At 52.9% G+C, this 133971-nt stretch overlaps 11 protein-coding genes across 20 annotated transcripts in view; 5 read left to right on the top strand and 6 right to left on the bottom strand.

The window, feature by feature from the left end:
- Nucleotides 1-2192, bottom strand: part of PCDH19 (protocadherin 19) — a 47865-nt gene extending 45673 nt beyond the window's left edge. For both annotated transcript variants that reach the window (XM_065729484.1, XM_065729485.1), the window contains exon 1: nt 52-2192. In XM_065729484.1, the coding sequence (XP_065585556.1) occupies nt 52-2192 (2141 nt within the window). The remainder of the gene's footprint in view (nt 1-51) is intronic.
- A 14923-nt stretch (nt 2193-17115) lies between these two features.
- TNMD (tenomodulin) lies at nt 17116-24764 on the top strand. The gene is made up of 7 exons (XM_065729771.1): nt 17116-17191; nt 17284-17418; nt 19985-20125; nt 21037-21138; nt 22958-23111; nt 24176-24345; nt 24420-24764. Exons 1-7 carry the CDS (start codon nt 17144-17146, stop codon nt 24627-24629), a joined length of 960 nt encoding a protein of 319 aa, XP_065585843.1. The 5' UTR covers nt 17116-17143; the 3' UTR covers nt 24630-24764.
- Nucleotides 24765-27063: 2299 nt separating this feature from the next.
- Nucleotides 27064-32733, bottom strand: TSPAN6 (tetraspanin 6). Its single transcript, XM_065729483.1, has 8 exons — nt 32621-32733; nt 32326-32514; nt 32168-32242; nt 31475-31573; nt 30835-30990; nt 30064-30147; nt 28128-28227; nt 27064-27845 (listed from the first exon to the last, which is right to left on the bottom strand). The coding sequence occupies exons 1-7, from the start codon at nt 32705-32707 to the stop codon at nt 28159-28161; spliced, it is 759 nt and encodes a 252-aa protein (XP_065585555.1). The 5' UTR covers nt 32708-32733; the 3' UTR covers nt 27064-27845; nt 28128-28158.
- Nucleotides 32734-33779: 1046 nt separating this feature from the next.
- SRPX2 (sushi repeat containing protein X-linked 2) lies at nt 33780-38708 on the top strand. The gene is made up of 10 exons (XM_065729486.1): nt 33780-33881; nt 35567-35653; nt 35745-35936; nt 36068-36244; nt 36621-36747; nt 36858-36979; nt 37086-37265; nt 37405-37538; nt 37613-37734; nt 38113-38708. Exons 1-10 carry the CDS (start codon nt 33812-33814, stop codon nt 38291-38293), a joined length of 1392 nt encoding a protein of 463 aa, XP_065585558.1. The 5' UTR covers nt 33780-33811; the 3' UTR covers nt 38294-38708.
- Nucleotides 38709-39315: 607 nt separating this feature from the next.
- Nucleotides 39316-46980, bottom strand: SYTL4 (synaptotagmin like 4). Of its 2 annotated transcripts, XM_065729481.1 has the most exons (17): nt 46673-46980; nt 45532-45674; nt 45222-45437; nt 44666-44775; nt 44397-44511; nt 44149-44256; nt 43733-43862; nt 43549-43639; nt 43354-43457; nt 43185-43271; nt 42807-42985; nt 42555-42657; nt 41641-41802; nt 40859-40964; nt 40636-40735; nt 39763-39971; nt 39316-39586 (listed from the first exon to the last, which is right to left on the bottom strand). In XM_065729481.1, exons 2-17 carry the CDS (start codon nt 45639-45641, stop codon nt 39444-39446), a joined length of 2073 nt encoding a protein of 690 aa, XP_065585553.1. In that variant the 5' UTR covers nt 45642-45674; nt 46673-46980; the 3' UTR covers nt 39316-39443. The 2 variants fall into 2 exon arrangements, with proteins under 2 accessions (XP_065585553.1, XP_065585552.1); XM_065729480.1 differs by lacking the exon at nt 46673-46980 and having other exon boundaries at nt 45532-45765.
- Nucleotides 46981-47166: 186 nt separating this feature from the next.
- TRMT12 (tRNA methyltransferase 12 homolog) lies at nt 47167-50318 on the bottom strand. Of its 2 annotated transcripts, none has more exons than XM_065729478.1 (7): nt 50181-50318; nt 49906-50065; nt 49633-49831; nt 49399-49549; nt 49208-49317; nt 48169-48326; nt 47167-48097 (listed from the first exon to the last, which is right to left on the bottom strand). In XM_065729478.1, exons 1-7 carry the CDS (start codon nt 50243-50245, stop codon nt 47651-47653), a joined length of 1290 nt encoding a protein of 429 aa, XP_065585550.1. In that variant the 5' UTR covers nt 50246-50318; the 3' UTR covers nt 47167-47650. The 2 variants fall into 2 exon arrangements, with proteins under 2 accessions (XP_065585550.1, XP_065585551.1); XM_065729479.1 differs by having other exon boundaries at nt 48169-48287.
- Nucleotides 50319-50671: 353 nt separating this feature from the next.
- On the top strand, nt 50672-57167 carry CSTF2 (cleavage stimulation factor subunit 2). Of its 3 annotated transcripts, XM_065729475.1 has the most exons (14): nt 50672-50746; nt 50868-50946; nt 51255-51424; nt 51722-51858; nt 51967-52086; nt 52184-52333; nt 52444-52561; nt 52874-52936; nt 54267-54326; nt 54924-55065; nt 55418-55569; nt 55864-56141; nt 56346-56471; nt 56742-57167. In XM_065729475.1, the coding sequence occupies exons 1-14, from the start codon at nt 50689-50691 to the stop codon at nt 56862-56864; spliced, it is 1776 nt and encodes a 591-aa protein (XP_065585547.1). In that variant the 5' UTR covers nt 50672-50688; the 3' UTR covers nt 56865-57167. The 3 variants fall into 3 exon arrangements, with proteins under 3 accessions (XP_065585547.1, XP_065585548.1, XP_065585549.1); XM_065729476.1 differs by lacking the exon at nt 54267-54326; XM_065729477.1 differs by lacking the exons at nt 54267-54326; nt 54924-55065; nt 55418-55569.
- Nucleotides 57168-57927: 760 nt separating this feature from the next.
- NOX1 (NADPH oxidase 1) lies at nt 57928-63106 on the bottom strand. Of its 2 annotated transcripts, XM_065729474.1 has the most exons (13): nt 62384-63106; nt 61280-61375; nt 60845-60955; nt 60682-60766; nt 60451-60596; nt 60194-60375; nt 59903-60041; nt 59705-59797; nt 59358-59593; nt 59116-59278; nt 58825-58971; nt 58624-58748; nt 57929-58542 (listed from the first exon to the last, which is right to left on the bottom strand). In XM_065729474.1, the coding sequence occupies exons 1-13, from the start codon at nt 62426-62428 to the stop codon at nt 58416-58418; spliced, it is 1695 nt and encodes a 564-aa protein (XP_065585546.1). In that variant the 5' UTR covers nt 62429-63106; the 3' UTR covers nt 57929-58415. The 2 variants fall into 2 exon arrangements, with proteins under 2 accessions (XP_065585545.1, XP_065585546.1); XM_065729473.1 differs by having other exon boundaries at nt 57928-58542; nt 60194-60596.
- A 520-nt stretch (nt 63107-63626) lies between these two features.
- On the bottom strand, nt 63627-70932 carry XKRX (XK related X-linked). Of its 2 annotated transcripts, XM_065729471.1 has the most exons (4): nt 70713-70932; nt 66594-66930; nt 64920-65179; nt 63627-64433 (listed from the first exon to the last, which is right to left on the bottom strand). In XM_065729471.1, exons 2-4 carry the CDS (start codon nt 66884-66886, stop codon nt 63691-63693), a joined length of 1296 nt encoding a protein of 431 aa, XP_065585543.1. In that variant the 5' UTR covers nt 66887-66930; nt 70713-70932; the 3' UTR covers nt 63627-63690. The 2 variants fall into 2 exon arrangements, with proteins under 2 accessions (XP_065585543.1, XP_065585544.1); XM_065729472.1 differs by lacking the exon at nt 70713-70932 and having other exon boundaries at nt 66594-67070.
- Nucleotides 70933-72694: 1762 nt separating this feature from the next.
- ARL13A (ADP ribosylation factor like GTPase 13A) lies at nt 72695-76494 on the top strand. The gene is made up of 7 exons (XM_065729813.1): nt 72695-72753; nt 73457-73527; nt 73837-74086; nt 74625-74718; nt 74797-75004; nt 75324-75425; nt 75682-76494. Exons 1-7 carry the CDS (start codon nt 72695-72697, stop codon nt 75756-75758), a joined length of 861 nt encoding a protein of 286 aa, XP_065585885.1. The 3' UTR covers nt 75759-76494.
- A 4322-nt stretch (nt 76495-80816) lies between these two features.
- Nucleotides 80817-129284, top strand: ATP11C (ATPase phospholipid transporting 11C). Of its 3 annotated transcripts, XM_065729467.1 has the most exons (30): nt 90146-90222; nt 95792-95911; nt 97478-97567; nt 101259-101339; nt 102306-102413; nt 103103-103231; nt 105438-105541; nt 105954-106004; nt 106635-106699; nt 107295-107376; nt 107730-107880; nt 108782-108979; nt 110304-110465; nt 110669-110826; nt 111129-111200; nt 111739-111812; nt 112180-112283; nt 112927-113108; nt 114177-114440; nt 114696-114870; nt 116024-116126; nt 117319-117464; nt 117850-117909; nt 118822-118949; nt 121018-121153; nt 122472-122537; nt 123288-123391; nt 124147-124300; nt 125951-126041; nt 128007-128095. In XM_065729467.1, the coding sequence occupies exons 1-29, from the start codon at nt 90181-90183 to the stop codon at nt 126038-126040; spliced, it is 3399 nt and encodes a 1132-aa protein (XP_065585539.1). In that variant the 5' UTR covers nt 90146-90180; the 3' UTR covers nt 126041; nt 128007-128095. The 3 variants fall into 3 exon arrangements, with proteins under 3 accessions (XP_065585538.1, XP_065585539.1, XP_065585537.1); XM_065729466.1 differs by lacking the exons at nt 90146-90222; nt 125951-126041 and adding an exon at nt 80817-81044 and having other exon boundaries at nt 128007-129284; XM_065729465.1 differs by lacking the exon at nt 125951-126041 and having other exon boundaries at nt 90148-90222; nt 128007-129284.
- The last annotated feature ends 4687 nt before the right edge of the window (nt 129285-133971 follow it).

The following is a 133971-nucleotide window of genomic DNA, read 5'->3' as shown; positions in this document are numbered from 1 at the left end:
AGAAATCAAAGCAGCCCCTGGCCGGTACACAGAAATAAAGATGTTCTTTACCTGCAGTTATAGGTCCTGATTTCCTTGTTATCCCTTTTGCACTTTACTGCCACGAAGATCATGGTGACAAAAAGAATGGCTGCAATAGACCCCAGGGCAATAATGAAAATCAGGGAGAGGTTAACAGATCCTATGGACTCCTGGGCATCCAGGGCAGGGGACAGGTATATCAAAATCAAGGCAGAGGCCGACAGCGATGTTTTTCCATGGTCGTGAGCCACCACAATCAGCTCGTAGGCTGTCTTGGCGTTCTCCCCAAAGGCTCTGGTGGTCCTTATCTCTCCATTGACCTGGTCTATCTCAAAAAATCCTCTGTCTCCTTCCACCATTTCATAGGAAAGCCTGCCATTTTCACCCTCGTCATAGTCATCTGCCTTGACCACTGTCACCAAGTAGCCAACCCCTGCGTTCCGGGGGATGTACACCTCCGCGGTGCCGTTGATGAGCGGTGGGGCCGTGATCACCGGTGTGTTGTCGTTGACGTCCAGGACGATCACCCTGACAGTGGCATTGCTCTGCAGAGAGGGATTGCCCCCGTCTTTCGCCAAGACTTTGAACTCAAAGGCCTTGGTCTGCTCATGATTGAAGGACCTCAAAGCATAGATATCTCCAGAGTTGGGGTTGATGGAAACGTAGGTGAAGACAGGCATGTCCCTGACTTGGGAGGGCACGATCTGATAGGAGATGCTGCCATTGAGGCCCAGGTCAGGGTCTCTTGCTGAGACTGAGAGGAGGTAGGCTCCCGGGGTGTTGTTCTCCTGCACAATGACCTGGTAGTAGGGCTTGGAAAAGTGAGGGTGGTTGTCATTCTCATCGGTGATCTTGACAGTGAAGGACTTGGTGGCCTGCAAGGAGGGAACACCATTGTCCTTGGCCTGGATGGTGAGGTTGTACTGGTCCCTTTGCTCCCGGTCCAACCGCCCATCCACCAGGATGGTGGAAAAGCTTTCATACTCCTGCAGCCGGAAGGGCACGTTGCCCAGCAGCTTGCACTGCACACGTCCGTTGGCTCCCGAGTCACGGTCCGAGACCCGCACCAGGGCAATGACGTACCCTGGGGGGGCATTCTCGCTCACCTCCACCAGCTCACTGTTGACAGAGAGAAGGTTGATGAGGGGAGGGTTGTCGTTGGCGTCCTGCACGCTGATGGTCACTTTGCAGTGGGCAGGAATGGAGTTAGGTCCCAAGTCCTTGGCCTGCACATCCAACTCATATACATGTCCCTCCTCATAGTCAATGGCACCACTGACTGTGATGAGGCCGCTCTGGGGGTCGATCTGGAAGAGCTCTCGAGCCCGGTCGGAAACGTAACTGTGGAAGGAGTAGAGCACCTGCCCATTGGTGCCCTCGTCTGGGTCAGAGGCATTGAGGCGGATGACTGGTGTGCCCGGTGGGGCATTTTCAGGCACGCTGACAGTGTAGGCCGGCTCCTCGAAGAGTGGGTTGTTGTCATTGGAGTCGATGACGCGGATGCTAAGCTCCACTGTGCCAAAGTTGGGCGGGTCACCGCCATCCAGTGCTGTGATCACGTAACTGTAGTGGGACTGGGTCTCACGGTCCAGGCTCTTCTCCACCACCAGCTCAGCAAAGCGAGACCCGTCTCCCCGTGTCTTGGTCTCCAGCCCAAAGAGATCGTTGGGGGTGATCTGATAACTCTGCACTCCAAAGCTGCCTGAGTCCGGGTCGTAGGCACTCTCCAGTGGGACGCGGGTGCCAGGGCTGGCGGTCTCTGAGATCTCCAGCTCGATCTGGTCGGTGGGGAAGCTGGGTGCGTTGTCGTTGAGGTCCTTGATCTCCAGCTTGATCACGCAGATCTCCATGGAGCTGGACATCACCTCCAGCGAGATGACGCACTTGGGGCTCTGCCGGCACAGCAGGTCCCGGTCGATCTTTTGCTTAGTGACCAGCAGCCCAGACCCGGGGTTGATGTCCACCAGGTGGGGGGCCGAGTTGGACACCACTCGGAAGGCGGTGGGCTGCCGGGGATCTATCACGAAGCCGGCGTCCCGCGCGTCCTTGGCGACGTTGGCGATCACGGTGCCGGCCCGCTGCTCCTCCTCCACCGAGTACTTGAGGTTGACGAGGGCGCCGGCGCCGGCCCAAAGCAAGGCGGCCCCCAGCAGCGCCGGGAGAGCCCCCATCGCCGCACCCGCCCCCTCCGGCCGCCGCGTCGCGCCCCGACGGCCGCTCGCCTCAGGGGCCGCCCGTCCGCATGCGGGCAGCGCCCGGCGGAGCGCACCGGCGGCGGCGGGCGGGAGCGGGCACCGGAGCCGCGGTCCCCCCGCGTCCGCGCCAACGCAGCCCGCTCAGCAGCTCGGAGCCGGCGGCGCAGAGGATGGCTCAGGCATGGCGAGCGGGAGCGGGAGCGAGAAGCGGAGCCGGTGCCGAGCCGGTGCCGAGCCGTGCCGAGCCGTGCCGAGCCTGAACCCGCTCCCGCCGGCGCTCGCTGCGGCGGCCGCACGCCACTGCCCGCAGTCCGGAGCGCCGGCGGGCGGTGCGGGGGCGGGCGGCGCGGGGGCGGGAAACGGAGCGTCGCGTCCAATGGGAGAGAGGGGGCGGGCCGGGCGCGGCGCTCCTCCACCAATGGGAGCGCGCCGAACTGCGCTGCCGACCGGGGGGCGGGGCCGAGGCGGGGCCTGCGGAGCGGCGCGGGGCGCGCGGTGCCGGCAGCAGCGGAGTGCTGTCCCGGTCCGCCCGGTGCCCCTCTCAACCGCGGGCGCTTTGGGGAGCGACGGCACCGTGGGAAGCGGCGCTGGTGGGGTTTTCCCCGCGGCTCCCGCGCGGGCAGCGCGCCCAGCTCGCTGCTAATTATCTTTGATTCCCTGGGAAAGGCGGATTGCTGCTGCCGGGCGCTGCCTTTTTTCGCTTAGAAAAACGAACTGTTAAACGCGATTCAGTGCTCCGTACCTCGGGTCGCCGAGCGGGCACGCAGGTGCACGGCACTGTGGTTGCAGAGCGCGGGGAAGCCGCCGTGCCCCGGGCGGTTTGTTACCCCCCACCCCCACCCCCCCGCCTCTCTTTTGCCCCGGCGGGCGCTGCTCCGGAGCTTTTAGCAGCTAACTTTCAGCCAAGCGGAATCCCGGAGGGTTTAAAATACCAACGATAATAAAAATTCAAAAAGGGCCGGGTGTTGGCGCTTCCCTGCGGCGAACCGCCCCGGGAACCCGCGGGTCGATGGCGGCCAAGCGGCGCCGGGGCGGGCACGGGCACGGGCACGGGCACGGGCACGGGCACGGGCACGGGGACGGAGCGCGGGGGCCGTCGGAGCGGCGGAGGGAGCGGCCTCGGCCCCCGGGGCAGCGCGGGGCGGACGCGCCGTCGGGGCCCGCGCGGCTTCGCAGGCACAATGGCGCCACCTTGCGGGCGGCGCGGGTACAGCAGCAGCCCGGGACGGTAAAGCGTCGTCCCCCGGCGGTGCTCCTTTGGGGACACCCGCCCTGGGGACGCCATCCTTGGGGACGTCTCACCTCGGGTGGCCGCGGGTGTGAGTGGGACTCGTGCTCCCGCCGCGTGTCCTGTGGGATTCCTGCACCTGGAGCCGCTCCTCGCTCTGCCCCGGGGAGGGGACGCAGCAGGTGGGGACGGGGCGAGTGGGGACACCTCTGCTGCCGCGCTCCTGTCGTCTTCCTCTGAAAAATTGATTCTGATGGCTTGAACTGTGCACCACGCGGATTGAAAAGCCTGCTGAAGGCTCATAAACAAAGGGTAATTAGAAACAGGGGGAGGTGTTGATGGGGTACTGCAGGGATCTAGGTTAGGTCTGCTCTCATTTAATACCCTCATTAATGACCTGGAAAGAGGGAGTAAACTGCGCATTAATGAATTTGGCAGGTGATGCTATGCTGGGAGGTGCTGCGAGCTCCAGCAAGCGTGGAAAATTAACACAAAAGGGCCCAGCGAGATTGGAAACATGGACAGGAAACAACAAAACGAGGTGGGCACTGAGCACTAGGCAGTGCCCGGGGGGGGAGGGGTACAGCTGGAGGGGATGAGGATGCTGAGACCCCCCAGGTGAGGTGGGTGTGGAGCTGCCTCTGGCAACAGGTTGTAGGGATCAAAGGCACAGACTGACCAAATTCGGAAGGAAGATTAAAAGGTTCAATTACACATATTGCTTGGGTAAGAGCTGTCGGTCAGGAGGCAAACGGATGTGGTTGGTGTAAACAGAGAGGGAGGGAAGGAATTATTTAACGTGGGACAAGGGGCATCACCAGGAGGGATAATGGGAAATGAAGAAATTGAACATTTAGGTGGAATGTGACAGGGAAAAAAATCCCCCCTACAGACAGTGGGAATTATGAGTCTGCGACGTAGATTCCTGGAGGGAGAAAGTTGTACAGAGGAGATATGTAAAGCAAAGAGAATCAGGTGAGTGAGCACAAAGGGGACGTGAGGAGGAGCAGGGGCTGAGCAGGGACCCACCTCCTTTTCCAGCTCTTTTTCTGCTGGAATATTTCCTTCTCAAGTCTGAGAGTGTTATTTATTGCATACATGTCTTTCAGCTGCTGCGATAAAGGAAATTGCTGTTGTGAAGGAGGCACCAGGCAGGCGAGCAAAGGCTCTGAGATCTGAAAAAATTCTCCTCGGTTTGGTCATGAAGAGGGGCAGGGGGTGGGCACAGCAGCAATGGGCTCACGTCTGGGTGACTGCTGACCCCACTCCACATCCCTGCCCCGCGAGAGGGCCGAGTGCTGCCGCCGACGTGGATTAATGGCCGTGGTATCGGCGCAGATGGATGGCCGGGGTGAGGAGAAAACATCGCGTCCCAGGGAACTCAAGCAGGCACATTAATAAAGATGCCACGCGTTGGCTTGGAAATCTGAACGCTTCACTCCGCTCCTTGAAACACAATGAGCACACAGCGAGCGCACCCGAAGCCCAGCACTCCCACCACGCCTTTATCCCGGAGGGGATGGCTGGCACAGTGCTGCCTGCCCCATCCACTCCCGTTGCCCTTCTTTGGCTGGACCCCATGCAAAGTGCCCCCCGTGTGCAGGTCGAGGCTGAGCCCCCAGCAGCTGGCAGGGCTCTGGGGCCATCCCTGCTGGCACCTGGCACCAAAGGTGGTGCTGCTGCTCCTGCCCACACTGTACGACGAGGAAAGGTGTAATTAAAGCACACAGCACAGCTCGCAGCCCTTTGTTTGAGTGCTAATGTGAATGACACCTTCCCAGCCCAGCGCTCAGCGCTGTCTCTCTTATACCCACGGGAAGTAAATCTCAGGGTTTGAGCCATGGGTATTGCAAGCTGTGGTGTCAGCTGCCAGCTGGGGCTTTGTTAACACTACCACGGGTGGAAGGAGGAGGCCATGCGTGGGGAGAGGCTGTGGGGAGACCCCCACATGAAACACTTGACGATGTCAACATTCATTTGAAACATCAAAGAGAAAACTTCATCTGTTTAATTTTTTTTCAGAGCCGCCCTTTTAATTCCACAGGTAACGTTTGTGAAGTGTTGTTTTTCTCCTTTCAGCTGCTCAGAGAAGGAAAATAAATGATGTAGGTTTATTTTTTTTTTCCCCTTTCTTTGCTTACCCAGTTCTGCAAAACTTGAAAGCTTTTCAGTGCATCCGAGTGTCAGCGTTACGGTGTAGGTCTGTGCTTTTTTTCCCCTAGCAATGTTTCTAATATCACAGCCAACAAGAAAAACTGCAGCAGAGAGAGATGAAATGGAGAAATGGGAAAACTCAGAGCAAAGCACCTCGGCCATTGAACCACCAGAGCTGCAGGGAGAGGTGACAGTGCCAAAGGGCGATGGCACCGCTCTGGGGGATTCGATCCGCTCCTATCACTCGATAGTTTAATTCGCTTCCACCGATGCAGCATCTTTTATCAAAGATTACATAATGCTGAATAATCACGAAGCGCATCATGCAGAGCCAGACAGGCAGCTCTAATCTGATTTAGAGCCTATATTAAAAAAGTGGCAGGTGCAGGGCTGAGCTCTGCATTGGGGTCGGCCCAGGGAAAGCGCACCGGGTCCCTCCCAGGTGCACAGCTCACGGTGCAGCATAGTGCTGGGGGTGCAGAGAGGCTCTGGGGGGTGGGGGGGGAAACAGCACAGCTGGGAGCAGTGCAGTGCTCTGGCAAAAAGCCACCGTGGCCTGGAGCTTCTTCCATTTGGGAAGATGAGGGCAGTTCTAGCACACAGAGCTGGCCCCGGAGTGGGGCTGAGCAGTGCCACCAGGCTGTTTGGTCACCCATTACCCCCATGTCCCTCGTGCCCCCCCCCCAGCATTGTGGCACGGTGGCACACCTGTGGGAAGCGTGTGCTCTGGCTGGATATTTCCCCTGCAATCAATTGCAGCGTATAAACCCATCAGCCAGGATAACCTTGTGATCAAATGGCCAACAGAGAAAAGTGCTTAATATTATCCACTCCAGATAATGAGCTGCATTTCCAGCGCAGGCCCCAAACACACATCACCGCGCACTAAATGCCATGCAATTGCCTGAACAACAAGTTAAGCAAAGATTAAAAGCAAGGAGAGGAGAGGGAGGGGAGCAAAGCGAGCACAATGACATTGCAATCGGTGCCATCAGTGCACAGTGGAGTGCTGCTGTGCAGAACAGCCATGAGCTGGACCTGAAAGGCCGGGGAACAGGACCCCCCAGAGAAGGGCAGTGATGTGCAGAATGTGCTCAGAGCGGTGCTTCATGCACTGCTCTGTGGCTGCTGCTCAAAGTGTAGCACGCTGCACAGCAGCTCCAGCAGCAGCAGCAGCCATTCTGCCTCTCAAAATTGTTGCAAATACGGTGAAATCCCTTATTCTGCATTTTTTCTCAACTCCCCTTTGTCCCAGCACAGTCCATAGTCTGCTGCTGACCCTGTGGGATGGGAAATAGACTGTGCTGCTCCTTTCCTTCAGCCAGAATTAGATACCTGGCACTGGTGGAGTGCTGACAGCTCCCAAATGTTCTCTTGCTTTTACCTGGAGGCGGTCCCAGTGACGGGCAGGAGGCAGTGCTGCTGGGACAGTGCCACTACAGCACCCAGAGCCAAGGGGAGGCTTCAGGGACACAGTGTCCCCAGCTTTGGCACAGCAGTGCCGCCAGCACTGTCCCCATCCTTCCCAGCAGGACACGGCCGGGTGCTGGCGGTGGCACCTGAGCCCATCCGACCCTTGGAAAACAAGGGGAAGAAGTTGGCTGCCTGCACTGTCAGCCTCAAACATCACCTTCTGCTGATGCCAGCATACCCTCCAACGTGAGGCTGAGGATGGAAGGGAGTCCAGCTGGGCCACGAGATATATCATTTGGATCGGGCTGGGAATTTCTTACGCAGTGTTTTATTAACCATAATGGATAGCTGTGCCTGGTAAAATGAGTAATCATCTTGTTTGAGGGTCTGCTCCTATATCACAGTGTTACTGCCAGTGCGGGAAACTTTCCTCACTGTTCTGCTGGCCAGAACGTTTTCTGGAGGAAGAGATGCCCAGGACAAAAGAGCACAAATCAGATAGGAAGAGGCTTCTTTTCCTCTTTGAAAAGGAACAGGAGGTATTGCAGCAGGCAGAGTCCTGCATCCCACAGCCCCTAACAGCACTCTCAGCACCCGAACTCCACATCCAGCCCAGCCTCTGCCCAGGGACAGTGTTCTGCTGAGGTAAATGGGCCCTGGCTAATGGAAGAAAATAGGGGAAAAAGTAATTTACATCACGGCTATATTTATTCTGTACTCTGCTATTTTGTGATCATCTATAATTTTAATCTATTAACAGTAGGGGAGGCATCTGTTCTCTGGGTTTGTCTTGTTTATAGGCAATGCGGTCGCCTATAGAGGACCATTCAGGGGCATTTGTGGAAAGAGTGTTTCCCCTAAAAACGAGGGGCGAGGCACACTGGGTGATGTGGCATCACACAGAGGAGCTGCACCTAAACACTCGGGAGCAGCAGCGTGCCACACAGGTGCCACTTGCACAAGGACAGAGCACCACAACAATCGCTGCTGCCCCACAGAGAGCAGAGATGCAAGGGATGGAGCAGAAATCCTCCTTCACCCCAGTGCACCGTGAGAGAAGCACATGGAAAGGAAAAAGCAGCATATAGCCTTGCTGCCCCTGCCCTGCACCACCGAAGCCAGCAGGACGCCGCTGTCCCCCAGGGGGACAGTTCCTGCCTATGTGTGTGGAGTCGCAATGCTCTGGCTCAGATCTGGCAGCGCCTATCTGCAGAAATCACAGCCACCAGCAGTTCTGCCTGCAGGGTTGGCTGCTGCCAGCACGAATGTGTGGAGATTGTCATGGCTTAGGGCGCAAACCTGAGCTCCAGCAGCCGCCAGAGCTATTTTAGGTATTCCGCATACTTGCAGCAAATGGTCTGTGGGATACATTTAGCCCTCTTTCTGTTCGTTAATAAAGTTCAAACATACTTTGATTTTTTTTTTCCTTCCTGTTTGCACTGTATTTGAGATCGCAGAGGGGTGCTTTAATGGGGCTGTTGTGGTACAGGGACTCGCAGCAGCCACGGACATCGCTCGGCCCCACTGCGGCCCCAGCGCTCGGCGGGATGGAACCTGGCAGGGTGTCAGGCTCCGAGCCCTCCTCTTTCTGCAGGCTTTTCTGCAAGCAGGCTTTTCTCCAGATGCAGAAGCGCTTGCTGAGAGCAATTTAAAAGGGTTTGCAAACACCAGCATGGTTCTTATTGAAACAAATATCCACCAATCTGCACTGTGCTCAGAGAGCATGAGCTCCAAGAAAAAAAAATAATCCCATCTCCGCAGCTGCTCGGGACACGGTGCCATGGCACTGGGCTGCACTGCCACATCCCCCACTGTGGGGTCAGGAGGACTGTGGGTGCTCCCCACCTTCACCAGGACTGCTGCAGACAGCACAGCCCGGACCCACCGCAACATTTGGGTATTTCACATACGTCGCACAGGCGTGGTTATTTCAGGAGCCGCATGGTGATGGATAGCTCGATGCAAGGAAAGGCCATTACACACTATAAAAAGCTGCAGTCTTCCTGCTTGCTCTGTGCTCTGTGACAAACCATCTGCTTTGCCCGCACCTCCCTTTGTTTATCCTGCTCAGCTCAGCCGAAATTAAAATTGACAAAAGCAATTTCTCCTGATCAGGTCGGAGCAATAAGGAGAACTGCTGCTATGCACCGCACTGCCATAGAAACCTGCACTGCATCCTCCTCCTGAGGAGTGAGGTGCCCAACTGCAGGGCACCCTGTAGTGCCCAATGGGGTCAGAGGGATGCTTGTGCTGTGAGCAGCCCTGTTTCCACAGCCCCTATTCCTGCAGAGCCGGGGCATGGGGAGCAGCACCTTCATCCCCCCTGCTTCCAATCCCAGCACACATTAACAGCACGAGGCCTCTTTTCTCCGAGGTGCAGGAGTAGCTGCTTGAGTCTCCACTGAATTAAGCTAAGGACAGGTTTTACATTTTGAAGAGAGAGCTATGGGGTCTGTTTTTTTCTTTATATATATATATATATATACATATTAAAATAAAGACATCAGAAAAACATCAAGCTGTGAGACATGCCATTTTCCCTGTGCTGGTATAACTCAAGAATAGCTGAATAAAACTGCAGCACTTGCGCCTGCCAAATTCCCCAGTGGGCTGAGTAAAGGCTGGAGAAATTCCACCCAGAAGGTAATTGCTTTTTGTTCCTGAAGTTATTAGAGTTGCAAGAGGGCCCTGAAGCAGAAGCCCCTTGACTGGCACACGTAGGTACTGCTGCTTGCTCCCTTGGATGAGCTCAAGCCCACTGCCACAGGCTGCAGAGCTGGTGTTTGTGGGCAATGTGGCAAAGTGAGGGGGCATGCAGTGCTCTCTGATGGCAGCCGTGTAAGGTAAGGAAACCACAGAATGCTCCAGGAGGGCACAGGAGCCCATCTACACAGACTGCATCTCCTCCAGACATCCCCATTTCCAACACAGACTCCGAGAACAATGCAAAGCTTCTGAAGCAGAGGTCTGACATAACCAAAAGCGAATCTTAAAGGTTGGAAAAAACCTCTAAGATCATCTAGTCCAACCCCAACCAACCCCCACTGTGCCCATAGCCACATCCCTCAGTGCCATATCTCCACAGTTCTGGAACATCTCCAGGGATTGTGACCCCAGCTCTGGATGCACTCAATGTCTTTCTTGTAGTGAGTGTCCCACCACTGAGCACAGCACTGAGCTGAGTACAGAGGGACGATCACCTCCTGCTCCTTCTGACTACACTATTGCTGACACAAGCCAGGATGCCATTGGTCTTCTTGGCTACCTGGGCACACAGCTGGCTCACGTTCAGCCGGTTGTCAGCTAACACCTCCAGTTCCTTCCCCTGCTGTCCGAGCCATGGGCTGCCAGCTTCTCCAGGAGTATACTGTGGGAAATAGTGAAAGTTCTTGCTAAAGTTTAGGTAGGCAACATCCCCAGCCAGACTTCAGTCTATCAGACCTCCTGGGACCCCCGCCGCCCTGCAGGTAGAGAGGAGCACTGCAGCCGTGGGAAGGGGACATCAGTCACTAATGAGCAGTGATCAATCACCGCGCCCAGCTCGATCGCGTTACACATCACAGAGCAGATAACGCAGATAAGCCCCTTCACGGCGAGTAGGAGCCAGCGTGATGACACGGAGACATTGATCGAGCTCCTCTGGATTTGCACAGGATATGTTGCATCAAAATCTGGATCTGCTCCTGGGTTTGCCCAGGATCAGTGAGATTAGATCTGGATCAATTCCGGGCTTAGCAGGGCTGAGCAAGATTACAGCACAGCTCAGCCTGCTCATCGATCACACAACTTGTCGCTCCCACGCCCCAGAGGGAAATCCCCAGTGATGGGGGGGTGATCTCAGCCCCACTCCTCACACTGCTGTCATTGGACACGTCACTCACATGGTGCGATGCTGCCATCTGAATGCGGCAGCACAGCCTTCCCCATGTGTAAATGAAAACACGTGTACGCCCAGATGTATATTCTGCATGGTATTTGAGCAGTTGGAGGGGAAGACTCAGCTGGCTCCCCGTCTGCAGCCAATGCGGTGACACAAACCATGGCCACGTGGAGAAGGACTGTCCCAGCCGCTGGGTGGGAGAGCTGGAGGGATCTCAGTGCCACTGCCAGCCTCCAGGTGGGACCAGCAGCACAAGAGCTGTTCGTAAAGTGGGGGAAAAGAGCATGCAGGAACCTGTACAGGACTGGGAGTGATGCTTAATGCCCCTCACTCAATGTCTGCTGGCACTGGCCACCAGAACGTGACATTTTTGTGTCTGTACAGGGACGTGACTTCATCTAGACCTCACTGAATTTCCCTGAGACTTTGGAGGGTTTGATGATAATACCTGGTTGCTTTGGTGTGAGCTGTGTTATCATTATTGCTGCCTGGAGGCATGCAGGGAACACGAGGCATCACGAACCCTCCAGCACTGCACAGGGCAGAGCTTTGTGCTCTCTGAATCCCGCTCCTCCTCAAGGAGCCGAGCAGGAACCTCTGCAATATTGCAGCTGTATCAGCACAGGTAGAGACAACCAAATTAATGAAATATCACTGCTCATAGGTGGAGCAGGGCAGGATATTGCCCTGACAATATCCTAGGCAGCTGTGTATCCCAGCCCTCCATCTCTATCTTCTTGCTTCCAGCAAATACATCACTGAGGCACAGTGCAAGAAACCACTGGACACTGCTGGGGGGACACCCCCAGAGCCCCTCACCACAGCTTCTGAGCAAGGCCAGGGGCTGGGTGCCTCCTGCCCAGCACCCCAGCAGGCCCCGAGGAGCTCAGCACAGGTTTCTGCAAACAGCCTCAGAGCACGATTCCCTCCCCCTCAACTCGTCCCCATAAATATGTTTCTGTTAATGCAATTTGCTCTCACATTGAGCGGCGTCAAACGCAGCAGCTGCCAAGCAAATATGAAAGATATAAAACAAGTGGCTCAAGCCCCTTGGTGGCTGTTGGGAGAGGAGGCTCCATGCCTGCGAGCACCTGCACATTGCAGAGGGCAAGCAATTCCCCCAGCCCACAGGACACAGATGAGGCACGCTCACGACTGGGAGCAAATAACACAGGGACAAAGGGCTAAATCACATTTGTACAACCTCCTCCTCCATATTTCTCTGCATTATTTAAGGGAAACTCTGTTCTTTTCCAGACTTCATTTTTTTCCTTTTTCTACAAGGTTCTTGCTGGTGGAGAAGCTAAGCCAAACCCTGCCAACCCAATACTGAGCAGCACGAAGCCATGCTCCAGGTCTGATCCCAATTGGCAGTCACCCCAAACCCTGCAGTGGCATAAACCAGACCAGGAGCAGTGCAGACCTGGGCTTAACAGAGCTGACAGCTGTAACAGACTGAGAGCTCAGAGCCAAGCACTCGTGGCTTTGAAATGCAGATCCAGATCCAAACTGGGAGACTTTGGGAAACAGCAGAGCTTGGTGCTGGCCAGAGATCAGACGTGCTTGTGATCATATTTAATAGCATCACCACTTGGGGCTTTCTAAGCACTCCCAAGCAGCCCGTGAATGTCCTACACCACCACACTTCAGGAGCAGCAGTCCTTTCCTCAGCAAAGTGACTCCTTGCCCGCATAGGCAGGGGGTTGGGGTGGCCATGGGGCAGCCCCACACATGGCCAAGCACAGGCTGGGAGCATCAGAGAGGGGATGCTGCTCTCTACAACAGGGCAGGAGATGGGAGCAGACACCAGAGCGCTGTTGTGCATCTCTATTGGAAAATCTGCCCCTGCAGAGCTCAATTGATTTTTTAACTTAATCTATTTACAGCAGTTTGAGTTGAGCTAGCTTTAGGTGCTGTTTAAGCTGCTTTCCCAGTGCTTCGCGTTCAGCATTTGCATGGTGGGATTAAGGCAGATGGGGAACAGAAAAAGTGAGAGGAGCGCCTCTGGGTGCAGCTGGCTCATGGCTACATGTCCAGCATAGGGCTGAGCCCTGGCAGGACCGTTCCTCCCCATCCTGATGCCTAAAGTGTCACTGCACAGCCATGGGGGAGCAGCAAGGAGCCCCACAGCATTGGGGTGCAGCACAAGGGGATCCTGCAGGACCCCAACAGCCTCCCCCAGAGGTCCTTCATGCTCTGGAAAAAGCTTAGTGGGGAGCATTTCTCCTCTCTGTCATTAACCTGACATAATGTCTCTCCTGCTGGCAGCTTTCAAGCTCAGCAGGTTTGTTATAAAATTCATTACCAGATATTGCAATCACAGTCACCTTTATTGGGCTCTGCATTTACAATAATTAGGCCAATAAACACTGATTTATAAAAATGACAAACAGGAACTCCCAGTAAGCAAGAAAAATGTGCTTCCTCTAGGGAGGACAAAAGCACACATGTGCAGAACCTGATCCCTGCAGCTGACTTCTCCTGGGAATCCCCACACACTGCCAAGGGGCACAAACCCCAAACCCCAGCACTCAGCTTCACGCAGTGCTACCAGCCCACCTCATCCACAGACATCAGAGCCTCCTCCATTTCCTACCTTTCCTCTGCACTCCCCTCTGTCACCTCTCATGAACCCAAACCTCCCCACCCACAGTATCAACCCCACTGAGGCAAGAAGTGCCCCCACAGCCCCAGTCCCATTCCATATACTCCCCAGCAGGAGCAATTGAGCTGTGTCGGCTCCAGTGACCTCCAGCTCTGCTGATGGGGCAGCTGGTGCTGGGAGCAGCCAGAGCTGCATGGGCATGCTATAGGAAAGGAGTAAGCTGTTTTTTCCCTCCAGCTCAGGCTGCCCAGGGCTCCATCCCATGATGAGCATTTCCAGGGCTGGGGCACCCACACTCACTGGGCAGCCTGTGCTAGTGCCCCACTGCCCTCTCAGTAAAGAATTTCTTCCAGACTAAGAGATGCCCACATTACCATGAGCAGCCAGCAGTTTCTGAAGAAGTGATGAACATGTAGTAGAACAGAGACATGAAATTACTGTTGAATCATAGAATGGCTTGGGTTGGAAAGGACCTTAAAGATCACTGATCTCCAAGCTCCCTGCCATGGGCAGGGTTGCCAAACACTAGATCGGGCTTCCCAGAGCCCCATCCACACGGTTATTTATTGAGATGAAACCAGCATTTGGACAAAGTTCTTCCATTCTGTTAATAACTTCTGTTGATGAGGCAGTGCAGTGCTGAGACATGGGGTTTCCATGGGGTGAGTGAGGAGAAGCACGTGCTGATGGCAATCACTGAGCAGCTCCTCTGGAATGACCACTGTGAGCTCATCTGTTCCATCCCTCGGTGAGGGCTGTCAGCCCCCAGCATCTGCTGCAGCCCAGGGCTGCAAGAGCAACATGCTTGAAGCCCAAGTCCCTGGGTGGTTTTGTCATGATGATTAAGTTCCTTAACTTGAATCAAGTGTGTCTCCAGAGTTTTCTACCATGCTGTGAACTTAAGATAAACAATGAATGATGAATAGGCCAATTACTGAAACCTCTCTTCAACAGGGCCCTGCATGGCAGGTTGATAAGAGGAGATATGCGGCATCTCATCTGACTAAAGTTGCAGAGAATGGGGTCATCTGAAGCAGAAAGGGCTCGGAGCAATCAGCCCCGTAGCTAACGAGCTGTGTTAGCAGCAGAGGACAGCCAACACTACCCAGTGCAAGAGGCACAGACCCATGGGGACACCTCTGGCAGCCCCTGGGTGGTGGTGGCTGTGGAGCACGGGGGTTCTCGAGGCTGCTGTCCCATGGTGAGAGCCACGAGCATCCCTGTCCCATGGGGAATGCTGTGATTTACGTACTGGCTGTGGAATTGCCCAATTAATTCACTATCCACATTAATATTATGGCTCATTTTTAACTTTACTGTCTCCATCGTTCCAGTTTAGTGCTGCTCCGAGATGCTGCCACTGACCTTAATAGGTTTTTCATTAGAACAAAGAGCACCCCATTAATCACGGTTCGTTTTTGGATGGAGGCTGCTGGCCGAGCTGCTCTGCTCTGGGGAGCTGCTCTGAGCGGTTCGGGGCCGCTTTTATTCCTGCTTCTCACACTGCTGTGCTGGCTGGGAGGAACTTCTTGGTCTGGCATTTCCAGACACAGGGATTTCACGCAGCACTCAAAGCTGCACAGTGGTGTGAGAGATCGTTTGCTGGGCAAACCGAAGCAAGGAGTGCAGGAAGGAGAGGAGGCAATGAGCCTCTCATTGTCCTGTACAGAAATCAAATGCCTTTTAATCATTCCAAACGTTCTTCTGGGCATTAATTAGCCACACATTAATATCAGCATTGCTTCTCTTCCTCAGTTCACATCAGATTAAATTCTCCCCCGTCATACAGACTGGTGCTCATTAGCTTTGGAGAAAATTAGTGGTTGTTCCCTCATCGTTGGCGCCGATGGGAGATTTACATCGGGGCTGCTCTCTTATAGAAAACCTAATTGTCATCTTACGGTGATTAAATCTTTTTTTCCCAAAAAGTTCTTTGGCAGTCACCAAACCCAGAACGTGGGACATCATTCACGAGCCAGCTCCACGGCTCCCTGTGGAGAGCGGAGGTGCATGGGAGCCTCATCCCACCACCTGCACCTCATGTGTGATATTTATTGAGTTTTATTAACTTCCAGCCCTGGGAGGTTCTCACCTCTTCAAGCTAATTCAGCCGCCTGACTCCTGCCGGAGTTGCGGTGATTGTCATTAAAAAACTTGACATTTACCTTACAACAGTAATAAAATAATAATGCCTAATTTGGTTTATGAGTGGTATTTTCAGTGTTTCCTGTGCCTGGAGTGGGGGATATTGTGAAGATGGCTGCGATGTGGATCAATTATGTCTGGTTGACGGCGCTGCTGTAATTCTTTCCTGTAATCATCACCGCCTTTCAGTAGAGCAGCTCCAAAGTTTCTCTCTGAAGCAGTAATTCTGACAGGGAAGGGAAAAAAAAATAAAATGCTTTCAGTACAAAACATTTTCTTCAGTTTTCAGAACAAAAGCTTCAGAGGCGAAACTTCCCAGTGTAAGGCAGCGTGTGGAAGAGGAGCTGCGGTGGCGGCACATATTTGCTGCACTCAAGTTTCCAAAATATTTCAGATGTTTTCAAAGGCCGGCTGCAATTGCTGCCCATTAAAAAATGATTTTTCTTCCCCAAACAGCCTGCTGTCTCCCACTTGTCAGTATCGGCCTCTCGTATTAGACACCTGCATGCAGGGCTGGCAGTAGCTGCAGGGCCACCACACCAGTCCCAGTATCGCCAGCTCTGCCATTTCTTCCTCTGCTTCTTACCAGAAAAAAAGCAGACGTGGGTTTTTTGACGTGGGTTTTCTTCCTTTTGGTGCAGTTTTAATTAGTGCATCCTGCACTTGGGGTTTTTATTAGTGCACACAGCTTGGGAAAAGCAAGCATGCCAGCTCCTCCGCACCAGGGAGCCTCTGTCCTGCTCAGAGCAGAGACTTCACATCGTGGTCCTGAACGCCCTCCTCCAAATGGGTTCATTTCCATTCTGAGATGGGATGATTTCCACAAGTGGAAATTGTTTTTACGTACAAAAAAAAAAACCATTTTCTCAGGAAATTCCAGGCTGGGCTGACTGCGGGGAGATGCAGGAGCTGCACAAAGCGAGCGCGGGGTGCCAGGGCTCTCCGTGGGGAGAGCTCAGATTCCTGTGGTGCTGGCAGGATGTGCACACATCTGCATGCAAACACACGTTTGTGCACACACACATGCAAATGCACACACATGGACGTGTGCCCATGGGCACACCTGCACCGCTGCTGTGCCCACACACCATATGTGTGTCCCCACAGCCCCAGGAGCTCGGGGAGCCCTGGCACAACCTGGACACATCCTGGGTTGGTGCAGAGCGGAAAGCAGAGGGCAGGGATAGTGCTTGAAGGATAAGCCCCACAGCCTCAGCTGGGACCCCATATGCGACTCAGTGGGCACTACGCAGTGGAGCTGAGAGTGGGCTCATCTCCAAACACATAGGAATCACCTACAGCATGCGAGCTGCCCACGGCCCCTCTCGCCCACCCGTGTTCCTGTCCCAGCCCCGGGGCAGGCGGGCTGCGGGGGAACGTTGGCTGCAGCCGTCATCGGAGCCGCAGGAAGCCAGCTTTCCTGCATGTGCAGCCCAGAGGCTGTGTGACTCCACCTCGAGTGTGCTCGTCCTCGCGCGCAGGGAGCAGCCAGTGCCGGGATCATGGGAGGGACGTCGCGGCACGGCCCCGAGGAGTGCCACTTTCTGGACGTGAGTTCACATAGCGCTCTGCGGTGCGTGTGTCCTCGTCCCCCTGGGAGTGATGACAGAGCTCTGGATATTGTCTTTTTGCGCTTATCTAGGCAGAAGCATCCAAGACCCGAAAGAAGACCTGCACCAGGTACAAGGTCTGCGGGCTGCTCTTCGGCGTGCTGCTCGTTGCTCTCATCCTCGTACTTTTTGGTGTCAAACACCTGTGGAGCTCAGCACCCAGACAAGTAAGTGCAGCCCTCGGGGCAGCGTTTCGGAGCACTGCGCTCCCCCACCTCCTTGCTTAAACTGAACTGTGCCTGAAATCCAGGCAAGTTTGCAAAATGTATTTGCTTACGCCACAGGGATTTGCAGGGAGTTTTACAAACCCTTGTATTATTCATAACTAGCTTTTACTTTATACGGGCTGGCTTTTTTCTCTGTCACCACATTCCTCTCCTAACTGACAATTAAAGGGCACGGAGCTGCACCTCCAAGAGTTAAAGTTACTCTCTTTCACGGGCAGCAAATTTTATGACAAGTAAGAAAATATTTTCCATTTCATTTCAATTATCTTGCCAGAAACCGGTGGAAAAGTCATTATGCCACCGCATAAAGAGGAGAGAAAGCCAGGACGCAGTGGTGATTGATTGTCATGGATTGTATTTCTTACTTTAATGTGTCTGCAATGTGAGGGGATGGTGAGACGGATTAGCTTTTGGAGAGGGAGCTCCTGCTAACTGGATTGAGCTCCTCCGTTCCGCGCTCCCTCTACGCTCAGTGCTCAGCTGGGAGGCCCTGGGTGCACCGTACTGGGGTTTGATTCCCTACTCCTGAGCCCCAGAATTCCCATGCACATCCCCTTTCCTACAGTGAGCTCCCCTCGCTCCTCACCAACCCGCGGACCCTCAGGCGCCAGAAGCTTTGTCTTCTTATCAGCACATAGAAATAAATACTGCAAATAGAAGCAATAAAAGCCATATGTGCAACCAGGGCTCTTGCCAAGACGTTTATAAAGTCTCCACTGTTCCTCGAGAAGCACAGTGTGAGCCAGCACGGTGGTGCTGACCCTGGGATGGGCTCTGTCCCAGTTCAGACATCAAGGGAATGCCAAGAGGTCATGCGTAGGAAAATCCCAGCACTGGCCAAAGGCAGTGTGGCTAAAACCTATGGAGATGGGGCTGTTGGTAGCAAATGACCAAGGGGAGAGACCACCCAGAGCTCACACGAGGGCATTCACTCTTTTTAAGTCATTTCAAGTCATTTATATCAATGCAAATGGCTTGAAAATAACCAAGAAAAGTGACACTGGTGCTATGCCTGTGCTATCTTGGCAAGGAAGGAGACACTGGTAGAAGTCCCACTCCCAGCACCAGAATGCCAGCTCTCGCAGCCCCACCAGCAGTGTGGGAGGAGCTGGAGGATGTCAGCACTGAAAACCCTTCAGCACCAGCTCTGGTGCCCACAGCATGGCAGCATCACCCCAGCACCACCGGCATAGGCATTAGCCTGAGCAAGGGGCTCACCACAAATACACACGGGGATGTATTCCAAGGGCTGGCGAGCAAGAATCATTTTTAGCTCTATAAAACTTTTCTCTGAGCAGCACGGGGCAAGCCAAGTCCAAATGGGTTATTTGGCCACAGTGCTGGCATGGGTAAGTCTTTGTAAATGGAGAGGAACTTGAGAGTAAGGTACCACTGAGGATCGTACCCTCCTATAGCTGATTTATGGCCCCATGCACATGCTGTCAGTCAGAGCAGGCAGCCTTCCAGCCACCTTAGGCTCTGCACTACTTTTTCCATATCATAAAGTCTATTGACATATATATATATCTTTATAAAAGCCTCCTGCTGACTAACAGGAGATGCTGGTGACTGCCAAGAAGCACATCATTCTTCACATTTTCACCAGGAGCAAAGGTACCTGGTAGTTATTGCGCTGCTCAGCTAGCCCCTGCACCACAGCATCCCCCTGAAACTGCAGAATGGGGGATGCTAACCTGGAAAACCCTGAGAAGGGTTTTGCACAAGCCCTTTGCTTCCGCACGTCGCTATTTGATTGGGGAAAAGAGACTCAGCTCAGCTCTTGCTGTGCCAGCAGGATCACTTCTGTGCTTCAAACAGCATCTGCCACTACTCATCCTTTAAGGGCCTGGAGTCCGCAGAGCCGGGAGGGCTGCCAGGCTCGCTGCACAGGGAGGAGAGGGCTGCTCCCCCGGCTCCCTGCAGGGATGAGCACACTGGGGAGCAGGCTGTGACACCCTGCAGCTCCTCAGCAGCTCTTCAGCAGCCCTCAAGGAGGGCTTTGATCTGCAGGCGATCCCCAACCTCCTCGTGGCAGGAGGAAGCACTTCTCAGGGAAAGCAGAAGGCACAGAGACGGAGCCAGCGAGCTGAGGACAAGGGATGGCAAAGTCCCTTGGTCAGGGCTCCAGTTCAGCCTGGAACATAAATATATTAGGAAAAAGCTCTTCTCAGAGTGGTGAGGTGGTGGAGTCACCAACCCTGGAGGTGTTCGAAAAAAGGGCAGATGTGGCACTGAGGTTTAGTGGGCATGGTGGTGACAGATTGATGGTTGGATTGGATGACCTTAGTGGTCTTTTCCAATCTTAATGATTCTATGACCCTACCATAAATGGGTGTGGGATGAGCATCTTCTAGTCCCATGTTAACCTGGTCCTATCCAGGTTTCCCATTATCCCATAGCCAAGCACCTCCTGGCTCCATCCCGCCCCTCCTCCCTGGGAGCTTCCTCTTCAAGAAAGACTAGAAAGGCAGCAGGAGCTCAGCCAGTGTGGTTTTGTCCCTTTTAGGTCTATGACATGGAGCACACCTTCTTCAGCCATGGTGAGAAGAAGAAAATTGTGATGGAGATCGACCCACTGACCAGGACAGAGACCTTCAGGAGTGGGAATGGCAGTGAGGAGATCCTGGAGATCCATGACTTCAAGAATGTGAGTGAGCAGGGTTTGTGGTGGAAGCTCTGCCCAGACCCCATCCCCTTGCTGGGAGATGTGGGGATGCTCTGTGGGGATGCCCTGGCATCCCAATGGGATGGGACCCAGTGGGTGCTATGCTGGTGCTTAAAATGCAACACGTGCTTCCCAGTTCAGCTGTGATAGGAACAACAGGATCCCTCAGGATGCTGCGGTGTTGCTGGAGCAAGATCCAGGATGGTTTTGTTCTGCATCGCAGAGAGCAATCCCCATGTGCAGACCACCTGGGCATACTCTCAAAGGAGAGGAGATGTGTGCCTATGTAAGCTTTAATAGTGGCAAGGTTCAGTTCCAACGAAATACATTTTAAAAGCGAGACCTAGTTATTGGATTTACCCTTGCAAAGGAATGCAATCATCATAAATCTACCCAAACCCAGTACATTTGTCTGTCTGGAGAGCATTAAAACCTTGTGACAATGTTGTAGGCTCTCTCTGAAACCTAATTAAAATTTGTAGGGAAATACCTTGTGCAGTGACATATGGCAAAATTTTCAGCTAATAGCCTAGCAGGAACTGAGGGCTGAATGTTCATATAACCATAACGGTCAAATACTCTTCTGCATATTTTTATTTATGGTAACCAGAGCTCGTGATAGTTATAAGGAGAAGGGGAGCAAAGTGGAATTTTATGACTACCAGCCTTAAAATATTTGTAAAAAGCCCAATTCTCCCAAACCATAAAATGCAACATCCCTTAGGAGAACCTGTTAGTACATCTTAGCACTGCTGCCGAGCAGAGTTTGCACAAAAACATCAACAGGAAAAATATGACTAAGCTCTGATCCAGCTGTACTCCCCGTAGGATGCTGTTATTTATTCTTCTGCTATGCCGTGACTGCTTTCTTGCTCTTTGTTTTGATGCTGTAGGGAATAACCGGCATCTTCTTTGTGGGACTTCAAAAGTGCTTCATCAAAACTCAGACCAAAGTCATACCTGAGACTACAGAGGCCAAGATCCCCGAGCTCGAGGTACGTGGGCAAAGCAGCACCCGAATCTGCGGGGCACCCAGCACTCCCACTGCAGCCCCACTGTGCCAGGCTGCGATAGAGAAATAACGAGTTGTGATCACTTCATGAAATTATCTTATTGCGGAGGATTGCTTCTGAAAACAACAAGTCAAAAACGACAGGATTAGGCAGCCGACAGACAAAAACCTCTCAGCACAATACCGAAGATCAAGAACAATAATCCTGTTGTAGTCAAAAGGTCGCAAGGCAGCTCAGGATTAGCAAACACCAAAAAGTCAATCAAATTGCTTTCTCCGAGAACTGAGCCTCCCGTTCTCGAGCAGAATGAGGCAGAAGTAATGAATTTAAAAGAGCAGATGCATTTACAAAATGCGATTTGGGAAAGCACTCTGCCACTTGCATGCAGCCTGGCCAGGCACTGCCACCAAGGCCTCCTGCAGAAAGAAATGGTGTGCCACGGTGGTCCTGGCCTCCACAGGCCTCCCTCTTGTCAATGTGCCTTTAAATATGGCCCACCACATCCTTCAGGAACAAGGTGCACGCATGGAAATAGTGCTAACTCTGTTCTAGCAGGGGATGTGCTGGCTCTGTGCTGCTGGTGGGGTGAGGGCAGCAGCCGTGCCCCATCCCCAAGCCTGTCCACTTGCAGGATGAGCGTCAATTCAATCCCCCCTCCCTGGAAGCCATCACAAATTAAGTGCCAGCAGAACATGTATTTGGAATAAAGCGCGGCCAGAAACATTTCCCTGAATCATGACCCAAATTCTGAGACACAGATTCTTTGATTATGCCATAAGAAGCTAATAGATCTTTTCTGCTACCACTATAAAATGGATATGACTTTTCAGTCTTTAGCAGAACATTGCCCCAGGTAGAGAGCTGAAATGTAAAACCCAGGGAGATGGTAGATTTAAGATGTACCATTTCTTCTGGGGAGCCTGGCTGCCTCTGGAGAAATTGGGAAACACACAGTCAGTACCTTCAGCAGCAACCTCTGCTCTCCTCCCTCCCCTGGCAGTCTGTAATTTGGAGGGGGAAGCACAAAAGGAGGCAAAAAACACATGAACTGGGGAAAATCCCTCCTGGAGCCCCGGCACTGCCAGCTCCTTCAGGCCGCCTTCCCAACGGGGCAGCTTTTAGCAAAATGCTGAAAACAACTCAGAATCGGTCAGGTGTTGCTGGCTCTTGAGTAAGACTTCCTGAAGCCATATGGAAAAATTCTATAAAAGAAACATGCAGCTCCAGACACCTTCTGGAGAGAAAAAGCCATTTGCCAGCTTGCTCTATGGGCCACCACCAGCACCATCCACCGCGCCGCCTTGGCAGACAGCTCAGCACAGACCCATCCAATAATCTTTATATATCTCCTCCCTAAGTGCCTGCCAAAACACACCATGGAATAATGCAATGGCAGAGACATGTGGTATAAATTACAGAACATGGCCGTGCAAAGAATTTCTGTGAGGAATAAATTAAAAGTGTTCGATCACAAAATCAGGAGCAGAAGGAGAGAGAAATTAAGTAGTAAGAGCAAAGCAGAGAGGAGACGTTTTAATCTTTGGTTTTAAACGAGCTGGGGAGCTCCAGAAGGCTGTTCCAGATGGTGGGGACTGCAAAGGAGAAGGCTTCTGCAGCATGGTAGTGGGAGGGAGGGAGGGGAGTGGTGCTGTTCAGGCGTACACCTGCTGAGACCCCAATCCAGGGTCTGAGAAAGACAAATCAAACTGATTGGAGTGGGGATGTGCATTGGGGTAAGGTGCTGAGCTGGGGAGAGGCTGGGTACCTCACCACGTTGCTCCCAAATCTGACTCTTCTTCAGGGTGAAGAAATCACCACCACCTACTTTGAGCAGTCCATGGTCTGGGTGCCTGGGGAAAAACCCATTCAGAACAAGGAGTTCCTGAAGAGCTCCAAAATTTTTAACATCTGTAGAAACGTGACCATCTACTGGATCCACCCAACACCGATAGCAGGTACAAGGAGCCATCTCCTCCCCCTGATACCTGCAGGATGATGGCCGGGAGAAGCCCTGCTGCCTCCCCTGTCCTCTCTGCCACTATCCTGTTCCCACTGCCTCGCAGCAAGTCTCAAACGTGAGCTCAGTGCTTGCCACAACCAAGAGGGAATATGGCCAATGTAATAGCATGGGCTGACAGCTCTCTCTGAGAAGCATTAGCCTCCACCAGCTCCCCACCGCTCTGCTTTTTGTGAAGTGGCCTCCCCCCTCGTAACAAGGCAGAAAACCCCTTTGTACCTGCAAGGAAGCCAGCACTGCTGGAAACTGGGACGCCTAAATTCTCATCACCACATGAACATCAGAGCAGGAGCAGCCATCCGCCTCTCAATCACACAATGGGGCTGCCACCTCCAGCTGCTCGCCACGCGTTCCTCTCAGAGGTTGTGGCCTCTGAGATCTGCTGGTATAATTACCCACTCTCTATAACCCATTTCTATCAGAATGAGATTGTTTAAAATCTCAACCAAGACATCTCCCTCCTCAGGAGGCACAATGTCTTGTCTCACACAGTACCAAAGCGGCTCATGGCCACCATTACCTCCATGTGGTGTGAGGCTGCTGTCCCCATCTGCTGTCCCCTTCCTGTGTCCCCCACCTCAGTCCCCACTTGTGATAAAATTTCAGCAAAGAAAATCAGTATCACCATGGGTGTGGCATAAAGCACCAGCAGATGCTGCAGCAGGGCCATAAGTGCCCTTGACAACACTCAGGTTGGATGCTAGGAGAAAATTCTTCTCAAAAAGAGCAGTGATGCACCGGCACAGCTGCCCAGGGAGCAGTGGGGTCTTCATCCCTGGGGGTGTTCCAGAACCATGGGGATGTGGCAGCGAGGGATGTGGTGATGGGCATGGTGGGGGTGGGCTGGTGGTTGGACTGGATGATCTTAGAGGTCTTTCCCAACTGTAATGATTCTATCATTTTAAACAACCAGAGATGCTGTAGCAGGGCAGAAAGTGCCCCAGATGGCATTGCCTCACTGGGGCCAAGCTGGGGCTCTATAAATTTGGGTTTTTCCCGCAGCTCCAGAGCTGGCCGGCCTGCAAGGAACAGATGAGGACACCGGGCTGCTCACGGATGACCAGAGCTGGCTGGATGGGGGCAACGAGCATGAGATGGAGAAGGCCGCACTGCCAGGACCCAAGCGCCGGGCACGGCAGCTGACTGAAGAGGACCTGCCTGTCAACGACTACGTGAGTGTGGGATAGCGCGCGCTGGGGTGCCCAGCAGCACCCAGGCCACGCTGACAACAGGTACTCTCCCACAGACGGAGAACGGGCTGGAGTTCCACCCGCTGTGGGACGAGCGGGGCTACTGCTGCGCTCAGTGCCGCCGCGCCAACCGCTACTGCCGGCGGGTCTGCGAGCCACTGCTGGGCTACTACCCCTACCCCTACTGCTACCAGGGCGGCAGGGTGATCTGCCGTGTCATCATGCCCTGCAACTGGTGGATTGCACGCATGCTGGGCCGGGTGTAAGCCCCACGCTCGCCCACTGAGCCCCCAGGGAGAGGCCAGACGGGCTGCGGGACCCTGAGTGTGGCTCTGAGGGCTGGGCCAGGCTGGCGTCATCGCCCCACTGAGCGGTGAGAGGCAAGCAATAAATGTCCTATATGAGCGATTGCAAAGAAAATGGAAAGTCGTTTCATCTCAGCCTGTGATGCTTAATGGGTCTGAGGAGTGATCTAATTGCTCGGCTGACTCCTCATGAGCAGCCATAACTCAGGTGCAGGGAGTCACTGTGGTGGGAACATGCTGGGGTCCCCAGTGTGCTCCTGGCAGAGCCAGCACTTGTTAGCATGCATCACCACTCAGCTCCGGTGCCATTGGAGATGTCCAGGAGTCTCTGGCAACAGCTCCAGGTGCCACTAGGACCTTGCAGGGAGCCCTGTCACCCTGCACACAGAGCCCAGGCAGGAGCCAGCAGGGAAATGGGCAGACAAAGCTGGAGGAAATTGAGGTGCAAATGGCTCCGAGTGCTGTCAGCTGTCCTCCAGCCAAGAAACAAAGCCTGCAATGCAGGAGACAAATAATAGTCTTCAAACTGCTGCCACGTTGAGGAGGACACTCAGCCTGACAACAGCCAAAACCTCAGATTTTCTCTCTTTCGATTTTACCCACAAAAGCAGCTGTTCCAGCAAAGCAGGATGCACATCAGCGAGCGGCAGGTGCCGAGCACTCACTCATCTCAGACACTGCTGCAGCCCCTCGGGCTCCATGTCCCCACACAGTGTGTCCCCAGCGCCGTGTCCTGCAGGCATCCTGTCCCAGTCCCCGTGTTCAGCTCCCGGCAGGGCCTGGCCAGCAGCCTGCCGCTCAGCCAGCCCCAGGCAAACACTCAGCTCAGGAGCAAACGTTTCCTTCCCCTCCCGAATCAGCAAAGTGGCGATTAGGCTTAGACAAATAACAGCAAAATGTCCTCAGATCCTTTGGCGGCTCATCTCCCCAGAGCCCCTCTCCATTTCAGCCAGAACACACCTGAGGATTTAAATGACCCTCCAAGCACAGGGCTGACCCCATGCATCCTCCGCAGCATTCCAGGGGCTCACGGCCCTCTGTTTGAGCCACATCCTGAGCTTCACCTCCCCTGGGAGCCGACCGCTGCCAAGCAGCTGTGACGCCCCACAGGCATCAGTGCCCAAAGCCCTCCCCACGTCACCCAGGGAACACGCGCTGCTCGTCAGAAGCTGCCCCAGCGCGGGGCAGGGCACCGAGCTCCCTGCGGGATTGCTGATTGTGTAAGTGCGTGGCACAGAGACGTGCCGAGCTGCTCAGCCGTGCGTGCTGAGGGTGCAGCGGGGCTCCCTGCACAGCCATCCCAGGGGACAGCAGGCAGCCCTGGGGACAGCCAGGCCCCCACAAGCTGGGATGTCTCTATCAGAGGCATTTCCACAGCCACCTGCGCTAGCAGAGCTGTGTTTTGCATGCACACCCACGCCTGCATGCACGCCCAGGCAGGTAAAGAGCCAGCAGGGTAAAGGCAGCTCTGCCTAGCCTGGCACCAAAGCCAGCCAAAAGGGGGATCATTCCACGTTTGCCTGCCATTGCACAGCTTTACCAAGAAGAAAGGTGTATCCAAACACAGCCCTGCTTCTCACGTGTTGTTGCTCAGTCTCCATCCATCAGTTGCACTCTCTTTGCAGCTGCTCCCATGCTCTGACGCACTCTGCCTCGCCTTCCAAACCCGAGAGGCTTTCAGCAGCCAGCCAGGGGCTGACACCAGCTTGATTTATTCATTGAGGTCAAACGAGACTCAAGCACGGCAGGCTGCTTCCCTCCAAGCTTCCTCCATCAGCAGTGAAGCTGCCCTACACCTGCCCTGACCCACAGAGTGCTGGGGCAGCTTGCCCACGCAGGAGCATGATGACAAAGGGCTGACGTTCACACACAGCTTCACTCCACCACCCCACAGCCCTCACAGGTTTGGTGATTGTGACCTGAAAACATTCCCGCTTCCAAGGGGAGCTTTCCTGTACCACCTCACACCACCACACTCAGGGCAGCAGTGCCCAGCACTGAGAGAGCACAAGGAACACTGGGCACACATAAAACTTCCATCCACATCTCCTGGCTCCAGTGGTGCTGCAGCACACCGTGCTCTGAGCACAGGATGGACACACTTTGCATGAGGGCTTCCCCCAGCCTCTGCATTCCTCTAGCAGCTCCTGGGCTGGGATGCTCCAGGCCTTTTGTTTCAGCAGAGTTGCACAACGGATTTTATGAAGAAAATTCAATTACCAAAGTTATTTGTAAGCACGAGGGCACCAGTGAGTATTTGAGAAACATGAGCTGCAGAGGCCCAGCGGTCACCAGCTGGCCTGGGCTCAGCACATTACCTTGCAGCTGGGTTGCTGCTGTTGTTCACAGGGCCTCAAGAAGAATTTCCAGGGGATTAATAGAAAAGCCAGCACAGTTTCATAGAGTAAAATATCTTAATATTTATTGTGTCTCGGGACAAAAGAGTTCTACTCAATACACAAAATGAGTTAAAGCAGCATGTAATACTGACGATCAAGTCACAGCTGACTCGGTGCAAGGACACCTACACCAAGGTAAAGGCACCAGGACCTACATCACCAAACCCTGCTACAGCTTACAAAGAATCGCTACAGCCTGTACTTAAAAAAGTACAACTATAAAAAAGTATATAAAATCCAGCATGAGGACACAAGAGATTGGCAATGAGCCGAGACCTTGCTGAGCAAAGAGCTTCAGCAAACAGGCACTGCTTCAACGGGACAACAGCCCCATCTGAAGAGGAAATGTGGCCAGTGATGGAGCCTGAACAGAGAGGGGATGCAAGAGGGCTGAGAACAGAGGTTGGAGATGAGAGAAAGCGCTGCTTTCCCGAGGGAGGCACTTAGTGAGAACAGCTCCTGCCCAGGAGCAGGGCAGCCAGCAAGGGCTGCAATGAATGGTGGCAGCAGCTGCTGCGGCACAGCTGAGAGCAGAGCCCGGCACCCGCACCAGCGCAGCTACTGCAACCACCTCAGCTACACTAATTATCCCACTCAGTGGTACAGTAGAGTAGTGTTAGGACAAGTCCCCGAGCGCAGCAGAACAGCTGTTGCACTCGTTTCGATGAGCTATCTGAGGAGAGGATCAGTCAATTCAAAGCAAGACTTCACGAAGCAGCGTCCGGAGGAAAACTGGAGGTGGTGTGATCTTCCCCCACACAGCGAGCAGGAGGAATGCCTGCAATTCAGGAGACAGCACTCACAAACACAGCACTTACACACAACGGAGGAGGATGCAGCAGACAGGGTTTAGCAGGTACCCTAAGGTTAATGGGACAATATCAGGCAGCACTAGCAGGACCATGGGGAACTGCCTGCTCTATTCTTCATGAAATAATTTCCTCTCCCTTCCACACCCTCCATCAACACAAGAGTACATACATCGTCCACATAGTGGTTGCACACAGCCCTGGAAGCCCAGCCTAGCACAGCCATGGCTTATGTCAGCAGACAGACGTACCTCAGTCAAAGCCACAGTGCACTGGGGGGGGCTACACCATCTCGTACTGATTGTTTGTGATGTACCGGGATAGACAGCAGGCGAGGATGATGCCAACCAACTGAAGAAAAGAAGAAAGACACACTAGACATGGCCCAAAACAGGACACAGTGTTTTAGTGGGAAAGTCTGACCATAGTGTCAGGCTCTCACATCTCAGTTTTATAACACGCAAAGACAGTGGGGTTTACAAACCATGAAACAGGCTGCTGCACCCCACTTCAGACTAAGAGGGAGGGACTGAAGGAGGGGGCCCTGGTAGGTATCCACCAAGCAAGTTCCACGCAAGTGATGCTCCACATTCCATCCTCCTGCATCTTGCTTTATAAAGCATCTATTGTTATACAGTAACTTCAGATTTCAGGAGCATCACAGCCAATTGCACAGCCACCACAGAACAACCACCTCTCCTGGCTTCAAGGGCAGTGAGGAATCAAGGCTGCTGCTTCACATCAGCAACACATGCAGAACATGCTGCTGTTATCACAACATGGCCTTCCAGTCTCACACAGACACTTTGAGCTGGATTCTGCAGGAGTTTGACCTACACAAGCCAAGTTAGAGGCACATTTACATGATTGGTCCCTGCTGGCTGCACAACACAGCAAAGATCTGCTGAATGAGTGATAAAAACCAGGAAATGGCTCCAATTCCCCAGCCCAGCGTTAGCCAAGCTAATTGCACGGCCGGAGCAGGGGGAAGCAGGCAGCTCACTGTGTGTGTGTGTGTGTCAATCACGTCTCAGCCACCCCATGCAGAGCACAGCTCTGCTCACATCAGTGTGGGAGGAGACAGGAGATCAGCTCCAGCTCCTGGCCTCTCTCAGCCGCGGCTGAAGGCTCCTCCTAGCACAGACAGCAGCCATAGCCCTGCTGGCTCCAGCCTCACCCTCTCGTTACAGGACAGGCAGGGTGATACACTCGCTCTCGGTGAGGTTGCACACCTTCCTCTCCCCACACTGGTGATGTTATCTGCTGGTCCTGTGGCTCCAAAGTCTCACTGTGGTTTCTGGACCACGTAAAGAACAAGCTCACTTCCCTCCCAACTGAAAGCCTGCCAAGCTTGCTCAGCACCCAGAGCTGAGCAACTTTTCCAAACCCAGACAAATAAAGGCTGGTTATGCATCCTGCAGCCCCTGCTGCAATGTATCAGATCTGGATTTCCCAAGCACTCAGGCCCATTGTGCACAGCTCCTTGGGAAACCCAGTCCACGGCATTCACCGTGCACAAAGCTCAATTTAGCTAGGAACTCGGGGGCAGAGGCCTCTCATTTCCTGCTGGGATAAAGCCTGTCAGATTACAGGACATTAAGCACATTGTTGCACGAAGCCCATGCAGGAAGTGTCCTACAGGATAAAGTAAACTGGAGACTGAGGAGCCAGAGGGGGAGGAAGCAATTGCAGGTTGTGGTGGTGTGCAGGGCGTGAGGTCCTCTCAACAGAGTCACCAGCACAGGGGATGCTACACGGCTGCTCCAAGGACCCAGCCACACCAGAGTGAGCCCAAAACACCTCCCTGACAAAAGGAAAGATGAAGTAGGAAAAGGAAGGGCGCTGGTTGGACCCTTGCCAACAGCAAATGCAGGGAGTTTTTCCAGAGCAATACAGGCTCTGTTCAGCTGCTTTGTTTTTTCTCAAAGTCAGTTGTAGAAAGGAGCTCTTCCCATATAACCTGAGCTCAGAAAGACAGAGCTGGTGCTGCTGCAGCCATGGGTTTAAGAGACTAGAGGTTGCACAGCAGTAAGGTTAAACACAGATTAGCTGCAGAGGAGCTGTTCCTCCCTGGCTGAAAAAGGCTGCGCCTTTTGTACACAAGCTCTGCACAGAAACTGAATGCCTCTGGAGAGACCGTGGCTTCACTCTGCACTGCTCCTGTTCCCAGTAGCAAGTGAAATTTACCTGGAAGCACGCAATGCCAAAGGAGATGCCAGCCACAACACTCATTTTTGACTCCATCGTTGATGTTACCAGGAAAAAACAACCCTGCAGGAAAGAAGAGTGAGCACGTGGATCTGGGACTTTCTGTTCCACCATCACAAACCCGCCTCTCCCTAGAACTCTGATGCAGGAGAGAAGACTGTCCTGGCTCCCTGCAGGACTGTCACACTCCTGCTTGGCCTTGGACAAGCCACATGCAACCTGTGCTGCACCAATCAGCAACCAGCCCAGCATTATCAAAAGCAGCACTGCCCTTGGCTTTCTCTTAATGTGAGCACTGAATTAAACAAAGTGACTCACCTGATGACCATCCTCTGTGTAACCCCCGCACACATCACCAGTGATCCCTGCACCATGAAGTCAACTGTGCTCACCACACAAGCAGGACTTTGCACAGCAGCTGACACACGTCAGCGCTACGAAATGAACTTGACCAGGAAATTACCTCCTTATTCTCCTGTTCTCAGAAATGTACAGGCCCAGGTGCAGACACTAGGGTCAAGCTGGTCCCTGACTTTCAGGGAATGAGTAGAAGGGACTGCAAGTGGGTGGAGAGGCTCATTCCTGCCCACCCTTCCCCTACACCCACCCCAGAGGGACCCCTGAGCCACAAGGTACATGCATTTAGCAAGAAGTTCTCCTTTCAAGTGAAAACCAAACCCTTCCCTATCCAACCAGCTCTTCCTTCCCCACCTCTAGAACTTCCAGGGAATTTTTATGAGCTTAACTTACATCCACAAACACTTTCAGCTTGGCTTTTCTTGGGTCTCTCAGATCCTCCACCGAGCAGTCACCCTGGCTCTTGCAGCAGCTCTGAGGGATTCCCTTCTGGGTGAAGTATTCAGTCTTCTCCCAGTCTGAGTAGTTCTGCACCCCACAGCAGTGCAGCTAGAGGGAGAAGCAAGGATGGTCATGTCAGGATCCCAGTGCCCCAGCCCTACAGGTATTCTGACAGCAGCTCCTGGGCCCTCACCAGTCCGAATCCCAGCATCCATCAAGGAAGCTCCCTGACTCCTACCCAGCACCTCTTCCCTGAAATGGCTCTCCTCCCCAGTCTAGCAGCCTTGTGATCCTCACCAGGATGCCCTAAATGCAGCAACAGAGGCTGCCTGTGCTCCACGCATAACTCCAGAGACCCTCCTCATAAGCCCTAACATGGACCAGATGCTTTCCATGTGTGGCTGCTTGTCCTTCCTTGCAGGCAGCAGCAGGAGGGCTCCAAGTGCTCCTCCTACCATCCCTGTTGTGCAAGAGGACATCGAATGCTGTGATGGAGGGGAACACCCAGCCAGGAACACCCAGGGGCTGGGCAGACACATGCACCTGGAAGCCCCTACCCTCCACGATCCACAGTGCAGAGAGGGGCACTCACAGTTCTCTGGATGGTGTCAACCGCCTCACTGTGATGATCCGCCGTCCCGTTGTAGTTCTTCAAGGCCAGATTGAGGTTGCTCTCAAAGTTCGTTTTTATCTGCAAGAGAGACATCTTGGCAGCTGTGTGAGGAGGACATTGTGGTGCTGTCCCCATGCACGCTTTGGGACCTCAGCCCCACATTAGTCACCTCTCAGTGATGGCAGGAATGACTCTGGTCACGGCCTGCAGGCATTCCCCGCTGACCAGGCAGTTACACACACTATTACAAGGGAGGTGGTGTCTCTGCAGTGCCTGGAGCGCGCGTGCAATAACACAGCCCTACACCGTGCCAGCTCCCCCAATTAGCAGGTTGCTCCACAGCAGAGAAACCCTCACAGGAGCCTTACTTACAGAAAACAGAAAGGAAAGAACACCTATATGTGAGTTTCAGAAAATATATCAAAGGCAGACAGGGAAGCCCTGGATAATAACAACTGGTCGGAGGGGCAGCTCCCTGCACACACTCTCAGCAAGCTGAATCCTTATGGGTCCTCCCCAGAAGCAGGGTGCTCCTCTGGCCCCCTCCAGCCTCCATAACACTGCCCCACCAGCACCTCTGCCCCCCAGGGTAGGTGAGACCAGCCACCCACAGGGATCCCTCCCACAAAGGGGTCACAGGAGCCAAGCTCCCCTAGCAAGGGGCACACTCACCTCGTGCCTGAAAACAAACCCGACGACAGCAGCCACCAGCACGATGAGGAAGATGAGGGACAGCAGCATGGCGTACTGCAGGCGAGAGGGAAGGGTGGGATGGGTCGGCTGCCCCAACGGGAACCGCTCCCCTCCTGCCCCTCCAGCACAGCACCTACCAGCTTCAGCATCCACGTGCTGCCGCGGCAGGTGGCGAAGCAGCCGAAGGTGCCCAGCAGCACCACGACGACTCCGGCTCCCACCAGGACGAAGGGCACGTTGGTGGCTTTCTCGTCCAGCAGCGAGAAGTAGACGGCCAGACTCACCCTGCCCCACACGCCCACGGCCAGCAGCACGATGCCCGACACCTGCGGAGAGGGGGACGGCCGCCGTGTCGCGATAGGGCACCGCGACAGCGATACGACAGCGGGGCTCGGGCAAGGCAAGGAGTGGCGGGCTCGGCCTGGCGCTCACCCAGAAAACGAAGGTGTAGGTGAGGAGCACGCTCTTCAGGCAGGTGATCACCGGCTTCGTCTGCAACCGCCGCGACGGTGACGCCATAGCCGGGCCGATCTGAGCTGCGTCGAGCCGAGCCGAGCCGAGCCGAGCCGAGCCGAGCCCCGCCCCGTCGGAAAGGCCCCGGCCCGCCCCGCGCCGCCGGGCATTGCCGAAGACTCCCGAAGTTTACCGAATGTTCACGGAAACAGCCGAACGCTCCCGAAAGCGCTCCGTTGGCAGAGGCTCGCGTCCCCGCTGTGCGTGTCCCCCACGCGTGGCCGTGGGGTACTACGGTGGGCAGCAGTAGTCCCTCTGCGTGCGTGCCCACGGTGGGGCAGCGCCTCGCACCCTGCTGGGCTGGATAGGGTGGGCTCCCAGAGCCCAAGCAGCGCGCGCACCCACAGCGGGAGCGTCTGTGCTCTGTGCAGCTCGGCACGGCTGTGGTATTAATTAGCGCGCTTACCAGCCTGGCCGCAGCATAATTAGCGCATTCAGGCGGCCCAGTGCCCCGTGCCAGCTCCTCTACCTGCCTGCCAGGCCCGGCCCTCTGCACCCTGCACCGGAGCACAGCCCCGCAGTACCGGGCAGCAGAGCCCAGCGTGTGCCATTCATTCCCTCTGCCTCGCGGAGGCTGAGCCGCAGCTGGAAAATAGACCCCAGCTGGAAGCGATTGCCTTGGGTCTGGTTTCAAACCCCACGGCGTGCAGAGAGGTTTCCTCATTTCTCAGCCCTGCTAGCCCTGCCCCGCTGGAAAAAAAGGGCCATGATCGCTGCGGTTTGTGCTTGGAGCTCCTGTTCCAGGAGTGTGGAGCTGGTGGTGGGGGCTCCTCCGCTCTTCCTTGCTTGAAGAGAGATTCTTGGCTCCGTTGCTGGCGAAGAACCATCTGAAAAGCTTTTAGAGCCCTGGGAAAGCAGAAGGTACTTTGAAAAGTAAGGAATCCTTAGGATTTATTCTTTTTGACAGTCTCGTCGTTTGGGGCCTGACTCATGACTTTTGAATGTTTGGGACAGGCAGCGGAGGGGAGAAGTCGGTTTACTCAGCAGAGACAGCGCAGCCAAGCAGGAGCGGAGCCGGAGAGCAGCGACGGAGGGAACTGAGTGCTGCTCCCAGCCCAGCCACATCCCCGCAGCCCCCTGCCCTGCACAGCGGGGCTGTCCGGCCCTGGCATGGTGCAGGAGGCAGCCCCCGTCCTGCTGGTGTTTCTCACCAGGCTGGTGTCGGCCACGTGGCATGAAGGTGAGCGCCGCGGTGGCACCTGCATGTGGAGCACTGAGTGTCAAGGCAGGGAGGGGAGGAGGTGAGCGATGGGAGCGAGGAGAAGTCCCTGCGTGGTAGGGCTGGGAGAGCATTGCTGCACTGTGGGATATGGGGAGAGGGATGCTGCCGTGGGGCTGGGAGGCACCCAGAGGTGAGCAGACTGCTGACCTCGTTGTCACATCCTCACTTACGGGAACAGAACTTTTCTCCTGACTCCCTGCTGCTGCTGGAGCCATCAGCCAGCAGAAGTTGACCTGGAATGGAGCGCTCCAACCCCAAAAAGGTCACGTCCTTTCCTCACACCACACTCACACCCTGCCCCAGCTGGGCAGGCGTCCAGCTCTGGCTCAACCTCAGGGAAAAGCCCTCATGCTGCTCTTTGCAGGGGAATTCTCCCCTCCCTGCACCTTCTCCCTCCCCTTGCTGTGCTCCCCGGTGCTGCCACCTCCAGAGATGCTCCTGCCCCCCTGAGATAAGTGCCTGCCATGCAAGGGAACATCTGCAAATAAATGGCACGTCTGCAAAGGAGCAGCACTGCCTTACCCCTGTGGCTGTGGGGAGCCACACTGAAGCGTGGTGTGCCAACCCCAACCCCACGCTCAGCTCCTCCGGGAGTGCTGTACTGCATTGGCGCCAGCCAGCGTGGGAAGGGCACTGGGATAAAAGACTTTGTGGGATCAAGTGGGTGACTTAATGAGTTTGTGGGAAGCGATGAGGAGCCACGCTATAGAAACGCTCTTGCTGGAAAGATGTGTAATAAAGTTTCCTCCACGTGACATAGGAGCTGCTGGTTGAATCGGCTTCAGCTTACACTCCCCCTTCCCAAAAGCTGGGGGGAGGAAAGGGTGATTGGTGCTACCGGGGGCTGTCCCTTTGGACAGATCAGAAAGGACTGGAGCACGGTGAGGTGGGCTCCTGCAGCAGTGGGGGTAGCAAGGAGGGAGCAGCTCCGGGGAGGCCATCGGAAAAGGGGCGGAAATGTGAGCTCAGTGCTGGGGAATGCCGTGGCCGGACAGCACGCTGCGGGGCCCAGGGGGCTGCAAGGCTCAGCGCCAGCTCTTCCTACATGGAGGCCTTCATCCCCAGCCTCCTTCTTGCCCCACTGGTCACTTTGCCACAGGGGTGTTGGAGTTGGTGTGTCGGGCAGAGCAGAGGCTGGAGCAAGGCACTCAGCAAGCTGTCCCTGTCTGCTGGGCCAGGAGCCACTGTCCGCAGTGGGGATGGAGTGGGGCCAGCAGCAGCAGCCAGGCTTCTTCAACGACTTCATCCTTCACTCCAGCTTAGTGCCATGCTTCTCTTCCCTTGCTGTGCTGGAATAGGCAGGAGGGAGGTTTGCTTCCTTACCTCCTGACCACCAAAAGGCCAGGGGGGCTCAGCTGGGGCAGCACCCGCTTGCTTCCTGCAGTAACTACATCTGCCCCTGGGGCTGTTTAGTCTGCTGCTGGTGCCAGCCTGCAGGTTCACTGTCTGCCCTGCTTAACCCTTCTGCGCCAAGCCCAGAAGTGCTGGAACAGCAGGGCAAAGTCTGCCCAGAGGTGGGATCTCTCTCTGGGGATTTGTGGGACAGTTCGGGACCAGATTGTGCAGCTGCATGAGGTGGTGTAATCACCTAGGTGCCACCATGAAATGCCACACAACACCCTCATCTTGCTCCTGCTCTGCAGGGTCTGGCTACTACACCACTGAGACCCACACCAACGAAGTGTATGTGGAAGAAGCACCCCCTGAGCCTGCCCTGGATTACCGCCGAGGTAACAGCACCCCAGGCCTGTCCCTCAGCTCCCTGAGGAAACCAAGACCTGGCCAAGCTGTGCCTATCCCTCACGTCTCTTCTCTCTGCAGTGCCCCAGTGGTGTGCCACGCTGAATATTTACCGAGGAGAGGCAACCTGCTACTCACCCCGGGGGGGCAACTACCGCAGCAGCCTGGGGACACGCTGCGAGCTGAGCTGTGCCCGTGGCTACCGGCTGGTGGGCCGCAGTGCTGTGCAGTGCTTGCCCAGCCGCCACTGGTCTGGCATGGCGTACTGCCGACGTGAGTGCATCCCCACGCACCAGGCCTGTTGGCCTCCCCCTGGACGCTGCCAGCCCTGGGGCTCTGCCTGCTGGCACAGCCAGGCAGCCGGCCCAGCCACTTCCCTCCCCTCTTTGTTCTCTCTGACCTAGAGATCAGATGCCACGTGCTGCCAGCAGTGCTGCGGGGCTCGTATGTGTGCTCAGCCGGGGTGCAGATGGATTCCCGCTGTGACTACACCTGCCTGCCCGGCTACCAGCTGGAGGGTGACCGAAGCCGCACGTGCATGGAGGATGGGCGATGGAGTGGGAGCGAGCCAATCTGTGTAGGTAAATTCTTACCCTACTCTCCTCCCAGGCTGTTTGCAAGCCCCCCTGCTGGAATGCACACCCTTCATACTCTCTGTGCCTGCAGATGATGCTCACATGCAGTGCTGGTGCCTTGCACTTCTGTGCTCAAGTGCCATAGGGCCCTGCTGCTTCCCAAGGTGCTGTTAGCCACAAAGCTCTGGCTGATGTAGGGTGCAGAAATCCAGGAGTGAGGCTGAGCTAGTCACTCGATGCTAACATTACATCAAGCTTTGCTTGCTCCAGTGCCAGGCTGTGCTCAGCAGCTATGGGGTCACAGGGCACCTGGGGTCCTCCTCTGCCTTAGCTTATTCAGCCTTAACTGTTCTTAAAGCTTATTTCTCCTTTCTGTGGGCAGATGTTGAGCCTCCCAAGATCCGCTGCCCCGAATCCCGTGAGCGGATAGCAGAGCCAGGCAAGCTGACTGCTACAGTATATTGGGACCCACCTCGTGTGAAGGACTCTGCCGATGGCATCATCAAGAGGTGAGCACAGAGGTAGTGCTGGCATCACCAGCCAAGGCTGGGGGCTGCACCGTGTGCCTTCTGAGATACTCTGCTGGGGATCTAACAGAGAACCCATTTGTTGGGTGCAGAGTGACGCTGAGGGGTCCAGAGCCTGGGTCCGAGTTCCCTGAAGGAGAGCACGTGATCCGCTACACTGCCTATGACCAGGCATACAACCGAGCCAGCTGCAAGTTCAGGATCCGTGTCCAAGGTGAAGTGGGCTCCCTTGGGCTGCAGGCTCCCCACTCTGCCCACCCGGGGCCAGGCTTGTGCCCTTCCACCCCCAGCCTGATCTCACCTGGCCTCTTCCTTCACAGTGAGACGCTGTCCTGTCCTGAAGCCTCCTCAGCACGGCTACCTGTCTTGCACTTCTGATGGCAACAACTATGGTGCCACATGCGAGTATCTGTGTGATGGGGGATACGAGCGCCAGGGTACCTCCCTGCGGGTCTGCCAGTCCACGCAGCAGTGGACAGGCTCCAACCCACTCTGTGCACGTAAGTGGTGCAGGGCAAAATGAGGGGGGAACTCTGTCTGCAGAGATGCCCAAAGCTCAAGGATGTTGCTGCCTAGAAGAGTGGGGAAGAAGGGGTGCAAAGTGATATCTTGTGCTCATGCGTGCTCTTCTTGCCCCAGCCATGCAGATCAACACTGCAGTGAACTCAGCAGCCAGCCTGCTGGATCAGTTCTACGAGAAACGCCGGCTCCTTGTCATCTCAGCACCTGACTCTGCTAACCGCTACTACAAGATGCAGATCTCCATGCTGCAGGTGAGCCAACACACCATCCCCCCCTCCTTGCACTCCATCAGCACGTTCTCACCACCACATCCCCTCCTCTGCAGCAAGCCACCTGCGGGCTGGACCTGCGTCACGTTACCATCGTTGAGCTGGTGGGGCAGCCCCCACATGAAGTGGGCCGCATCCGGGAGCACCAGCTGTCTGTTGGCATCATAGAAGAGCTCAGGTACCAGGGGATAAGGGGTGGGATGCATGACCCTTCAAGCAGGAGCAGCTGGAGGGGGCAGGTATCTCTGTGAGGACAGGGGCATAGGGGGAACCTTAAGGACAGGTAAGACATAAAGCTTGTAGCTAGTCTCATGAGCAAGAGTCTGCATGTCAAGGCTTCTCCTTTCTGCTGCACTTGGGCTAAGGATGCCCTTAGCCTGTCCTCAGTGCCCAGAATCCAGACTCAGAGGCCCTTTTGGCACAGCTTACAGCCCTGAGGAAGAGGTGGAAGCCACCACCCTCAGGAATGCCTGACCATAGCTGCGTAGCACAGGAATGCTCAGCCCCAAGCCAGGGACCCACAGTCCTGACCAGCAGCTCCTTTCTGCACCCCCAGGCAGTTCCTGCACCTCACCCGCTCCCACTTCAACGTGGTGCTCCTGGACAAAGCAGGCACTGACCGTGAGCGCTACATCTTGCCCACCAGCCCCGATGAGCTCTTCGACTTCATTGACACGTACCTGCTGAGTGAGCAGGAGGCAGCCCAGCGTGCACAGCGTGGGGACCCATGCGATTGAGGCAGCGCAGGGAGACCCTGCCACGTGCCTCAGAGGACGGACAGCTTCCTTTCTGCTTTTCTAGTCGCCCACCGTAGAGGAGGACTAGGGTGCCAAGGACTTCCAGGAGGAAGGGAGCCACTCTCAGGCTGCTCTGGCACAGGGAGGGGAGCAGGGACAAGGATGGGACAGGGGCTGTGTGTTTGCAGTCACTGCACAACAGCCAGGAGCACCCTCTGGCCACAGCCCTGACTTGGCCTCAGCCAGGACCGCAACAGGAGATCCTGGATTTTCTCTGTTCAAACCCCAGGGCAGGAAGGAGAAGGGGAACCCAAGCAGGAGGAGAGACCACAGCCAAATGAGTGCCCCACATTCTACAAAAGCTCCCAGAGCAGAAAAGGGAGAGGAGAGCAGGCAGGGCAACAGTACAGATGCCTCTTTTTGCAGCAGCTTCACCCTCACACCATACACAACATACACAACTTAAACCCACACTGTCCCTGCCTGGGTTCAGCCCTGCTGGCCAGGCACTGATGCCAGGCTCCTGCCAGAGCCAGCAAAAGCCTTCATTAGAAGCAAATGGCTCCATGCTCAGCAAAGACAGTTAACAGACATCCAGTACAGAAGCTCATAACCTACTTGCTTCTCACACCCAGCATTGTGGCACCCTTCCTGGGAATTGTTTTGGCAGTAGAATCTTACCTTGAAATTAATAAATTTGTAGAAAAATGTCAGTGCTGTATTGTTCAGCATAGTCATGAGCTGGTCTGTTCACTGCTTCTGGGTCCCAGAGCCAGCACCATCCTTTAGGAGGAGGGTGGAAGAGACAATAAGGAAGCAGGTTGTGAAACACAGAGGGTGGGAGGAAGAAAAAAGAAACCTTACTACATTTCAAAGCATTGTGCCTGCAGGGAAAGAAGGGAGGGCCCACAAGGACTCAAGTTCAGCCTTACATTTGGTCCAAGTTTGGTTCTCCTAAGACAAAAAGAAAGCCCTTTAAGAGAAGCTAGGCCAAGAAGTCTTTCTGCCCAAGCCTGTTTAGAGAAGGGTCATGTTTATTAAAATACAGGCAAAAAATAATTAAGCTTGCCACTCATCTGGCCATGCTGCGAGTGCAGTTCTAGAGCAGCTGTGCTAGCACCAGGGTGAGTCCTGGTGCCTGTGCTGCTGCCTAGGGCCTCAGCCTGGCCATGGTGGAACGGAGCTGGAGCGTCCCCTCTGCCCATGAGCCCGGGTACTGGCGCATCTTCTGCCACAGGTTCAGCTCCTCACCCGTGGAGTCCATCCAGTCCACAGCCTGCCCATTGCTCATGCCTTAGAGAAAGGAGATGGACACAAATTACAGCCTGTCTCTGCATGGGAAGAGCACCCCTGCAGCAGAGAGGCAGCCCCAGGCAAAAGAACTTGTCGAGGGGTTAAGGGAGGCCACACAGGGCGTCTCCCCCCACTGCAGCAGCCTTCCTCAGCCCCTCACCCCCAGAGCTCCTCACCGTTGCCCACACCCAGGCGAACACCGCCAAGGAAGTCATTGCTGGACAGAGGCTCCCGGTCCCAGACTGTCAGCTCCAGGCAGATGTGCTGCAGGTCCTCAGGGTTGATGCCATTGTAGACAAAGGTATGGTTGTAATGAGGGTTCAGGGTCTTCTTCACCACAGGCGTCTTCCTCTTGGAGGCCTTGTTTTTATGTGGCAGAAGGTAGCTGGGGAGGCATCCCCATTGGAGTTAGCAGTGTTACATGTACAGCTAACTTCTCCCTCAGAAACCAAAGTAGGTTGGTCTGATGTCTGCCTTGGAATACCCCCTCTTCCCCAGGCCCCGAGAAGATGGAATATGATGGTCTGGAAGGAGCTTGGTGTCCCCACCTCCCGAAAAGCAGCTCAGGGGGCTGCAAGCAGTCTGCATCCAGGAGATGCCAAGAACTAGCTGCCCTCACACCAGCACTGCCCAGGTCACAGCTGCTTGGTGACCCCTGAGAAGATGATCTGAGGGCAGCTCCTTGAGCAGCCAGTCCTGGCTCCCAGCTCTGAGCCTGGGAGAAGGGCCAGGCCTGCAGGAAGAGCACAGCCACCTCCCCAGCTCAGGGGACCCTTCTGCACAGTCTCCAAAGATGAGCAATGGGCCACAGCCCTCCTGGCCCTGGAGCAGCTCCTCTCAGCTGGCCAAAACCCAGGGAAATGTTCGCTACCAAGAACTCATCACTAGTAAGAGATAAGCAGACAGATGGACAGGGGATACAGATGAAGGATGCTTCCCACCCCCGCATCTCCACTGTGGTTCAGGATGTGCTCTGGGATGCAAGCAGGGAGCACAGAGCTTCCACTTGCATCTCCCTTGGCCTCCCACACTCCAGTACCTACACTCACCCCTTCACAAAGCTGTCTGATGTGCCCCCTGATTTGGCAGCTGTGAGGTTCTTGGCTTCTTTGATCCAGACCTGCAGCTCTCCACCTTCTCCTGCTTTGCCTGAGAAAAACCAAAACAAAAACAACATACCAAGATTTAACCAGTTTTCACTGCTGGGAATTTCCAGTGTGTCTGCAGAGGGCAGTGAATAACCCCAGGCTACACAGAGCTGTTGGAACTCACCCTTTCTGCCATTTCCAGCCCCAGGGTGTTTGGAAGATGGGATGTACTTCATGGAGACCACCAGCTCCCCCTTGTACTGAGGGAGGCCAGCAGCATCCACCCCAGTCTGCAAAGAGGCAATAGCTGGGTTAGTGCAGCACTGCTGGAGCAGCCACAGCAACAGCTAGGTCAACACACAGCCACTCCCCACACATGGCCCAAAGGTCTGGTTTCTGCTCGAGATGGCTCAGCCTGCACAACTGCCCACAGAAGCTTCTTTGGGATGGTACATCGCCTTAACCACATTCCTTAGGAAATCCTGTTTAGCTCAGCACCTGCAGGTTTGGACCCCAAGCAATGGAAAGGGCTGAGTCTGCAGCAGGAGCTCATCGAGAGAGCCAGACTCCCAAATAAATCCACAACAGCAGCATCTGCTGTTGCCATCCAGCTGCACAACATCCTCTCACTGCACTGTTTCTGCAGCCCACGACAGGATATCAAGTCCAATTTCCCCTATTTGTTTCCCTGAAGTTGGCTCCCGTTCTTTCTTATTGGGGGAGGGAGACAGGAAGAGCTGCAGTCTTGGAGCAATCAAGCACAGGATGAGAATACCTGACTGGGCAGGGACACATCCCACTGCATCACATAGGGGAATACACTGAGGAAAAAGGGAAGCTTGGCTCAAACCTAGATCTTTTCTACTACGGCAGCACAGCCATCCGATCTGGGCACAGGACACAAGATTTACAGCAGCTCCATCAAGACCCCTATGCCCCAGGCAGGCAGGGGCAGCGGGTCGGTACCTTGCCATGCAGCAGCAGGAATTCCTCCAGCTGGCTGTCAAAGTTCCAGGAGTCCATGGGGATCTCTGCCTCCCCCAGGAACGTGTTGCGGCCAAAGCGATCGTGGTGCCACACCGAGAACTGCAGCGTCCTCGCAAGCAGGAGGGATTTGTTGATCTCATACTGGAAAGAGGCAGACAGGAGACAGGTGAGCAGGCACACTGGGCTGAGCTCAGTGCTGCTGGAAGCATGTGCTATGAAGGTGGAGCCAACCTCAGAGTGCACCCAAGGCTCACGGCACACGGCCACCCCACTCCTTCCCACCGCAAGCAAAGCAGTGCCAGCCTGCAGAGCCTCAGGCTCCAGAGCTCAACAAACTGGCACACTAAGGCTCCTGTGGCAAACTGAGCCACAAGAGCCTGGAAAGCAGAGTGCACTTTCCAGTTCCCACTTCCCTCCTATCAGAGGAGATGGTACAGCAGGGCTCAGGACAGAAACCAGCCCTCCCCACAATCCTGTGCCAGATGCAGTGGTGACAGCAGCAGGAAGGGCAGTGAGAGTGCTGCTGCTGCCAGGGCCAGCCCTGCCTTATCTCTGCCTGCACAGCCGTGCTGCCCTGCAGCCCCAGTGGTAAGGAGCTTTCTCCAAGGAGAAACCAGCAGCTTCTGATCAGCAGGGGGATGGCACAAGAGCCAGGAATGCAGGCTGCACAGCATCCAGAGACATGGTAACACTGATAGCAGAGCAGTGACCCAGCCTGGAAATGTTTTACTCCAGCTTCCATGGCACAGTATCTAGATCTGCAACCAGCTCAGGATTTGGAGCCCATTCCCCCAGGCAGGGAGGGGAAGGCAGAACCCAGCAGGGCAGCTCAGCTCGTTGTGCTGCAGCCCCAGGCAGAGGGGAGCTGGCTGGCCTGACCTCTCCCAGCTCACCTTCAGCAGCTCATTGTACAGTGGGTTTACGGTGTTGCGTTTGATGGTTGTCTTGCGCTTCCCTTGCCGGGATTTGTCAGGCAGGAGGTAAGTCTTCACGTACCTAAGGGAGGAACAGGTAGAGCTCAAGCCCCCACAGACAACTCCAGACCTCCCACCCTACCAAGGGCCCCACTTACAGCTCCCACCTCCCTCGACACCACCAGCCTGTCCCTCACCACTTGCTGCCACCATTTTTCCCCCAGCACTCACGGGTTGGAACGCTTCTTGGCCTCGTCCCCGTAGGCCAGCTGCCGGCACTCCTTCACGTGGATGAACAACGTCTGCGTCTTCTGCTCGTAGCTCAGGGAGAAGGAGATTCCCCCAGTGACTGTGATGTTCCCGAAGTCACCAGCCTCACTGTAGATGCTGATCATGCTCCCCAGTGTGCTCTGCAAGGCACGGCTGGGCTGAGCTGGGCTGTTGCCAATCCCTCTTAGCCAGCCCTGCCTGGCTGGGGATAGTCACAGGTACCCCCACAGGCTCGCTTAACAACAGCTGGGCCTCTGGTTTTTAATCCCACTTCAAGGAATGAAACTCCCAGGGCCCTTCTCCATGGCTTGTGGAGCACGGCCAAGCTGAAGGACTCACCGAGGAGGTGCCACTGCGCATGCTGCCCCGTGCCACTCGCTGCCGATGGATCTCCACCAGGTTGTCAATGTCCTCCTCCTCCTCATCCTGCAACCAGAGAGAAACAGCTCACGTGGGAAGTGTGAGGCAGCATGGACAAGGCCAGCTTCAGCACCACCAAGGGTCTCACCAGCTCCATGGTGAGGCCGGGCACTGATTTGCTCCTGTCTCCCATGGAGCTGCTTTCACCCACAAAGTCCTCTGGGCGCAGGTCGATCACTGACTTGGTGTAGTCTGCACAGGAGGTTGTGGGATTAGCAGAGCACTGCTGCTCCATCACAGCACAGTGAGGACTGTCTATCCCCCAGGAAGCCCAACCTCTCACCTGCAGGTCTCACCACTCTCCGGGGGTTCTTCTTGAAGATGGCTTCATGCTCATTCACCAACGTGCTGCTTCGGCTGCCTGTGGGAATCTCCTAGGGAGAAGAAGCCCCATTCAGAGCAGAGCAGAGCAGAGAGGGCTCCAAGGGACTCCCAACACCCAGCCCCAGCCAGGCAGCAACACGTACCCGTCCGTTGGTGGCAGAGAGCACATTTCTGGAGGGCAGAGGAAGCGTCAGGCTGGCTGCCACGGGTCCTGCTGGTGCAGCAACCTGCTTTCCCTCTTTGATAGTGGTAGCTTTATCCAGAGAGTTCCTTCTACAGAGGACAGAAAAGCACTGTCTTGGGCTGGTACTTCAGCCAAAAGCAGCCAGGCCAGGAAACCAAGCTTTAGCTGGGAGCCACTCCTGCTGCAAGCTCCAAGGAGCCACATGAACAAACCTGGAGCAGAGGAGCTGCCCGCCCAGCATGAGGTTTCAGCCTGGAGAGCCAGCATCTCCCTCTTAAGACCAAGGCAGCAAACAGACACAACCAGCCTCAGACAGAAGCCTTGACCCTCTGCCAGTCCAGCACTGCACAGACAGCCTGCCCCAGCCTTCCCTACCTGCCCCCCCCAGCAGCAGGAGAAGGTCTGTAGCCATCCAGGCTCATGTTTTCCATGGACTCTGTGTCACTTTTGCCTTCCCGAGGGTCTGAAGTATCAGGAAACAAACTGCAGACAAACAAAACCACAAGCATGTCCTGCTTGGCAAGGAGGCCAGCAATCAGAGCAGAACAGCAGCTTCTCTCCCATCTCTAGCACCCAAATGGGCCATCAGGGACTCCCTCTCCAAACACAGAGTTCCTCCTCACCTGGGCACTTTCCGGGGCTCCTGGGGGCTCTTCTGCTGGGCTGCAGAGGAACCCCTGGGGTCACCAAGCTGTGCTTTCTGCAGGAGTGTCTGTCCCACTGTCTCCCTTTTGCTCGCTGAAAGCAGAAAGGACTTAGGAGGGGCACAGCCCAGCAGGGAAGCCCACAGTAGAGCCCAAGGGAAAAGCTGGAGCACCCCAGAGGGTCAGGGCTACTTTGTCCAAGGCTGCAGGAGGAGACACGGCTCCAGCACCTCCTGACCTGGCCCTACCTGCAGACCTGTGCCGCAGAGACAGCCGCACCATGTCGCTGCCCAGCCTGTTGGCAAAGCGGTTGATCCTCTGGTCGTAGAACCAGTCCCCCGTTGTCTTCTTCAGCTCCCTGTGGGACAGAGGGGCAGTGTGGAGCTGCCCATGGCACTGTGAACCAGTCAAGAGGAGCATGGATAGATGACACATCTGGGAGGTGGCTGAGCAGAGACTGTACCCTGGGCAGACAATGGGTCAATGACAGCATGGAGTGAGATGGGGGCTTTGCAGGGCAGGTGAAGCCAAGGAGAGGAAAGAAACCAGAGCTGCTTGAAATATGGGCTGAAGTCACATAATGGGGAGACAAGAACAAGGCGGGACAAAGGACAAGGCATGGCATGGCCTAGTTCTTCATCACCCAAACGAGGGTGCTCATCTTGGACAGTGGCACCAGGCTCAGAGCCTAGGGCTGGACTGCAGGGGTGGTCACAGGGCATCAGGCTGTGGTGAGCAGGAAGAAGGGGACAGAGGAGCACACAGAAGACCCGTGCCTCATATCCCCAGGCCCCATGTACTCACGCCTCCTTGGTGCAGACTTTGCAGCGCCAGGAGCTGTTGGGGCCGTAGGAGCGGCAGTCCCGGCACACCAAGTGGTTGCAGCCCCGGCACGTGTTGGCCTTGGGGCTGATGCGGCCCAGGCTCTGCTGGCAGCGGGCACAGGTCCGCTCACTGTAGCGCTGGCTGCTCCGCTTGGCCCCTTTGCGGCGGATCTCCAGCAGCTCATTCTTCAGACGCCTGCTCGGAGCCCAGCAGCGGGAGCGGTCAGAGCCAGAGCCCCGCGTAGAGCTCCCAGCCGGACCCAGCCCCTCTGAGCAAACCCCAGCCACACCTGATTCTCCTCTCCTCCGCTTTACGGAGCTCTTCGTCGCGCTGCAGGACCTGCAGGATCAAATCCTTCTCGACATCCGACAGGAAGGACAGATCCACAGCCTCCGACATCTCCCCGACCCCAAGCAGCCAGATGCGTCTGTACTGGGGGCAAGCAAAGCCCACGGCAGCGTCACAGCTCCGCACCGCTCCCTGCTCAGACCCTGCAGGGCTCACTGCCATCCCCACACCGCACTGCAGCCCCCAGGACAGCTCACAGCCTCATCCTACACTGCTACGTCCAACCCGCATTGCATTCTGCCCAGCACAGCTGCGCTCCCAGCCCCGCCAGCCCCCTGCAACGCACAGCTCTCGGCCTTTTTCCAGCAACCAGCTGGGGCATGGAAGCACAGGGACGGTGGCTGCAGAACCGGGAGCCGGCCCCAAAGACGGCAACCTCCGGCCCCACGCAGACAGGCAGAGGCTCGCAGGCCGTATGTAGGGCAGAGCAGGGCAGGGCACCTCGTGCTCCCAGCTCATCTCCCAGCACCACGGGCCGGCGGCACCGGTTCTGCTGGTCTGCGGGCAGCCGGCACCACCCGGCACCGGGACGGCTGTGCCGTGCGGCCCCGTGGCCAAGGGACATCGGCCGCTCTCCTGGGTTTCCGCAGCGGAAAGCCCCCCCTCCTAACCCCGCCGGGGAGGGCCCTTCCTGTCTGCGGAGCCGCAGCAGCGGGGTCGCTGCCGGGGCAGGCGACAGAGAAGGACCGGCACAGACAGCGCCGTCACGGTGTCAATAAGCCGCTCGGACCGCGCACGGAGCTGCGTGACTCCCCGCCCGCCGCCGCCTCCCGCTCCGCCGGCCGACCCCGCGTTTGCGTTCCCAGCGGATCTGAGCGCCCTCACGGCACGACCCGGCAAAGCCGTGGAGTCGAGGCAGAGCCGTGACAATTCCCGTGCACGGCCGAGCAAAGCCGGAGGGGTGCGAGCTCGGCGCTGCCGGACACACGGACGCGCAGTCCCACCGCCTGCACAGCCGTGCCGTGCCAGTGCCGGAGCCCGGGAGCACCCACTCACCGAGGGCCGCTCCCCAGCTCCCGGGAGTGCAGACCCGTAGCTGTGAGCCCCCCCTCGGCCGCAGCGCAACCCCAAAGTCCCGGTACCTGCAGCTGCTCCGGCCCCGCGCGTCCCAGAAACGCCGCACCTGCGCGGCCCCGCCCGACCCGACGGGGCGGCCCCACGGACGGGAGCGGACTCGCGGTTCGCTTTCCCCAACCCCGGCCCCGCTCCGTTCCCTCCTACCGCCTCCTCACAGCCCTCGCGGCGGCACGCCCCGGCTCTATTGACACACGGATTTATGAGGCTGTCCGCAAACAGCAGCCCCGGCCCCGGACGCAGCCGTGCCCGGAGCTCCGGGGTGCCCTCCCGGAGCCCTATCGGGGAAGGCGGCTCCTCCCAGAGAGCACACACGCGCTGCCACGGGGCCCATCGGCGCCGGCACTGCTGGGAACCGACGGGACGGCCCCAGGAGCGAGGATAAATAATGTAGCTCTGCCCCGATCCGCACTGCTCAGCCCTGCACCAACACGGGCACGTCCACGGCGCCGTGCTTCCTCTGAGCTGTCAGCGTCATGTTTGTATTTTCACTAGACGTGGGTTAGGGAGATGGGAAACATCTTTATTTTTCTGGGAAAAAAAAAAAAAAAAAGGTGAGAAGGAATGAATGGAGCCGAGCAAACTTGTTTTCAGCATTAAAAAAATAAACAAAACACCATCAGGGCCTGCACCTAAATGCACTGAAACAGAGCCCAGCACAGATGCTCAGGTTTATTCAGCCCTGCAGCTCTCTTCCATGTGAAAATGGGGCTGAAAGTACACATCCAAGGCAGTGTGATGTCCCTACACTGGGTGGCAGCAGGCAGAGCTGGGGTGGGACTGAGGGCACCCTCACCCCATCCTCTGCCATCATAGGATTCCTGTGCGGCTCAGCTGAGTACAACTCCCTTTGCATGACAGCCCTGGGAACGGTGCAGGGGCCTGGCTCACTGCTGGGCACTGCTGCCACCTGGGAACAAGGGATGTAAACCACATCCAATGGTAAAATGCAGACCTGGAGCCGTGCTGGGGCCCTGCAGCCCCAGCTAGGTGGGCGGTGTCGGGCGGCACTCCAGGTCCAAGACAATGTGATGCACATGGGGCGCGTAGGATTTCACCGCCTCGATGTGCAGGATACAGGTCTGCCATGGCTGGCCGTGCAGCTCTGCCAGCAGCCCCCTGATCCGTGCAGCAGCTGCCTCGGCCCAGCTCCACCACTCGGGCCTGATCCTGGCTGCCTGCACCTCCTGCCCACTGCTCCCCATCTCCTTGGAGCTCCGGTGCTCTTCATCCTCCTGCTCAGATCTGGATTCCTCTGGGGGTCTCTGCTCATCCTTCAGAACCAGAGGCATGGAGCGAGCCTCCACGTTGTGGTGGATGTGCAGCACACCTCCCGTGCCCTTCTTCAGGACACGGCAGGCCACGGGCCAGCCCTCCTCGGAGCTGGGGATAAGTCCCAGGTTCACCCGGTCAGCCACGTCCCGCAGCTGCAGCTGGGAGGAGGATGAGAATGGTGAGTGGGGCCCACAGGAGGGCACAGTGCCATGCGCAGGGTGCTGCCCACCTGCCTGCTGTCCCCAGCGTGGATCTGGCAGCGGTCCTGCACGCCATTCAGTGCCAGGTTCTTCCTCAGAGCCTCCAGGGCGTGGGGGTTCCACTCACAGGCGTGGGCAAAGGCAGCAGCTGCGTGAACCAGGTATGGTAGTGTGAAGTACCCGATCCCTGAGGACAGAGGAGGTGGCTGAGGAGAGGGCACAGGGTATGTACCCCCTGGGGTCAGCACTCTTCCCCAGAGGCAGCTCAGGATGTGGATTATATAGCTCTATGCATCTGCTCTGGGTCAGAACTACCCCAGGTATTGGGGAAATGTCTGCAAAATGGACTTTCATTTCTCTCTCATCCCATAAAACCAAAATTCATCTTAAAAAAATGTTTACAGAGAAACTTGACTATGGTCTGAGTTTAGCCATTAGTTCTGCCCTGTCCTGCTCTGCTCCCAGCCTATGCAAAAGTGTCAAGATTGGTGCTTGTTTTAACTCATCTAGAGCAGCTCTGTGAGTGTCACATTCCTTCTCTGTGGCACAAATGGGAAACACTGACTTCCCTACATACAGAACAGAGCTCTCCATGCACGGAAGCCTGCTGCTGTGTCCCCAGCCACTCACAGCAAAGGAGCAGACATGCCAGCTGCTCGCTTCAGTTAGCAATGGCTGGTTGCAGAAGCACATCACACCCAATATGACTAGGACATTGATGGGAGCTTTTCAGAAAGAACCTCCAAGTTCAAAAAGAGGACAGAGCTTTTCACTGATTGCAGACAGTTCCTGTGAGCAGCACTACGTACAGAGCAGCGCTCTGCACAGCCTGAGCACAAGGTTGTCCCAAGCATACAACATGGTCCAGGAGGGACAGCAGTGCCACGTTAGCTCAGGGCTTCCAGATGGGTCAGGAGCTCCAGGTCAGATCCCAGATCATTTTTCCAACCCAGTTCATTTTCCAGTGCAGAGTTAATGCTGTTTCACACCCATCTGGATGCCATCAGCACCTGCATCACTGCACCACCTCCCCTGCAGAACACCACCGCCACCTCCAAGGGCTGTTACCTGCATAGAGATCCACCAGCACCTCCCCAGAGCACTGCATCGAGGCCACTCGCAGCTTCTCCGTGATATTACCCGGGGAGAACATACACTTTGTCACATCAAAAGTGTACCTGGGGGACACCACCCATCCGGTGAGAGCAGCGCCTTCTCCTGCCTTCAACAGCCATGTCCCCCATCACTGCTCCTCCTACCGAATGCCATTATCCACATGCTCCACCCAGCTGTTGTGGCCCAGAATCAGGGTGACATTGGGGGAGCGCATCTTGTCTGGCAACACCCGTCCTCTCTTGGCCAGGCGCTGGGCACCCAGAGCTGAGGCGACTGTCTTCCAGAGCACGGAGCCTGCAATGCAGTCATGCTGGGAGCACTGGAAGAGGCCAGCAGCACCCAGGTGGCAGCCACGTGGGCAGCTCTGCTCTGCTCACCCAGCTTCGCCCACAGTGCAGCGCTGAAGCTGTCCTCGCTCAGCAGGACCAAGTCCCCATGCCGCTGCCAGGTGTGGGGCACATCGCGCTCCAGCTCTTCTGACCAGCTCTCTCCCAGTTCCTGCAGCAGCCGGCGCAGCTCACAGCGCAGCTTCTGGGCAGGTGGCTGCACGCTGGCAGCCTTCGAGGGGACAGGATCCTGCGGGAGGGACACGGTGAGTGAGGCCACCAGCCTGAGTCTGTGCCTGGGCGGCAATGTAGGGCCGTGCCCACCTGGATCCGGAGCATCCGGCAGGACAGCCCCTGCAGCTCGTTGTCCTGCAGCCACTGCTCTGCTGCCTTCCCCTCCAGCACGGGCAGGGCCACGCTGCCCCCTGGCACCTTCTGCAGCCGGTACCGGGCATCCAGGAGCTGGGCCTCTTCCAAACGCTGCCTGCAGGCCCAGGGCTGCCTCACACACTCCTTCCCCACTGCAGCCTCCCCATTCCCGCTGCAGCCAGAGCCCAGCGTGGGGACACCGCAGGGCCCCCCAGTCCCTCCCGGCTCACCTCAGCTGCTGGGCAAAGCGTGGCTCCGTGGCCAGCGCGGGGATGGAGCCATTCCCCGCAGCCATCGCGGAGGACGAAGGGACACGGACGGCCAACAGCAACGTGGCAGCTGTGTGCGCGACGTGGGGGTGCAGAGCTCGGAGGGGGCACAAGAGGCCCTACGGGATGGGAGATCCGAGGCGGGGGAGCACCGAGTGATGATTTGAGGGAGAGGGACGATAAAGAAGTGGGGGGACGTTAGTAATAGGGACACCCAGGAACGGGCGCCCTAATGGACGGGAGCACCGAGGGATGGCGGAGCCGGCGGGTGCTGCCTCCGCACCCCCGCTGCCCGGAGCCGCCCAGCAGCCGGCAAGCCCCGGGCTGCTCCCGCTCCAGGCCGCTCCCGCCCCGCCCGTCCCCCGGCCCTACCGCACGGGCCGCCGTTTCCGCCCGGACCGTTTTCCGGTGGCGCTCCGCGGAAGTGGGGGAGGGCGCCGCCGCGCGGTGACCGGAAGCGGCGGGCGGCATGGCGGGGCTGTCGGTGCGCGACCCGGCCGTGGACCGCTCCCTGCGCTCGGTTTTCGGTGAGGGCCGCGCGGTGGGGATGGGGGCGGCGGAGGGGTCGGCCCGGGCTGCCCGAGGAGCGGCTCTGCGGCTTCCCGCTCCCCGTGCCGCGGGCTGAGCGCTGCCATCTCTGTCCCGCAGTGGGGAACATCCCGTACGAGGCCACAGAGGAGCAGCTGAAGGACATTTTCTCCGAGGTCGGACCGGTGGTCAGCTTCAGGTGAGAGCAGCGCGGTCGTCCTCTCTGCCCTCCCGGCCTCCTCAGTCCGTGCGTGGTTGGAGCGGCCTTCAAATGGACGCGGCGAAGCCTGGGCACGCTTGGGACTGCGGCACTGCCGTGGGTTGGGGGGGTATGCGGGCCGCACGGCGACGTGAACGTGGGCACAGCCAGACCAGCTGCCTCACGGCATCCAGACTGCGCTCTGTTGAGAGCCGTGAGTGCGGAACAGGAGTGCTAGCATGCTGTGCAGAGATGTTTTCTCGCTTCCAGCTGCCCTCCGTGGTGATGGCTGTCCTCTTGCTGTGCAGATTGGTGTATGACAGGGAGACAGGAAAACCGAAGGGATATGGCTTCTGTGAGTACCAGGACCAGGAGACGGCCCTCAGTGCCATGCGGAACCTGAACGGACGGGAGTTCAGTGGGAGGGCCCTCCGTGTCGACAATGCAGCCAGCGAGAAGAACAAGGAGGAGCTGAAGAGTGAGTCTGAGCTGTGTGCCAGAGAATGCTGTTGCTGTAGTGGGCCTGGCCTTCCTGGCTTTGCGGTACATACCTGCTCTGTGAGGTTGGCCAACCTGGCCTGCTCCAGGTGACCCAGCAAGCAGCTTTGCAGACAGGATGTGTGCTGAGGTGGTTGTTCTCTCTCCTTCCAGATCTTCCTGCTTTTGCTGTCTCCCATTAATGGCATGGCATTCCCTTTCTGATGAGCAGTCAGTTCTAAACACCAGCTCACGATGCCTTTTGAGGTTGCTGCTTATATCAGAAACTCTGTTGCAGGCTTGGGCACAGGTGCACCCATCATAGAGTCACCTTATGGGGACCCTGTCAATCCTGAGGATGCCCCTGAGTCCATCAGCCGTGCAGTGGCCAGTCTGCCTCCTGAGCAGATGTTTGAGCTGATGAAGCAGATGAAGGTGAGTGAAGAAGGGAGCTATGCATAAGCACCCTCTGCCACTGCTACCTGTGCCCCTGCAGCCTGTGTCCTGCCTTGCTTGAGTGCTGATCTCTATGTGTATTCTCAGTTGTGTGTTCAGAACAGCCCCCAGGAAGCCAGGAACATGCTGCTGCAGAATCCCCAGCTGGCTTATGCCCTGCTCCAGGCCCAGGTGGTAATGAGGATCGTCGACCCAGAGATCGCCCTGGTTTGTCCCCCACTGTCTCGTTTGGGGCTGGCAGGATGTTGGCAGTGGCCTGTTGTGAAGTAGAGAGTGGAAGATAACTCTGTTCTTCTGCTTCTAGAAAATCCTGCATCGTCAGACCAGTGTTCCTCCCCTGATCCCAGGCAGCCAGCAGGCTGTGCCAGGACCTGGGCCAGGACCGGGTCCTGGGCCAGGGCCTAATGCCCAGCTGAACCCACAGAATACCCCATCATCCCAGCCACAACCCATAGTAAGAGCCTCTGGGACACATTTACCGTGCTGGGGAGCAGCAGGTTTCCCAGCTGGTTTCCCAGCTGAGCTGACAGGGCTTTGCTGATGCCTGGTTTCCCTCCTGCACAGGGTGGCATCCACGTAAATGGTGCTCCCCCTCTGATGCAGCCGCCGATGCAGGGAGGAGTGCCAGCCCCAGGACAGATGGCAGCTGCTGTACAGGGCCCTGGCCCCATGGCTCCAGGAGGTGAGTGCAAGGGTTTTGTCTGAGCCATGTCTAGGCTGTCCTGGGCATGTGGGTCCTGCAGGCAGCCCCACTGTACCCTCCCATGACCGTAGGACTGGGCCCCATGAGTGCATTTGTACTCTGTGCAGTGGTTGTGGCTGCTGTGAGTGGCAGTTCAGAAAGTTGGCTTATCTCCATGGGCAACCAACAGCGAGAAAATAAATCTCCACATGTTACCCTAGGAGCTGGGAGGGGGTAGGTATTTGGGGCCAAAGGAATTGATTGTGCAGGGTCAACCAGGAAGGGATCTTACCTCTGCTTTTTCCCCCTCAGGTGGATTGCAGCCGCAGGTCGGCATGCCTGGAGGAGGGCCTGTGCCATTGGAGCGTGGACAAGGTACAGCAGAGGTTTATGCCATGTGTCATGTGAACCTTGCTCCAGCAGGGGCCCAGGCTACAGGTTCTGAGCAATGCTGCACTGGGAGAGCCCCTGCCAGCTACCTGCAGCCTTGATGCTGCTGCATCTGGGTACACTGCAGCTCCTATAGCACTGAGCCACGTCTAGGTTTGTTCACTTAGGTGCAAGGCTGTGGTAACAGCTCTCCTGCATCCAGGGCTCCAGCCTGCGTGCCAGTTTGCTTCCAGCTTGTTCTACACTGCATTGTGCAGGTGTGTCCTGGAAGCCAGGAAAGTTGCAGTTCCACTGGGTGGGATGTGCCTGTGTTTTCTATCTCTCTGTGAGCCCGTGTCTGTCCCTGTGCTTGTGCAGGCAGGCAGAGCTTGCTCTTCTCCAGTCCCTGCCTTGCTGCATTGCTGCCTGGATGCTGGGGAGCAGCTACTCTGCTGCAGTGTCTGCCTGTGTCTCCCTGCGCTTTCTGTGCCAAGCCCAGCAGAGGGAGCTGGGTCTTCGCTTTTGTTTGTGATAGTGAGTGCGAGGCTTGGCAGGGAGTTCTGCAACGGGCTGTTGCTTGGCCCTCACTCCCTCTGCAGGCACGGTCTGTGCAGCCCAGCCCTGGCGCTGGATTCCTCACCATTCAGCACTGAGCAGCTGCCCCATGGTTAGCACAACCAAGGCGAGGTGTTCCTGTTCTTCCAGTAGTAAGGCACTGCAGGGCTCTGACATCTCTGTCATCTAGATTTGTATCTCAGGTCTTGTGTCATCAGAATTGCAAACCTGTTCTGAGTTCTTCTACTTTTAGGTGTCTTAAAGGAAACTGAGTGTCATTTTTCCTCCGGGTGGGCACCATTGTCCCAAGAGCAAACCTGCAGTTCTTGGTGGTTTCACTGATGTTCAGATGGTTTTGATGAGCAGACAGAAAACCAGCACTGGGGAGTGCCCAAGGCAGCTGCAGGCAGGGGCAGGAGCTGACTCGCTGTGGGCCACAGCATGGCCCTGCAGCATGCCAATTCTCTTTGCAGAGCTTCTTGGCATGGTTCACTCTGCTCCATGCATGTTTACAGAGTGAGTGAAGGAAGGGCCGTGCCCAGCCTGGCGCTTCGTGCCGAGCTGGCTTCCATATCTGTGGTGGCAGAGGTGGTGTTGGTGGACATGGCTGATACAGCCAGACTGGCAGCAGGCAGCATCTTCTCAGTAGGAGTCCTGGGGGATGCTGGGGAGCAGAGATGGTTCTACAGGCTGAGACAGCACCGTCCCCAAGGCTGCATGCATGCGTGCATACACTATTTACGTGTCTGCTCTTCTCCCTCTTTTCCTGCTGCTTGCCCAGGGACCCTGCAGCTCTCGCCCGTGGGACCTGCCAGGCCTGCGTCTATCGAACGCGTTCAAGGTATCGCAGCGCTTGCCTGCTCCATGTTGTCATGGAGCTCGTTGTGCAGTGTGTGGAGAGCTGCTGTCACCACACTGTGCTCAGGGCTGGGGACTGGCATCACTCTGTGTAGCCTGGCAGGGTTAGGCAGGATTTGCTGTGGGTGCAGGAGAGGAGAACGAGCTAATGCCGTGCAGAGAGTCACCAGTGGAAGCAAGCACCTGTATGAAGAGGGTCTTCACCTAGCATCCAGTCCCCTTAGGCACTTTCTTGCCAGGAGCTTTCCAGGTCTTGCTTTGTTCCTGGTCTCACATTGGCCCATGCTCTTAGGGATTGCCAAGGGGCACCTATGTTCTGTTTGAGCACTTGGTTTTATAAGGAGCCTGAGATAGAACCAGAGGGGGAAACAGATTGATGTAACGAGCACCTAGGGAAGGGGCTTCTGTGCTCTCTGGCCTTATTCAAGGGGCTGCTCCCCCAGCAGTCAGCACAGCCCACTCGCCTGTGTTGGGGAGCAGAGAGGCAGTGCACATCCCAGCCCCAAGGGTGCTGGGGGACAGTCTCAGCACAGCACTGGTTGTATAGGTCCTCACAAGTTCTTGTATGTCTCCCTGGCAGTGCCCATGCCAGACCCGAGGGCCCCTATGCAGCGTGGACCTCTACCTGCTAGTGGCCCGCCGCCCCGAGGCCTTTTGGGAGATGCCCCGAATGACCCTCGTGGAGGGACCCTGCTCTCAGTCACTGGAGATGTGGAGCCCAGGTGAGGGGAGAGGGAAGGAGAGGAGCCCCTTGCACTGTTCCCTGCCCAGGGGTGACCTCACCGAGGACAGGGATGGCACGAGCCTTCCGGGAGTCACTGCTGCCTGGTTGGAGGCCTGTGTGCTGCCAGCCGTGGGGACCAGTCCCCTTCCCCAGTGATGGGGCATCCCCAGGGTGCTATCAGCAGCCCTGTGACATGGGACCAACAGCATTCATCCCTGTTCAAGCCTTGCCAGTGGCCGGCTTTGGGGGCAATCCCAATGCTCTGCCCAGACCGTGCCGAGCCAGTGTCTGATTTACACTCTCGCTTTTTCTCCTCCTCCTGCTTTGCTCTCCTCGTCTCTCTGCATCAGAGGTTACCTTGGGCCGCCCCACCAAGGAGCCCCTATGCATCATATGCCTGGCCACGATAGCCGTGGCCCCCCCCATGAGATGAGGGGTGGACCTATGGGAGAACCCCGACCACTGATGGGAGAGCCACGGGGGCCTTTGATGGACGCTCGAGGTGAGAGAGGGGGCATGAAATAATGGGTGGCTTAATGCATGCAGATGGAGGGTCAGAGTGGAGCTCGCTGCCTCAGCTCAAGACATAAAAATGGGTTTGGGCAATGAATTGAACCTAAGGCATGAGGGACAGTCCCTCAGGTTAAGGGGCTTCCTCTGGGCATGTCTCCTTTTCCCTGGCCCTATTATTTATTCCTGGCATTTGCCAGCTTCCCAGCAGAGAAGGCAGTGGGCTCCCTCCCTTAGCCCCATGGCGCTGCTCCCTTCTACAGCTTGCCTTGTTCTTCCTCTGCAGTTGGAAGAGATCCCCGAGGGCTGGAGCCGCGAGGATTGGAGCCACGAGGGCTGGAGCCCCGGGTGATGGAGGCACGGGGCCTGGAGCCGAGGGGCATGGAGCCACGGGTCCTGGAGCCACGAGTGCTCGAAGCCAGGGCCATGGAGGCCAGGGTCATGGAGTCCCGAGGCCTGGAGCCTCGAGGGCCTGGTCCTAACCCACGTGGCCCAATGCCTGGGGGCATACAGGGTCCTGGACCGCTTAATATGGGAGCCAGCGGCCCACAGGGGCCCCGCCAGGTACAGCTCTGTGTGGCTGACTGTGCACTGATGGTGTCTTGTGGATTGGGGCGGTGAGGGGTGTGCATGTGATAGCTGGAGGTGGAAGGCTCCCTGCAGGGCAGTGTGTCCTGAAAGTACAAAGCCTGCTTTATGTTCTTGTATCGATATGGCTGAGTCCAGAGACCCCTCAGTCTTTATCCCCTCTCTTGTGTCCGTCCATAGGTTCCTAACATGGCAGGGGCTGGCATGCAAGGAGGGGGCATTCCTGGGGCAGGGGTCCAGGGAGCTGGTCAGCCCGGAGGCTTTAGTCCTGGACAGAGCCAGGTCACCCCCCAGGATCATGAAAAGGTGAGTGAACAAGTGGGAAGGGATTGGACAGTGTGAGTAACACTTTCTACGTGCCTTACCATGGCAGAGGACAGCAGTGCTTCAGTGAACTTGTTTTCTTTCCTGCTGCATTTGGAGTGGGAGGTTATTCTACCCTACTCTGTCAGAGTGTGTGCAGCTCCGTGGTCTTGCTGCAGAGGAAACTCAATGCATCCAACACCCCTTTCCTGGCTGTAGTAACCCATGGCTGTGCTGGCAGAGAGCATTTCTGACTCTCCCTTCTCTCCGCAGGCGGCCCTGATCATGCAGGTTCTGCAGCTGACAGCAGACCAGATTGCCATGCTGCCCCCAGAGCAACGGCAAAGCATCCTTATTCTGAAGGAGCAAATCCAGAAATCCACAGGGGCACCCTGACAGGTCATGTCCTGAAGCCTGTGCCTGCTCCCCTGCAGTGAATCAGAGAGCTGTTCAGTGCAGGGCAGCCCAGCTTTTCTTCTCCGTGTTCCCTTCCCTCCCCGTCCTTCTCACAGGCCTGGCAGGCGTGTGATGGGCAGGGAAGGTGTTCCATGGCAGCCATTTCCTGTTGTCTGAGTTGATGCTGCATTTAGGGAGAGGTTTCTCCTTGCCATCCCCAACACTTTCCCTCCCAGTTCATTCCTTTTTCTGTGTGTATATTTTATGATGTTTGAAATAAAGTGGGAGGAGGGTTTGAGTAAAGCCGTGTCTCAGGCAGCTTTTTATGGTCCCTCATAGTCAGGACTGCTGGAAACTACCTGGCCTGGCTCCTTCCTACTCTGAACCTCTCATGTTTGTCTCCCTTTTCCCAGCAACAGGGGGGCAGGAGCTACTGCTGGGATTTCTTGTTCACTGGGAATGTGGTAGAAAGCACCCTGGGGTGGTGGGCTGAGCAGGGTCAGCACATGGAGGGAGGCACTCACAGCAGCCTGCAGGAAACTGAAACTGTCACCTGGGGAGACCGATGGGGTATCAAGCTTGGGCAGCAAGTGTTGGGGCTGAGGACACTCTGGAGGATTGTTGAGCTTCCCGGGTACTTTCTGTATTTTCACCCAGGGAAGGTGTCTGGCTGGTGACAGCAGCCCATGGGCCAGGAGACAGCAGTGGGTGCCCCATGGTGCAAGCCAGCCTGGCTGTGCCATCCTCTAGGGCATGACAGGGAGCTCAGCTTTCTTTCCCTGTCAACAAGAGCAGAAGGGCTCCATATCCAATTGCTGTATCACTTACCACACCTGCCTGCCCTGGGAGGGTGTTTTTCTCCTCCTCTGTGCATAGGCTTGAGCAGAATTTGTTATCTTTGTGCTTGAAAGTCTGCCTGTGTTGCTGGTTTGTGCCTGGTGGTTGGTGCATGCTTGGCTCTTTGGTGCCTGTGAGCCTCTGTGGAGGGGAGAGGAGTGGCAGGCAGCCAGCCCCACCAGCCTACACTTCACCCCACAGGGTTTATTGCCTTGTTATTGCAGCCCAGTAAAGGGGGGCAAACAGTGGGTTTCCTTCACACCTGCACTGACTGAGGTGCCACCCATGGCTTTTATTGCAAAGGAAAACAAGTTTAATTTACTGTTTTATGGAGAGAGCCGTTTAAATCTGGAGGGGTGTGTTTGGCCCTTGGTGCCCAGGTGCCATGTCTGACCCCACCATCCTGCCCAGCCTGCTGGGCTCCCCTTGCCTCCTGCTGCTTTGCACCTCAGTGCTGCTCCGGTACCATCCTAGTGCATTTCCCATGTGGGGCTGTGCTGAGAGCTGAGCCCATTTCCCCTCACAGGGACCCTTTGTAGGGTCAAGGAGGCAGCAGTCTCTGAACCTAGTTTCTCCTTATGAAGGATGATCTCACTGTCTGCCTGGTTCTGATGCTGCTTTTCAGCTGATGCTCATTCCAGGCAGAGTTGCTTCAAAAAGGGAAGTGAGAGCAGTAGGTTGGACCACTGCCCGTGGTCCCAGCCCGGCTCCTGCTTAGAAGTTCTCCTTGTTAAAGTAGAATTTGACCTTTCTGGGGTCCAAGCTGGAGTGCTGATGACATGATCTCTGTAGGTCCTTTGCCAGTGCCTCCGGCCCACACAGGAACACACCGACCACCGACCTGCACGCAGCGAGGGGCTGTGGGTGCTGGTGACCAGGGGAGTCCTCCTGGCATTGACACCCCAAGGCCCTCATATCTCACCTGGGGTGGGCTGTGGCCACCGCTGAGAACTCAATGTCCCACCTGGGCCGCCCGAAGATGGTTTTATGCCTCAGGCCCGTCACCGTGTCTGTGACCATGTCGAAGTGGAGCGCTGCGTTGTTGGCCTGGGCAGAGCAAGGAGAGTGAGGACCTCAGCCACCACCACTCCCTCGCAGCCGTGCCCACCCACAGCCAACTCACAATGCTGGTGTTCCAGCCGGTGAGGAAGAGCCGGTAGGTGAGGAAGTCTGCCTTGCCAGACTCAGCCATCTTTTGCTCCAGCGAGGCGAGCAGGTCATTGAACCAGGCGAAGGCATCCGTGTCTCGGCAGAGCCAGTAGAAATAGATCTGGGATGTAATGGCATGGGGAAGAAGTTTTACTCAAGGTGGAGCAGGGGAAGGGTGTGAAGTTGAGAATGGGGAAGCCAAGCGCTTCTGAACAGGGAGAAACCCACGGTATGGGGCCAGCAGGTCCCATGGGGCACCCAGTACCTTCTTGGTCTTGAGAGTCTGGTCATTCTGCTGGAACCTGTACCAGATGGACTTGAGGATGGAGGCGAAGGGGGTGACACCAATGCCTGCTCCCACCAGCATGGCCACCTCGTACCGGAACACGTCTTCGCTGGCCGTGCCGAAGGGGCCATCCACTTTGATCCTGGCCAAGGGAGGGCCTGGGTAAGAGGCACAGCCTCCCCAACCCCTGGGGTGCTCCGTTGGAGAGCTCCCCAGGCTACCTGGGCATCTCTAGCTTCTGCTGCTGGAAGGTGTCAATGATGCGCTCCGTCCAGTCCCCAGCTGCCCGGATATGGATGGAGAAGAAATCCTCCTCAGGCGCAGAGGTGAGGGTGAAGGGGTGCCACTCCAGCAGGGAGACAGCGGGGCAGTTGACGAAGATGTACTGCCCCACTTCCATGCGGAAGCCCTTCTTCTGCATCTGGAGCTCCAGCACTTTAGCAGGGTGCATGACCACCTGCGAGGAGGGCAGCAGTGCTCAGTGCCCCACGTGGCTCAGCTGCCTGTGTGAGGGTTATGCAGCAGCCCCTGCCCTCCTCCACGCAACCACCCCCTCCCCCCCACATACCTTGGTGACCACCACCTTCTGCTTTGAGCGCCAGACCCTCAGGATCCGCTCAAAGATGTAGAGGATGACGGGAGCCAGAACCCACTTCCAGGACTGTGGGGTGGAGGGAAGCACAGGGTTGGAGCCCCCCAGGCCATGAACTCCCCTGATGGGAGTATGCAAGGGCCCAGATTCCTGCAGCCCCACTCCCACCCCTACCTCTGCGGGGATGCTGCCGAACTCAGGGTCTTTGCAGCACCCCTCTCTGCACTCCTTGGGCTTGTGCACCAGGAACTCAGCGCAGCGCTGCGGGTGCACCTCCTTCATGCTCTCCTCCGTCTGCCCACGCACCAGCCCGCTGTGGGGAGGCAGGGTGAGCATGGGGCCCCCTCCCACTTCACCTGAGGACTGCATCCAGGTCCTCCTGGGGCAGATGCGGCCACCACAATGGCAAGCTGTGGCCGTTGCCCCTTGTTCTGCTGCTCTGGGAGCCTTTGGGAGGGGCCTTACGCGACGCCATGGATGACGAGGCCGATGAAGTAGACGATGAAGAGGTGGTGTGTGTACCAGAAGACTTCGAAGTAGTTCCTGCGGATGAACTCAGTGGAGGATGTGACCATGAGGATGAGCGCCAGAGTGATGATGACCCCGGTCAGCCCTGGGATGGTGGTGAAGGCCACGTACTCGACGGTCTGCAGAGGTGGGAGGAGGATGGGGTCAGGGTGGCCATGGGGCAGGGGGCTGGCAGCCGTGAACCCAATGCTCACCGTTTGGTTGGAATGGATGGGGTTCAGCCACTTGTTGCTGTCCTGCAGGTGCATCTTGGAGAGGACAGCATGCAGGCTGCCATCGTTGGCCTGCTGGCTGTGGTTGTAGCGCTCCAGGTTGAAGAGGTGGGCAATGGTGTGCACGGCTGTGCAGGGGAACAGGCGGTCACCTGCTGTCACCCCACAGGGCTCAGGGGGAAACACGTGGTGAGCAGCAGGGTGCTGTGCTACCTGTGAACAGGGCCAGTGCGTAGGCCACCAGCTTGTGGAATGTGAGGTTGTGGTCGAGCTGCTTGCGCAACGTCCTCCTGCAGCACTGCAAAGAGAGGTGTAGGGTTGGGATGGGAGCAGGGATGGGGACAGCCATGCTGTGGGGCTGCCCACGGGCACTCACCGAGCAGCTCCCACGCAGGAAGGAGAGCAGGTTGCGGCAGACAGGCAGCAGGATCAGCATGCTGTTGAAGTTGAGGCACTTGGCCGATGCCCGGGCCCACGCCAAGGCAGACTGAGGAGATGAGATGGGGATGAGGTGAGTATCACTGTGCCAGGGACAAGGTGCACCTGCCTGCAGGCTGGGTGCCCCAGGATGGGATGGGATCAAACAGTGCTGAGCAGGGACCGAGCAGTCTGGGCTGGGGCTGTGGGATGGGTGTTGTTAAGGAGTGATGCTGGGATGCGAGCAGAGACCAAGGCAGGGACTGGGATGGAGCAGGGGTGGAGTGGAAGAGGACAGGATAAGGAACAGCTCTGGGGTGCTATAGTTCCTGTCTTGCTGCAGCCCAGCCAGGAGGGCTGTAGGGCAGGCAGGGTGCTGCCGAGAGCTCCTTACCCCAAGGATGGCCCTGGTGTAGAAGTACCGCTCATCCCGGTCGAAGAACAGAAAGTAGTACGTGAAGAGGAAGATATTAATGCCCAGCCAGGCTGCCTGTGGAGGAACCAAGGGCTGTGAGGATGCTCAGCCCCACGACCCCTCACCCTGCAGCACACAGCTGCTGGCACAGAGGGCATCAGTGCATCCCATTCCACTCCCTTACTCCTGAGGCATCATGAGCGAGATGGGACGTGGGGACAAAGGTGGGAAGGAGTGCTGCAAAATAACTGTCCTGTCACTCACATCCTTCTGCATGCACAAGGAATGAGGAAAAGACAGAGGAAATATCTGCTGCTGAGAAAGGGATGGGCCTGGGGCAGACACCGAGTGGGAAAGGTCTGGGAGGAGGAAATGTTGCAGGGATGCAGCTGCCTGCCCTCACCATGCTGCCTGCCCTGCAGCCCAGCCCTGCTCCCCTGCATCGCTCTGCACTGCACTGGAGCAGCATCATTAGTTCACAATTTTGCAGAGCTTCCAGAACCACTCTGCCCCAAGTTCAATTTTTCTTTAATTTCTCTTCAAGTTTTCTTTTTCTTTTTACATTTCTTTAACAATGTAAAAAATGAAAATATCCCAATTTTCTGCCACCCCCCACACACACACCACCCTCCCCTTTTCCCAAGCATCGCAGCCTGCTGCTGTAACAGCGATGCTGTGGGTGCTGCAGCTCCTCCAGCACTGAGCAGCTCCATGGGAGGAGAAAACCCGAGTGGGTCCACAGCAGCAGAGTGGAGCAGCAGCAGTTTCAAGTTTTGCACTCTCCATCCGTGAGTTTTGGATGCCACAGGAAGGGATGAACAGCTTCTCTACCCCACTGTGGGGGATTGGGGATTTGAGACATTCAGGTTGTGACTGGGAAGAGGCAGTCAAGGCAGAAATAATCCCCGAGCACTGGGGCCCACCCTTCAGACCAGGAGTCCTTACATGAGATCCACAGCCACCACTCGGGGCTGTACCCATCACTCATACAGAGGAGTTATTTATCCCTCCGTGGATGGCAGAGCCAGGACAGCACCCCACTCCCCCCAGAGCCCTCCAGCACCCCGAGCCCCACGCACTCACAAGGACGGCGGCCGAGAACCAGTGGTTGACCAGCCAGTTGCCCATGCTGCGATGTCCCCGTCCGTCCCGCACCAAGTGCCGCCCGCTGCCGCCTGCCCTCGTTTTATGAACGGCCCCGACCCTGGGAAGGGCGCTGCGGGGACTTTCCCCCACGGTGTCTTGGAGGAAATTCCGCGTGGTTTCAAAGGCTCCTTCCAGGAATGCCGGCTGTGCCCTGAGCCGCAGCCCCGACGGCAAGGCGTGGTGCTGGGGAGCCTGGGCGTGAGGGGTCCCACGGGGTCCCAGGTGGCGGTGGCACCGCAGGGAGGGGGAACCTCAGGGCATGGCCCTGCTCCTCCCCTTCCCCTGTAGCGCTTAGGGACAAAGCGTGCTTTTTTTAAGGTAGAAACTTCCTGGTGGCAGGAAATAGCAGAGGGCTCTACTCGGCCAATACAACCCTCCCTGGCCTCCCCTGATTACTTTCCTTAAGAAAAATTGCAGAAGACAGGCATCCCGGTGCCAGGAGCCAACCAGGGCTCAGCACACCAGGGCAGCGTGTTCCAGCTGCACACCCAGTGATGCTGAGCACCCTAATTAGCAGCGACAGCCCTATAAGTGGGGGTCACACTGCAGGAGGATCGTGAGCTCTGTGATGTCCAGCACCACAGCACCCGTGCACTGTGCCAGCATGGCAGCCAGCACCTGGTGTCCAGAGGAACAGGTTGGGCAGGATCACTCTGTGCCACAGCTAGGGTCACTGCTAGCTGACAGCCAGAGCTATGCTGGCAGAGCAGCAGGATGAGGCCCGCAGCCTCCCTGCCCCTTATCAGCTCCATCGTGGCAAATGCAAGCCTGCAACAGCTTGGAAGGATTGGGTTGTGCTGCTGAGCCTGCACTGCAGTCCCTGGCTCTGGGGGGCCTAGCTTGGTGCCCTGGGGACCCAGGTGAGTGAGGATTATGTGGGTAGCGTGCATGCACGCTGTCCAGCCCCGTTCTGGCAGTCCCCACCCACGTGAGTCACCGCTGCCCGCCAGCACCCAGATGCAGAACCACAGCAAAGTTTCTTTACTGCTCAAAACAGTCCCAGAGCAGCATCCCTGGGGTCATGGCAGGACAGAGACAAAGCTCCCCAATGCTGTGTGCCCCGTGGGATCTGCCCTCCCCACAGGTCCCTTGTGTGTGGGTGCTGGGCAGGTTGCACGCTCTGCCCGCTGACACCACAGGGAAGTACCACTGCTCAGTGCAGGGCCCCAGGACTTGCTGTGCTGTGGAGCCCTCGGCATGGCTCATGCCACCGCAGCCCCTTGTCCGTAGCCCCAGGCTGTGCCTCAGACGATGCTGTGCCTCACACCGGGTTCATGTGGTGCCTCCAGGAGCTCTGCACCACCTGAGGACCGCCGGCAGCAGACACAGTGCAGGAGATCAGCAACGTTATGTCGGAAGAGCTGGCGGCATGGGTGCAGGTACTGGAAGAAGAGGAGCATGAAATAGATGGCCAGGCAGTAGCCAAGCAGCAGCTGCACCACCAGCAGCAACGTACAGATGTTCTCATAGACATCTGTCTTGAAGAAGTACCAGAGCACGACCAGCGCCGTGTTCTCCATCAGCCGGGCCACGTAGTACACAGCCATGCGGCCCCAGTTCTGGGATTTGTCGATGAGGTCCCGATCCGCCAACTTGAGCTGCACGGCCGACCAGCAGAACATGTTGATGCTGGCGTAGAGCAGGGTGAAGGCGAACAGCACCACCACCGTGCCCACCCGGCTGAAGTTCTTCTCGATGTTGTCGGGCAGCTGCGAGCCGCTGCGCCAGAACTGCACCCAGGGCTGGAAGAAGACCACCAGCAGGTTGGCCAAGGCGATGGGGATGATCCAGTGTTTGAAGACGGTGCTGAAGAGCACCAGGACAGCAACTCGGGTGGAGATCTCCAGGCTGCGCCACAGCACGATGCAGATGAAGGCCAGCGGCCGCAGCTGCACCTTGTAGTCGTCGTACTTGACCTGGATGGCCAGGACATTGCAGACAAGTGCCCCGTAGGTGACCGACACCAGGCAGATGCCCATGAGGATGGCTGTGGGAGGAGAGGGCAGGGGGTCAGACAGTGCTGGGGACAGCATGGGGATTTTCTCACTCTGCTGATCAATCTCTTCCTCCTTTCCCAGCTGGGGTTGTACCTGTGTGTGAAGCAGCAAGAAATGCTACCCCTGTGCATGGGAACAGCATTTACGTGGGCAGGGCACCACGTGGTTACGTGGCTCCAGGGAGCAAGCACCTGAGCAAGGAGCATCTCATTCCCAGCCAGCTCCTCCCAACCCTGTGCAGCCTCACAGCATGGGCAAAGCAAAGCAGGGGATTGCTAGGTGCCTAAATTCTACGGGTTGTACATTCAGAGAGGCCAAGGATGGCAGGGTGAGATGGTCCCATCTGGATGCCACACCACCGTGTGCACTTGAGGAGATTCTCCCATACCCTCAATATACCACCATGCCCTGAGATTCCACCACATCCCCGAGACACCACCATGCCCTGCACATCCACAGCAGAGCCCATCCCTTACCTCGCGCAACGGGGACGTACTTCTCCAGGATGCTGATGTAGAGCTGCAGGGTGAGCTGCGGGGTGGAGCCCAGGAAGGCCTGGATGATGGCCATGCGCTTGAAGGCGTTGCGGTGCGTGGCCAGCCGGCGCACCGAGTGGCCCACCTCCTGCTCCAGCTCCACCTCATAGCCCTCGCGCAGCCGCCGCTTGCGGGTGATGGTGACATAGGGCTCCTCTTCCTGCCCCGACCAGCAGTACACCACCAGGGCCTCCACACACCTGTGGGCACATGGCCACTGTCACCCCAACGTGCCCTGAGCACTTGGGGACAGCATGGGGCCAGCAGCAAGGGAGGTGCAGTGCAGGCATGTAAGAATAGCTCTCCTGGGAGATAAAGTTAGGGAGTAAGCACCCCAGGCTCTGCTGAGCACCCCATAACAGCATGAGAAACATTCTGCTGTTGTGTTTGATCTCAAAAGCCTTCTACACTTCCTCCTCGGTGGAAGCAACAGGAAGCAGAGTGGGGTGGAAGCCGGTGTCTGATGGAGAAGATAACGCAGCTTCCTGAGCGCGTCCCCTCAGCACCCCACAGCTCCAGAGGGGGCGGCCTCCTCCACTGCCTCCCGGTGCCACAGAGCACAGCAGCTTTCATCCAGCCTCTCCAGCCCTGCTGACCTCGCTGTCCCACCAGCACTGCACACGGACCGGGGGCAGCAGGAGGTAATTGTCTGTGAGCACTGATGGGGAAAACAGCCGCTGCTCTGCTTCAAATCCAAATGAAACGGGGGTTTGGGGACTGATTCTTTTGCCAGATAAGTGCTTGCGGCCTATTCCAAACTCTAGTCACAGAATCACAGAACTGTAGGGGTTGGAAGGGACCTCCAGAGATCATCCAGACCAACCCCTCTGCCAAAGCAGGCTCCCTAGACCAGATTGCACAGCGGAAAATGATTTCACCCCAGCATCCAGGCAATCGATGCACACAGTGCCCCGCCAGCCCTCCCCAGCAGAGTGAGCTCACTTTGCAGCTGAGCTGGTTCAGCATCCTCCAGCAGCTCGGCTCGGCCCCCATCCCCGCAGGTGCTGGTGGCAGTGCTCAGCACAGTGGGCCAACCGCTGTAATCCAGCGTGATCCGACGGGGCAATGCTGCGGGTTTGCAGCCCCCTGCCAAGTGCTGGGTGAGCCGTGGGACCGGCACGACGTTCCCCCCTGCACAGCGATGACAGCAGCCGGAGAGGCACGGCAGCATTCCCCAGCAGTGAGAGCAGCACCTTTTCGGCTTGTGCAACACCCACCTTCGTCCTCCTCTCCGGGGCGTGGCATCCCACAGCCGCACTCCTCCGGACCCACAGCCCCCCCGTCCAGAGACCCCAGGCCCCTTCAGCCGCTCCAGCATGGATTTGCATCTCAGCCCCCAATAATGCAACGGCAAAAACCCGCAGCGAGAGGAGTGCTGACTCCACAGAGCGGCCGCGTGAGGAGCCCATTTGGCAGCGGGGACGCAACAGGCTGAGAGCCGGGGGGGTCCTGCGGGCAGCGGGGGGGGAGCGGGAAGCGCAGGGGCTGTGCTACTGATCGCGCTGCTGACTGCTGTCCGCCCTGCCCGGCCCCGCCAGGGAGCCGAACCGAACCGAACCGAACCGAACCGAGCCGAGCCGTGCAGAGCCGTGCCCGGGTCCCCGCCGCGCTCACCTGATGATGGGTCCCAGCTGCAGCAAGTGCATGAGCAGGACGAGCGGTCGGTCGCGGCTGAGGTCGCGGTGCACGAAGATGAGGGTGAGCTGCACCAGGACGGAGGGGCAGAGCACGAAGAAGATGGTGAACGCCAGCCAGAAGCGATCGTCGGAGTGGCTGTAGGAGAAGCAGAGGACGGCGGCCGCCGCGCTCTCCCCGCAGAACAGAGCCGTCGAGAAGATGATGCCGAGCGGCAGCTTCGCCCTCGACGGGGCGGCGGCGGGCGGCTGCCCCCCTCCCGGGCCGTCCATCGCGGCCCCGGAGCCGCTCAGCCCCGCCGTGCCGCCATCCCGGGCTGCACTGGAGAGAGAGAGGAGCGCTGCGGGAGGGGCGCGGGGCGCTGCGGAGCGCCGAACCCCGCACGGAGCCCCGACGGACGGCCGCTGCCTCCGCGCCGCGTCCCGAGAGCCGTGGGGGGGTTGGGCCGCTCCGACTGCGCTCTCGGGACCGCCCCGGCGGGGAGGGGGAGGGACACTCCCCGGTCCCGTAGCGGACCCTCCTTCTGGGGACCCCCCCGTTACCTTGCCCGGTACACATCTGAGACTCCCCCCCCTCCCACCCTCAGCCTCACTCTCACCATCTTGATTATCCTGACTCTCCTCCGAACAGAGCCACCCCCCTCCAGCAAGCCCCCGGGATGCAGCAGCGTAGTGGGTCCCCAGGGGCAGAGGTGCCCTACTGCCAGGGGCACCCCCTGTGTAGCTGGGAGGGACCGTATGTGTGCTGGATGTGACAGAGGAGATGTGACTCCTGCAAGCATCTAAATGGGAGGCAGTGAAGACCACAGGGTGCTTCTCAGAGGGATGGGGAAGCGTATGGCTGGCTGCATTACCTGACATTGGTGGCCACGGAATGCCCAGTGCTGGGCCGGCCCTCTGCCCGCCCCCATGTACCATGGTGTGAGCCGAGACAGCCACTGCTGATCTGCACTGCCTGCCAGATTACTCAATCTGGGCACACGGTGGCTGGCTGGGACAGACATGACGAGGCACAGAGCGCTTGAGGTCGAGTAGTTCTCCCCACTTCAGACAGACCAGGAAACCTCTGGTGGTTTGTAAGAGGCACTGGGTATCCATCCCCCAGCACGGATATGGCGTCCACCAGCTGCCCTAATCCTAATCCCCTGCATAGCACACCCCAAAGCATGAAACCCCACAAAGCTCACCAACTCCACAAGTGAGATCTGCCCCTGTTCTGCAGAGACAAGAGCACTGCCAGGGTTATTGGGTGATGGAGCAGCACGGCGCTGCCAACTGCGCCCACACCTCAGCGTTTGCAGCAGGAGCGATGCACAGTTGAAATTATTTATGCAACTTCCATTTATCCAAATTAAAAGCATCCCCCAGGAGCCTGGCAGGTCACCAAGCCCTTGGCTAAGCAATGCCTGGGCTCAGAGTCATCGTATTTTTAATTTTGTCTTCCCCTGCTTCGTGATGAAATATTTAAGAGCAATTGTTTAAGAAGACAGGAATGCCAATCCTGCGTCTGGGAGACCGGCACCGTCAGAGGGACGGATGGACAAAGCCTCAGGGCGCTCCCCACACCACTCATTATCCCATTCTCTGACCCATGTGGGGGGGCAGGGGGCTGTTTGTTGCTGTGCACCGTGAGTCACCGCGTGAGCTGCACTACCTGCGGAGCTCGGCGCTTGTAAACAGGCCATAAAAGTGATGCGTGTCTGCAGTCAGAGGGCAACCTGCTGCTGTCCCTCCCAGCGCCCGCATGAATGCCTCTGCAACCCTGGCACAGGGTCACTGGGGTGCTGGGGCCGTACCCTGCCTGCTGCCCACTGCAACCGCCCTCCTACCGCCCAGGGATGCCTGAGGCGATGTCCCTAAGTCCGTGAGAATGTCACATCCCTGTTTCCTATGCTTTCTCCAGGACAACAACCTGACATCACTATGTTCTTAATCCTGGATTTCATGATTTTATTAATCCCACAGGGCACTGTGAACGCAGGGATGGAGCAACAGTGCCCACTCACCGCGTGAAATGTGGGGCTGTGCAGCTGCTCCTGGCACGTGGCTGAGGGAGGGCACTTGTGCAGCAGCCGGGCTATAGATAGCGGTGGGAGCAGCCTCCTGCAGGGCTCCAGCCCTGAAAATAGGCACAGCTCCCTGACACACGCCTGCCCAGCAGCTCCGCTCCTCTAAAAGGAGAGCAGGAAGAAGCTGGGGCTGGCAGGGAGCAGCATGCAGGAGGCCTTAAAGAGCCCACCCAAATGCAGGAGAAGCTGCTTATATGCTCCCAGTGTGGTTTCTCTCCTCTCCTCTCTTGCCATTGCACTAGGACCCCGGGGCACACTGCTACCCAAGCTGGGACATGCCAAGCTGCTGGATTCCCAAATATAGCCCTGCACACAGCAGCAGTACAGCTGCTCCCTGCTGCTGCCCTCCTGGATCACCAGCCTTGGTAGTGCTCCTCAGTCTATGCCAAGGAACAATCCCCCGTGCAGTGCTGCATAGAGCATGGGGGGATGTGGGTCCCAGCAGCCCCACATGCTGAATGCAGCTCCCTAACATCTCCAGGACACGTGTTGCAAGCAGGAGCAGCAGCCTGTGTGTGCTCCCTGCCCTCACAGCAGCCACAGCCAGCAGCTGATGGGGCTTCAGAGCCAGGAACTTTTTACTTAGTTTGGAAATAGCTTTGCAAATGACTGCTTTCCCATCTTAAACTGTTTGGATCCTGCAGTGCATTCTCAATAACTCAGCTGTATTTTTTTTTTCTGCCCCGTCAGTCTGTGGAATAGTTTCTGGTTGAGGATTTTTTTTTTTCCATTTTGCTTTGCAGTTTCATGCTCTTTTTCCTCCTGCAGCCTCACTCTCCTTCAGGGAAAAAACTGGGGTCTGCCCCAAGTCTGGCTGTGACCCAGGGCATTGCATGGGGCTGAGCAGGCACGGCCATGGCCCCCCTGCAGACCAATGCATTTCCTGCTGCTCTCAGCACTTCTGCAAGAAAGTGGAGCTGCCTTCTGTGGATGTTTGCACATTCTGAAAGCACAGCCCTTCAGCTGCAGCCCCACCAGGTGATGCTGCAACAATAAGTCAGGACATAAAGCTCCTTTCAATTGAGTGATTGCCCTGGTCCCAGCAGGCACACGGTGCATGGCAGGCAGGGGGGGATGCTCTGCGCTCACATCCTTTCCCCTATGCCCACAGCTCTGAGCTGCACTCAGCAGAATCACAGCAGGACGTGGGGAACGTGGAGCACTGCTCACCTGCATGCACAGCTCTGTGCATGGCACAGGAGTGAGCTGGCAGCTTCTCCTTGCAGCAGGAACAAGAAAACCGAGCAGAACAACTGGTGTTCAGCTGGCGTCTGCTGTGCCTCAGCCTGTTTGGGGCACACTGTTGTTTGTGCAGGGCAGAAAGGTGCTTATCTCTCTGCTCTGAAAGCAGCCTCCCCGCTTCCGCCTTCACCGTGTAGCTGTGCCATTTTGGGGGGCAGGGAGTGCTCCACAAAAATGGCCTCCCTGCCCAGAATAGCCACCGGCTCACCACGCTCTGTTAGCAAATGTCTCACAGCCCTGGCTCACCGACAACAGGTTTCCCAGCGTGAGCAGCAATTACCCTGCAGCTGCAGCCGGGCTGCAAGGTGCTGGGGTGTAATTAGCTGCCGGGATTTGCAAGCCCGTGTGATCGGGTTTAGTGTCAGCCAACAGAGCCCTGCCGGGATTTAAAGGGACGATGCAGGCCTTTGCATGTGGACCTGCTGCTGGGAGAGGGTTGCTGCTGTCAGCCGGCTCACAGCAGAGGCTCACAGCATGGCATATCCCTCTGCAGAGCTGCAGGTCACTGCCTTGCACGGTGGCTGTGCCTTTGTGGCAGGCTCTCAAGCTATGTGGTCCCCAGCAGAGCAAGATAGCTTGCAGGCATTGCTGTTGGCACTCTGGGGTCGTATTTCCTTATTGCAGCCACCCTAGCTCTGTTCTCTGATCAGCCCAGTGCTTTCCCTGCAAGCTGTTACTCACTGCGTGCTGGAATCCCCAGCACTGCCACAGCCCTTCCCCCGTTCTGCTCCTCCCCAGGGTCCCAGGCATTGTCCCGATGTGCCTGCAGCCACTCAGTGCATACTCACGGGTCTATGAAGCTGTGACAGCGCACACTGTTTCCCTCCACACTTCTCCGTGGTCCTTGTGGTGTCGCCTCCTTCCCTGCTTCTCTCCAACGGGCAGAAATAGCCCCACGCCACGTGCTGCCCTCCAGGCAGTGATGCCAGAGGCTGCGTGGCCCTAGCACCCCGTGCACAGCCTGCCCTCGAGGACCCCACTGTCACCACAGTCACTGCTGTCAGCGGGGTGTTCTGCCCGGCACAGTGTCACTGTAACCGACACATCTGTGTCCGTTAACAGCTCCAGTGAAGAACGTCTCCACCAAGAAATTCCGCCTTAGAGTTTCTCACCTGGCAACAGTCACCAAGGAAACTCGGATGACTCCCAAGGGTCCCCTGTTGGAACTGCCGAGGGGTGTCCCTGTGCTGTAGGACGTGCAGGGAGAGGGGACACGTGTGTCCCTGTGCTGCCTACTGCAGGCACCACGCCAGCCCTGTAACCTGAGCCACTGCCACACCACGTCCCAGGCGGGGCAGAACGCCCATTGTTCAGGGCTCGGCCCTCTCCCAGCAGCCGCTGGTTTCACTAGGCGCTGGGGTGCATTTTTGAGGTTTTTCTGGCTGTGTGCACATCAGGACGGGTGCCCTACAAGCTGCCTTTGTGCATGGGGTGCCACCTCCTGTGTGCCCAAGCGATATGGGCACAGCACCTTCTGCAAAGAGCTTTCCCATGTCGTGCTCTTGCAGGGGCCTCTGATACTGGAGGGACCACTGGCATAGTCACAGCACCTCCAGGCTGGGGGGCAGCAGGGGACAGGGGCATGGCCATTGCTGGCGCTGGGAAGTGGGTCATGGCTGCACCCATATGAGTAGGAGGAGGTGATGAGCACACGTGGGAGGCAGTGAGGGTGTGGATGTCAGGAGGCAGGCTGCTTGCCGGCAGCCAGAAATGAGATTCTAGTGCTCATTGAATTGGTGTTTGTGACAGCTCTGGGTGCCACCTGCTCACCTCACACAGTCCGGGATGCTGCTGGAGAGATGGAGCATGCGGGCACACCACCACCCTGAATACTGCAGTTGGCTGTGCCTGGCCATGGTGTGACTACAGAAACTTCCTCTGTCAATCATTAACTGGGTGCATTCCCCACCCACATGGGCCATTGACCTGGGGCCAGGCATTGCCTCACCCTCGTGCCCTGGTGTGTTCTGCCCCATTGCAGGGTTTGCATGGGGAAATCCAATGCATGGGTGCTATAGAGTGCTTGGCATCACTGCTGCAGGCCCAGCTCACTGCAGTATGGCTGCTGTATGGCTGCTGGTGCTGAGAAATCAAGCATGGATCCCACCTGCAGCCTACACTTCCTGGCATGGCTTTTAGCAGGTCTCATGTCCTCATCCCTCTGGATCCCATGTTCTGCACTGAGCTGCTATGGCTCACACCCCCTTGTGCAGCCTCTCTGCCTGCAGAGAGCCAGCCGTGGCTGTGGGAAGCAACAGGAAACCTGAGGAGCCAGATAAGCACTGTGGGGCTGCAGATCAAGGAGCTGGCGCTTGGTCATCTTCCTCCCCACTGTCACCACGGCCCAGCCCTGTGCCATCCTCACCCAGACACCATCTGCTTCAGACAACAAACACATGGCAGTGCACAGGTATCTGCGGTGCCAAGAGCAGCCATGGGCGTGCAGAGCAATCTGGTACCTCCAGGATGCTTCTCAGAGCCCCCCTCCCACCACCCTGCTCTCAACCAGGCACCGCCCAGCTGTGTCATTTCTGCTCTGAAGCCTCCAAACTGTTCCTGGAGGAGCAGTGCACAGCAGCCTGGGCTGACCTGCATGGATTAGGAAGGCTGCAGGGAGTAAATCACATAAATCCAGATTAGGTTTAAGCAGGTGCTACGCAAAGGAGCTGCAAGGGGAGTGAGCTTGTGGTGTGAGCCTGGGGACGGGGCCACGCTGAGCTGCTGGGTTTGTGGGTGCCCACGAGGCCGTCCCTGCAGCACAGAGCAGAGCATGTTCCACCTCTTCTCACACTGCTGGACCTGGCTGCAGGCCGTGCAGGAGCCCGTCAGGTAAATCCATGCTGCGGGACACTGGGGTGCTGTGTCAGGGCTCCCCAAAGTGCAGGGCAAGGGATACAGTGCCACGGAGCTGGGTTTAATGGTCTTGGGAGGAGCAGTGTGGGGGTTTATGGTCCCATCCCAGCAGTGACAACGCCGTGCTGCAATGCCTGAGGTGGAGCTCACTGCCCACGCAGGCTCTTGTTTGTTTTAAGGTGAAAATGACTCACGTTGTTGACATGTAAACCAAAGAGGAAATGCTCAGATGGAGCGTGTTACTGCACCAAACAAGGCTGTTGAGGAACAGGAAAAAAATCTCTTGGGTCCAGGCAGAAGTTCATAGAATGTCTCCACTACCTCTTGTTTAGTTACAGTGCAGAAAAACGCTAAGAAAATCATTAACTGTGTCTATACAAGTAACACTGTTTTTGCCTTGTGCATACAATTGCCCAGCCCCGTATGATCTCAGAGGAAACAGTTGCTGTTAAAAGTGACAGTGTGCTCCAGGTGCTGGTGCTTGTAGCTCTGCCCTCACCCTCTCCCCAGGCACCAGGGACCATCCCTGCCCTCTGTCCATCCCAGGACAAAGCCCACACCACCATCCTGCCCCTGACCTTTGGGGGGGGAGGGGGGGGCAGAGCTGGCAGCCAGCACTATGGCTGAGGACAGTGGCTCAGATGGAGCTCTGATTCTCAGTACTTGATGTTGCCCCCAGGAAGGTGACCCTGCTCGTCATGGGGCTGGACAACTCAGGGAAGAGCTCCATCATCACAGACATCATGAGAGGTAGGGAGGATGGCTTTCTGCGGGGAGGGTCCCATGGGAAGCGTGGTGCTTGCTTGTGTCCAGTGTACCTGTGGGCTGCAGCAGGCGATGCAATGCCCAATATCCCAGCAGCAATGTCCCACAAATCCCTCTCAGCTGGGCTGTGCCAGTCATGGGCCGTGAAGTAAATAAATCAGGTTGCTGCTCTGGGGAACAGGGTGCTGGCTGTGCCTTGGGAAATCCCACAAGTCGGCGGGGGGATGTGGCCAGGGAGCAGGATGTATGCATGGAAGGGATGCTCTCACACCGCAGCCATCTCCCTGCACACAGCTCTGGCCAGCGAGGTGCTGCCCGCAGCACAGCCCGGCCAGACCCGCCTGCGGGTGAACAGGTTTGAGGTGACCCTGGTGGAGCTGCCCGGATCCCAGCGCTGCCGCAGTGCCTGGCGCAGCCACTATGGTGCAGCTGATGGGCTGCTCTTCGTGCTGGACTCCAGCGACCTGGTGAGGATGGAGGAGGCCCGCAAAGCTCTGAGCCGCGTCCTGAGTCACCCCGATGTCTCTGGGAAGCCCCTCTTGCTGTAAGGCTGTAGTGTATGGGGTTGTGGGGAGGAGTGGGAATCCCAGCAGGGATGGGGAACATGTAGAGAGATGGCTCCAGGGGGTGACCACCTCTCCCTGTGCCCCAGCCTGGCCAACAAGCAGGACGTGGCAGCCGCCCTGCTGCCGTGTGAGCTGGTCGAGCACCTGGCACTGCAGCGGCTGGTCAACGAGAACCACTCCCCCTGCCGCATCGTGAGTGCAGGGCTGCCCCAAGCCCACTTCCCCTCCATAAATAACTGGGGGTTTTGGGGGCCTGACTGAACCCCGCCGCTCTCAGGAGCCATGTGCAGCTGTGGGCCCAGCCCGCAGCACATTGCAAGGACTGCGCTGGCTCCTGCGTGCTGCTGCTGAGCACTCCCTGCAGCTCCCCACCGCCTGCTCCCCTACACCTGACCCTGGACCCCGAGCAGCCCAAGGCCGCTCACTTGCACACAGGTGGGTGTGCAGCTCCATGAGTGCTATTCTCCTATCTGCATGGGGCTCATCCTAACCCCAGCTGCGCTCTCACCCCAACAGCAGCCCCCTGGCCCAAGGGGAAGAGAAATCTTGCAGTGCAGAAAAGATAAAGGGGCCCCAGCCCACCCACCACCTCCTTCCCCCTGGTCTCCAGGTGAGATTCCGCCAGCCGCAGCAGGGAGCAGAAGGTGGAGGAGCTCCCATCACCTCTCCCCTTCTTCCTCCTGTCCAGAAGGCGAGTGCAAAAGGCCCTGGAAAGAGGAAGAAGAAGGTGAAAGTGAAGAAGAAGGGCACAGGGCGGCTGAGCCCAGCTGAAGAACCAGAGGGAGGAGCAGCAGGAGGAGCTGATGGCCAAGCCAGCACTGCTAGGGGGTTGCTGGCCCCCAATAAGGTCGGGCAGGAGGAGCCTGGGCCCGCTGGGATGGCTGCCCCCCATCCAGGTGAGATGAGGCTGCAGGAGCTGCTGGCAACACCCATGCAGGCTCATTGGGATCCCTGTGCCCCCTTGGGGTGGCTCTGGGGACCCAGGCACATGGTGCTGGGGTGGACCAGCAGTCCCTGGGATCTTAGCTCTGCTTGCAGGTCAGTTGAGCACAGAGCAGCTGGCATGAGTCTGGATGGGAATGTGGAGAGACATATCTGATGTGCAGAGGTGACGGAGGGCTGCAGACCTGCCAGCAGCAGTCCTCCCAGCTAGGCTGGTGACACAGTCACTCTTGTCTAAACATGATGCCTGAAATTTTGTATTTCTCCATCCAGCACAGGGCATGAAAAAGAAAAAGAAGAAAAAAATCAAGAATAAAATCAAATCGCAGGAGCCTGCCATGGAGCAGCAGCGGGAAGAGGTCTCAAGTACTTTTGGTTGGTATTTCCCAGGATTGATTTTGCCCAAGAGCATCGAGGGGGCCCATTCTGCTAGCAGCAGGGTTTGAGCTGCTAGGGAACCCTGGGGCACATAGTACCCAGTGAGGGAGCACAGGTACAGGCAGGGCAAGGTGCTGGGGAGGTGGGTGCTGTGGCTGCTGCCTTCGAGTAGGATGCAGCCAGGGAGCCCAAGCACACAATGACAGGCTGCCAGGCTCAGACCCTTAGTGTCTGATTCCCTTCCTCCCCCCAGACCTGTACCGCCGGGCGATGCTGGCTCTAAAGATGCGGCAGGAGCAGAGGAAGCAGCCGTCTGCCATCGCCCCCTGAGCAGGACAGACGAGTCGCAGGGGATGCGTGGTCCTGCAGCTTGTGCAGAGCTCCAGGGCTGTTCAACCAGAGCTGGCAGTCCTGGGGCAGAAACAGCAGCACTGTTGTCCTCTGTGTGACTTGAAATTCAGGATCTGCAGGAGCAAGCCAGAAGTCCCGTTGTAAAAAGCCTCTTTGGCAGCCAGGTTGTAAACAGCCTGAAAAGGAAACAGACAGCACTTTCTGACCCTGTGTTAATATTCTATGTAAGACTTGCCCTGAACTCTGCTGAGTCTGCAGAAGAGAGGAAGCTCAGAGCAAATATCCCATGGGGAAAAAAAAAGAAAACAAAACCATTTCTTCAACTGGCACAAACCCTGGAGAAGCTGTGTTTGTGGATCAAGGGCTGGCTCAGCTGCTCATTCAGCCCCTGCCCGCTGCCTGAGCTTCACGCTGATAAGGTCAGACAGGTAGAGCCATGCTCAGCTCTGGCCTGAACCAAGGCACAGAGTACCATCTCCTTTTAACACAACCCACCCATAGATACAGGTTCATAAGCCCAGTCTGCTGTGTGCAGGGCAAGAAAAAAACACTAACGCCTTCAGCTGGGCTGAAAAAGGGAAAAGACCAACTCTGGCTGCTCTGCCTTGCTTGTGCTCTGTGAAATTATCAGACTCGACTGCCAGGGTCTATAGTGATGAATTGCAACAGCTTAAAGCCAGCCTGCTGTCCCTCTGCACCGCGGAGGGTCGGGGCACGGCTCCATCGCGGTCCCTCGTGGGCACAGTTCGGGAGGGCCGGCAGCTCCCTCTGCTGTGCAGGAAGAGAAAGCAATAAATGCATCACAACCCTTTTCTATTCTCTTTTTCTTGTGCAACAAGGGGGAGCGGGGTGCTGGCACAGGCCGCTGGGCAGCTGTGCCCCAAAGCTGATGGAGTGTAAGGAGAGTTTGGGCAATGGGTTGTGGGGTTTGAATTTGGGGTGCTGCTGTGTGGAGGTGGGAGCTGGGAGTTGGACTCGATGTTCCTTGTGGGTCCCTTCAAACTTGGGATATTCTATGATTCCTAACAATGATCTCAGGTGAGTAGTGACAGCTCGGATGTATTTCAGAACCAGTGTTTCAGTGGCTGCAGAGCAGCTAATCCCTACCACAAATCAGGAGACAAGTCTGACCTGCACCAGCTGAGGATATGAATTTTATATTCTTTAGAATCTAAGCAGAAAGAACTCTAAGTTAAAAACGCCCTATCTCAGAATCAGATAAAGCTCAGGAATGAGATTCTGAAGGCCTGTTTGATCAACCCCCCAATAGATAAACCCAAATATGTTAGTTAATAGCTGCTCTGTGCCACCAAGTAATGGGTTGGACTGCTCCTGCAGCATGCGAGAAGCAGCTGCTGTAACAAGAGTATGTAGCAGGGTGTGCAGAGGTACAACAGAGCTTTTTCCATCATTTCCATCCTTCTCCTTTTCAAGTTACAGCCCCCAGTCAGGTGAATGAATGGCAAGGAGAGGGAGCCTTTGGAAGTTGTGGTGCTCAGTGGCACTGCCTGCTGAAAGGCAAAGGAAGAGAGGCTGTCCTTGTCTGAGATTTGCAACAATTGGTGATGGTTTGCACTGCACCAGGAGGTGATGAGATGTTTCAGTGAGCACCTGTGGGGAAGGCAACATTGAGAGTTGATTTGTCCCATGGCTGTGGATAGAGCGGAAGGTCCCCTGTGGGAGGGGGTTGCATGAGAATCTCTCCTGCTGTACATCTGTAATTGCATTTTATAAATAAAATTTTGAGTATTTTTTTTCCCCTAAGTGAGCCTTTCCAGGAGTGAACAAACAGAAGAGCACACAAAGCAGTGGTCTCAGCATCACTTCCTTCTTTCACACCCAGAAACTCTGCTTAACTCCAAGTAACACAAGAACAAACCAGAAGATAGTTTGGGAGAAACCCGCCCAGGCACTCATTCTGGACACTGTTTTAGTGTTGCAAAAACAATTAAGAGCAAAGGTGACTGATTGTAGCTAATGAGTTCTTTGCAAGGTGAATGATGTCAGGGATCCCATCTCACAGGCTGCCTGCAGGTGCTGCTTGTTCCCACCCACACCCCTTTAATGCTCAGCACATGGCTAGCCATAGCCTGTAGGGTGTATATAGAGAGAGGATGAGCACTGGGAGCTCCCTGCAGGTGGATGCTGGGAGCTGGTGAGTGGTGGAGACCCTGCCTACATAGCTGCTCTTTTCCTGAGCTGGACTAAAGGTTAAAAAATTATATATATATAATAATAAAATCTTGCTGCAAGGTAGTTGTGGCTGATGAAGGCTTGACCAGCCCCTGTGTGATAGCCTTTCTGTTTTGGGCTGGCTTAGTAATTCCTTGGGATATGGCCCCAGGTACCACAGATGTAGGTAAGGTGCATGGCTTTTCCTCAAGGCATCCTGTGGAAGAACGTGACTTGCTACGTGTGTATACTTAAATGCACTCAAGTAAGGTGAATGGTTGTGAAACACCAGAGTGGGTGTTTGGGTGGATAAAGGCCCAGAATAGGAGTGGTTTGGGGCTTAGGAAGTTGTATGAAAAGTAAACTTTCTCCTACTTGGAGTTCTTGCCCTCTGACTGTCAGGTGGGCTGGGTGCCAACCTGCTGTTCTGGCACAGTCGTAAAAGGGAACTGTGGGGAAATACTACTTTCTCTGTTTTTTTTTTTTTTTTTATTATTATTTGGTTGTTTTTTTTCCCTGAGTGAGTGTACCAGGGCCTGTTTCTACGAGCTCATTCAGAATGTTGAGCTGAGACACGCTGGCATGCGGCGTGGGGCAGCACATCAATCCCCCCCGTGGCTCTCAATGGCTGTGGGCAGCACTGTGCCTTGCTCAGTGGGTGTCTGCATGAGCTGAATATCAAACAGCCATGCCCAGTGCTGTGTGAGAGCTTCTGCTACTGGTTATAGATCCTCTGTTGTATTACATCAAAAATGAGTTAGCTTGTTTACTGCCATGTACTCTGCAGAATTGTTAGGGAAGAAAGCAGATTTAATTAGATGAGAGTAACTCCCTGAGCTTCCCCTGATTGTTATGAAAGAGGCTATTAAAACTTTGCAGGGAACAGGAAGAAAATGAGGACTGGAGATCTAGAAAATATGGAAACTTTCTCTTTCTAAGTTAAATGAGCCTTGTTGGAGACATTACTGCTGGCAGGAGGAGGAAGGAAACAATCAAATTTATTTAATGGGTGTATTTGTTTCAAGGCATAAGGGAGTGTGCAAGAGCCTGAGCTACACAGGTTTGTTGCATCATGCAACAAATATACTCATGGTTGTTTTTTTTTCCTCTAATAAAAAAGTGTTGTTTTTCTTCAAAAAAGGAGTCTTAACTAAATCTAGTTTTTCTACTTCATAAATTATCACTCTAAGTCACTGCATATTTGAATATGTTATTTCAGTCTAAGAGGAAAGTGTTTCTTGAGAAAGCTTATCAGTGTATTAATTAGAAGGGTTTTGCTATAGCATATCACTGGATGTGAGATCAAGAGCTGATTTATTAACAAAAAATATTCATTTTAGTCTTCCATAGCAATCAGGGCTCACATTTTGCCTGTGAAAGATCTTACACCTTATTAAAGTGCATATTAAAGCTGAGCACAGATGAGTTTAGCAAACTGCTAGCACAGATCCCTGACCTACAGCTGATGATGTAGATCATTCCTGCTGCCCAACAGTGCTCTAAGACTTTCCAACCCATCTTCAGTGTGAAGCACAGCTGAGGTTTTGGGGCTGATTTTTGCAGGCCCTTGGTGTTTTCATGTGTCCAGTTTGCAAGGTACAACTGCTGTGCAGGCTTGCAGCAACCAGCACCTGAACTCTGTGACCAGCAAGGAAAACTGCTGGAGGAGTGATGAATTGATTTGAAATGGACTTTGAGAGAGGAAAGGGAGGAAATAAAAGTGTGTGTAAATCTCCTTGCTCAACTGACACTGCAGCATGCACGCTGCTGCTGAGTCAGCTCAGTACAGTGTGGTACAGACTGAGCTGGCTGCTTCCTTCTCTTTTTCCAAGAAGGCTGCAGAAAGTACAGCCCATGGCAGCCTCCATCCTCGAAGTGCTCCCTGCCGTTCTGCAAGTAAACTTTCCATGCCGTCTTTCCCAGATGGGAGAGGACCCTTGGTAGGTCTTGAAGGCAGAAAAAAATGGCTTTGAGAGTTGGTAGGTGCTGTGGCAGTGAGTGCCAAGTTCCCAAGCTATGCCCTGCTGGTAAATGAGCGCCTAACTGGGTCTGCATGGGTTAAAAAGATTGCCTGCAGGTCATCCCAGCGTTAAGGGTTCACCTGCATCAGTGCCCGTCCTCTGCAGATATAAAATCCCTAACGCAGCCTGCGAGAATGAAGGGCCCGTGGCACCTCCTCCAAAGACAGCTCGTCCCCTGCACGGCCGCGCGGTGGCAGAAGAAGCAAAGAACGCTGCAAAGCGACGAGCACTGAGAGCAGCAAGGACGGGACCCACGAGGTGGGGCAGGGATGCCGGCACACGGGCTGGATCCCGCAGGCTGCTTCGTGTCGGTGTGGGATGTTTTGCTTCCTCCGTACGGGGACGGCCGCTGCTGACACAGCGGTTTTGCTGTCCCTGAGTCGTTGTCTCAAAGTCTGGCGGCTCCCTGGGCATCGCTGCAGTGACACTGGGGTGCAACAGCCGCTGCTTTCTGTTGGCACAACCAGGCTGTGTCTGTGGGGCAATGGGAGCTCTCCGTGCTGAGCGGGAGGGAAGTTCAGAGCCGGTTAGGCGTGACGTTAAGATGTTTAACGATTGCCATTCATTATTTACAACGCTTTTTAATCTGCCAAGCGTTGTTTTTCTCGTTTCCTTTGTTGTGGTTGTGCTTTTGTGTGGAAGGTAACAGCACAGCTGCACCTGGACTAAGGGAAAGTGCCTGGAGCGGAGCAGACCGCGGCCCGGCGTTAGGACCCCACGAGCGCGGGCCGGGGCGGAGGAGGGGGCGGGGATCCGTCCCCAGGCCGCGCCGCGGGCTCCGCACTACAGCTCCCAGGCTGCCCCGGGCGCGGCGGTTCCGCCTCTCGGGCGGCGGTGGACGAAAGCGCGGAGCGGGGGCGCGGGGGGGAAGTGCCCGCCAGCCGAGCCGAGGCGAGCGGCCCGCAGCGCCGGGAGCCGTGCCTCGAGAGCCGGCCGGCCGGCGGGGCCCCGCGGCGGGCATGGTGCGCGGCCGGCGGGGCAGCCTGGGGGCCGCGGCGAGGCGGGCGATGCGGCGGTGAGGGCGGCGGGGCCGGGCGCTGCCGCGATGCTCCGCCGCAGCCTGAGCCGCCTGGTGAGTGCGGGGCCGGGGCCGGGCGGGGGGAGGTCGGGATCTCCGCGCGTTTGGGTCGCTCTTCCCGTGGGGCTTCGGCCGCCGCGGGGACCGAGCGGCCCTCGTCCTCCTCGAGCCTCTCCTGCGGGCGCTGCGGGGCTCCGGAAGGCACTGGCTTTGCTGTTGGAGCGGGAACCTTTTCTTCCGTAGGATTTTCTTTTTAAAATATAAACACCCTCCCTCTCCCCCCCCCCCCCCCCCCCTTTCATAATAGTAATAAAGTTAATGCAGAGGGATTTCCCCGTCCCAGGAAGCACTCGCCCGCCCCGTGCAGCCGGCAGCATGCTCAGCGCTGCTCCTCTTAGCTTTTCTTGTCCCCAGATAACATCTTGAAAGCCTCCCCAGTGCCACATAAGCTACTTTGGAGATTTCCCCGTGACCTCATTGCTTGGACTGGACTCTGCAACTACTCGCTTTTTCCTGTTCTGCAGCAAGTGTAAAAGCAGGGCTTTTGCATCGTTTCTGAAGCCTCCGTGTGCTCAGCAGCGTGGCTGATTGCGCAGCGAAGTTGCTGGGGTTCAGGTCGCAGCTGTGTGTTCCTGGTGCACTGTGTGCCCCTCTCGACCCCGGGGGCCTTCAGCTGCTGCTGGAGCAAAACTGCTGAAAAACGATTTTTTTTTTTTGCCGTGTTAAGCATCTTGCTCAAAAACAGAAGTTAGGACAGACTTTCAGCACAAGGAGCCCTCCTTCTTTTAAAGTTGCACTAGGAGTGAAAATGGTTAATTCTGCTGGGTTTGTGCTTTTAGATTGCATTTCTGTTGGAGCCTTTGAGCTGGACTCACAGCAGATACAGCAACTGTGGCTCTGGTTTGATAGCCCCAGGCATGAACGTAGCAGATATAATTGCAGTGCCCCCAGTTACTGAGACTCAGCCCTGCTGTGTGCTTCCTACCACTCCCGTGCTGGAGGCTTGCAGTGCACATCAGAAGGTGGTTGGAATACAGAGCACTGGAGTTCTGTTAGAAACTGATTTTAGTTGTCTGCTCTGTGTAAGCGGGTGCTGGGGGACTGTGGGGACAGTTGTGGGATCCATGGGTGCCTTTCATGCTTGGCTCCATCATCCTTATGCCTAAAGGAATTGGAGACATCTGTTACGCCTTAGGGTCGGCAGTGGCTGAACACTTCTCCCAGCTCTCTGAGTGATCCCTGCTTGCTATCAGGCCCGTACAGATTGCCCTGCCCAGGCTGGGGCAGATAGTAGCTCCTGCTGCTGCACATCGGCCCTGGGGTGGCTCAGTGTCACAGGGCTGCCCTCAGCCATATGGACAGCACAGGGCTTCGAGGTGCTTGTGCTGTGGCACTGCGGGAAGCTTGCTGCAGTGCTTGAAGGCTGGAGATTGTCTTGTGCTGAAGTCCCCACAAGGCTGCTCTGACAAATGGTGCTGCTGCTTCAGCGCCTGGGCTCTGCCAGAGGCTCAGAGATGCTAGTCTGTTTTCAGGTGTATTTCACAGGACACAGGCTCGTGCTCCCTGCAGGAACAAATGGGCTCTGAGCTTCGGTTTACACCACTGAGATCTCTGCAGCTGAGATGAGCATTGCGCCGGAATCGCTGTGGGGAGGCAGGATTGGATTGCCACGGTTAATCCACTTTAAGGAGATACTGTCAACTTGAAATATAACTTCAATTCTCTTTTGGAAGCGGATTTTGGTATTGGGGTTTTATTTTTAGTCTCACGCTGCTCACGTTCCTTTGTGAGAAGGCTGCAGCAGCATCGAGAGTGCGTGTAGTGAGAGGCTGGAGCCCACACTCTGTGTGCAGGGCAGGTCCCCGTGTTGTGGATTGGAGACAGTGTGCTTTTTTTTTCTTAATTACCTTTCTGGGTTCATTGGAAGTTTGCAGGGAGCCATACGTTGGGGCCAAGGCTGCAAGGCAGTGGCAGTGGCTGGCAGGCAGGGATATGAATTGCAGCTGCTAGCAGCTCTGCCAGTGCAGCGGGGTGAGCACAGGTTCAGGCTTTGTAAGAACCAATGAATGCACAAAGAAAAGTTACTGTTGTTTTTTTTTTTGTCTTTTTCCCGCTCGCTTTTACATAAAGCTGCATCCCTTGTGTGGTGATGTTAGCAAGCACTGGGTGCTGGTGAGCATTGACTTGAACTTGGGGATGATGACACCTCTTCAGTGGGCTTGTGTTGCTTCTGCATTGGCCAAATCCGTTCTGCAGTGCCACTGTCTTTGTGCAGGTCTGTCCTGGTGATGATGTCTCACCTGCTTTCTCCTCAGCCTCGCTGCTGGCAGTGCCATGTGGATGCCAGTAGCCCACAGGTCAGGAAGGCAGCCTGTCCCCTGCGTGTCCCTCATGCAGTGCCGTGGGCTCAGCTGCTCAGTGTCTTTGTGGGAAACAAGAAGAGCAAACTAGGTTGGCATTGTGCAGCCTTTGTAGCAGGCTGTAATTTGTGTGCTTAGTGCTGCTTTTTCCATCTGAGGCTCGTTTTATTTAATTACAAAATTGTGCACGTACTGCTTCGAAGTGGGGTGACAAGGGACAGGCGTGCAGGAACTGGTTCCTGTGTTACCTGTGGCTGCCAGCCAGGGACCCAAGCAGTCTGGCAGCACCTCGCTGTCTGCTCTCTGTCCTCCAGGGTGAGCTCTGCTTGTGTTAAGCCTGTGACATGGGAGGGTTTTTTCCCTTGTGCAAATGATTGCAAATTGGGTTTCAGGATCCCTTCCTGGAGCACCCAGATGCTGGATCCTGTCTCTGCAGATGGAAGCTTCCATGCTTACAAGTTGTGCCTGGCGAGAGAGTTGAGGTTTGCTTTGGGCAAGGTGGTTGCACAATGCCCCTTTGTGTTTTGAAGGTCGTCCTACTTGAATTGCCCCAAAACCCCATGCAGAGGAGGACTGGCGTTGCAAGGCTTGGGTGGGGGCAGCCCGGGTGCATTCCTGCTGCCCTGCCCCACCAACCCGGTGCTCAGACGCTCCCTCCATCTCCCCCCAGGGTACACATCTGTGGGCTCAGAGCATTTTGTCCCCTTGTGTCAATTAAGCCATAGCTGCCTGGCCTCCCTGTCCTCTGGGGAGGAGCAAAGACAGTAGAAAGGGCTGGGAAAAGGCACGTGTTGACTCAAGAGGTGTGTGCCGGAGGTTGGCAGGCTGCTCATGTCCTTCTGAGAAGCCTGGGGCTCTTGCAGCAGGGGGTGGGGGCTGCGCCCTGCCCTCCTGGGGCTGGTAGGGAGGGCAGGGACCACAACAGCAAGGTGCCCATGCCCTGGCTGGGCAGGGGTGCAGGAGCAAGAGCTGCACGGGAGCACGTGCGGTGGAGGGTGCTCATTTACACTCATCGCTAGTTTTTGCAGCAAATGTGTAATACTGTCTATTTTGGGATATGGAACACATCTGTTATTTTCTTTCATGCTAGCTTTACTCTTTTTTTTTTTTTTAAACAGTGTGAAGCAAACATTAGTGTATGATTGCAGTTCCTATTCTCATAAGGAGCACAGGTGGGAGGAAGAAGTCTTGAGAACCACTTTTTTCCCTAGTCCAGCCACGCTAGCACCTTGAGAGCGAGGCTGCGTGTCAGATACCTCGTGCCTTACTGCCAACTTGAGCATTTTGCTCTCCTTAAAGTGAGGAAAAAACTGTGGGCAGCACAGTCTGGGTCTGGGCACACAGTGCTGTAGGGTCCGTGACTTCGGGTTGCTGTTCTGCTCGGCTGAATCCCATGCTTCGAGAGAGCGTGGATTTAAATGAAGCGGCTTTAACTTCTCATGAATAAAAGCATTGTTGCTGGAATTTGTTTTGTATAGCATCCCTAGCACGATAACACTGTTGGCCACACTCAGAGCGGGTTCTGCTGATAGCAGCTGCAACACAGACCACGTGTTACCGCAGAGGGGACTCTGAAGTTGCAGATCAGGAAGCTAGAAACACGGAACAAGAGCGGTGGGGCAGATGCAGAGCAGCCTGTTGCACGCAGGACTGTGTGGTGCTGGGATGTTGCCTTCTCATTTTTCCACATTGCAGGCCCCCCCTGTTCGGTGAAGGAGTGAGTCTCCTTTTTACAGACTGCTGGTCATGATACGTTTTGCTGTTGTATCTGCTGTTCTGTGTTGCAAGGTGGGACTTTTTTCTATAAGGAAGGGTGCTAGGAATGCTCTTGTGAACACTTGTGGGGCAGCCCCACATGGCCCTGGGCTTCTTCAGAGTGCGTGAGCTGCAAACAGCACCTAACCCTAAGAGCATTGTGGGTTTTGGTCTGTGTTGGCTCTGAGCTGCTCCTTCCAAGAGCTAAGTCCCTATCAAAGCCCATACCACAAAAAAAAAAAAAAACTTTTCTCAAATTTGTTTAACTGTTTTTCTTCTGAAGTTGCAGAACGTTCTCCTACCTGGAGCCTTTTTTCCCAGAAATAGCTCAACTGTTTGGCTAAAAATAAATAAAATCAAACAGAAACCCAACCTCAGACAAGCGAAATGTTTGTGTGTGCAGCTTTGTTTGGAGAGGTTTGAAACTGCTGCAAGGAGGGGCTGGAAAGCACCCGTCTGACGTTAGAGCAATGCTGCCAATGAAGTCCTTTGTGTTTAGAAACTTTTCCTCTGAGAATTAGATACATGCAGGAGTTGCATTTTATTCTTCACTTGAAACCATTTCTGACTCCAGTTGGTATTTTGCTGAGAATAGTGATGTGCTGTATTGTATAGGCAAGGTTTGGCTTCTTGCTGAATTGCAACTGCAAGTGTGGCAATTTGCTTTTAACAGTGGAAACTATAAAAGCAAACAGGCCCTCTATTAATAGCAGGGGTTTGGGGCTCATCTTTAATGTGATCCTGTTGCCCTTGGTTTATGTGCTTTCTTTTTGATTAAAGCAGCTGCTTTCTGTTTGTAACTGTTCATATCCTCTCTGCTGGGGAGGTTTTTGAAATCATTGTCTTGAGAAAAAGCAAAACTTGCTGAGAACGTCATCAGAGTCTCAACGAGGAGAAACTTTCACTCTGAAATAAGCGTCTGCTCATCTAGTGAGTGTTTTCAGCCAAGGGTGCTGAGTTGCTGTGAGCATCCTTCTGCCCTAGGGTCTCATGTGCTGAGGCGTGTGGCTGAGAGCAGCCTGCCTTTGGATGTTCCTTGGTGCTGATGGACTGCATGCAGGTGGGAGACTTGATCCTTTTCCAGCCAGGGAGGAGGAAGTCCTTGGGGCATGTTGTCTAGGAAGGGTGGATTTGTGTCTTTCAAGAAACTTGGGACTGGGGTGATGGAGTGTGTTCTTAAGCAACTTGCTTTTCCCAGGAAATGTCATTTCAGGGGATTTTCCAGTGGAGTTTCTGTATTTTAATTGTGCTCAGGGACTGGGTGCCAATGCTGGGAGGTATCCCTGTGCCCATCTCTGTGCTTGGCTGTTCCTTCTGTGGAAGATGCCCACTGGAGTCCCCACTGAACCCTGCTCCAGGGCTGACAGTAGTTGCCAGTGTGCTTTCACAGCTCAAGCTTGGAAAATACCTTACATGAGACCTCGGACTGAAAGCTGCTTCTCCTGGTGCATCATCTCAGAAGTATTTCCGTGCTAGCTGAGGTTCACTGCTGGGAAGCGCAGGCTGGCTTTTGCCTGGCAGGTTTTGCTAGTGCTGTGGCTGACTGAAAGCACACTTGTTTTGGACTTTACCTGCTTGTTCTCTGCCTAGACAGTGGACTTGGATCTGGATATCTGGGCTTTGATCTCTACCAATGATTAAATATCATCACAGGAGAAATGCAACCTCTGCTCTTCTTATCTCTGGTGAGAAGACTGTCATCTTTGTGCCCCTGTTCTAATAGCCAAGAGATTGCAGGGCTGTGAGCACCCCAGCCTTGAGGTTCTGTGCCCAGTGGGGCTGAGGGTCATCACTGCTGGGGCCTTTTGCACCATCATGCTTGTGTCAATAGTGAGCACTGCATGAACCATGTGTGAGTGGGATGGGCCTGTTCAGCTCTGTACTGTCCATGAGGACACTGTGTACATCAGAAAGTGTGTCTTGCTGAGAAGGTGGGCAGTAAGTTCATGTTTGGTAATAGTAAGCCACTTCTGGCAATAATGATATCGTAGAGCCATATAGGTTGGAAAAGACCTATGACATCACCAGGTCTAACCATCACCTAACACTACAAATGTGCAACCAAATCACATCCCCAAGTACCACCCTCGTGCACCTCCATGATTAAATTCTTCCTGATACCCAGTCTGTACCTCCCGATGCAAGTTGAGGCTATTTCCTTGTATCCTCTCACCTATCACATCAGGAACGTGATTGGCAACATCTTGGCAGGTCCTTAAAGAGAGCACCAAGGCCTCCCCTCAGGCTGAGCAGCCCCAGTTCTCTCAGCTGTACCTCATAACTCTTGTTTTCCAGTCCCATCACCAGTGCTCCAGGTAGGGCTTTGCAGTGGAGCAGTGTGTGTGACCAGCTGGTCTAACACCATTCACAGCGATACTCTGTGATATCCTCTCTGTTGCAGTTTTTCTTTCCTGTGGTTCTTTGCACGCTATCTGCAGGGTGGCTTTACTAATGCAGTACAGCCCAGCTGCTCTCTCTAACCACTGCACTGCAGTTTGCTGAATTATTTTGTCTTTTCTAGCATCTGACCACCAGGTAGTTCACTGGCTGGATCAGTAAGTACTGGATCTGGTTGGCTAGTACTTTGCTTTTTGCAGTACGTGTGGCTCTGGGATGTGTGTGGATCTGTTACGTGGATTGCAGTCACCCATTTCTCGTTACAAAGCAATGCTTTCCCTGCAGTGGTGGTCTGCCTGGCCCTGGTGCAGCTCCTGAATTTCTCCATGCTGCACGAGGCTGATGCTCTACTTGCGTGTTGTTGCTTCTTGTTTGCACAGGACTGGTTACCTTGACCTACAGCACCTTTCCTCCTGCCAAGAGGTGGGAGGACACGGTAAAGGTGGTCCTCAGCTTCTCCATGTGGTGAAAGCCTTGGATGCTGTCATTATCCCTTTGCTTCCAGTGGAATCCAATGGGGATGAGTTTTCTGGGAGCAGATTTTGTAAAAACAAGAGGGGGATAAAAGAATCACTTAGAGCATTGCTTCTGTGTTTTCATCCTTGGGGCACGTGGTTGTGGCAGACGGGTCCTGCAGATTTCAGACCTCACCTTCAGTGCTGCCAGCACCACTGGACTGTGGCCAGAAAGTAGCCTGGAGATTTTGTTTGAAGATGCTTTGTCACAAATGGAAGGGAAAAACATCAATATGCATTTAAAATCTCCTTTCACAGTCCGTCCTGGATGTGAAGTTGCTGCAATAGCGATACATCTGCTTTCAAAATGTTCTGTACTCTCTTGCTTTGTTGTATCTTGTATTGCAGCAGTCATAGGCTGTAAATGAGACTTGCTGGAACTCAGCACTTTATCGAGCAGAAAACACCTTATGATTGCACTCCCAAATACAAATATATATATATGCATTAAAAAAAATCTTTGTACATTAAAATTTAGATGCATTAAATATAGATATAGGTGCATTAGAAGTATATAAACAGTTGCATTTGCTTATGGAATTTCTCTTGGGCTTAGCCAAAATCAAGGGGTGAGCTCCTCGGATTGGTTCCCACCTGCATGGGATGAGTGCTCTGCGTGTTTTGTTTGGATTTGTTTTTTTCCCCTGCTGCTTTCACCAGTGCTGCTGCTCTGGTTGTGCCATGAGGCAGTGAAGGGCTGAGCTGGGGGAGCTGACCCTGCACAGCAGCAGCTGCCACCTTCTTTGCTACTCTCACATATGGGCGCTTCCTGCCAAGAGAGCGTGGATGTGCTTCAGAACCAGCATACTCCAAATGGCTTTTTAGCTCGTTATGCAGTAGCTGATATGCAGTTTGGAGTAACTATGAATGTCTTCTTTGGGCACCTGTTGTATGTCATTGACTACAGTCATTATTATTTTTTTTTCCTGAAACTTTGGTCATTTTGAGGTAGAATTTCAGCTGAAGCTGATTTGCTCTAAAAGCATGCCCACCCTTGACATTCAGCTGTAATTGATAGCATTTGTAGTCAGTGACATTTGTTCTGTTCTCCTTAATGGAAGGTTAATGCGCTTATCTTTGCCATGGCTGTTTGTAAAGGGCTTTTTGTTTTTTTCCTGCAGCTGAAATCAAGGCTGAGCACCTGGGAGGCCGTCCTGGTGGGGCATGTGGGGAGCAAATCAGTCTCAGTTGTTTTTTATTTTACTCACAACTTGAACAAGATTCCAGTTCTGCCTCTTCTGTAGCCGTGAATGAGCTTTGCTGTAGGCTTTTAGCTCAGCTGAAGTCTGCAGGATTTAAGTGGAGGGTCCTCAGTGTGGCCCTGGTCTTGCTGTTGTATCTGGAGGGGTTGGTGATTTTCTGCTGCATGCCTTGAAAGAATTGGAGAGCAGTTGTCTTATCTGGCCTTATCTTCAAGTATGTTACGTACCATTTCTAAGATTTTGTAAGGTAATTGCAAAGTGGAAGGCAGGCGGTGCTCGCTTAATAGATGCAATTTGTTTGAAATACTGTGGGAGACACAGATCTGCAAAACAGGAGCACTCTGTTTTTCTTGCCCAGTACAGGATACGTAAAAGCTGAGTAAGATGTGCAACAGGCAAGACCGGATGATTTAAAGCATTTCTTAGCTCTAGTGATCCAGGCTATTTTCAGCAGTAATAAAAATTAAGTGCTGCTAGCGTATGGTGAAGCCGTGTACCGTTGCCTGAGTTTCAATTGGCTTAAAGGGGGGCGGGGGGGGGAAAGTCTCACTGCTGGGAAATTAAATGAGGGAAATACAATCCACTTCATGAGCAGCCCTGCCATCTTTGATGATGATTCCCATGTAATTCCTCCCCGGGGCTGGAACAAAGCGCGGCCGTGGGGCTGGGCGGTGATGTAACGTCCTGCGGGGCTGTGTGGCCAGGCTGCCTCGGCCTCAGCTGCAGCACTGCTTTCCTGGCTCGGAGTTCTGGGTTTGTTCTCTCTCAGTTGAAGGGGGTTACTTTTTTTTCTTTCTTTCTTTTTTCTTTCTTTCTTTGTTGTTTTTTTTTTCCCTCTCCCCTTTCCTCACAGCTCACCTTTTCTATGAATGCTTGCTCAGCGTGGGCGCGTTTGGTGGCCAAACTAATTTTGTGCAGCACCTCACTTTCAGCGCTTTTTGCTTCTTCCAAATGAAGTTGAATGGATGGAAGTGGGACTTTTCACTTAACAGATACCATTCCGGTAAGTGCAGGGTGGGAAGACTGAACGTGCAGGGAGAGAAAATCTTGAGTGTGAAGAAACTTGTCGTGATAGTGGTGAGGACAGAAACACCCTTCTTCCTTTATCTGTCTATGGAAAGAGGCTTTGGGGTCGGGCAGGATGGGAATGGCTGGGCTGCATGTGCCATGAGTCACCGGGATCATATCCCAGCCTGGATGCTGCCCTGTTCTCCCACACGTGGCAATACAGCTCTCACCCTGCTTGCTTCCGTGGCCGTGATGCTGAAATCCCTTGTGCACCAGCATCCCAGCGGGCAGCCTGGCTCCATGAGGCTTAAGTTCCCACGGATGAGCTGATTGCCCCCTGCTTCAAACCCCTGATGTTGTGCAGCTGGCTGTGCTCAGCCCATGGGCTGTCGGATCCCAGCGCTGCGGATGGGTAACGTGTGCTGGGCTGGACTGACTCTGCAGCTCCTCTACCCAGCCTGGCAGCAACAGGAGCCAAAAGGATTTCCTGAGGATAAACAATTACAGGCCACGTGTTGAAGGTTTCTTTCTCGCCGGGCTAATTGCTCTGCTCCCAGTAGCTGGTGTAGCTGCATGTGCAGCCCAGAGCATAGATCTGGATGCTGTATTGACCCAGATGGAGAAAATACTGCGGATGGGGTCTGGGGCATCTGAAGCTGCTTCTGCCTGGGAGCAAGGGCTGAACCAGGTGATCTCTCCAACTCTTCCCCCTTCCCTCCTCCCTATTGCTTCTGTGTAAACGTTTCTCCGCAGAGCAGCAGGGGCAGGGTTAGAAGACAGCAGTTTTAACTTGTTCAGAACAGGAAGAACTTAACCCAAGGAAGCAGGGGCAAACAGGCAAGATCCCAGCAGCTGGGGCTGAGCACTGGGTGCCCGGGGCTGCTGTCCTGCAGTCAGAGCTGGGGCAGGTACGGGTGGCTGGAGGAGCATGGTTACAGAAATGTCACCAAGCAGAGAAGCGTACCATGGCATTTAGATTTCAGTTGTTGTTTCTGTGACTGAAGAACTGAGGCTTTCCAAGGACCAGAAAACAACTAGAAAGCCAGCAAATTATAACTGTTCGGACTGGAGCATGCACTGACAGTTGCAAACTTTGAACTTTTTTTTTATTTATTTTTTTAACCCAGCTTGCTCTTCTGCTAATTTTTGCCAGAGCAAATCGCTGCCTGTGTGCTGAAGAGCTCTCTGCCTTTCTAAAATAGCTGCCTGCAAGCAGACGTGTGCACAGCGTGAGCTGGGAGGGGGAGAGGTCTGGAGGAGGGAAGACCTCACTGCATTTTCTTTGTGACCGCTGTAGGAGCATTTGGGCCCATGTTCAAAATCCTTCTTCAGTTCTCAGCTCTGGAGTGTTCCTGCGATACTGAATTGGAGATGCCGGCAGCATGCTGGTTGAACTTTATTTTGGTCTGCCAAAAAAAAAAAAAAGAAAAATGCTGCTGCAATGTGAAGGAGGGTTTTGTAATCCTGGCTCCTGCAGGGCAGAGGGAAGAACTGAGATCCTGAAAACTTCCAGAGGGCAGCGGTTGTGCTCGGACAGTAGCAGCATACTTTCCACAAAGTAGCAGCAATTAAGTGAGGTTTTCCCAGTTGGTATCTGCTGGCTTTGGTCTGCTGGGCTTTCTGCATCACAGCCGATCCTGGCTTTCTTCAAATTGCTGCTGAGCTGAAGCTGTAATTACGGATGATGTGGCGTATGTGCTGTGAAAGCGTGGTGCTGCGTGATTTGTGGACAGGCAAAAAAGCACCCAGAAAGCTTTTAGGCTTTTTCATCCCCACAGTGCTTCGTGTCCCTTGGGATGTGCAACACAGGGACGTGCGGTCCGCCTCCTGCTCTGGTTAGAGCAGGCTTTTTCCATAGCTCAAACTACCAGGTTTGGAGCATAATGGAGTTAATTAAAGGACAGCAAGCGACCCATGATGCTGCTGGCCGAGGGGAGGATGCTGTTGGCTGTGAGGCTGAGCAGGAACGTGGGCACTGCACTGGGGTGCACAGGGAGCCTGACTGGGATCTCCCCAGCTCTGCCGGGAGCTACAGGTGTCTCCTTTCTCTGCCTCCAGTTGATCCCTTGTATCCCTGCCTGCTTCTGTCACCATCCTGTGGGACATGAGGAGGTGACCACGTAGTCCCACATTTTCCCAGCCCGTGCTGTTGAGGAGACAAAGTGGAGGCCACTTAGCTGAGAGGATTGGGGCAGGCCTCCAGCCTCACGCTGCTGCAGCAGCACACGTGGCCAGGGCCTCTCATTAGAAGAACTAAGGGTCACTGCCTGTGTCTGGCTCCTCTCGCAGCAGATTAATCAAAGCCATAAGTGCTCTATTTTCAGGCTCTTTGGCATGGCTTGCTTCCCCGCATGCGCTCAGCGGGTCCGTGCTGGCAGGGCTGCCCCCAGCGATGCTCCTGGGGCTGGGCTGTGCTTCTGGCTCCAGGAAAGGGGCGGTTCCTGCAGGGAATTTATCTGGAATAGAATTAAAAACACTTGGGTTTCCTCTCTCCACCCTCCTTACATCCTTCAAGTAGCTCTTTCCCTTGCTCTCCACACCCTCTGTTGCTTTGTGTGCTTTTATTGCCAGCTGTATTTGCTAAATCAGCTTTTCCAGGAATCTTGGTTGGTTTGGGCTGTGCTCTTCCTGAGCCCGCTGTCCTTGCTGAAGGTGACGGTGCCCTGTCCGTGGGTGCATGCAGCAAGGCCGTGTGTCTGTGGGACAGGGGACCTTGTGTCACTGGGCTGTGCCTCAGCTTTCACTGAGAAAAGTGTGATTTGGGTAGGGGGTGATGTGTGGGAGCACACCTTTTCAGCCCTGCTGGGGACAAGGGTTTGGGTGCTGAGGCCCTAGCAGCATGGATTTGTGCTGACCACGCTACCCTTGCTATCAGTGAAGAGGTGTTGCCGTTTTTCTTGTTTTCAGTGGCATTGGTCCTTTTTCCATCATATTGTCCTTCCACGTGCATGTTGCTTAACGGTCATTGAGGCAGACCCCCTGGGCAGCTGCTCAGAGCCACTACTGTTACTTTTCTCTTAATTTCCCTTTTTCATGTGTTTAAATGGCGATTTTCTACCACACTCTCTTCCTGACCATCCCTCCTCTACATGTGGCCACCCAGCACAAGTGACCTTGCTCCCATTTCCTCTGGCTGCCCTGTGCCTTGCTCAGCTCCAGCTGTTTGTTGCCAGTCCTCTGGGTGCTCAGTGCTGCAAACACAGGTTTATTCCCCTTAGGACGGGACAGGTTATCAGCTCTTGCAGACACAGTTGAGAGTGCAGTTGATGCAGATCGATGGAGTTCGCTCTGTAAATTGGGAGATCTGCCTAGCATGTGGTCCGTGTGGGTAAGCATAGTCTGAGCTGCTAAATTATTAAGTGTTTTGTCAAAGTGTTGCTTGTACTCGCACTGAAGTGATTCAGTGCGGAGAGTAATACAAAAATTGGCAAGAAGAATTTCAATTAAAAATATATAGGTTGGGCAGCAGGGCTGAGCAGGCAGGGAGGACGGTGTGCTCAGCTGCTGGTACGGCTGCCTGACAGTTTGAGGGGGTTATGTGAAATTTGTGGGTTTTTTCTTAAAGTTGTACACCTGTTTTTCTTGTTTCTGAGGAGAAATGAAACAGAACAGGCTGATTTGGGAGTAGTTATTTCTGTTGGCTTTTTTTTTTTAAATCGTGTCACCTTCTCTACTACTTCTGTGATACGTGGAACAATGCAGGAGTGATTAGACTTTAAACTATTCATGAGATCTAAGGCGAGTAATGTGGTTTAATCTTCCTCCTGCATATATTTAATATAAGCTGTGATTTCATTGAAATGGTTGAGCTTTGTACTTTTTCAGGGTAATTATTTCTGGTTTTGGTAGACAGCTTTTTTTAATGCCTGTGGTTGTTGTTAGATCTGTTTCTGTGAGTTATTTGTCTTTACTCTGTGGCTTGAAGATATCTTCAGCACACATGAAAGGAATTCCTTTCGATTAGCTTTTGGTTGATGTGCTTCTTGCAGCCATACTAAATCAGATGTGTTTCTTTTTCCCCCACTGCTCCTTCTGAAGACAAAGGAAGCAGGTAGCACAGATGCTGGTTTCCACAGCCCACTTCTGCAGAGCACGAGTTCATCTTGTGTTGAACTTGGTATTTGCCATTAATTTTTACCCAGGTTTGCTAATTTTTAGCAAGATGACTGCGTGCCAGCCTGTTCCTGTGCAGGGTGCTGCAATAGTTTCCCTGAAATTTGGGAGAGCCAGTGAAGGAGTGGGAGGTGCACAGATGGAGAGAGGTACAAATTTAGGCTAAGAATGTTGGGCTTGGTGGGAGCTGAAAGCTAAATTCTGCCGTGTCTGTGTAGTGCTCTGATTGCTTCAAGTCATAAATGCTGTTGGTAATTAGCTGCCCCCACCTGGCCTGCTGCCATCGAGCAGTAGCTGTTCCCAGCTCGTCCCAAGAAAGTTGCTAGCAAAATGCTGAGCCTCAATTAACCTTTCATGGATATATTGATAGATGGGCTTTTAAAATTTGGACAGTGTAAGAAAATAACTATCATTCCTGGTGCCTCCTTTTCAGAACTGCAGGTTTCAGACAGTCAGCTGTAGTCTGCAGGAAAAAGAAAGCCATGTAGGATATGGGACACTTGGGTTCTGCTAGAATATTTAAAAGTAATGTGTTGATCTGAGTTCCTTATGCTGTAAGGGAGTCCTAAATCTCTTCTTGAGTCTCTGAGTGCTGCTCTGAAGATGTAGCCATCTATGAGCGACCCGCAGAGCCGGAGCTGAGCGAGCACTGCTTGCCCTGTGCACACAGAGATGTGCACCCATTGTCTGTACCTGGGGAGAAATGGAGACATGCTTAACAAATGATTAAAAGAAATGATTTGCTGCCAAGTGTGGGCTGGGGGTTGGTCCCTCCCCTCTGAGCCACGTGCCCAGGGGTCTCTGGGCCTGCACAGAGCAAATGAGACTGAAGTGCTCCACCGCTTAAGCAGAAAAATCATCCATTCTCCTGACGTTCTGTTGACATAACTGGCATTTGTATGAAAGTTAAAATGTGTGCTTATTCCTTTAAAATAAACTTCCCGTGCAGTGAATTTGTGATGTGAAACTGTCTGCTTCATTATTATTACTATTTTTTTTTGTTATTATTATTTTGGATGTGAAATAGCATCCAAAAATAGCACTGAACTCTTTAAAAGTTCAATCATGAGTCCACATCTTGAGGGAGGCAGGGAGGCGTTCCAGGTCAGCTTGAGGGTTTGGCAGGAGAGGAGCCTGAAGGAAGGTGCAGCTTCTGTCCATCGTGGGGCCCTGGGGAGAAGCCTGGAGCTTCCTGAAGCTTTGCCTTGAATTGCAGAATCATTAAGTGTGGAAAAGACCACTGAGATCATCTAGTCCAACCATCAACCCATCACCGCCATGATGTGGCCACTTGGTTTGGCTGAATGATTCCCTGGTTGTGATGTGGCCAAGAAGCTAACTAAAGAGCAACCAGAAGCTGGAAGTTGTTGATACAAATATTAATTTGTTGGGTTTTTTTTTCTTTTTTTTGAGCTAGAAGCTAAAAGTTCCTTTCCTCATTGCCCCAACAGTGTGCTGGGGAGGAGAAGCGGGTCGGTACGCGAACCGTGGTGGTCGGGCACCGGCCGGTTTCAGAGGCAGATGCCTATGTGGCACAGAAGTTCTGCGACAACAGGATCGTCTCCTCTAAGGTAAGATCTCCTCTAGGCTGGATGAGAGCAAAGCACCTGTAAACTGAGGTATTTACTGATGGTTTTGAGGCATTCCCTTTTTGGGGAAAGGGGCAGGTCAGGTATAATGCAGCATGTGAGATGACAGCCACTTAGATTTGTGAAAGGCAGTGGGGATTATTTTATAAATGGATATATACGTGTGATTCCCCTGCTTTTTGTTTCATGGGTTTTTCTCTCTTGAAACAGATCAAAAATAACCCATGCTTGCTTTATCCTTTTGGATGAAAGGGGAAACATTCATGCTGTATTAATGTAGCTTTTGTTTGTTGTGGAAAACTACAATGACACCCATCTACCTTCTGCTTAGCTTTTTCCATGACATTCGTGAAGCTCTTTCAAGAGATTGGGAGCCAATTCAAGTAAAATATCAAACAAGTGGCATGCAGTACTGTCAACACAGCTGGATGCATGTTGTGTTGGTTAGGAGCCATGATGCTGAGCATACTGTTAAGTTTCTACCATGCTTGAGCTGTATGAGCTTTCTTTCTCTCCTTTCTTTATTTATACAGCTTGGATCTTGTTTGTACTTTGTGTCTCTGTGCTGCATTTATACTGGGAACAAGTTTAAAGTCTAAATACCTTCAGTGTGTGTAGCGTTCCCATCGACTTTTCCCTGATGTGCAAGAGGGGTCCTTCAGAGAGCACCTTCCCATGCTTCAGTTCTCTCTCTGATAAATTGTTTGTTTTAGCACTAACTTTGCAGTTCTTCTCTGATGTGCTTTTGAATATTGTGCCCTTTTTCTTTTTTTTCCATTTGCATTTGCTCACATGGACTCTTATGTGAGCAGTCTGTTTTCTAATTGAATGAACATTGATCTTGAAACGTGGTTGCTTAATATTCATTGTTTACTCAAAGCAGACAGAAAGATCAGATGTTAGACCCATTGCTTTCCATGTTGTTCTTAAATTCCACGTTTTCTAAGCAAATGATTCAGCTGCATTCTTAAAATGATTCCAAAGCACAGCTTAGTAATGAATCTGCACAGTTTGAGCAGAACAGCAACTCCAGATTTTCTTTTAATTTGGAAAAAAACTGCTGCAGTGTGCATTACCTTTTCATTAAAGCTGTGTCTCCTGCAATGCCCATGTAGAAGCTGTTTGTTGAAACAAGTCCCGTGGTGTTTATCTTTTTTTGCTCTCCCTTGTCTCCCACTGTGTGGTTTGGGTTACTTTAACAAAATAGAAACAGTTGACTAACTTAAAACCAACTAACAAAGAAGTCCCACCTAACTCCAAAACAATTTCAGCTGATAATGAAGTGGTGGAGAGGGCCAGAGTTTGTGATGCAGTGCTGGAAGAGGAAGCCAGAGCTCAGCCACAGCTGTATTGTGCCCATCAAAGGGGATGGCAGCATTGGTTCTTGTACCTCCTGCCTAGTTTACCTCAATTTAAAGGAGAACTCGTGTCCTGTCGTGCACAGATGCTTCCCATTTGCAGCCCAAACTAAGCCCTGTGTCTTGATCTCTTTGTGCTGGTGCCTGGAAGCTGCAAGGTGCCCAGCAGCCTGTTCCTCTTTCCCCACAGTACACAGTCTGGAACTTCCTCCCAAAGAACCTCTTTGAGCAGTTTAGGAGAATTGCCAACTTCTACTTCCTCATCATCTTCCTCGTGCAGGTAAGAGCTTTCTGTGCTGAGCTGTGTGCCGGGGCATTTCTTTTTACGTACTGATGGTAAGCACAGCTTGAACACCAAGAATTATGCTGTAACCTGCCTCTTGGTGCTTATGAATGCCATTCTTTTCATTGAAAGTTGTGTTATAATTCTGGTAAGCATAATAATTTCAAGGCATAATAGTTGCAGTTTTGGGGTCTGTCTGAGGCAGTGTTCAAATGTCTGCTGAAGTGACTTAAAACGATCTTAATTCTTCAACTGTTAACATCAGTCAACAGGTGAAAGTATGTGTGGTTAATGCAGCAGAATTAAGATCTAGGATTGTGTGGCTTTTGTCATTTGTAACTTGCTCTATAACAACATGTATTCTCCCAGGTAATGTGATGTTCGTACATCTTAGTTACAGCAGCTGGGGGAGAAGGGCTGTATTCAGTCAAATTTGGAAAAGGCATGGCATGAGCTCTAAGAATATGACGTTCAGGATGCTGTTCTCCACAGGCTGAATAGCAGATTTCATACATGGGTGAACTTCTGCTCTGCTTTGTGGCTTTGCTAAGGGACAGGCTCAGCAAACCTGAATATTTGTTTTCTGTTCTGTCAACCAAAAAGAAAAGCAGGCTATCAGAATGCGTTTTTGGGGAAGGGATGGGGAGTCATCACAGTGCCTTTATTCACCTTTTAAAATCTGTACTTGAGCATGAGGTTTACCAGATTCCTTATTGTAGGTATTGAGGCATCAAAAATCCTCCCCCAGTAAGTGCACAAGTAGCACTGTGAACAGCTTGCATTTAGATGGCATCTCTGGCATTTTGTTGGGTCAGGTCTCAAGGTATCACTCTCCCCAAGTCTGCATGTTTAAAAGACCTCACATTTTGAACCTGACAGCAACGAGTTATGGTTTATGGCCATTTCAGCAGCTGCTAGAGAAGCAAGAGATCCCAAGGTGACGGCTGTGCACAGCTCCTGGCAGCAGTGCAGGAGGGCAGCTCACCCTGGCATCAGCTGCTAGCCATCGCTTGATTTTACTGGCATTGCTCCCTCGTGTCAGAGGGAATCTGTAACTTGGCTGGCACTGGAGCAGTGCCCTGCAGTTGGGATGTCCTCATGGAGATGGCCTTTTAGAGATGTGGTGTTGTGTTTGGTCTGCTGACCCTCTGCACATTAAGGACACGGCTTGCTCTTGATTCTGCTTACAGAACTCATCAGCTGCCTGCCTGTTTTAATCACAGACACGTATAGGTGAGGGAAGGGTCTCGTTCTTCCTCCTTGTTCTTACTCTGTGAGCTTAAAGAAAGCACTCACAGGAGTTCTAGTCACTAGTTATAGCATGGTAAATGGCATCTAAAGCTTCAGTGTTGATGTTTATCTTCACATTACTGTAAATTATTAGAGTTGCTCCAAGCTGCTTTAGGAGCACAGCCTGGCAGTACTTGCTGCCAAGCACCAAGTTCGGCTCTTGGTTGAGAGAGAGGTAAAGAAAGTACACACGTTAAAAATAAGGCACTAATTAGTGCACTAACAGGGATACAGATAGCTGTTTCATTAGTGCTAATATTGCAACACCCATGGGAAACTGAGTCAGCTCCTGGAGGAAACATTGCCCGGTGTAAGTATGGTCAAGGTGTGTTTGTAGAGACCAAGCTGGTAGCAGTCAGCTTTTTAAGGAGTTGCTAGGGATGAAAGATGTTCCTTATGATAGATAAAGATGACTTGTGGATTGTGGTCTTCAATCTTGTAAACAATGAATTTGGAATAAACTGTTCAGTAACAGAAGGATTTTGTCACTTTTAAGTGGATCCAAATTAAGCTGTTGCAGTCCTAAAATATCTCAAAAATAGCTTCACAGTTGTTTGCCTTTGATGGTTTGGCACGCAGCTCGTGCATCCCTCTGCTTCCCACCAGCAGCCAAGGAAGAGGAGCAGTGCTGAGCTGTGGGCTGTGTGAGGAGTGCAGCAGCAACCTCCAAGCACATCAGTGGGTTATTCCAGGGACTTCATCCAACACGTGTGTTCGTACCTCTATAACACAGCATTTGTGGCCAGAAATCATATTGTTTTAATTAAATACATGCAGCTGAATGTTGTCCAGTGCAGAAAAACTCTCATGGCGTAGCAGTGAGACTCAGGAAACCTGGGGCAGATATCCCTCAGCTCTCCCTTGCTCTGTCCACTTCTTGTGGGATAAACTGAAGCTGACTGACCACGCTTCCAGAGTGCCATGCTCTGTGTGCCATGTCTGCAATTCCCATTGCTCACTTGAGGTTCCTGCAGCCTTCTGTTCGGAAGCTGTGACACTCATTAGGGTGAGCCATGGGTTGTGTTCCTCAAGGACTTGCTGTGTTTACCTTGCTTTGCCCTCACTTTGCATACTTCCCACCCCTGTCCTGGCTACTGTGTGTGCTCTGTGCTCCATGTCAGCGTTGTTTGGCACTTCTCAGTTTAGGCCAGGCCACAAAAATGGCAGTGTGCAGCATTTCAAAGAGTTAATTTCCATGTAGCTTGCTCCCAGTGCTGCACTTAAGGCAGCCTAAAACAACAAACCTACAGATGCTGTTGTTTGTGAGTGTGCTAGGAGAATGCAAACAAACGGGGCACAACAAAGGCCCTTTGTCAGACACAAAGCGTTTCTGCCTGCTTCTCTGTCCCTTTCCCTCTCAGCCCTTCACATCTGCATACTGTGTTCCCTCCTCTCCAGGGATGCCAGGAGAACAGCCACATTCCTGTACCCCGGTTTCGGGCTGTCCCTGGGGAAGCCCTGAGGTCTGCTCTGGTTGCTTTGGTCCCTGCACAGTGTTTGGCGTGACACAGGGAGCAGTGCTGCTGGCGGTCCCTGAGGCCTGCACAGATGGGCTGCTGCATCTCGACACAGGCTGTGTCTCAACTCTGTTTGCTTTTGGGCTGCTGCCCTCCTGCTGCTGGAATGATGCTGGCACTGAGCAGGCATGGGACGCCTGCCTTTGGACACTGTGAGGTGACAGGCTTTGCGTGCTGTCCCTTGGGAGAGGACACCTCCATGATGAATCCCATCAGTGAGGAAGCAGTGCAGCTCTTCGTGCTCCATCCCAGTGATGAACCTGTTTTGCTGCTCTTCCCCTTCAGACCAAGTCATGATGCTGTCAAACAAACAGTGGTTTCCCACAGCCCCGAGGTTTAATTAAAGTTGAAGAGGCTCTGCTGGGCTTGGTTCCTAGGGGGCTCGAGGCCCAGCATGGGGACTGCAACTACTGACCCTCATGTGATCTCTGTGCTGTGCTTAAATCATGCTCTGAACTCCACATTAGAGCCCCAAGGCAAAACATTCATTTCTGGTTTATTTAGATGCTTGTGTTCCATTTCACAGTGTATTTCCTTGGTAAATTAGTGTGGTGTATGTTGCTTCTAGCATCTCAGTGCCAGTGGTTCAAGAGGACTGGTGCTGCCCTCCCGTTCACAACTGCCCCTGATTTGGGGTTTTGATGTGCCTGCTCTTCATTGCCAAAGAGGATTTTTTTTTCTGAAAGAGAAATGTTTTTTCTGAGGCTCAGTGAGAAATGAGGGCGTCTTGCTTTTCACATATGGATGCAGCTTCTGCCCCATGCTGTTTCCCTGCCTTGGTTCTCTCAGTGTACCAAGCACAGTTCTGCACCCATGGCCAAAGTTTTGCTTATTCTGCTGCCTGAAGCAGGTTGTCATCAGTCTGCTCTTAATGTCTGCAGGTGATAGTGGACACCCCGACCAGCCCGGTAACCAGCGGCCTTCCGCTCTTCTTTGTGATCACCGTTACAGCCATCAAACAGGTACCAGCAATAATTGGGAGAGGGAGAAAACCTTCCTGTTGGCATGTTCTCGGGTTGCATGGCAGAGTAAATCATCAGCATGGGCTGGTAGAGTCTGGGAGCCTCTTCTCAGAAGGTCTCTTCAAGGGACTGCATGCTGAATGTGGATGCTGGTGTATCTCGTTTGGCAGTGTAAAGCATCCCCCTCTATGTACTGTTGAAAGCGAACTGTGGTGGACGGTAAAGATATGCTGCTTCTCTAGGTCTGACGACTTGAATTTTTCTTCTCTTTTTAGAAATGTTCTTGTACTCTTCACAGGGCACAGAGATGTGCTCCAAATATAGCCAGTGCTCTGCTGCCTCGTTGGTAAATGGAAGGGACAGGTTCAGTTCAAACTCAGCTAGCCTTGAAAATACATAGTCCTCTTTCTTCTTGCTGTGTTACCTCTTTTCTCCTATCACATGCACGTGTGCCACTCTAAATTTCCTCAGCAGAAGTAATAAATAATAAGATAAGTTACTTCTGCAGGGGCCAGAGAAGGAGAGCTGGAGTAAAATCCATCTGCTTCAAGTATGAATGTTTTATTCTTTTGGTGAAGGCTGAAGAGGAAGAGACTTGTCCTGCGTTACCATAGGAAAGGGTCACAGGGTGCTAAGCATATTATTCATATTATCAGCCTGTTCTTGCCAACACTGAGAATAATAGAAACATGTTACAGTAATTTAGCTGCTCGTTGCATGCACTGCATATAGATTATTTTTTGTGTGTTATTTTAATCTGTTCTGAATCTGTCAAATATGCATATGAAGTTTTTAAAATAAATTGATTCAATCTGAGCTACTCTGGTTGATGTTTAGTCAGGCATGAAGGAGTTCTGAGGACTGTTCAACTTACTTTTTTTTTCCCCCCTTTTCCCTCCCAGTGCATCTTACTTGGTTAGTTTACTGCTCCATTAAGAGTTTTGTTGCTTGTATTTGTGTACCTAGGGGTACGAGGACTGGTTGAGACATAGAGCTGACAACGAAGTGAACAAAAGTAATGTCTTCATTATTGAAAATGCAAAGCAAGTGCAGAAAGAGAGTGAAAAAATCAAGGTAACCATTAATAGAGGATTCAGATGTAATATCACCAGAACAGATGGGACGTTGGGGTCTGTGGTAGATGCTGGTGGCTGCAGCAGGGATGTGCTGCGGTCTCACCGAGCTGCACAAGGTTTTTCTGACTTCTGCATGAGCTGCTCTGAGAGTCCTTCCCAGTTAATAAGTGAAGCTTCCTTTGTTTGACTGCTTTTGAGAAGCTGTCTTGCAAAAGCTGTGCCTGTGCTGACAAATGACAGATCTGTCAGTGTTCTGCATTTGTCTGGGACAGGCAGTCCTCTTCTATTTCCAACTCTCCCAAGGACACCAGGAAAGTGCACCGGCTTTGACGTTAATTTATCACCCTGCACTTCAGATTAGTACAGAGTCTGACTTCAGTAAGATTCAGCAGAGAACTGAGTAATTGTGGTGCTGCGTGGGCAGGCTGCCTTGGTGCTGGGTGGGGTTGACCCCCTGGGCTGTGCTCTGATGCTGGGGCACCTGCATGGCATGGGACATGCTGGTGGGGTGCTCAGCAGGCAGTGAGCTGGATCCTCTGAGTAGTTTTGGCTTTTGGTCTCGATCTCGAGTGCCTTGATTCCTCTTTTAGCCAAGGTGATTTCTTCTAGGCTTTGAGAGGAGCTAAATCTGTAAGCATCTAATAATATCAGAGAGGTTTTTTCATTGAAGTGTCTCTCTTTTTGCAGGTTGGAGACATAGTAGAAGTGAAAGCAGATGAGACCTTCCCCTGTGACTTGATATTTTTGGCCTCAAGTAGTACTGATGGGACCTGTTACGTCACTACAGCGAGTCTGGATGGCGAGTCGAATTTCAAGGTGATGGGGATGGATGGGCAGCACGCAACTGAAGCTGGTGCTTGTGCAGTGTGTGTGTGTGAGAGAGATGATTAATTGGAGGATGCTCCTGCAGCACCTGTCCCCATGGCCATGGATATATTTAACATCTCCTTCTTCTGTCTGTTCTGTGAGTCAGCAGCCAAGCACTCTGTGGATTGTTTGTTTTTCTTTGTTTTCTTAAACAGCCATTTCTGCTGGCACTGCCCCAGATTGATCCCTTCTTTATCAGAATAAATATCTATAGCTAAATAGTGTCAATAAATACTTATAAGGCTTAGCTGCATTAGTGTCTGTCCTAGGCCGTGTGTTACTGCTTTCTTGCTCCAAGCATGTCTTGAGATCTGGTGGATAGGTAAAGCAGCAGCTACAGCTGCTTGAGCTTATAGTTCTAATTTCAGTACCTGCTAGCCCTTTTATTTAATGAAGATATTTTGGTGTGATTTGGGACTTTTTGTGGTGCTGTGTCTTGACTTGTTTGATTTGGGGAATTTCTCACCAGTGAGCAGAAAACCCCCTCTCATTTTTGATTGATTTTCCTTCTTTTTTTTTGGTATGTGTTTTCTTTTGTTGGTTTTTATTTGCTTTCCTCTTCCCTGAATCAGAAGTGAAATTTGATATTAGCATTGACCAGGATGAGTCTCCTCTTTGGTGTGTTTCTTTTCATTATTTTTCTCCCTCTCTCCAAGGGAAAGGAACAGTAAAATTGCATAGGTCACAGGACATGAAAGTTTGTTTGCAGCTGTGTTTGATGAATAGTTACATAGATAATAGCAGCTGCAGTAGCAAGAGTGGAAGTTAGTTTGAAATTTCATGATATCTTCCAGCCCATTTTGAAGTTGGGGAATACCAGTGTTGATATAACTGTATGGGGTTTCCAGCTCATCTCTTAATTGGTGGCTGTTAATTGGTGCTGACAGTTGTGTATATGAGCTGATGCAGTGTTGATGTACTGAGTGGTTCTACTACTGAAGAGGAGTACAGCTTTGGAGTGGTGTGAGGCCAGAAGCAGATATCCATGTTAAATAGGCAGCTGCTTATTAGTGTCAGGTGCATTGTATGCAAGAGTTAAATTTTTCAGAGTCTTGGCTCTTAGGAACCTGAGCTTTAAGCAAAATGCTAAATTTCTATATTAAGCACTGTATTTTTCTCAGTTCTTGGACTCCTCTAGGTGAAGGGGAGCTGTCTCCTGTTTCTTGATTAAGGTGGAGACTGAGTTGGAAGGTGCAGGGCGGAATAGAAAAGCTGTCTGGGGAAACAGAGCTAAGATTAAGAAGCAGAGTGTGTGGCAGAACTAGGGTGAAGGAAACACATGCAGGTACTCACAAAACCTCCTCCACACTGGCAGCAGTTGCCCACCTGTTGGCCATTTCTTGGTGCTTGTTAGGTTGTGCATATAGGAAAACATGCCTAGGAACTGGAGCATGGTTATAAAACAGATTGTGGCAGGGCTCTGTCTTTGCAGCATGAATCTTCAGCTGTACGTTATCTAAAAGAGCTTGTGTTTTCTAAATAGGCCGAGGGACCGTGGATGTAAAGATTGTGGGAGTGATTAGGAGGCTGCTTTGAAGCATCATTCAGTAATTGCAGTGTCCATGGAGACAGGGAGCAGTGGATGCAATAGTTGGCACAGTGGCCTGATGTGATATTGGGCACTGCGTGAACGTTTCTGGGCTGCTTCTCAGGAGCTGTGATTTATAGCAGAAGTGTGTGTGCTTCCAGTACAAAAGCCCAGGCAGGTCACCAGCATTCAGGTGGGCGTTCATAGCATCACGACTGTGTGCCTCGTGGGAGGAACTGCTACACCGTGCACAATGAGAGGAGCACAAATGAGTCAAGGAAGCTCGTTAATAAATTTGTTGATGAAGACGGATTAAGGCAGCCTGTTGCACAGCCCGCAGTGGTTCAGAGCTGCTGGCAGCTCCTATAAATAGTGCTTGCAGGCAGTGCACAGATCCTTGTGCACTTCCTAGTTAATTGTGAGTGATGGAGCTTCACTGCACCTAAAAATAGCTTTGGGGCCGCCAGAACTCAGCCTGCTCCCTCACCACTGGGGCTGGCCTCTCCTTACCCCCAGAGCGTCCCAGGGGCACACTGGGAGATGTGGGATACTGGGTGAGTTGGTGACCCACCCGAGCTGTTTCCAGGGCTGCCACTGAGCTGAGCCTTGTGTGCTTTTTCCCCCCAGACTCACTACGCAGTGCGGGACACCACCGTGCTCTGCACAGATGAAGCCATAGATTCCCTCACGGCCACGATCGAGTGTGAGCAGCCACAGCCAGACCTCTACAAGTGAGTGTGGGCATCCTCACCGCTCCGGTGAGCTGTCTGTCCTGCAAAGACTCAGCTTGATCAGTAGCAATAAGTCATAGTTCACTGAAGTGAGTGGTTTACCTTATAAATAAAATGTATTGGATGAAACTGCTTCTAGGATTGGACTGTCCTGGTTGTTAAACTCTTGGAAAAGGAGGCTTGCTGCCCTGTGTTTTATTCCTTCATTTGGGTGGGCTGGGGGTGGCAGCCAGGGGCACACCTGGGCTGGGTGTGCTGTGTATTGGCCCTTCCAGACCTTCACCTCTCAGGTGCATGAACTTCCATGTTAGTTCCCATCTCCTGACGATGCCTCTTGAGTGCATTTGTAGTACCCTTTTATAATATTAATGTCTTTGTAATACAGGATTCTCATTTGTTTTTTTGACTGCAGATTTGTTGGAAGGATTATCATGTACAGAAGCAACCAAGAGCCCGTAGCCAGGTTAGTCCTGCAGCTCTCACTGCTCCCACCCCCCACCCCTTCGAAGATGCTGGGCTTCTGAATAAACCTCTACATCACAGTTCCTGGATCTGGATCCCAGTGCTTCAGTGTGCAGGGCCATCATGCACGTGTGTGTGGACTGGAGCATTTCCAGGCTCCTTCGCTGGTTGTCCTGAGCCCTGTTAGCTGAAGAAAGGGAAGCAGCCGAGGGTCACAGGTAGAACATTCAGGACGAAATAAAAGCATAAGTGGGAGCAGTATCAGCTGTCATCTCGTATGGTGCTGCTGATTGACTGTGCTGAAATGGATGCATTTCCAATGCTTTTAAAATCAGATTTTATGTAAGTACCAGAACTTGTTAGATCTGAACATTTGGTACTTATTCCTCCAAAACTTCACTGGGAATCCACCATTCAATTTGGACCTTTGAGCATCAAGGATAATCTGTGTAAGATAAAATAATAAAAGTATGTAAAGGGAAGAGAAGGCAAAGCCACACAGTGTCCAATTTAAAGTTTAAATAAAGTGATCAACTCCTAAAAGTCATCAGTTTAACTCTGTAATTTCTCTCTAGGGTTTAAAACTGTAAAGAACTTTGAGTGATGTTCTATTATAACCTTTTGCTTTTAGATCTTTGGGTCCTGAAAACTTGTTGCTGAAAGGTGCTACCCTCAAAAATACCAAGAAGATTTATGGTGAGGAGTTTTTAAAAATTATTATGTAAATAGATCAGATGAGCAACTACATTTGTCATTATTTATCACTAAATCTAGGGAGGAAAAATACTTACCTGCAGTCTGTCTGCCAGGGCTCTGCAGTTGTTTTTGCACACCAGCTGACTGCATATAGTTGCAAAGTTTTAGGGTTGAAATGTGGAGGTGCTGCTTATATCTGCAGTGCTGCCAAGCTGTGCAGGTTGTGTTAATGCACCTAAGCAAGCTGTTCTTTGTATCTGGGTTACGAAGAGCAGGGAGCTGTTTCCAGCTCTGTTAAATGCTTGTGTCAGAATCACAGACATGGGTAATTTGGAATGAGGAGCGTTAGAGAAGACTGATCTTTTTTCTAACTGTGTGTGATCCTTTGGCTGCTGGTCAGTGCTCAGGGATTCGTGCAGTTAACATTACTTAGCAGGCACTGAGCTTTCTGCAGTCGAGCAGCCCCTGGGTAATGCCAGTTTCTAGCACTGGGAATTGAGTTCCATGTAAACACTGATGCCCTTGATGGCTTGGTGAAAGCTGGGTCCCTTATGGGTTGTGAGTCCCTAATGAGTTCTGCTTTAATCCTCTGCAGGAGTGGCAGTCTATACTGGAATGGAAACAAAAATGGCTTTGAACTACCAAGGGAAATCTCAGAAACGCTCTGCTGTAGAAAAGTGAGTATAGCAGGCAAAAATTGGTAAAAGCTGTGGCTTTCCTCATGGATGATTCACACAGACATAATCCCCTAATCTGCTGCCTTTTGTTTCAGGTGCTTTCTGATTTTCTGTGCAATCTGTGTGTTTGATTAAGCATATCTTTCAAGGAGCTGCATCATTTAGTAGTTTTTTTTATTTTAAAAAGTAAGGAATATTAAGTTATATGAACTGACCCTGAATATCAGCACTGTCAAAAGCACTAGTTCTGTAATTCCCTTCTAAAAAGTAAGGAAGGCTTGTTCCTGCTTATTTGCATGATTTTTCTATGTGAAAGTAGTTGCAAGAGTTTTAAAAAGAAACCTATTTTTCAGATCTATCAACGCTTTCTTGATAGTGTACTTGTGCATCCTATTGAGCAAAGCTACTGTGTGCACAACTCTGAAATATGTCTGGCAGAGTAATCCATTTAACGATGAGCCTTGGTACAATGAAAAGACTAAAAAAGAGAGAGAGACGTTCAAGGTAAATGGATTTGTATTTCAGCACCTCCTCCAGCTGTATATATTCTGACAGTTTTATTTAATCTGATCATGTCTGCTGCCAGTCCTGTGATGCCTGCTTGCTCTTTGGAAGCGCTGTCACTTGCTGCAGTCTCTTCTGTTGTTTGTGTTTGTCTCCTGTATCGATTACTACCTGCCTCTCATGCTTGTGTGCAGTGATGCTCTTAGCAAGGCTTGCACTAACCCTGCTTGCACGCTGCCATCCCCATCACCTTGGGGCAGGCGAATGCATGCAGGCTACTGACAGCAGGAGGATAACATCGCTTCCTCCACACCGAGATATTACATAAATGCAGCAGCTGATTTAACCTGGATCCTTATCTGAACTGGAGCTATCTTTCAGCTTTGAGTAGATAAACTTAAATTGAGGCCATGTCAGCCAGGTTCTTAAACTTGCTGAGACGCATGCAGCCAAGCCTGAAAGAGTGAATGTGAGTGGGTGGGAATCAGCTGGTGCAGTTGATTGTTGAGTGGGACTTCAGGGATGTCACAGAATCAGTGCTTGACTGTTCTCAAACCACTTGCTGCAGATACCTGAGATGAGAGTCAGCTTGTAGCAGTATATTGTGAAAATGAATGTGTGTACCGGAATAAAACGTAGATTTAGTCACTTGGAAAAAGCTCTGTGTGCTGTTCTGCTATACTCTCATATACCTGCAAATGGCAAGGAGATTTTCTACATGAAAGGAGAGTACAATTTGGTCCTATATTAACTGTATTCAGTTATTTTCAGAGGGCTTTTTTGTATTTAACCTTTAAAGAAATGCTGTCTAAAATCTCAGAGGCATTGCTGTGAACTGCCTCATCCCTGAGTTATGCTTGACAAGCACAGACTGCATCTCCCTCTTGTCTTTCCATTGCAGGTGTTGCGGATGTTCACAGACTTCTTGTCCTTTATGGTCCTCTTCAATTTTATTATCCCAGTCTCCATGTATGTTACAGTAGAGATGCAGAAGTTCTTGGGCTCCTTCTTCATCTCTTGGGACAAAGAGATGTACGATGAAGAAATAAAAGAAGGAGCATTGGTGAACACCTCAGATCTGAATGAGGAGCTTGGACAGGTCAGAACAGACTCTGTTTGCATCTGTTTTGAGAGACAGGGACGTCCCTGTTTTGGCAGGGGAGCAGCAGCACAGGGGGAAAGGCAGAAGATTTTGCTTTAGCCTCCAGCACGCACACCATGTACTGTCCCCTCCTGCTGTGGTGGTTGGTGCTTCTGGTGGTGGTTTCTGTGCACCTGAAGGTTTCAGGGTTGTGCATCGCTTGCTCTCTGCAGTCTGATGGTTCTTCCTACCATAGCTATTGGGAGGTTGCATTAAAAACAACAGAAAAAAAAGACTTACAAAATGTTTGGAGTGTTGACCTTAATTGTATCACAGTATCATTACAACAATCCTTATCAGTATGCTCTAAACAGAAATTAAAAGCCTTGCTGTATTTAATTAAGGCAAAAGAAAATCACTTCTTGCCATGGAGCAGGACAGCGAAGATCAATTACTGGTTTTATTTCAGCTCTATAGTCCTTGATAGCTTTGAAAACCAGTTCATGGGCCCCTGCTGCTGGAGTAATGTTCTCCCTGATAAGAAACCTTGTTGTGGGACTCCCTTGCTGTCCCAGCAGCACAGGGCTTTGTCCCAGCCAGTGGCACTTTCCATTTAACGTGATTCTGCTCGCGGCACGAAGTGGGTGAGGTTATAAATAGTGTATGAAGGAGGAGGAACTGGGTCATGCCAATTGTTTCCATACTGGGGAATATCAGGAGCAGCACTCAGTGTGTCAGGATGGTTTGCTTTCACTGCTTCAATTAAAAATTAAAAACTCTCTGTCTCTTGAAGGATTAGCAAAAAGCCCTACCCTGTTATCTCTCTGGGCACGCAGCGCACGTGCAGCCACACTGCTGCTGGCTCTGCTGGAGTAGTTATGGCTTCTCTTTCTGAGTGTGGGCTGTGTACGGTGCCTCCTGCTTCTTATTTTCCTTTGAAAAATAGCATCAGTTTGGAGTAGCAATTACTTGCATACATAATGTGGCACCAAGACAGAAGTCTCACAGGAGAGGCAGCAGATCTGCAGCAGCAGCTGTTTGAGCACTGAGAGCCAGAGCAAAGCAGCCAGAAAGTATGAAGAGGGAGAACAGGGGGTCTTGAAGGAAGTTTTAGAACTCTTTGGGTGCTGCCTCCTGACACCTGTGCAATGGATAGAAAGGTGAACGATGAGGGAAGTGGTAGAATTGCCTAGTGGTACCCACAGAAGGCACCTGCATGTTTCTGGGGGCCAGGTCAGGAAAGCACAGTTGTATTGAACCTTTCAGTTTTTGGAGGGCTGCTTCCACACTGTGATGATGGCTGCAGCAGTGCAGCGAGGTGTGAGTGCCTGCTCCCTTCTAGGTGGAGTTTGTCTTCACCGACAAAACGGGAACGCTGACGGAGAACAGCATGGAGTTCATTGAGTGCTGCATAGATGGGCACAAGTACAAGGACTGCATTGCAGAGGTTGATGGCTTCTCGCAGACTGACGGACCCCTAAAATATTATGGTAAAGCAGAAAAGGTGAGAAATCTGCATCCTGATGACTGTTGGGTTTTTGTTGGTGACTCCAGACTAGGTCAATACAGGATCTATTACTGCTGAAGTTGTGGAGAGGCTGATGGATTATTTTGTTTTGAAGTACATACAGCAGTGGTAACTGGCTGCTCTGAGGGGGGTGGAGTGCATGGCACACAGGTGGTAACGGGGCCTTTCTCCATGCTTAGAGCCGAGAGGAGCTGTTCCTGAGAGCTCTGTGCCTGTGCCACACTGTTCGGATCAAACAGGCAGACCAGGTGGATGGGCTGATAGGACATCCTGAGTGCAAAAACACCTACATCTCCTCTTCCCCAGATGAAATCGCTTTGGTGAAAGGTGCTGAAAAGTAAGAATCTGACCGTGTTTTGTTTTGTTTTGTTTTTCCTTGTAAATCTGCTGGAGACACAGAGGACCGTGTCCTGAGCCTCTCAGCACCTGTGCAGTGCAGTGCCCAGCTCCCCAGGTTACAAGAGTGATGCCAGCACATCAGAGCTGGCTCTGCATGCAGCTACCCGTGCCTTCTAGCTAGGGCTTGGTAACTTCTTTCCTCTGCTCAGCAGTACACATCTTGAAATGAGAACTCTGTTAATGTGTAACACATGCCAGTGGGTGCTCTCAATGTTGTTCTGTCCTCTTGTTTATTGACAGGTATGGTTTCACTTTTCTAGGACTCGAAAATGATTTCATGAAAATCCGAAACCAAAAGAATGAAACTGAAATGTAAGTGCCACAGGTCCTGCCAGGAATATTGCTGCTGGGGGTTCAATGGGCTCTGTTCAGCTTTGGCTCCCACGTGTGTTAATTAAGCTCAGTCAATGTGGTAAACCAGGCAAGGTCAAAACTGCTCAGCAAGGGCCCCTTTACCAACCTGCACAGCCCCTGCTCCTTTGTGCAGTGAGCAGGTTGAAGGGCTTGCTTGCAGAGGCCTGCTGTCAGTCCTAGGAAAGCCTTCAGGTCCCTTGAGTGTGTCTCCTTCCTTCCCCAGAGCCTTACAGGTGGCAGCTGTGCCTTCAGGCAGGGCACAGTCTGTGTGGTGTGACATGGTTCCTGTTCCCCCTCCCAGATGTAAAATAATTCAGTTTTACCCTGTGCTCACAGCTCCTGTGCCCTCCACGTGCATGCAAGAAGCTGGGAGCGAGTTGCCTGACCCCAGTTCTCCCCTACAATTTGCCTCCCAAGCAAGTTTCACTTCTCTGAAAAGTCAGTGTGGAGTTTTCCTTGTTCTGAGCCTGAGCTCAATTTTTTCTTTTCTTTAAAGGTACCAACTTCTCCATACACTGAACTTTGATCCTGTCCGTCGTCGTATGAGTGTCATTGTGAGAACCACCACAGGTACCACTAAATGCACAAATATAAGACACACCTTCTTCATTCTTACCCTGAGTGTACGTAATGCCATGAGCTGTAACCCAGAGAAGTGAAGGTGTTGGTTTTTCTGAGCTGGTCTAGGCCCATTAACTCATTTTTGTCCAGCCTTTTGCAGAAAGCTCTCTCAAGGGCAGGTAGTAATGCTCAGTAGTCCAGCCCAAGGTCAAAGAAAGTTTTGCACAGGTGTCAGACCACTTTTGGGAGACTAGTAGCAGTTCCTTCTTTAGTTCTGCCATATTTTTTCATCTGCATCTTCTGTTGGTATTGAAGCCAATGTCCTTTAAGCCTTTCTGTGGCTTTTGAATGCTATAAACTATAACTTTGCTTGTAGGAAAGCTGCTTCTCTTCTGTAAAGGAGCAGACTCCTCAGTTTTTCCAAGAGTGCAGCAAGAGGAAATCCAACGAACTAAAGTCCACGTGGACCGCAACGCTATGGTGAGCATGCAGTGGGATTTGGCTGACTCTGGGGTCAGGAAAGTCATTTGCCAAAAATAGAGATGTGACCTCGCTTTGGAGGGAAGTACTGAAAATCTGAGTGTCACTCTATTGTTTTGAAGCCTCTTTCCTTTTTTGTTTCTTTGACTTCCATGTTTATTTGACTTTTGATATACTTATATGGATTTGAGCGCAGTTGTGTCCAAGCGTCTCCCAAGCAAGTTAAAAATAGCACTCACAATGGCACGCTGTTTGCTCTGGTGGGAGAAATCTTTCAGCCACTTGTGATGTGCGTGTGAAGGTGGAAGAGAAGCCTGTCCTGGGGGGGCTGATCTAGCCGAGGTGGTGGTGTGGGGCAGTGCCCTTTGCTTGGCTTCAGATGTGGGGGACTGGCTTGTCCCAGCTGGGTGCTGGATCCCTGCTCTGGCCCTGCCCTTGACTTCTGTCTGCTGTGCTACGTGTGTGCAAGTGTGCTCTGATGTGAAGAAGTTCCTGTGTCAACACGGAGATGTTCACTGTCTTTTGACTTAAGCCAGTTGTCATTACTGTCAGTTTAGTACTGACACAAAGCACTCATGCAGGGAGCTGCACGGAATAGGGTTTAAGGGCAGTTGCCCACTTCTTTTTTTTCCACCCCTCCAAGGATGGCTACCGAACGCTTTGTGTGGCATTCAAGGAACTAACTCAGAAGGAGTATGACAGGATTGACCGGCAGCTTAATGAAGCAAAGATGGCTCTGCAGGACAGGGAAGAAAAGATGGCTAAGGTCTTTGAAGACACAGAAGCAGACATGCACTTGATTGGGGCAACAGCTGTAGAAGACAGGTAAAGAGATACCAGCACACAGACCAAGCACATCGGTGCCCACAGTTTCTCCACAACTTTGTGTTGTGGTGTGCCCCTGCTCTCTTGCATGAGCCATGGTGAGGTTCCTGTGCAGCCTGGGTTGGCTTCCATGTGTTTAGGGGGCAGCCTGGGAGCACTGGGAGAAAACTTGGAGCAGCCCCGTGAGAGCTGAGCAGCAGGGTGGATGCTGAAAGCATCCAGGGCAATTACTCTATGGCACAACCCATCATGTACTGCCTAGCTGCTGGAATCAGCTAGCATAGGAATTAGGATTTATTAGTGAAACCACAGAAGTACTCACACTTTTACAAAGTGAATTAATGTATGCAGCATCAATTTACATATCAAAACAAATTCAGTTTTGTGTGCAGTTACGGTAAGTGCATGTGTAAATTAACCTCTTATTCCTGACTCTTGGGTCTCGTAATATAATGCAGTGATTTTTGTCTGCACGTAAAAAATTGGGATTGCTGAGTTCTAATCCTTATCCCTGTGGCAGTAGTCTCTTCAGTGTGGGGACAATCAATTAACTTCTCTGTAGCTTACGTTCCCTACCTGCAAAATAAGGATGCCTCAGGGGGCTGTGTGGATTAAGGGGCAGTGCTGGCTAAGCCTCTTTATGCCCATGGAGTGCTGTGTCTCAGGAACATGTTTCTGAGGTTCCTGCCTGGGGCCTGCAGGGAAGGGCACCATATCCTTCTCTGAAGGTCTTGTTTGTCACGACTTTCTTGATTTGTGTTCATAATGCAGAGCTGCTCCAGGGTCATCCTGCTTCTGTCCAGCAGTGTGGTGGTGGTTGTGCACGCAGGGCTGTGTGCTAGCTCTTGGTGTGAAGGTGGCCTGGTGGCCAGGACACGTGCAGTGCTGAGAGTCCATCTGCTTTGGTGCCAGCCCAGCTTTGCGACTCCCTGCTTGGTGAACTGCTGGTTTGGGGATGAGAGAGGCTGGGGAGTCATTGATGTGCCACCACAGTAGCATGGAGCTGATCAGGGTCTGCCTTGCATCCAAAGCCAGCCTGAGCAGTGATTTTTTGTTCTCTGCACTCAGGCTGCAGGAACAGTCGGCCGAGACGATTGAGGCTCTGCATGCTGCTGGCATGAAGGTGTGGGTGCTGACAGGTGACAAGATGGAGACGGCCAAGTCCACCTGCTACGCCTGCAGACTCTTCCAGACCAGCACTGAGCTGCTGGAGCTCACGGCCCGGGTGGTGGGAGAGAGCGAGAGGAAGGAGGACCGTCTGCATGAGCTGCTGATGGACTACCACAAAAGGCTGATTCAGGACGTTCCCAAACCCCGGGGTGGCCTGAAGAGGTGAGAGTGGTGAGATCCAAGCCCATCTCTGTTTGGAGACAGCCTTATCTCCAGTGTTAGCTGGCTTTGAACTTAGTTATGCAGTTCCATCATTGAAGGACTCGTGTTCAATCCATCCAAAAAGGATGACAAAAAGATTACTACAAAAGTAGTTCTGTTTCTGAGATGATATAAGCAGCTATATATTGCTCTTACGCTTCTTGAAGTGTAACTGATTTTTGTTTTTTTCCTAAGTCTGTTCCTCTTGTGCCCTAGAAGCTGGACATTGAGTCAAGAATATGGCCTGATTATAGATGGCTCAACGCTGTCACTGATACTCAATCCTTCTCAGGATTCCAGTTCTAGTCATTACAAAAACATATTCCTACAAATCTGCTTGAAGTGTACTGCAGTTCTCTGCTGCCGGATGGCTCCTCTGCAGAAGGCACAGGTATTTCCTTTGTGGTTAATGTTTTTTTTAGCTGACTGAAGAGTGTCATTGGGTGGCATAACACACCTTTACTCCACTGGATGGACTTGACCTGATCTGTAGATGGGTTTCAAAGCCTGTAGGGAGAACTCTAGGTACAAACTCTTGTCTCATTCTCCAAAAGGTGCTGAAAACTTTGCGAAACATATCAGATATGACTTCTAGGGGTTTTTTGTTGTTTTTTTGGGGGGGAGTCAGCTGCCATCACTGTACAGAAGACATCAAAGTTGAGCAGAAAACAGTTCGTTAGTCCCCAGGGAGGAATAACAAGGATTCAGAGATTCAAAATGCAGAAGTATTGCTAGAACAGTCCGAGTTACAGATTTGACAGGAAGATGAAGACTTTCTGGGTAGCAAAAAAAAACCTTCAAGCTGTAGTCAGGTACTTCACTACTTTCCTTCACTGAAGACGTGGGTTTTTTTTTGGAAGCATCTGATAGATGTAACCACTGATTTCTGTATAATGGTGTGAGGCTACATTTCCTGCAGTGCTGCTTTAAATAAAGCTTCCTCATCTTGATCAGCTAGGACTTCCCCAGGCTATGTATTAGCCTTGTCTGAACTTCAGAGAGTCACGGAAACACACCAGTCTTTCAATTATGAATATAAAACCTTACTTAAATACACTTGCAGGAAGCCGCAAGCCCAAGCCAATTAGGAAGAAACAAAACCCATTTGTTCTTTTTTTTCCTTTCCAACTCTGTAGTCCATGACTTCCTCACACCAGCTAATGACAAAGAATGATAAATAGTGCATTTTTAGCCCTGGTCCAGGGTATGATTGTCTTCCACGTGAGAGGCCACATCTCTATGAGAGAGCAGAGTCTGTCTGGGGGAAGGGGAGGCTGCTGCTGATTTGTTTCTAAATACAGTCCTTCAGCCCTGTGAAGCTGGGTCTTGGCTTTTCCTCTAGTTGATGGTTGCAAAGGAAATAGTGGGGGTGTTTATTAATCTGAGCTCTCAGACATTACTTTGCTGCTACAGAGCCAGGTTACTTGTTCATGAGTTGCAGGGGTCTCTGGAGGCGGAGTTTTGTTCAGTGTGGGGTTTTTTTTTGTTTTGCTTTTCTTCACTGAACTTTTGCTTTGTGCTGCTGTCCTGTTTTAAATCGTTAGATTGTGCGAATGGTGAAGAACACAAAAGGGAGCCCGATAACACTATCAATAGGGGACGGTGCCAACGATGTCAGTATGATTTTGGAAGCACATGTTGGAATAGGTAAGGCTGCTGATAGACACATCTGATACCCGGGGCTGCTGTGCACCTGTGTTGCTTACATTCACTGCTGCTTTCAGAGGGCTTTTGGTCCAGATCAGTGCTTGGGATCATGGTAGGCTGCTGCCTTAGATAGGTATGTGCTCTTTGTCTTTTACCATGTGGTGAACTGCAGATTGCTTCTTACACTTTTGTTCCTGCTGGTGACACAGAGGGGTTTTCTGCTGTCCTCTGTGCAAAGAAAGGTTGATTCTAGCTTAAATGAAACAGGTAACTTCCTCTAACCTTTGCTTCACTATTAAATCCAGTGCTGAGGGTTTTGGTGGGATCGTACCCATTCATCTCAGCTAAGCTGAAGCTAGCATTTGTCCTTTACCCAGGTGTGTGCAGGAACCTGGCAGCACTGATTGCACCTGCTGGGAATGTGTGCATCTTCCAAGGGCTGCCGCTGACCTATGTTGTGCCTGCCCTGTCCATGTGCCTGATGTCAGGCATGAAAACAGCTGAGTTTCATATCTGAATTTCTGCAGATGGTTGTCAGAGATTGTGAAAGCACTGACAATTTTTTTAATGCCACTGAAGAGGGATGGTTAGAAGGGAATGGACATCCTCTTTATTTTTGACTGTCAGAAATGGTGTGTTAGACTTTAACTGCAGTGAAGGATTCTATTTGTTAATTTGGATGTGGTTTTTAAGTGAACAAAACTGGCTTTCTTGAGCTTTGTTCTGAGGGGATCTCTTGGGAGGCTGAGCTTCTGCAGTGTAATAACCACACTGCTGGATGCGGGCAGGCCTGGGGGAAATCTTCTCTTTTATCAGGTTTATCTGAGATACCAGTTACCACATGCTCCCACATAAGAGCTCAGTTAGCAACCTAAGTTTAGATTAAGAACGCCAGAGGAGTGTCTGACTGTCACAGAGCCAAAGCCATGCCAAATCTTGCAGAGCTTTAGTGTTTGGCTCTCCTGGGCTGTCTGCCTGCTGCCCCTGTCCCTGCAGGGTCAGTCCGCAAGGGCTGGGCACACAGCATGTCATGGATGTGTTTAAAATGTGAAAGTCTGAAAGAATTACAAAGTAAATACAGCCTTTGTCATGGCCTGAGGTACTGAATTATGTGACCCAACTTCACAAATAGCATCAGTATCAATTCCAGTCCCTTCTTTCTTTCCATCCCTTGCCTTTCTTCTGTTTCCAGGTATAAAAGGCAAAGAAGGTCGTCAGGCTGCACGAAACAGTGACTATGCTGTTCCAAAGTTTAAACACTTAAGAAAATTGCTACTAGCACATGGGCATTTGTATTATGTGAGAATAGCACACCTTGTACAGTATTTCTTCTATAAGGTAAGGATGGTGTTCAGCTCGTTATTTTTGTTTCCACTGCAGGTTTCTCTGACAATAGAAAAGGTGTAAAGCAGGAAGATGGTGTATAGGATATTCTGTTCTGTTCATCTGGGGGTGGGTGGATGTCTCCCATTTGCTTGCTGATTGAAAGTGCAGTATGTGGGGAAATGGGAGTGTGGCTTTTATCCATTGTCTTCTGCCACAGACTTATTGGATTAGTGTAGTGCTTGGTAGAAAACAGTGTCCTGCTTTATCTGGTAGTACAGTATCAGGTAATGCTATCTGAAAATAGGAACAAGTATTGCATTTAGAGTGAAAAGTCAAGCCTGAAGTCACTAAACTGATGAATGCTTCCCTGCTAACCTTTCTTTTTTCATTTCTCTAGAACCTTTGCTTCATTTTACCACAGTTTTTATACCAGTTCTTCTGTGGATTCTCACAGCAGGTAACTTCCAGTTACATGTCTGAAAAGGCAGGATAAAAAGCCAGTAACATAGCAGAGATTTGACTTTTGGTCATCCCACCTCTTCCTCATCTTTCTTTGTATGATAGAAGGAATTAACCTTCTAGCTCAGTACTGTCATGTTTTTGAGACTTGCAATTAAAAATAAATAAGTTTGCTTTCCTTTTCCATCTATGACCCATTTTTGTTGGTTAAACATGGATGGAGACCGTCCCAAAATATTAGAGGGTGTCATAGCTGGTTTGCCAGCACCTGATTTTGCTACTTCTACTCGGGAAAGTTTTTCAAAGGCTTCCTGGTCTTCTCTCATCAGCTGCATTTCCCTGTACTAAAAGTGTCTTTCAAAAAGAAGTACAGTTTGTTCTTTGTGTAACAGCCTTCAGATAGGACACATGATGAGTGTCATCGGACACTTAGTCTGGGTGAGTGTCAGAAGGACAGGCCTCAGTGTCAGGTGGGCTCTGGTGCTTGGAGACAATAGCTCTGGCATTTGTGTTTGCTTCTGTTCTTTTCTGTCTGGTTGGTCTTAAAAGTGTAAGAGTTTGTTCTCAGCTTGTCTCAGCAGAACCACTTCTTTTTATAAAAGAAGAAAGAAAAAAACTATAGCTTCTCTAATAAAAAAAAGTCAAGTCTTTAGAAAGTCACAGGAGACATCAAGTGTATTAATAGAAACAGCAGCACAAGAGCAGCTACAGAAAAGCTGCAGTAACAGCTGTTTCTTGTTGTTCTGGAGGTCTCGCTGGAGCCCAAACAGGCACAGAGTGTGACCCACATCTATGACAAAGGGATGAGTCTGTGGGGTGTGTACAGAGGCAAGGGCTGGAAACTGCAGGTCTGTCTATGGGAAGACTTTTCAAGTGGAATTTGTCTCATTTTACCCCTTCTTCTTTTCAGCCTCTGTACGATGCTGCTTACCTTACCATGTACAACATCTGTTTCACATCTCTCCCCATTCTGGCTTACAGCCTTCTGGAGCAGCACATCAGCATTGACACACTGACCTCAGATCCACAGCTGTATATGTAAGTTGCAAGGGGCTGCGTGAGCCTCAGTGCAGTTTAAGCTTTGTTGGTGCAGGACACAATCCATAAAGGGTGGTTTGAGCCAGTGTGCCTGCCCAGTGATAGTGACAGAGTAGCCATGAACCTGCAGAAAGGCTGTTTATATCCCCAGTGCTTTGTGCTGGGGCTCTGCAATGTCCTATTTATTGCCTATTTCTGTTTACGCTCTTTAATGGTATCTGGTCCAGCAAATTGCACTTCTGTCTGTGTAAAGAAAAAGCAAACTGCAGATGGAAATCTTCATCCACAGGGAAAAACAAGCTGCAAGTCTGGCCAGAGCATTCATTCATGTTAGCTCTGAGCCAGGCAGTGAGAGCCAAGCATTCGCTGGAACACTTAATGGAGGGGAAATCTAGCTTGCAGAAGATAAGAGATCTGTTCATTTACAAGAAAGTGAATGCTGCTCAAGTCCAGCTCAGGCAGGTAGTTTTTCAGCTGGCACAGGTGGATAACACCCCAAAAAGCCGAATCCCCATTTCAGAACATGAGAGCTGGGAAGTCTGCTCTCGCAGTTACCTCCGTGTTGCCTATGGAAAACACTGTGTAAGAGTGGTAAGATGGTCTTCCTCTGCTTTTCTGGCTTATTTCTCTCCTTCCTTACCTGCAACTGGGGGAATCCTTGACCCCCTATGGGACCCCTCCAGTGCTTCCCATCTTCCCCCACCCCTGTCCATGCACATACCTGGGTGCAGTCCTTCAGGCAGCAGGTGCCTAAAGGTATTATTTCTGAAATAACTACTCAGCTCTATGATTGGTTAAACTTCTGTGCTCCTCCAGCCATGTAGCAAAATGGACCGATTTTCAAATACATTTGTAATTGAATCTTGTGCAGCATAGACCAGTAACAGCAGGCCCCTGTGCTCTCACCTGCAGGCTGTCTGATTGCTGGGCTATGAGAACTGAGGGAAAACAGGTTAATTGTGCAGTTAGATAGCTTCAGTTTGAATATTCATGACTTTGCATGTGCTGCTGAATACAGAATGACTGCTGTGCCTCTGCTGTATAAATGCTGAGTTGCTGCAGTGCAGATCTCTCATCTGAGGCATGGTAAAAGCCTGTTTACGATGAGTGCTGCAGGACATAAATGGGAATGGAAAACTGATTGCATTGAATGGGTTCTTTGCATTTTCCCTTCCTGCAAAGAAACAGCCCAGTCAAATCAGAGTGAGAGCTCCTTTCTGATCCCAAAGTACAGTATGTTTGAGAACTGTCACTGCAGTATTGTACAAAGGATTCAAGTAGGGCTTTGCTTTAGAAACTGCATTTACAGAAGCTCAGCACCACAGCTGCTTGCAGGGTGCGTCTTGCTGCAGATAGTTGCAGTTAGGAAGAAAAATGAGAAGAGGGGATTTTTGGTTTTGCTATAAACATGCTTTTGTCCCTCATCAATCCTCAGATTTTAAGGAGGACTGTCTGAGAAGACAGCAATGCAAGATGCAGGGAGCTGCTGCTGCCTGCAGCCAGACCTCACTCCTGCACTCAGCCAGGAGCCTCCTGCTAAACCCTGTGCTGAAGCCCATGGTGTGATTCAGGGAGTTATTTTTAGACTGTGCAGAAAAACACCAGGGATGAGATTTGCAGAGCTTTCCCAAAAAAGTTTTTTTGTGGGCTCTGCAAAAAGAGGGAAGCGTGCCACAGATTCACTGCATCTCGTGCGTTTCCTCAGCACAGCCTTGGCTGTGAGATTCAGCAGTGAAGTACAGCAGGGTCAGGGAAGCACGGTGGCCGTGCAGGAAGCATGGGGCAGCATCTTGCTTTGCTCAGACTGGGCTGAGATTTTGTCTGCATCATGCAGAGGATAAAAAATAATAATCTCTTGAATATCTTCTTGTTGGTGGTGGTTTTTTTTTTTTTTTAATATCAGATGCCATGCAGAGCAGATGTTGTTTATGTCCTGTGTGCTGGCAGATTGTGGGGTGTTTTACCTCTTTGTTTCCTGCAGCAGTGTTCACACCAAGCCAATGGAAATGCCAGGCTCTGCAGCAGGTCCCACGTGATGATGATTTTCTTGTTCTTGCTCTCTTGGCAGGAAAGTTTCTGACAATGCCATGCTGCAGTGGAGGCCTTTTTTGTACTGGACCTTCCTGGGAGCCTTTGAAGGACTCGTGTTTTTCTTTGGAGTCTATTTTCTTTTTCAAAATTCATCATTGGAAGATAACGGAAAGGTAACAACACCCCCCCCCCACAAAAAAAAAAAAAAGAGAAGGATGAGTGTTTCTTTTGTGCCCTGCCTCTCTTATCTGCCTGACAGCAAATATCCACATGCTTAAGCTGTGCAGTGTGTCTCTTGTCCAGTGGTGTAGCATTGCTTATGGTGTGATTCTGCAGCCAACGCTTGAAACGTTTTCCAAGTCGCCATGGCAACACTGCAGTGGTGGTTGTGCTCTCTGGGTACAAGGACTGGTCTTAAAGCAGATTGATGCTGCCTGGTGCTTAGCCCAGGGCAAGGCATTGGCGTGGCCGTGCACACAGTGTTCTTTGCTGTCCTGGGGTGCTTTCTGTTAAGGGGAAGTGTTAGCAGGGCTCAGCTGATGGAGGCCTTCTTGACACAGCCTTGAAACCCCCCCAGCTTTTGTTCTTTTAGGGGTCAGCACGTGGAGGAAAGCTCAGAATAGCACACGTTGCATCAGTGCCGACGTTCGTGGCCCCAGCTATGTGTAGTCACACTCCTGTGTTGTAGACTCCGTGCCTTTCTGTATTTATAGCCATTCTGGTTGCATATGAATAAAACATGTAAGCCCTGATGTGTTCTAGAGATGCCTTGAGAGGCCAAGTCTGCATGGCTCTCACTAAGACCTGTGGTTTTGTCCTGTTTTGTAAACACTTATGCTCATAAGAACTGCTACCAGCAATTGTTCATGATATCCATGTACGTTTGATTGACTCTTTTTCGTTCCTATTGACTTTAATTTTTCTTTTTTTTTTTTTTGCGTTTTTTAAAAAACTTTTACATTTCACTTTCTGTTTCAATGTATGCATCCAGATCTTGACAGCCTTTGGTAAGCATCTGTCCCATTCATTGCCCTCATTTGGATTTTTATACGGTATCTGCTTTTCTTAGCTGTGCATTGTCACTAGTATCCACAAACCAACAGCCTGTTCTCATGTGGAGAAACAGCCATTGGTGTGTTCTGCTCCTGGGACTAGCCCGGCACCACCAGCAGAGGTGCTGCAGTGGCTCCATGTTACGAGAAAGCAGAAACTGAGTAAATTCCCAAGAAATCATGAAACACAGGTGGTCCCAGTGACTTGTGTTCTCGATCAACATTGCTGTTAGTAGGAGGTTGTCTGTTGCTGTCACGCCGCCGGTCACTTGTCCGTGGTAGTGCATGGCACGGGGTTAGCGTAGCCAAGTCCTGAGCAGTGGTTGTGCCATTCCTCCATCCCCTCTGCTCCCTGCTTGCACTGTGTCCTCATCGTCCTTTCCATCCCTCCTGAGCAAGGTGGGTAGAAGCACGTGTGACAACACAGTGTGTTTTCCAGGTTTTTGGAAACTGGACCTTCGGGACGATCGTTTTCACCGTGCTGGTGTTCACCGTCACTCTCAAGGTCAGATTCAGTTCTTCCTTTCCAGTCACTTGTTTTTGCAGGCGTTCTCGAGTGTGTGATAAATGTCCTGTGTGAGAAATATGTTGAAGATGCTTTTCTGTATACCTTTCCCCCCTCACTTCCATCTTCTGTTTGCCATACAGGCAGAACTGAAGTGGCTTATTGACTGTTGGGCTGCTGGATGTGCAAAGTGTGCTTGTGTACAAGTGCTTACATTCTGCTAAATTATTTTCCTACTTTCTGCCTCCAGTCGGTTGCGGTTGGCTTCATTTCTCTTGGCTTTAAGCTCCAGAAAGAGAAGACAAACAACCAAGTTTTTGGGTTTGCCCACCTTGTTTCAGCTGCTGCCCAGCACCGTTGGTATCAGAAAAGTACATCTGTCAGACAATAATAGCAAAAGAGCTTTTGTTTCACAGAGCTTCCCAGAATGAACAGTGTGCATCCGGCCTTACAATGAAAGGTCTTTTATGTTTGGTTCAGGACAGCAGGCGGAGGCAGGAGGCAATTGCAATGGCTGCAACCTTTACACAGTTCTTCTTGTAGCATCAGAGGTTGCATCAAAGTTGTTCTATTAAAAACTCCCAGCTGCAGTTAGAAACTCTGTCCCTGTTGCTCAAGTGCCAGTCTGTAGGTGCTGAAATATATCCCCGGTGTACAAACACAGACAGAAGTTTTACATGGATACAGGTGAATGCACACTGCTGCTAATGCCTGTTCTGCCTGGTGTTGTTTTTTGTTTTACCTGCACAGCTGGCTTTAGATACTCGGTTCTGGACGTGGATGAACCATTTTGTGATCTGGGGCTCCCTTGCCTTCTACGTGTTTTTCTCGTTCTTCTGGGGAGGAGTCATTTGGCAAGTATCTTTCCTTTCCATGGCACTTTCTTAGGGAATGCCCTTCACCTTTATTGGGAGGAACGTGACTGCAGTTCCTCTCACTTTATCTGTCAGAAGATTTATAGAGATGGCGGAGTGTTTGTGAACATGATAGCAAGTGTTTGAGGTATTTTCCAACCTGAGTGATTCTGTGTTTCAGTCACAGCAGGTATTAGTATTAGGCAATGAGGATTGGGTTTTTTACATCATCAGGTGGCGTATTCTAGTGCTGCCATGAGAAACCCAGTGATGTGAAAAGAAAGGAGAGGAGGAGAAAGGAGGAAAACTGAGCATGTAAGCATTGTAAGGGACTGAAGGGTAGACGGGTCAGGGAGGAGGAGGTAGCTGAGGCCTTGGAAATTTAGAAAAGGCAATTTGCTCTTGAGACAGGTCTTGATCAGGGCTTCATAGGAGTGCTGAGACCAGGAGCTTGTAATGGGCAGCTGGGGAGGAGAAAAAAGCCACAAGGAGGAACAGTGGCTAGGCTGAGAAGTACGATGAATAGTCTGTATGGAGAAATGTTAGAGCAGTCCCAGGAGGTTGCTGACAGCCCTGCAGAATTAGCACAGCTGGGAGCAGGAGAGATGGATGGGGAGCTGAGTGGGCAGCCTGTGCCTGCCCGTGTTTGGCAGGAAGGTATTAGTGCCAGCACCTTGATCCCAGTCTGACCTAGTTGGGAAATGCGTGGGGCTGATGGTATTAACCGGAATCTATTTGTATCTTTTCTTTTTCAGGCCTTTCTTGAAACAACAAAGAATGTATTTTGTATTTGCCCATATGCTGACTTCTGTCTCCACATGGCTGGCAATAATTCTGCTGATCTTTATCAGCCTTTTCCCAGAAATTCTTCTAATAGTTTTAAAAAGTATAAAAGAGAGAAGTCATCAGGTAAGCAACGAGATGAAATATTGCACAGTATTTTTACAAAGGCCTCTTCTATTAAGCAGCAGATGAACTGTGTGCCATTCATGTCTCGAGGATGGCTTTCTAGAGTCTCATCTCGCTCGTTCACATGCCAGAGATGTCAAGAAGTTCATCTAAAAATACTGCCTAGATCTCTAGCAAGGAGAGACTCTACCAGTGCCTTTCTTTAGTTTTGTAGGCTGGATGGAAAACTGCTGTCTGTACAGTAACCCTTTTCCAACCCAAACTGATCCAAACCACCGTGTTGAGTACTGAAAAAAGCTGCTTGTTTTTTATGTCAGTATACCCAAGACGTTTACCTTGGCTGTATCCTGCAGGTGCCAGGGAGAAGCAGATCAGGGCTAATAATAACCCCCTTATAACCCAGTCCCCATCCCTGGCCGTGCACCTGCCCAGGTGGCAGCATCCCTGCAGCCACCTGCTCCCCCAGCTGTGCCCCTATCGCTCTGTCCGCTCTCCTCCCTCCTGCACTGCTCCCTGCTGTGGTTCCAGCAAGTTCTGCATCAGATGCTGCCCACTGGTGCTCTGTGTTTCCCTGGCAGTGGCAGAGCAGGCCCAGCAGTGTGGCTGCAGGGGGGGGTTCTGCTGTGTGCCTCCTCTGTTATTTTTGCTTCTTTTATACTTTAGCTTATCTTTTCTGAAGATCAAAATTGTGAAGTTTCCCTCCTAACCTTTGAAGTACAGGTTTGGCACAGTGTCAGTGAAGTAAAAGGTGTGTCTGCAGGACCAAAACAAAAACAAAAAAACATGACCCAAACAATTAAATTTGAAAGCAGTACAGATGATAAAACAACTGTAGCTAAATTCTTCCCAGCTCCATGCTATTCCTTCCTTCCTCTTTAAGTATGATTCCATAGTATCTGAATTAACAGTTTCTAAATTGGGCAGGATGGGGATGACTTGCTGCCAGCTGCAGCCATGGGGCAGTTCGAGGTCTCTGTCCCAGAAGGGGACATGGGGGTTACTGAGCTGCAGTTGAGCTCTTGGAGGCCCATTTTTGCCTCCAGCTCCTAGCCAGATCCATTCCCACTTAAAATACTTGCTTTCAAGAGTGCTTTAAATGTGTTAAAAAAGGCTCTTGTGAAATAGTTTAGTAAATCAACAGTAAGTGTCAACTAGAAAAGTCTCTTCATATGTGCATATAAACTAAAGGCAGGCTGAGCCTTATTTAAATGTACATTTCAAGTGAGAGCTTTACAAAATGCCTGGAGCAGATGCCAGCTCTAAATGTCTGTGTCAGCTGTCAGATACCAAGCTCAGTTGCACAGGTAGGGGATTTTAAATCAAGACCCTTTTTGAGAATCCTAACTCTAATACTAGAAAAGAAATGCTAGTTTCCAGAGGGGAGCATTAAACGAAAAGCCAGCTCAGTGAGCCCTCACCTTGGGAGCTCATGTCCCCTTTGGGAGAGGAGCATGGACCAAGACCAGGTCATGGGAGCTTGCCCTTTATCTGTAGGGGACTGGGTTTCCTTAATGAGATTTTCTATGTGGAAATGTTTTGGGTTTGTTTTTGTTTGTTTTTTAACTGCGAGGCGCATTCTTATTTTCTTTGGTTTCTGCCCTTTTCTCTCTTGTACTGCAATTTTCTGTCTTTTGTGCTGTTGTGAACTAGGTAACGAAGCGCCTTCCTTCCTCAGGAACATCCACTATCTTCATGCTTTCTCAAACTTCCAGCAATCACAGCTTTTCTTGGAGTGAATAAGGTGATTTCCCCTCTGAGCCAGTATGTGCTGCTTGCTCTCCTGCTTCCTCCTTCTAACACATTGCTGCAGAAAAAACCTGTGTTTAGATTTGCTCACCCAGCAAGAGCCTGCTTTCTCCTCCACACCTACTGCTTTCATTTAAATCTTTTGCTTAAGTGTTTTGTCTGTCTCTCCCCTTGGTTCCCTGCTGCGGATGCACACCAGCTGGGCTGAGCTGCTCGTGCCCAGCACCTCTGACATGGGTGCAGGTGCTCAGGGGACCTCAAGCAGGCATCAGTCACAAATTTGGGGTCTACGCTGACCCCTCAGGTGGGGGTACATTGTGCCTGCTCATGGAAGTCAGTGCTGCATCATTTATAAGTTGGTTTTGGTGGGTTAGTGCTACTTCCTCCAAGGTATGGAGCAAAGTGGGCTCTGTTATAATTGTCTTCTGGATGATTAGGCAAACAGCTCGTGCTCGCTTGATCTCAGAGGAGCTTCCCAAGTGCCCTTGTTGCCCTGTACATAACTCTGTTATCACTGCAGCTGTTCTGTGTACAAGCAGTAAGCCACAAGTGGCGTTCCCTGGCTGGCTGCCCGTGGAGGGCTTCCCACAGGCTGAGCACCTCAAACACATCCCTGCTGTCACTCAGTGTTACAAAACCACCGGTTGTGAGGAGATCAAGGAAGGCTCCTTTTTGGAAGCAGCTGTAGTTTAAAACTCAAAGCCTGAGGGAACCATTTGGGAAGCAGTGCCGCTTGCACTGAAAACCCAGCCAGTATGATCACCATGCTATTTAGGGAATGTGTGTTGCTACATCCATGTGGAGCGATGTAGCTGGCTCTAAGAAGCGTGTGTGTGTCTGTTGTTGGAGCAGTGGGAGGGTAACGTGTCCATGTGCTACAAGTGTTTTTGCCTCGCTGTTGCAGAGCAGTAGGAAGGCGCCCAAGTCGGTGTCGGCCAGACCTTCTGTCACACCACTTCTTTTAAGAACGTTCTCAGATGAGTCTAATGTGTTGTAACAGGTACCCTGCCCTAAGGAGTTGGGATGGTTTTAAAAGGCATTGATTAACCAAATGTAACCCTCAAATCAATTAAACTGTAATCCTCTTGACTGTTGGTGTGGGGCACCTGTCTGTCTGTGATATGGAGATGCAATGCTTGGGATGCATTTTAATTTGGGGACCTGTCCCATCCAGTCTCTTCAGAATCCTGTATGTTCACAGATCCACCCAATCCTAAATACCTTGCTTTATATAAGCAGATCCTTCAATATAACCAATATTTTGATCTAACATTAACAGCATGAGAATGCAGAATTGGGCTGTAAAAGCTAGCACTGATGTACTCACAGTGGAGTATCCAAGTCTAAGCTATTAAAATGATTCCAGAATTGCATCTGAATAGTATAAAAATCCCATTTTCTGTGGTGCATGCTGTTGTGTCAGATAGAAATGAGTAAATTTGAATTGATCCAAATAGATTGAAACTAAGTGTGTACTTGTCTGTGTGTCAGCATAGCGTGCAGCAGGCGTGGCTCTGTGTCTGTGTGCAGCTACACACACAGGGAGCATCCTGCTGCATCGTAGTAAGACACGGGCTGTCTTCTCCCTGCAGAGAAATAAAAGTGCCTGACTGAATTCACAGCCTATAGGCGAGATGTTATGTGGCTGCAAACACCACCGTGGGGATTTTCTGTAACCCTTCCCTCCTCATGCAGGCTGCCTGCAGAGAGCTCACCTCCTGGGTGAGCTGCCAACATCTGCCCAGGTGCTGCTGGGCTTCTGCAGCCCATGCAGAGTCCTTCAATCTCCCGTTCGCTCCTCGGCTGTGAATGAGGTTTGGCGCATTTATTGTGAGCTAATCATTCCTCTTCTTCCTTTCTTTCTTTATTTTGTCCTTTCTAAAAAATGCCAGCTGGGTTATTCTGGTTTTGGGAATGTGACAGTTGTGATACGTGTGCGTTTTCCTTCTGATTTTTGCAGACTGGCATCTTTGATCTGCCTATATTAGTGTCGTACAAACGTATAGAGAATGGTTATGTGAAGACTGAAGATGCTCTTGCTCATTTGGCAGAAAGATATCCTCTCAGGATACTTTAAAATGCTCCATCCAAACAGTGCAATTGTTACCCTGTGGGAAAATGTACCAGTTCTGTTGAGTATCACCAAGCACTGTAAGCAGCCATGCTGACAAAGCAGTAGCCAGGCACTGGCCACAGTACCTGTTCATCTTTGGTCTTGTTGCTTCGCCCCTGAAAAAAAACAAACCAACAAAACAGCAACATAATTCTGCCAAATCAGAAGTCTGCGTGATTGGAGACTGAGAAAGCATCTTTTGGAATTCTTCAAAAGCAGCATGATCATGATCAGCGTGAGAGCAATGCCACCCAGCGTCACACGGGGGCTTCCTCTGACTGCTGCAGCTCTGCCTGAGAGCAGCAGGGAGCTGCTGAAGCCTCTTGCTTTGCCTGACCAAAGAAGTAGCACAGACTCTGAGCCCAAGTGCTGGGCATCCTCCTGCAGCAGCTTGCTCCTCCGTGCTCGCTCCTGGCAGAAGGTGAAGGAAGGAAACGTGCCAGGACTGCTGGTGGTGAAAGGAGATTTCACAGGGAGGGAAGAGCCCGAACGCTGGGCTGTGGCATGCTTCCAGCCCAGCTCTCCCTGCTGCTGTGGCTGTGCTGACATTACTGCAGTGAGCAGCTGCTGAAATACTATGGGTTTGTGGTGGCAGCAAGTCCTCGGCCAGTTGCAGGAACACGGATGGTGCCAGCGTCACGCTGCATCTTGAGTTATTTGCACTAAGAAAAAAAAGAAGTCCATTTTAAAATAAAAGAAATACATGAATCCGATTTCATTTTACCCTTAATTTGGCTTTTAATTGGCATGTCCTTTTTTAGTCTACTTTTAGCGAGGGCTTCTGTCTTTAGGTTGGCACAGCGGGGTTGAGGTGCCTGACTCCCAGACTCCTCAGGCGTCCACGTGCGGAACAAGCAGCTGTTTTGCTCTGTTGAGTCCTAAGCAGTTACGGAGTGCCCTGTGTGCCAGCACCCTGCATGGGAAGGTGCTCCTCACTCTGCCTTCCCCTTGCCCTGCTGGGCACAGCCCGCTGCCAGGGGCTGCCATGGAAATACTGTGATGAGCACTCACCTCTGCCTTCAGCAGGTTCTGCTTCGCTTCCTGTGTGAAGAAGTGATGAATTACAGCTAGAACACCGAACGTTCCCTTCATCAGGTTTTGCTGAAGAGTCAGGTCTTGCTGTCTGGCTGCAGAGCTCACGGCTGGCTGTGTGAAAGCAGGATGCAGGTCAGCTGCAGGCGCACCTGCTGTATGGACACGTGAGGACTCAGCCTGTGTGGGACAGGGCTGTGGCTGCAAGGAGCAGAGGGGTGTGCACAGCCCCTGTGGCTGCCCTGCAGAACAGACAGGTCAGATGTATTATTCAAGCTGCACCGGCCCTTCGCCAGCACTGTCACCTCACTAACAGCTGCAGCTCCACCCCTTGCTGCATGCAAGCCAGGAGCTGTGCTCCCAGCATGTGTCCCATGGGCAAAGCTTTTTCCTTCTTTTTTCCTTTTCCTCGCTCGTCTCACGGACCTAGGATTCAGCTTGCAGCCCTTGCCCGATTCTCAACTTCTCTTGCTAAAATGTGGTGCCTACAGGTCAAGTACGCGACGAATACAACGAAGACGCTCTGTATGCCAAATCCAACCTTTCTCCTTAAATACAAGGTTGCTGACTTGTGTTTACATAACCTTTAAAACACGGGCGCTGAAAAATGCAATTCCTGTGATTCAAAACCATTCCAAGCCCTGGTGGTCCCAAGCTGACAGCTCGCTTCTCACTTTGCTTTGCCTTGTGCCGTTCTTGGCTCAGGTTCTCTTCCTGTGGGGTGCAGCCTTGCTGTTAGGTTCGGGGGAACACGTATGTGTGATGTGTGAATAAAGCCACTGCAGCGGGCTGACAGCTGCAGCCTGTGCTGAGATGGAGCCTTCTGGGAACCAAACCTGTCGTATCATTTCAAGTACCTGGTGTCAGTCTGGAGCAAACTATTGCTGTGTGCATCCAACTCCCAAGGTGTGTGTGCTGGTAGGTAGGGTGGTTCTAATGGGGGATGTCACAAATAGCAGCTCCTCTGGGGAAGAGCGGGTTTTCTTGGCCTGGATCTCCAGCTAGCACGTGGGCTGACCCGGTTTGAGCAGCAGCAACAGAGTAGAGTGTAACAGAAAATCAGGGGAAATGGGAAATCCGTGCTGGAGTCAGAGAAGGGAAGGCAGTGATAGCAGCTGGAGGGCACCAGCTGGCAGGATGGGGAGCAGCAGTGGTCTGGCCATGATACTGTGAGCGTTCATACACCATGAGGTGAGCTGTGCTGTTCCAGTGCTTGTTGTGGAGCTGAAAGGCCACTTCAGGTTATCAGCAGGAGAACCTGAAGGAAAACAGCTGGGGGTCTTCAGAGTAATCCACTGAAGTTCAGTCACCGACCGGTGACACCGAAAGACAAGCAAAGTAATTAAGGTTCCCCCTAAAAATGTAATGTGAGAAGGGGAAAAACGTGGTGTTGTCATAGCTGCTTTCCAAAGCCTAATCAGGAGAGTATTATAAATGATTTGGAATTGCATACAGGCTTACAACTGAATTTGTGTACACAAATACTTACAGTTGAAAACCTTTCCTAATACTGCACCGTTCATCTGATTTCCCAGCTATGGATTTTCTTTTTTTTTTTTTAAACACATATAGTGTATAGAAAGTGTAAATTATATACAGGCAATGAAAAGATACATTTTCAGCTTCTTGCAAAAAAGAAAAGGACTGCAACCTTACATTTTTTTCACTTTAATGCAATTTTATACGTTTATGTTGCTTTGTATAAAAGAAATTGAATGTGAATGTTACCTTTTATGAATGCAACTTGCTCTTTTTTCATTATGGAAACTTACGTTTGAAGTAATCAATAAACTTTGGTATGTTGTTCTGATTAATACAGACTTCGGTTTCGTCTCTTCGGATGCCTCTCTGGCCGTGGTTTGCATCATGAGTGGGATGGTGGTCCTCTTCAGGGAGGTGTGAGATGCCACCGTGGCAGGGCTGGGCTCACGGTGATGCTGTGCTGTATTTAAGGGGAACACCGGTTGGTTCTGTTTTTGTCAGCACGGTGTTGGCTGTGCTGTTGGTAACAGCGTGGATCAGATGAACTTTTTTGTTATTTATTTCACTTTTTTTTTGAGCTTGACAAGTGCGGAGCAGCTGTTGGCACCCACGAGGCTCCCCTGATGCAGTGGGTTACAGCAGGTCTCATGGCGCTGGTGTAAGGCACGAGAAATACGCATACTTCTTAGGACACGTGTCTGATTCAAGCTGAAATGTTCATAATGAAAACTGACAGTCAGTGTGAAAAATTCTGTTTTGGCTGCTTGGATTTCTCCAGCTCCCGTGAGCCTCTGCGGGACAGATGGCTGTGCTATTTAAAACAAACTATAACCTTTAAGAAGAAGCTGGTACTATTGGAAACTGGATACACGCATTGAGCCTCTTAATAGCTGACGTGGAGTGGTAGTGAAACTCAGCTGGAGGACTGGAGGCGAGTAGTCAGCGTGAGTGTGGTGCTTCACCAAGCTCCAAATCAGCATTTAAAACACCTGTGCACCATCTCACCTTAAAATGGAGATGTGATAGTGCTGGGTAAGACAGTTTTCAGCTAGGACTGCTGCTGTGCTGAGGGTCAGGCTGCTGACAGGAGGGCTGGTGGTGCCAGTGCACCCATGGTGTGTGCAGTGCCAAGCTCTGCTCAGTTCTCTGCTCGGGACTTGCAGCTAGCATCATGTCTGCTGGTTACCTGCTGAGCTGGAAAATACACTCTGGCCTGCAGGAAGGGCGTGTGGGCACCTGTGTGTGTGTGTTCCCATCCAAAAGCAGGGGTTAGAGCAACAAAGGCTGGCTTAGGGAGAGAAAAAGAGAGGGGGAGAGCACGGGGAATTCCTTTACTTTTTTTACACTGGCACAACAGGTGAAATAAAATCCCAGCCCAGCTGGAAGCAGCGGCATCCTGAGCTGGCACCAGTGGGGCCAGGTCCCTCCTGGCTGGGCAGGCTCCAGGTGATGCTCAGCTGGCTCAGGTTTTCCGCTTCCCAGCACCACCCTAAAAATCTGTTCCATATCCTTTTGGCCACCGGAGTCTGGGTGTGGAGGTGAGAGGCTGAGCTCTTGGCTGGGCTTGGCAGCGGGCAGCTCGTGAGGCTCTGATGTGCAGTGATGTGCAGTGCTGGCGGGGCTGATGCAGTGCAGCACAGCAGTGTGCCTGCTGCAAGGGGGTTGGGATCAGGCCAAGCCAGGGAAGAACACTGCAGCAATAGGTCTTCCCCAAATGAGAATAAAAACATGTGCTGGCAGAAACAGTTGATTCATTTATTCAAGATCTGTCTCCAAAGGAGAGCCTGTCACCAGGAGGGGCAGCCATGAGACATGCAGGCTTTGGGCCAGCGCTCGCCTTCTTGTCCAGCCTGGCTCTCTGCACAGAAGCAGACACAGAGAGACTTTTGGGGGTCCATAGGAAGCTGGGAGGGTGCTCAGGGGGCTGCAGCACCTCTGCTGAGGAGACAGGCTGAGAACTGGGCTGGCTTGGGCTGGAGGTGCGGCCTGCCAGTGCCTGCATGAGGCCTGCAGGAATGGAGAGGGACTCTCTGTGGTGACAGGACAACGGGGGGGGGGGTGGCTTTACATGGAAAAAGGAGGGATGTACATGAGGAATAAGGAAGGAATGCTTTGCTGTGAGGGCAGTGAGGCCCATCCCTGGAAGGCCGGGTGGGCAGCATGGACCCAGGAGGTGTGTGCCCCTCAGGGTGGAAGCAGAGGATCCTGAAGGTCCGTTCAACTCAAATGGTTCTGTGATTGTGGTGTGCTCGGAGGGGCCTCACTTTGCGTGAGCTGCTGCAGCATAGGGAAAACAGCTCTTCTGCGATAAGAATACGAGAGGAATGCAGCACAGCTCTTTCCATGCTCACAGCCTCACACGTGGCTGTTTTATTGCCACGTTTTACTGCTGTGCTCCCAAGCTGGGCTTTTAACAACGAGTAACTGCACATGAACTCCCTCCTTCTTGCACAATGTGTGCTTATGGACAGGCAGAAAGTGGTTCAAACCCAAATGAGTGAGAATCCGCTGTAACAAACAAGGAGTGCTGACTGGGCGAGTGGTTTTCCCTTAAAAATTCTGTATCAGTGCACAGAGAGGCAAGGTCTGACAAAGCATGGTGTTTGCACATTACCATCGTTAGACCTTGGGTCCTAAATTAATAGCCCCGGCTGATGTAGTGTTGGAAAAAGGCTGCTATTACAGTAAGGAGCGTAATGAAAAGGTTGTTTTGGAAAAACAGGAACATCCACTTCTCTGTGCCGGCGTCCTGGGCAGCTCCGGCTGCTGCTGGCAATGAGCTGTCATCGTTTGAACCTCAGCACTGGGACATGAGAACTGCTGGGTCAGGCAGGCAGTGCTGGCCAGCTGCAGCCATGCATGGCTTAGAGTCATAGAATCATGGTTTCACTAAGGCTGGAAAAGACTGCTAACGTCGTCTACTCCAACCACCCACTTCACCACCAGTACTGCCTGCAGACCGCATCCCTCAGTGCCACGTCTCCACGTCCTGTCAGCACCTGCAGGGATGGTGACCCCACTGCTGCCTGGGCATCCTGGGCCTGACTGTTCTTTCTGACAACTATTTCCCATCATCCAGCGTGAGCGTCCCCTGCTGCAACATGAAGCCGTTCCCTCTCATCGTATTGCCGTTACCCGGGAGAGGAGGCCGACCCTCATGTCACCACAACCTCCTTTCAGGGAGCTGTAGTCAGAGGTCTCCCTTGAGCCACCTCTTCTCCAGGTGGATCAACCCCAGTTCCCTCAGCTGCTCCCCTGGACCCCTCACAGCTCCATTGCCCAGCTCTGGACGCATTCC

This window comes from Cyrtonyx montezumae, unplaced genomic scaffold, assembly GCF_038088225.1.
Source record: "Cyrtonyx montezumae isolate F1298 unplaced genomic scaffold, pur_monq_1.0 scaffold_11, whole genome shotgun sequence".
NCBI classification, from domain to species: domain Eukaryota; kingdom Metazoa; phylum Chordata; class Aves; order Galliformes; family Odontophoridae; genus Cyrtonyx; species Cyrtonyx montezumae.
Note: the sequence above shows the minus strand (reverse complement) of the source record. Positions and strands in the feature narration are given on the sequence as shown.

Bases quoted from the DNA above. Each gene is read 5' to 3' on its own strand.
- TNMD (XM_065729771.1), top strand. From the start codon at position 17,144: ATGGGAGGGACGTCGCGGCACGGCCCCGAGGAGTGCCACTTTCTGGAC. The intron at 17,192-17,283 runs GTGAGTTCACAT...GCGCTTATCTAG, and splicing joins AGGAGTGCCACTTTCTGGAC to GCAGAAGCATCCAAGACCCG. The intron at 17,419-19,984 runs GTAAGTGCAGCC...TGTCCCTTTTAG, and splicing joins GGAGCTCAGCACCCAGACAA to GTCTATGACATGGAGCACAC.
- TSPAN6 (XM_065729483.1), bottom strand. From the start codon at position 32,707: ATGGCGTCACCGTCGCGGCGGTTGCAGACGAAGCCGGTGATCACCTGC. The intron at 32,515-32,620 runs GTGAGCGCCAGG...CCCTCTCCGCAG, and splicing joins CCTACACCTTCGTTTTCTGG to GTGTCGGGCATCGTGCTGCT. The intron at 30,991-31,474 runs GTGAGTGCCCCT...TTCTCCCTCTAG, and splicing joins TTGACACCATCCAGAGAACT to CTGCACTGCTGTGGGGTGCA.
- SRPX2 (XM_065729486.1), top strand. From the start codon at position 33,812: ATGGTGCAGGAGGCAGCCCCCGTCCTGCTGGTGTTTCTCACCAGGCTG. The intron at 35,937-36,067 runs GTGAGTGCATCC...TCTCTGACCTAG, and splicing joins TGGCATGGCGTACTGCCGAC to AGATCAGATGCCACGTGCTG. The intron at 36,980-37,085 runs GTGAAGTGGGCT...CTTCCTTCACAG, and splicing joins GTTCAGGATCCGTGTCCAAG to TGAGACGCTGTCCTGTCCTG.
- SYTL4 (XM_065729480.1), bottom strand. From the start codon at position 45,752: ATGGCAGTGAGCCCTGCAGGGTCTGAGCAGGGAGCGGTGCGGAGCTGT. The intron at 43,640-43,732 runs GTACGTGTTGCT...TCTTCTCCCTAG, and splicing joins TCTCTGCCACCAACGGACGG to GAGATTCCCACAGGCAGCCG. The intron at 41,803-42,554 runs GTGAGCTGGGAG...GCCTCTTTCCAG, and splicing joins TGTACAATGAGCTGCTGAAG to TATGAGATCAACAAATCCCT.
- TRMT12 (XM_065729478.1), bottom strand. From the start codon at position 50,245: ATGGCTGCGGGGAATGGCTCCATCCCCGCGCTGGCCACGGAGCCACGC. The intron at 49,550-49,632 runs GTGAGCAGAGCA...ACTGCATTGCAG, and splicing joins TGCACTGTGGGCGAAGCTGG to GCTCCGTGCTCTGGAAGACA. The intron at 48,327-49,207 runs GTAACAGCCCTT...CTCTGTCCTCAG, and splicing joins GCTGGTGGATCTCTATGCAG to GGATCGGGTACTTCACACTA.
- CSTF2 (XM_065729475.1), top strand. From the start codon at position 50,689: ATGGCGGGGCTGTCGGTGCGCGACCCGGCCGTGGACCGCTCCCTGCGC. The intron at 51,859-51,966 runs GTGAGTGAAGAA...GTGTATTCTCAG, and splicing joins AGCTGATGAAGCAGATGAAG to TTGTGTGTTCAGAACAGCCC. The intron at 56,142-56,345 runs GTACAGCTCTGT...GTCCGTCCATAG, and splicing joins GCCCACAGGGGCCCCGCCAG to GTTCCTAACATGGCAGGGGC.
- NOX1 (XM_065729473.1), bottom strand. From the start codon at position 62,428: ATGGGCAACTGGCTGGTCAACCACTGGTTCTCGGCCGCCGTCCTT. The intron at 58,749-58,824 runs GTGAGTTGGCTG...TGCTCTGCCCAG, and splicing joins CCGGCTGGAACACCAGCATT to GCCAACAACGCAGCGCTCCA. The intron at 58,543-58,623 runs GTGAGATATGAG...CGCTGCGTGCAG, and splicing joins GTGGCCACAGCCCACCCCAG to GTCGGTGGTCGGTGTGTTCC.
- XKRX (XM_065729471.1), bottom strand. From the start codon at position 66,886: ATGGACGGCCCGGGAGGGGGGCAGCCGCCCGCCGCCGCCCCGTCGAGG. The intron at 65,180-66,593 runs GTGAGCGCGGCG...ATGTGCCCACAG, and splicing joins CAGCTGGGACCCATCATCAG to GTGTGTGGAGGCCCTGGTGG. The intron at 64,434-64,919 runs GTAAGGGATGGG...CTCCTCCCACAG, and splicing joins GTACGTCCCCGTTGCGCGAG to CCATCCTCATGGGCATCTGC.
- ARL13A (XM_065729813.1), top strand. From the start codon at position 72,695: ATGTTCCACCTCTTCTCACACTGCTGGACCTGGCTGCAGGCCGTGCAG. The intron at 72,754-73,456 runs GTAAATCCATGC...TGTTGCCCCCAG, and splicing joins GCCGTGCAGGAGCCCGTCAG to GAAGGTGACCCTGCTCGTCA. The intron at 75,005-75,323 runs GTGAGATGAGGC...TTCTCCATCCAG, and splicing joins GATGGCTGCCCCCCATCCAG to CACAGGGCATGAAAAAGAAA.
- ATP11C (XM_065729465.1), top strand. From the start codon at position 90,181: ATGGATGGAAGTGGGACTTTTCACTTAACAGATACCATTCCG. The intron at 103,232-105,437 runs GTGATGGGGATG...TTTTCCCCCCAG, and splicing joins ATGGCGAGTCGAATTTCAAG to ACTCACTACGCAGTGCGGGA. The intron at 113,109-114,176 runs GTAAAGAGATAC...CTCTGCACTCAG, and splicing joins GCAACAGCTGTAGAAGACAG to GCTGCAGGAACAGTCGGCCG.